This window comes from Octopus bimaculoides, chromosome 9, assembly GCF_046866305.1.
Source record: "Octopus bimaculoides isolate indiv1 chromosome 9, ASM4686630v1, whole genome shotgun sequence".
Taxonomy (NCBI): domain Eukaryota; kingdom Metazoa; phylum Mollusca; class Cephalopoda; order Octopoda; family Octopodidae; genus Octopus; species Octopus bimaculoides.
Genome location: NC_142936.1, coordinates 74,839,161 through 74,970,125, shown reverse-complemented (window position 1 = coordinate 74,970,125; position 130,965 = coordinate 74,839,161). Strand labels below are relative to the sequence as shown.

The window sequence follows — 130,965 nt, the reverse complement described above, 5'->3', positions numbered from 1 at the left end:
ATATATATTATATGGAGAGAGAGAAAGAAGGGGAGGGGAGGGAGGAGAGAGTGTGACAGATAGGCAGGCAGACTGGCGAGCAGACAGACAACCAGATAGATAGATAGATAGATAGATAGATAGATAGATAGATAGATAGATAGATAGATGGATGGATGGATAGATATATGAGTGTGTGTTTGCGTAATGAGATGAAATAATAAACGGAAACCAGAAAATCAAATGCAACGGATCTGCTATTGTGATAATCTCTCTTTTTTGATAGAGATCTCGTTTCAAGTTGTATTGTTTCTTTTATTGATATTTTGTATATTTGTTCTCTTGTTTGTTTTTCTTTTCTTTTCTTTTTTTTTTCAGAAACACATTGCAATAAAGCAATTACATCGTGGAAGAATCATATAAAAACTGTTATATTCACCTTTTTTTTTTTTTTTTTTTGTGTTTTTCAGATTACTAAAATGGTTCTTCTACGGTTTAATTGCTTTAGATTCAACATAACGATTTCATATCATAGTCACCCGCCAGACAACTACAACGCCGAAATTAAGAAAGAAAACAAAAATGCGTTTAGTTAGTATAAGATATTGTGTGTGTGTGTGTGTGTGTGTGTGTATTTGGAAGAAAGGATTGGGAAATAACGATAACACAAAAAGAGATGAATTAAGTTAAGGATGCCAGGCAATAGAAAATCTTATTGTAAGTGCTTAATTATCATTTGTAATTGTTGTTAATGATAATGATGGTGTTGGTGGATGATAAATGACAACAACGACGATGATGGTGATGATGATGATGGTAACTATCATGATTACGATTGCTCTGGTGATGACGATGATGATGATGACTATTGATGACTAGATGAGGATGATGATGATGATGATGATGATGATGATGATGATGATGATGACTACCATTGCTGATGACTGTATGACGATGATGATGACAACGATTGCTATGACGATGACGACTGCGATGATGAAGAGGAGGACGGCGACGACAACGTTGATGATGATGATGATGATGATGATGATGATGATGATGGCGAGACGACGATAACGATGATCGAAGTGGTTATGGTGGTGGTGGTGGTGGTGGATGGTGAGGATGATGATGATGATCACGATGATGATGATGATGATGATGAAGGTGAGATTTTTTCAGCACGAGGGAGCTCCATGCCACAGATAGCGAGCAAAACAACACAGTCTGGCTGATGAAGGTGTTACCATATTGAAAGATTGGCCAGCTCAGAGCTCTGAGCAAATGTGGACAGAACTAAAGATAAGTGTTCGTCAGAAGAATCCATACAATCTTGATGAGTTGTGGAACTCAGTCACAGAGAATGGCATCTCATATCTGTGAAGATGGTAAAGGATTTCTACGCATCTCTTCACAGGCGCATTGAAACAATTATTCAAGCTAAGGGAAGCCACACGAAATATTAACTATGTACAGTAACTTCTTGAAATGAACATTATGTCATATATTTTCATTACAGACATTTTTTTCTGTTTTAAGACACTGTATGTTGATTTTATGGCCATTTTTTGGTGGTCGTCTCGCATCTTCCCCTCTTATTCAGAACCCCTACTACAAAATATAATGATTAAGTATGGATATGACTCTAACATGGCCAATGTTTCATCTGTAAAAAACGCAATGCGAAACATCCACTTATAAGTTGGCAACCAGTAGAATTTTATAATAGCTTAAAGTGGCCGAAGACTTTTGCACGGTACTGTAAATACATACATATATACATACATACAAACATAGAAAACCGGTTGAGATTCGAACTATAGTTCTTGTATTTTCTCAGTCTAAAATCACGACCTAATTATTTTCATAAAAGGAAGAGTCGACATACAAGATATTATCGCCAACACGAATACGGCTTGACCAATCAGCACTGGCTGACTTATTTGTGGTTAATACGGCAATTTCATGGGAAGCGTGGAAGTTTTCTCGCCAAATGGAGTCTAAAACTTGGGCCGACAGGTTATTCATGGCGTGTTAGTTCAACTTAGAGCTGCTTCAAGATTTGCTCGAATCGGTCGGTTTTCCCATCTGGTAGTCTTTCAGCTATCTATTTTTCTTTCCTATTCATAAGTCTTAATAAATAGTATCAATCAACAAATACCCAGTATATGCGATGATTCATATACCCTGTACCACTTATACAATATTAACTTACTGAATGTACATTCGTAAATACAGTGACGTGGTAAACAAAATATTTAGAAACTCTGATGAAACTTATAGTGATTATTGTCAATACATGCAACCTAAAAGTCTACTTGATATGAGAACAACTAAAAAAGGTTTATATCAACCACCCAACACTATTTGAGAAGTAGTTACTTTTACATCTAGATTCATAAATGAGTTAGATAAAAGTGGATGCACCTATGACTGCAATGAAATCAGAAAATCGAATCTGTAAATTATCAATAATCTTTAAGAGGTTTTTTTTTTTTGCATATTTATTGATTGGTATTAAATGTGATTGCAGTCTCCAAGTGCAAACTATTATTTGAAACTGAAAACGTTGAACATTTTCATGTGTATCTGAGATTTCCACGACATCGATTGTCTAAGCTTTTATCGAACTCACCAACTGTGAAATAATTTCGATTTATCTTTGAAGTTCGTGATTAAAGTTATTAATCAATGTTGTTATCACGTTCAAAAATGATTAACCGGCTAGCCATGATAGATTACTAAATTCATCACGAGAATTCATCACGGTGTTATGAAAAACAAAATGACTTCGAGAAACAGCTCTTCAAATCTAGAAGCTTTTTCCCCTTCCTGTGGCCAACACAGTGTCCACTCTCTCTAAATGGTCCTTAATTATCCTTTCTTGCAGAGGCTTTGCCTGAGTGGAGTTATGTCCATTGTTAAGGTGTGTGTATGTGGTGGGGTGGGTGAACTGGACGTCACTGCCCTTTCACTATTCAATGGTGCACCCTCAGATTTTGAAAATACAGTTTACAAAAATCGTCCTACAATACATTTCTTGAAGTCTGACTAAAATGCCCATCACTAAAGGAGCACCCTGGACGGCACTGGCCCCTCACTATTCAATGGTGCACCTTCGAATTTAGAAAATACAGCTTACAAAAATCTTTTTGCAATACAAATTGGTGCCCATCCAGAATATTCTGAAGCACCTCTAGGCACCAAAGTCTGGCGACGGACCTTGGTAGAGTTTATTATTTTAACAATCACGTTCATGACGTGTCTATATTTAATAACTTGTAATTGATGAAGTGGAGACTCATAAAAGATGGAAAAGCTTCGTACTTCTTACAAAGACTACTCGTAACAATACCATTTTTTTTCTATCATTACTGGAATACCGTCTGTTGTAACTGAAACTCATTTTTTAACTTCGAAGTCGATCATTTAATTCTTTATAAAATTCACCACACTATGGTAAAAAAGAAAAAGAAATCCATCAGTGAAAAATAGCTTTTTAACTCTACAATCTTATGATGTCTTCACATTTAATAAGTCTGAAATATAAAACTTACTGTTGAATGATATAATGGTAACATGCAAAGATTAACAATAGCCATTATTCTTTCTATCATTGCTGGAGCACCATTCGTTGTGAATGAAACCAATTATTAAAGTGGTACATCATTTTCACGAGCAAAATTCTTGGAAGTTTGATCAATACTTTCAAAACGCGTTTTCGATTTTTGAGGAAAGTGATAAAAATTTCTCTTTTATATTTGAGAAAATCATACGAAAAAGAGGGAAAAAAAGATAATTTGGGAAATGCCAACAATACCAGTTGATTCATCAAAATGCAAGCTAAAAGAATCTGCATTTTACCAAATCAAATTTTATTGTTCCGTAGGTGCAGGCATGGCTGTATGGTTAAGAAGTTTGCTTTGCAGCTGCCTGGTTTCAAATGCAATCCCATTACACGGTACTTTGATGGAGTGTCTTCTACTAAGACCGCTGGTTTACCAATACTTTGTGAGTAAATTTAGAGTTTACGTCGTCGTAACTTAGCAAAAAGAGTTTGAGAGGATAAGTACAAAACTTAAAACAAGTACTGGAGCCTATCTATTAATTAACCCCTTTAAAGCGGCGTCCCAACATGTCTGCAATCCAATGACTTAAACAAGTAAAAGATAAAATAAAATAAGAGAAAATAAGAGAAAATTTAAAAAGTATATTTTGAACTACGTGTAACTGTATTCTTCTTAAATGGCATAGATTTTATTGATGTATCAGCAATTTTTTTTTATCAAACAAAACTGTGTTAGTCTCAACTACACGTTCTTTCCTCGTTTCCTCATTAACGAAAGGTGTTTTCTTTTTGGCAACTACTTTTATGACAATGAAAGATGCCGTTGTAAGCGCAGTTGATTTAGAAATAAATTACATCTTATTCTATATGTATAATTAATTTTTCTCTTTTTGCTTTTGCATACTAGCCAACTTATTTTCCATTGCTTCGCTCTAGCCTTTCTTAAAGTCCTGTTGGCCAGGATATTCAACAATAATCATCCTTGCTGATTGATCAACTTAATTCGATTTTGTGCTTAAATAATGTTTCCTGGCAACAAGCCTTTGTCATTCATTTTTTGTGATAGGCGCTAGTATAGTTACAAGTTCAAACGTTGGCTTCGCTTCTACGTGGTTCTGAGTTCGACCCATGATGGATTATCTTTGGTAAGTGGTTTCTTACCAAAGCTGCCAGTTAACTAATGTTTTCACAAAAGAATCTGTGGAATTTGGTAGACGTAAACCTGCAAAAGCCTGTCATATATAAAAGCGCGTGCGCGCGCATATATACACACTTGCTTATACACGTGTGTACATTTATTTTAATATGCATAAACATGTGTGTCTGTGCGCGCGTGTGTGTGCCAGTGTGTGTGTGTGTCTGTGCGCGCGTGTGTATTCCTGTGTGTGTGTGTGTGTGTGTATATATATGTGTGTGTGTGTGTGTGTGTGTGTATGTATGTATGTATGTATGTATGTACATATCGGGCTGACCAAAGCCTTGTGAGTGGATTTAGTGGACGGAAACTGAAAGAAGCCCGTCGTATGTGTGTACATGTGTGTGTGTGTGTGTGTGTGTGCGTGTGCGTGTGTGTATATTTGTGTGTCTGTTTCCCCCCCCCCCATCGCTTGACAACCGATGTTGGTGTGTTTATGTCCCGGTAGAATAAGTATTAGGTTTACAAAGAATAAGTCCTAGGGTCGATTTGGTCGACTAAAGATGGTGCTCCAACATGGCCGCATTCAAATGACTGAAAGAAATAAAAGAATAACAGAATATGTACATACACGCACACATACGTATATAATACATTTATACATATATATGTATGTATATACAGAAAGAGAGAGAGAGTGAGAGATGAAAGGCTTTTGCACGCACACGCGTACACACACGCATATGTCTGCATGTATTTATGTTCACCGATTTAAACCTGCACTGTATCCTCTTCACGTCAAAGTGTGACTTTGCAATTCGATAAATAGATTCAATAAAATGAATATCATACACGTAAATACTGGAATCGATACGATCGACAAAAAAATTACACATACATACAAGAAAAAAGAATACAAACGAACGAAATGCATTTGAAGCGTTGTCCTAGCAAATCCACCATCTAATAAATTAAGTCAGAATAACAGAATAACAGAATAAAAGAATAAAAGAATATGGAAACAAACACGAGCATTTCAATGAGCATGGGATGAATATCATACGTGTGTGTGTGTGTGTGTAAATATACATATATATCACGTGATGTGTGTATGTAATATACATATATATCACGTGATGTGTGTGTGTAATATACATATATATCACGTGATCGACCAGATTGTCGGATATTATCATACATCGCTGGTCACAGTACGCTTGGTATCGTTTTAGCTTTCGAATGATGCCACCTGCCGTTAGACGAGCAGGCCAACATTACCCTTGATCGAGGGGCTAGTCCATTGTAGGGGTACCCATTTACAGCCGAGTGGACTGGAGCAACGTGAAATGAAATGCTTTGCTCAAGAACACAACGTACATCTCTGTCCATGAATCGAACTCATGATCTAGTGATCAAGAGTGGAGCACCCAATCCACTAGGCCACTGTGAATTTGTAGTATAAGGGATGGGTTCAGAGAATCATGTGGCTGTCACAGAAAGCCTTTTTTTACGGACTCGGCTTAGAGTCCATTTAGTAATCCAGTACAGAGAAGTATCACCGTAATGTACTGGTGATCTGATGAGCTAATTTTCTTTATTTGCATTGATTTGTGAACATACAACTGTATTGTATAATGCCGAGCATGCATATTAATGTAAACGTGTAAGTATAATTTCTTTCACACTCAACCCACTGAAGTTAATACTCCGTGAAGAAAGTTGCGAAACGGCTGTAAACCTACATTTTCCTCCGATGCTTCCCGACTTTCATGATATATTTGTGTGTGTGTGTGTGTGTGTGTGTGTGTGTGTCTATGTGTGTGTATGTGCACTGTGTGCGTATATGTATGCATGTATGTATGTATGTATGTATGTATGTTTGGATGTATGCGTGTATATATGTATGTATACATACATACATGTATGTGTGTATCTTAAACATCACCAACACCATAAGCACCAGTTTCTCAGATCCAGCATATCATTGTATTTGATTACGTTGCAATATATATGTCTGTTTTGTTTTGTTTTTATCTCGTTTCACTATATGAAATCGGAAATCAATTTTCCGTCTGAAGTTCAAACATGTAACATTTACTTCTGTAAAAAAGAAAAAGGAAAAAAAGACCAAAAAAAATGTTACATGAAAAACAAATTAAGATAGATTAAGAATTCAGAGTAAATTAATTTCCCACGAATCACCAACAAAAATCTGTAAAAATCATGTCGCCAAGCTATGTTACAATATTTTATCAACTCACATAGCACGCACACGCGCACAAACGTACACATATACGTGTTTATGTTTGTGTCTATGTCTGTGTGCGTGTACGCGCATATAACATGTAGCTTTTATAATCTGAGATGGATCGTTGAGTCACAATCAAGAGCCAGCAGCGTGACAAGTCGTGGTGGAGTAGTGAAGGGGATGGAGAATAATTTAAAAAAAAAATATTTTTGTCAAAATACGGTCATTGGAGAAATGTATATCTATTTGTCGATCTATGTCTCTATCTATCTAGCTTGCTGTCGATCGACCGATCGATATATCGAACAATCTGTCTAGCTTGTGAGGGAGCGAGCGAGGTGCTTGCATATTATTCTCTCCACATCTGTCTCTCTCCCTCTCGTCTCTAAGAGAGTGAGTGTGTGTGTGTGTGTGTGTGTGTGTGTGTGTGTGTGTATGTGTGTGTGTGTGTGTGTGTGTGCGTATATCTATCTATCTATCTATCTTTCAGTTTCCGTCTACCAAATCCACTCACAAGGCTTTGGTCGGCCTGAGGCTATAGTAGAAGACACTTGCCCAAAGTGACACACGGTGGGACTGAACCGCGAACTATGTGGTTGGTAAGCAAGCTACTCTATTTCATTGAATTAGCCACAAGGGCTGTACATAGAGTGGTAGCTGCGGGCTGGACAAAGACATAAATGTGATGAGGATGATAACAAAAGGTGAATAAAAATGAGAGAGGCACCGACGCCCGCCGATCGATAACCCCTCGAAAACATTGTTCAATACAAATCCAATAAAAGTTAAAAATTCAATGGCAGTTCAATAAAGTTCAATAAAAGTTCTTTTTAAAGATCTAATCTTCCTTATCCGGGCCTCCAAGCAAGTGTCTCGTCGCCATCAGGAGATCTCGTAGCGGCAAGCCCGGAAGAGCGTAAATAAAATCCTCTTTTAGACAGGTCTTTTCGACCTCCATGACTTCACTATGATTTAAGACCTCCGCAGCCACCTGCGGAGGCCAACGTGGATGGTCTATTAATACCGAGTCGTAACGCTCACGGTCAAATAGATCATCCAGACACTTTTCAACGGGCCCTCCCGTGAGGTAACAGAAGATATACTCCGTTTCCTCATCACCGGGAGGGGCCGCAACCTGCTCTGTCAGTGGCACAAATCCCACTGACAGAGCCTCCCGATCCGGTGGCACACTTCCCAACGGAGGGGCAACGGGTTCGGTCGGTGGCACGTCGCCGACCGTCTCCCGTTTCTCCTTTTCTTTTTTTTTCCTTTTACCGGTTGCGGGGGTCGGGGCATCTTTCGGCACACCCGAGGTGTCCTCCTCCTTTCCCGCAACCTCTCCTCTTTCTATTCGTGAAGGCCCCCGCCTCCACGACTTCCTTCGTCTCCCCCTCCAATGGTGGGGCGGAGGACACATTCTCTTTTTTCCTCTGCTCCGGGGCCTTACCTCGGCCCTTGGGACAGTTCTTTTTTAAATGGCCGGATTCAAGGCACTTGTGACATTTAGGAGGGCGTCCTTCCAAAATCACTGGATACCTTGCCTGAGCCGTCCTTAAAAAGTCTGGAAACACCAGACTCGCAATTGACTGGGACCAAAGGGTCAACACCGCTTTTGACCACTCCCAATCAATTGCTGGCAAAATTTTTACATTGAGGAGCTTGGTTCCGGTGCCGCCCAGACCCCGGCGGAAAGAATCCTCTATCCACTCGGGCTTTATTCCAGGCGGCAACCCGCAGACCCAAGCCCTCGTTATTTTTTGTCCACAATATGTGGGCAGAAACAAAATTTCTTTGCCCTCAATGGGCCCACTCGCAAATTTGCGTGCTTCACTCTGGGAGTCAAAAAGCAACCACACGGTTGCATATTTGACTCCCCTTGAAATATATTTAAAGTTGGCATTCACATTCATAAGTTCCTTTCCAATAACAGTTTGAGGAAAGACAGTGACGCTATCCAACACCTTTGAGCAGGTTCGGAGCGTCACTGTTCTTTCCTCCATTTCTTTCAACCACTGCTTGGGTGGGCACAGTTCCCACTCCAAGACAGTGTTGCCCTTTTTTGCCATGCTCAACAAAAAAGTTCAGAAAATAGTTCACAAACAAGTTAAAAAAAAAAATTCACAAAAAAAACAAACTAAATACAAAAGAACAGAAAGACAGAGCAGAGAAAAAGAAAGAAGGAAGACAGTTTAAGTCACAGCAACACAATTCCGGCCACCAGCAATACCCACAGGTATTCCAAAATAAAAGTATTCCAGTAAAGGTATTCCAATAAAGGTAATCCAGGGTCACAGCAGCAGAATTTTCACAAGCTTTTCGGAGGCGAGATACGCCCACAAAAACAACAATTCTCGCAAGGTGAGACACAAAAAGTTTTCACGAAACACAATTTGCTCACTAAATGAGCAACAACTTAAAGCCGCCGAAAGCAAACGGAACTGCCCCAGAGCTATACGAAATTTACTGAAAAAAAATTGAAACACAATAAATTACACACAGCTCAAAAAACAATTCCACCTACCTCGGTCGACTTCACACATTTTCAATTTTGGACAGCGTTAAACACAGTATCCACTTTGGTTCAACTGGAAGCAGCTAATGCGCAAGACCGGAAGCTAGCTACTTACCACACAGCCACGCCTGCGCCTATCTATTCTCTTTTACTCTTTTACATGTTTCAGTCATTTGACTGTGGCCATACTGGAGCACCGCCTTTAGTCCGACAAATCGACTCCAGGACTTATTCTTTGTAAGCCTAGTACTTTTTCTATCGGACTGTTTTGCCGATCCGCCAAGTTCCTGGGACAAATACAGATACAAAGACACACATACATAAATATATATATATATACATACACACATATATATAATATATATATATATATATATATATATATATATATATATATATATATATATATATATATATATATATATATATATATATTAGCAATGTTAATTCTCTAAATGAAGTATTAACAGTAACTGCACGGTGGCAATATACTACACTTTATATATATATATATATACACATACATATATATATATATATATATATATATATATATATATATATATATATATATATATATATATATATATATATATATATATACGACGTGCTTCTTTCAGTTTCCGTCTATCAAATCCACTCACAAGTCTTTGGTCGACCCGAGGTTATAGTAGAAGACACTTACCCAAGATGTCACGCAGTGGGACTGAAGCTGGGACCAAGTGGTTTGGAAGCAAGCTTCTTACCACACAGCCACGCCTTTTTCTTTTTGTGTGTTCGTTTCTTTTTGCATGTTGTTTTATTATTGATCTTCTATATAGATGAAGACATATCCTTTAATTTGCTGCTTTTCTTTACACAAAATGAGAAGATACATTGCGGAACTGTTATTTTAACGAGTTATATCTATTGATCTACCGAAGAGACACATCTGCACTGGCGGATGCTCCTGAAACTGTTGTTAAGTATCCCACTTGTGAGGGATCGATACTAGATGTGTCGAAACAATTATAGTGATTAATCTCCTGTCTTCCGTCGTTCATTTACCATATATACCATGTGTGTGTGTGTGTGTAATTTGATTAGCACAGGAGTTATGTGTTAATCAAATTACACACACACACACAAGTTTCACGTGCATGAGAATTACACACACACACGTCTCAAGTGCATGAAACTTGAACTACTTCAAGTTTCATGCACGGATAGTGCAAAATGAGACGACTTTGTATAAGTATACCGTACACTATCCAGTGTCTTGCAGTTCCATAACTAGACATCGAGTTTAGAGAGTCTGAAAGGCAAGATACAAAATTTGAATTATAAAATTACAAAATACACAGTGATATTTTCTTTTCATTGAAGTACATTGGTGCTGAAAGAGTGACATACAAGATGTTTGTGCTATGGCATCAGTACAATTGTATGTTACGGTGTAAGGCGACGTCTTTTTGTAGCTCAAAGTAATGCATACAACTTGAGCAGTAGAATACGGTTTACTCCAGTGGTCCAACTGTAGTAATTATTAGTTTCAAATTTTGGCACAAGACCAGCAATTTCGGAGGAGGAGGCTAAGTCATCGAGTACATTGACCCCAGTGCTCAACTGGTACTTATTTTATCAACCCTGAAAGGATGACCTCGGCAGAATTTGAACTCAGAACATGAGGACGAACGAAATGCTGCTAAGCATTTTGCCCGGCATGCTAAGGATTCTTTTCTACTCTAGGCACAAGGCCCGAAATTTGCGGGGAGGGAGCCAGTCGACTAGATCGACCCCAGCACGTAACTGATACGTAACTTATCGACCCCGAAAGGATGAAAGGCAAAGTCGACATCGGCGGAATTTGAACTCAGAACGTAAAGACAGACGAAATACCGCTAAGCATTTCGCCCGGTTTGCTAACGATTCTGTCAGAAATATAGAAACTGGAGGTTTCGAAGCAGTTGTCCATAGATATCCTCTTTTTCTTTGATTTTCAAGGAGATATTTATATCTGCAGGGTAGCTGGCCCCTATGATGGTATATACCTTTGCTCCTCTGCCCCAAACAACAATATCTGGCTTGTTATGTTTACATTTGACAGAAGTTTTGACGGGAATATTCCACCAATATTCCTTGAGTTGGTGTTTATGAATGTATCCATAACAGAGGGGTTTTCTAAGTTTATTCCGGGACAGTCTTTTTTGCAGATGGTATTGTATGTATGTATTATATAAGTGTGTGCGTGTGCGTGTTTGTGTATGTATGTATGTATGTATGTATGTATGTTATCAATCAGTTTCATTTCTGCATTTCTTGTCCATAGAGAAAGAGCCGGACTCTAACATAGATTCAAGGCTCCTTCATTGGAACTTTTATCAACATCATCTAGGTATTTGTGCATATGTGTGTGTGTGCAGTATTTGGTGTTAGTGTATGCGCAGATTTGTATGTTTGTTTTATGGATGCGTTTTTATGTCTAGATGCATGCATATGTATTTATGTGCTAAATTTTTGGAAAGTTTTACATATCTTTACAGTTCCATTGATGGCTTGAATCTGTAGTCTTCTAATCAGCCTTTTTCTTTCAGGTTTTGAGAACCCTAATTTTTCCAGGTTTTTATGTATGTATGTGTGTGTGTATGTATGTATGTATGTATGTATGTATGTATGTATGTATGTATGTATGTATGTTTGCATGTATATATGTATTCTTTTATTCGTTTCAGTTATTTAACTTCGGTCATGCTGGAGTATTATTCAGTTTTATTTCAAGATCTCTCGTCAATAAAGAAAGGGCCGGTTTCTAACCCAGATCCAAGGCTCCTTCACTGGAATTTTAACATCAACAGGGTATTTTTATATGTATGTGTGTATATGTGCAGATTTGTAAGTTTTATTTCAAATATGTATTCTCATACATATAGTTGCATGTCTAGACATGCTCGTATATACTTAAATGATAAACTTCTGGAAAGTTTTACAGATTTTTACAGTTCCAGTGATGTATGTACGTACGTATATATGTATGTATGTATATATGTATGTATGTATGTATGTATGGAGGTATGTGTTTGTGTCTCCTGTCCATAACATCGCGTGACAGTTGTAAACGAGCGCCACTGTTATACAAGCAGTATCCTTAGTTTTTCCCTCCTCAGTAGAAAATTTATAATAATTAAAGAATAAAAGAGACATACATACATACATACATACATTCACAATCGACGAACTTCTTTCAGTTTCCTTTTAACCGAATCTACTCATAAGGCCTTGGTCGTTCAGGAGGTATGGTAGAAGACACTTGATCAAGTTTCCACGCAGTGAGACTGAACTCAAAACGACACGGTTGAGAAGGATGCTTCTGAATCACAGTCATACCTGCGTCGTGAAATGAATTATTCCAAACAAACTGCTTTTCCTCAAAATACTTTTCTCATAGTTGTAGTTTTTAAAATATATATAATTCTAAATATTTCTTTTATATTTAGTTTTTCTGCTTATTAATTTTGGTGGAATATTTGTAATTGAAGACAATATTATTATAATTCATTACTATAACTTCGTTTGTTTTCTCATGGTTTTGATTATTTAATTAAAAGATACATCTTTTAAAGAATTTGGGCATATTAAATTAGGTACTTAAAATTATATAAATATTCTTTCACAATAACTGCTGTCAATACAGTTAGTGCAAAAACATCGGTATCATACGTCGGTATTAAAAATTCCAGTATTTTAACACCTTTTATACATACATACATACATACATACATACATACATACATACATACATACATGCGTACATACATACATACATACATGCATACATACATACATACATGCATGCATTCCTGCGATGAAATTTTGTAACCTTATTAGAAACCACCTCCTTCCTCACAAGATTTCGAATAATTAAAAATAGAAAAGAACATACATTCATACACACATACGTATATGTGTGTATAGGTGTGTTTATATGTGTATGTACATGTGTGTGTGTGTGTGTGTGTGTGTGTGTGTGTGTGTGTGCGTGCGTGTGTGTATGTACGTGTAGATGTATATAGCTGTTTGTTTGTGTCTGTTTGTCCCTCCACCATCGCTTAACAACCGATTTTGGTATGTTTACGTCCCCGTAATCTAGCGGTTCAGCAAAATAGACTGACAGAATAAGTACCAGGCTTACAAAGACTAAGTCCAGGGGTCGATTTCTTCGACTAAAATGCGGTACTCCAGCATGGCCACAGTCAAATGACTGAAACAAGTAAAATAATAAAAGAATAAAAAAGAATGTTATAAGATATCTTGTGGATAAAAATGGGTTAATTTGGGTTTGAAACTCTATCAGTTATAGTAAAAGGCTGTTTGCTCCCCACATATCCGATAATGGTTCAAAAAAGCTAAAAAAAAAAAAAAATTAAAAATGGCTTAAAAGAATGATGTGAACTTCACATATGGAGAAGTTTAACGCTTATAGCTTGTTTATTCTTTGAGAGAAGAAAACGTTTTGCTTTTGTTGTTTGCCAGTCATTCAGCACTGGAACAAGAAAATAGATTCTAATATTGGAAAGTACTAGAAAAGCTTAGCACCCATGGAAATGCAAAATCGCATGGATACTGCTTCTTTTCAATGTAAGAAAATAAAAAGGAATCCTTTTAGAAAACAGCGGAATTAATAACATTAAGCTTGAAGCTTAAATTGCATCAGAAAGCAAAACTGGCGAGATGTTCTCAATAGAATTATCCTTTTGTATATAATGTTTAGCAAGTCAAATCTTGCATCGTATGGTCACGATGTTTTGCGACACAAATATTGACACCGGTTATAGTAATAAATTATTTATATATGTTTTGAGTCCTTTATTTGAAATGTACAAACAGTAAAAATAAAACATTCTAATTTAAGTAAACAAAACTATGAAAAAGTATACGAAGTTGCGCTAATGAATTATGATAATATTTTTCAATTACAAATATTCGATAAACGTAAGGCGGCGAGTTGGCAGAATCGTTAGGACGCTGGGCAAAATGCTTTACGTTCTGAGTTCAAATTTCGCCGAAGCCGACTTTTGCCTTTCGTCTTTTCTAGATCGATAAAATAAGTACCAGATGAAAACACTGGTGTCGATGTAATTGACTTAACCCTGCCCCGAAATTGGTGGCCTTTAAAATCAAAACTGACCTAGGAATTCCATACAGAGGAAGCGGAGAAATAATTTTGGAAATTTCTTTTTGGGCAAGAAATTAAAATTGTTGGCAAACTTTGACTCTGTCATGTAACAATATATTGGTAATACGCAAAAAAAAAAAAAAAAAAAAATTTTGGAAGAATATATTTGTTCCAGGCGTTGTTCGATTACTTCTGGCTGACAAGACACAGCATTTCAAAACACGGGTATTCCAGAATGCCGCTGTGCATTGCAGCAATCCAGCCTCTGAAAACGAGTCCGAAGACGGCTTCCAAGTGATGGTCTACCCTATCGAAAGCTTTCGGCTGATCTAAATTGATCAGGGCGTCACCGAAGCCATCTTTAGTTTCAGCCCTCTCTACGATGTATCGCAAAAGGTGGAGGTTGTCGTGGATAGACCTGCTCGGGATTGCGCACGTTTGTACCTCCTCGACTAGACTACTAACTACAAGCGCCAACCTTTTCGCTAACATCTTTGGCCAAGATGTTAGCGAAAAGCAAATATATAAACTACAAGACATGGTATTGCTATGTGGGAGGGAAAACATATATCATGCTTTAACGGTCAACATCACAGATAAAAAAAAATCAGCGTGAACGAGGTCATTTACACACATATACACACGAACGCACGCACACATATGCACGCACGCGGGCGCGCATACACACACACACACACACACACGTACTCTCTCTCTCTTACACACATATACGTACACACTATATATATATGTTGGGTGGAGGCTCAATCGCCCAATGGTTAGGGTAGCAGACACGCGGTCATAGGATCGCGGTTTCGATTCCCAGACCGGGCGTTGTGAGTGTTTATTGAGCGAAAACACCTCAAGCTCCACGAGGCTCCGGCAGGGGTTGGTGGCGAACCCTGCTGTACTCTTTCACCACAACTTTCTCTCACTCTTACTTCCTGTTTCTGTTGTGCCTGTAATTCAAAGGGTCAGCCTTGTCACAATGTGTCACGTTGAATACTCCTGAGAACTACGTTGAGGGTACACGTGTCTGTGGAGTGCTCAGCCACTTGCACGTTAATTTCACGAGCAGGCTGTTCCGTTGATAGGATCAACAAGAACCCTCGACGTCGTAAGCGACGGAGTGCCAACAACAACAATATATATATGTTTATATATAAGTACTCTTTTTATTCTTTTACTTGTTTCAGTCATTTGACTGCGGCCATGCTGGAGTACCGCCTTATACACACACATACATACACACACACATGTATGTATGTATGTATGTATGTATGTATGTATGTATGTATAGAACGTGCTTTTGTGGCTAACGAATCTATGACTCTTATTTCTAGCAATGCTGGTGCTCCCTGCACCCTTGTTCACTCTTAGTGACGGTTAATTATTTCCTCTTTAGTTTTAAATTGCGTCTAGCCACCTAAATTATTTAATAATTTTCACATTACAATTTCGGTAGCCTCCAGCGGCAATTGGCCAGCGGTCTGCACTGTAGGAATACTAATGAATTAACATTTTTATTTCATTATGCAGTCACAAGATTAGTTAACGGAGATGTACTTGCATAGCAAATGACCTGATCTGAGATCGTGTGCTGGAACGAAAACAATTGCAGCGTGGAAGGTGTTTATAAGCCATTTAAAAACACGCAAAAACCGTTAGATTCACTTCAACATTTAAATTTAATTTTGTCAAAATATTTTCGTCGCTTTGAGACCGCGACCTGTTCACTGACAAAATTCTGTGCTAGAATTTTGTCAGTGACGAAAATATTTTGACAAATTAAATTTAAATGTTGAAGTGAATCTAACGGTTTTTGCGTGTTTTTAAATGGCTTATAAACACCTTCCAGATTAGTTAACGTAATCGTAATAACTCAATGGTATCTGGTATTCCGAATCCTAATCCCTATATACAGACAGATGCCATGCTACACATGTTTAAATAACATAGCAATTCATTCGCAATCAGTATATTATTTAAACCAAAATCATCAGCCATTACTTCAGGCATTGTGGAAGCATTGGAAGGGGAAAAAATTCGACTGCAAAGAACAGTCTCGATCCAAACAATTTTATTCTTTTTAATAGAACATACGTACATATATGAGTGCATGCATACAAACGTACAAACGCATACACATATGGAAGCATATATACATACATATATACATACATGCAAACCTACATATTTACTTAATTTGATTTTAATGTACATGGTTATGCTTCTAAATATCTAAGTTTCTTGAGAGCTAGAGTATTTGAGGCAAAGAAAGAGACCATCTAATGCCTATTTTGCAAAATTAAATCTATAAGAGGAAAAGTGAAAATATGCAAAACATTTGTCAAATCTAGTATATAACTTTATACCGTAAATTTTGTCTAAGCATGCGGCTGATTGTGCATACACGTCCAACGAGGCAGCAATACATCTAGCGCTCTCCCTAGCTGCTGCTGCTGCTGCTGGATGATTTTCGACTCCTTCCAATATATAGTATTTTTAAACACAGCATATCCGTAAGACATATTACCTTTGGATGAATACCGCAGTCAGTTTGGTTTTCGACAATGTATTTACATTTCATATGATACATTGATGGCTATTTTAACCTAATACTGCCTCTGTTGCAAATAATTATGTGTATATATCTTCATACACCACATGCATACACACACACACATACACACACGCACACACATACATACATACATATATGTGTGTGTGCGTGTGTGTGTGTGTGTGTGTGTGTGTGTATTATCTATTATCTATGTATGTTCGTACTTGTCTCACTGTTGAAATGTTAGATTTCAGTAGATAAACTCTCAAGAACACATATGTATTCTTTGTTTATATTCTTGGAAATTTATCCACAACGGAAGTCTGTCACAGAGTTAGAAATAAGTCTGAGATTTGGCAACAACATAAAAAAAATATGTAAAGTGATGTAGAAATATTTTACATATTTTCATTGTTGCCTTCGTCTGGAAAACCGAATTTTTCAAGATTACAAGCATGATAAAATATAAAAAGCAATTTTGCATATTTTCACTGTCCATTTTACAGATTAGGAAGATTACAGTTTAAATGTATCAGATCTTATTTTCTTTGAAAAAAAAATATAATAAGTTAAGGAAAAAAAAAAAAACAAGTAGCCAATAACTTAAATTTAAGTAAATCAGCAAACGTATGAGAATATGACCAAAGACTGCATCTACTCTATTCCATGCAGCTGTGGTGGGTTATACAAAGGCGAAAGAGGTTTGGGAGAGCTGCGAACACGTACCTAACCACTTGCCATGCAAGCCAGAACAAAGGCAGGGATATGTGAGTGTCAGCAGAAAACACACATCTCATCTCTCGCCAGCAACACCAAGTTTTTCCTTTGCTGAATCCAGTTAGAGATGAAAGGGAATTCTTCTTCATATTTGTAACCAGCTCTTCCCGGCATCTCGAGTCTAAATAAGGGTAGATGAACATCGCAAAGCTGCGACACTAGGAGATATTGATAAATCGGGTATAGCTGATCATATATGGAAAAATGTAGACCATCTTCCCCAAGCGGGATGAAGTTAAAATAATCGATAGAGAACACCCTGGAAAATACGAAAACTAAAAGAAGCAGCACATATGTTAGGACACAACAACCTCGACCGATTGCAGATATGGCACAGTCTTTTGAGATTGAACAGTTTTCCTGTTGTCCTATATCTTATATAGACCCCTTCATATATATATGTGTGTGTGTATTTATATATGTGTGTGTGTGTATGTATATGTATATATATATATATGTATATATATATATATATATATATATATATATATATATATATATATATATATATATATATATATATATATATATATATATATATATATATATATATATATGAACACTTTTACGCTCATGGACTCCGACCTACCATGGTTTTTATGAAATTAACTTTTTTGACATATTTTTTGTTTGAGCGGCGTAAGAAAAATCTTTTTAGTCAATTGATATTTTATTTTATTTAGATTTTTAGTCGCATGACGCGCTTTAAAATTTTTAGTCGCTTGTATATACCTTCCTGATAGGCCGTTCTATAAATCTATATTTTCATTTCATATATATTTTTTACCTTCTGTTTTTTATATATGTATTCTTTATATGTTGAAAGGTCATGGTAATATTTATATATGATCAAATGTTTGGGGGCGTGGTGTTATGAATAAAGTCGTTGACTCCAATTTGATGTTTGTTCTCTGATCAATGTTTTTTATCTCTATCTCAGTTACATTTGAGCACTTCTTTTTTGCAGTCATACAAACCCTTTTGTCTCTATAAAAAGAGGTAAAAATTATCTCTTGTCATATATATATATGCGTGTATATATATGTATGTATGTATGTATGTATGTATGTATGTATGTATGTATGTATGTATGTATATGTGAATATATATAAAACGACATCCAAACTCTAAAAACCAATATGAATTCCTTTAGGGGGAATGGTAGTTTGACCTAAATTGTCCTGGATGACAACTAACCACTGTCCTGCTATGGTCAAACTTAAAATTTTGGCTATTTTTAGAACAGAAATCCAAAGACAATAAAGCTAATACGCACATATTTATAAAAATAAAAAGACACATAAAGCAATTCAGCTTCAAGACAAAAATGCTAACGCACACTCACACAGACAGAAAACGCATGCTGCTGTCTCAAGTTATGTCTATAATCAACACTCAGTTTATTGAAGTGTAAGGAAATATGTCGATTTTAACCCTGATGAGATTTCTAGCTTTCAAATTCATAATGCAATTATTAATTGTAAAGTGAATGGAGGTAGATATTGAAACGATCGTAGGCCTTATGTAATCGACAGTTATGTAAATAAATTCATTTTACTGTTGAGGTCACAGAAGTGTGAGGAAAGAACTCTGGCCGAAATAAGATTAAGATTAATGTAATATAAAGCTGAAGCAAATTAACACCAAATATACAGTGCGTGTGTTTTTATTGGATAAACTGGCAATATGACCATCCCCAAGTACAACAACATATATATATGTATATATATATATGTATATATATATGTATATATATATATATGTATATATATATATATATATATATATATATATATATATATATATATATATATATATATATATATATATACATATACATATATATATACGTATATAAATATATTTATGAGTTTGTGTATGTATGCATGCGAAAATGTGTGTATGTATATATGTAGGTATGCATGTATGTATGTACGTATGTATGTATTATATGTGTGTACTTATAATACATATACACGCATATTCACATGCATACACACAAACTCATATATATATATATATAGTCATACATACATACACATACATACATACATACATACGTACATATGCATATTTAAAGCTTGAAGCTTCCTGGATCATTACTCTGAGTTCACGTGGCCGATTTTCCAAGCGATTAGAGAAATGAAGCTGCTAAAATATTAATAAACACGTCGAAAGGGGATTAGTGATAAATATTTGATTCTTGCAATAACAACAAGAAATACTTACAAAATTCATCACACATTAATCAATTCATTTATCATGTGCCAAGCACGTGATATGTCCACATACAAAATCATGCAACATATCTGTGTCTTCAGTGTCGTACGTATAAAACATATCAATAGTTTTAGTGAAAGTTTTTTTGTTTTTTTTTTATCAAAATGTGTTCACATTTCAGGATATGACAAATCTATAATATGGAAATGTAGAAAGAAACTAGTAGGTGGTTGTAAATTCCTCAATAAATAGCAAAGGAATGTCCCCATGAATTTAACAATCCCAATTTTTTTGTTTAAAATTGCAAAAGGCTATATATAATAGGATGTAATACATTTTCGAAACAAAAAACACGTGTCATTGAAACATTAATTCAAAGAGACTTGTGTTCTACATTGGACTGTATAGTTTTATAATCATCAATATTATCATCCCTGACATTCCAGATATATTCGATCAGTGAGGTGACGAAGCGTCTTTCTGAGCGTCTGAGTGTGTAAATATATTGGAGAATGTTTTTAACACGTTGACTGCCAACTACAAGTTATCTCGTAGTTGGCAATCTATACAATTTTGCCAGGTACGAGCATACTTGTAGAGGTCTATTCTATTGTGACGCTTAAAATGAACTGGCGTCTGGAACTAACATTGTGAGTGTGTTGTGGAAACACTAAAGACACACTTTATTTGCCCAATGATACGAGTTAACTCATATCATGGCACCTGCCAGGAAATATATTTGGTAAAACACACACACACACACATATATATATATACATACATATATATATATATATTTTGCGTTGCTACAAGATAACTCGTATCACGTCTTTGTAGCGTAATTACATGTATTATGTACCTATATATCACCACACAAAATATTTCAGCTTTCTGATTTGAGAAAGTTAATAAAACCCTTTTGGCAAATAGAAGCATATCTGTGTGCGTCACTCTTATTTTTCTAAGAAACCTAAGGTCGATAAACTAATATTTTAGAAAGACGCATTCTGTTGAAATACAAGATATTAAGGTTGCTTCCATTTCATTACATTACGAACAGAGTTTTGTATATAGGTACTTGAAATTTTTCTTCTCTTTATACTGGCAACAGAAGCAGTGAGGTTTTGGTACTAATATAACTAAATTTAACGCTATCTCTACGAAATATCTTATGATATCCATGTTACATGTGAAAATGATTATTTCTAACGTTTAAGAACATTCTGACAACATTCGAACGAACAGTTAAGCTACACCGAAGAATTATACTGTGTAATATTTCGTTACTATGCGGAATAACGAAATATTACACGATGTAATCGTGCTGCTTATTACAATGACGCATTAAAAGACTGGCTTCAATGACAGACTACAACATATACAAAACAGCTTTCATTAAAAAAGAAGAAGCAAAAAACAAGAAACGAAATACTATATGGTATAAGTGTTCTCATACTTCAAACATTCGTTCCCATGGTTCCAAGATTTTCCGAGACCATGTAAATAAGCACTTCCCCATAGACCATAGATACCATAAGATATTTACTAGGCGAGATACACTACATCAAAAACTTCGCTGCTTACCCCATCAACATGCTAAACTTTTGTCCTCTATGCAATGTCAACAATCCAGCTATCACGTGTGCCGTTGGTTATTTCTTTTCCTTCTTTGGACTTTTCCCTTTCTCCTTTCCGACAAAGAGCTATGCTCGAAACGTCAAACTCGCTCTTTTCACCGGGCGTCAAGCTAATACATTTCTTACGCACGTCTTCATATTGTCCGTTTTTAATCGTTTTTTTTTCTATTCGTTTATTTGAATTGACTATGTATGTATGTATATATATATATATATATATATATATATATATATATATATATATGTGTGTGTGTGTGTGTGTGTGTGTGTGTGTGTGTGTGTGTGTGTATGTATGTATGTATGAGTGCGTGTACTTTCATATATAAATACATATAAAAACGCGTGCTGTATGTATGTAAGCATGATGAGAAAGTTATACTGTGAACTGTCGACACCTTTCTCCTATAGGCCCAAAGCTTGAATTTTTCATAGACTCCCGAAAGGATGAAAGGCAAAGTCTACCTCGGGGGAATTTGAACTCAGAACGTAAAGCCGGACGAAATACTGCGAAACATTTTGTCTGGCGTACTAACGATTCTGCCAGCTCGCCGCCTTGAGTAATGATAATGATGATGATGATGATGATGATGATGATAATGATGATGAGGATGATGATGACGACGACGACGACGATGATGAGGAAAAGGAAAAAACTTAAAACCATTGGCTTAACGGAGATTAGAGATTTAAAAATAGATTCATTAAAGAAAGTTCATATAAAAAGGGAATGATGAAAATATATACAAAACTAGTTTAAAACTAAATTTCCCCAAAATGGTGACAACAATACCCAAACAGCGAATTACAAGAGGAATTATATGAAGGCGGCACACCAGCGTTGCCTTGTTCGTGTTAGTTAAAACAAAACGAAGATATTATAAATTGTTTCCTGGTTTCCTTTTCTAAAAGCACGTCGCAATATTTGAAGATGCATTACATTTTAGGTGCAAATACCAAAAGATTAAAAATGATTTTCTGACAGATTAACTACATAAGAGCAGTCACAGAGATGAAGTGAGAGGTGGGCAGGAAGAAGTAATGTATCGGGGGTGATTCTTCTGTAATATGTTAAGTTCCATATAAGATAAAAATAATACCATTATGGATTGTGGATGTCTTTTGCGACCTGAACTTCAGCGTTTCTATCAAAGTGGTGATGTGTTATTTGGTGGGGAGACAGAATTGTTTAGTTAAAAAAATGAGTTGTACAGAGACACAAACTGCATGAAAGACGATAGTTAAGTTAGTGCCGACATATTATATACACACACACACATAGAACGATCGATCGATAAATAGAGATACATGTATACATACACACACGCACAAATATATGTGCGTGAGTGTGTTTGTGCGTGTGTGTACATCAGAAATGACGGAAATCTTAAACGCAGGAGAATAGCTGTGAAAACAAGATCAGAAAACTGGATAAAAACACCCCTATAGACGGGAAAAAAGTGGCCAGCAGTCACAATAGAATCGAACACTGTACCTTTCAAATATATATATGTAGTGAACACCACTCTTTCCCCGCTGTTATAAATATAAACAAGCGCGGGCGTAGCAGAGAGCAGCCTGCTGTATCCATCACGTGACTGACTATTCTTTGCGCGGGTAAATTATCTCCATTTGCCTCGTACCGTTCCCGCCAGGACGCAAAGTGACCAACCACAGCTATTAATAAGGTCACGTGATAGTGTTTTTCTAATGCTTCTCTGGAGCCTACCTTCAGCTATAAATAGACTAAATGATACCCAGCAAATTCGTCGCGCCTCAGATCTCCTTTGAGATCTGGCCGCCGGCCACACACGCGTAACACCAACCAGCCAGTTCCAGCGACGACATCGACACCATCGTACAACTACGAACTACAAGCATCGCCCCCGACGTCGCCAGCAGCAACACGACTCTACGTACTACCAGCGTCGTTCCCAACACCGTCAACATGGCTCTACACGTACACAAGCTACCAACAGCTAACCGCAGAATCTCTCTTCGATCCTGTTTGTGTGATTCACTTCGCCACGAAATAGCAGCCAAGAACCCAGCCTGCGAAGAACATCTGTAATCAAGAACCCGGCTTGGCATAGAAGCCCGAACATCACAACTATTGATCGCTCTGCCCCACACGCCTTAACTTCTTATATACAGACACTTACCACTGTGTACTCTAACAAAGAACTGGTATCTTAAATTCTTATACGTGTTACTGACTCTATTCTATACTATGTATCTCTCACATACACATACATGTATTACTTGCACACACTCTTTTGTTTACATGACGGCCTGTCTTTAATGTGTTTTATTATGTCTCATTCACACACACACAGACATACAATTTAATGCTACAATAAATCTTACTGTTATTCATCTCTAACGGTTGTGTTCCTATCGTCTTCCTTACTGGCATTTCTAAGTTCTCTATGTTATTGAAGTATAACATATATATATCATTTGATATATTTTGTGTTCGACCGTGTGACGCGTTTAATAAAGGAGCCTATTTTTCCATTCGTCACCATTTCTCCTTTTGGGTTCGCACGGTCGTTCTTACATATATATAAACCGGCACTCCATCGGTAACGATGACGAGGGTTCCAGTTGATCCAATCAACGGAACAACTTGCTCGTGAGATTAACAAATGGCTGAGCACTCCACGGACACACGTACCCCTTCACATACTTCTCAGGGAGATTCAGTGTGAAACAGAATGCGACAAGGCTGACCCTTTTAAATACAGGCACTACTCCTTTTTGCCAGCTGAGTGGACAGGAGCAACGTGAAATAAAGTGCTTTGCTCAAGAACACGACACATCATCGGAAATTGAACTCACGACCTTATGATCGTAATCCAAATGCCCCAACCATTAAGCCACGCACCTTCACATTATACATATGTACGCATATATGTGTGTGTAGAGATAGATAGATAGATAGATAGACGGACGGACAGATAGATAGATAGATAGATAGATAGATAGATAGATGCTTACACATTCCTACATACCGGACTCTCCTGTCGTAGACAATAGATGAGGGTCCTGCAAAGACTTGCTGAAAATCCAGCAGGGATAATTTGTTTATAGTGATCAAATGTTTGTCATGTACATTAGTATACTCCCCGACCCCCATCAAATTGATATTGCCTATACAGGTGCACGATGGGCCACACGTCAGATGTCGAAGTGATCACAGAGCAACGAGAGCCGAATTACTTTGTTCAAGAATACAACGTATCAACCGGTCCGGGAATCGAAGCTATCATGTTGCAATCGCTTGTGTAACATCCTAACAACTAGGTCAGGGGCCTTTACATGCATGCATACATACATACATAACATACATACAATTAGTGAGAGAGAGGGGAGATGTGAGAAATATACTTGCAGATATACATACATTATACACACGCACACACACACACACACACACACACACACACACAAGCACATACGAAGGGATGCTGAAAAATTCCTGGCTTTGGATAAAAAAATACGGGAGGATCAATTAATTATAATTTTATTCAACTCATTCCCCTCTCAGATTCATACACTTATGGCAACGGGGCCTTCAGTTTTTCAAGCCCTGTGAAAGAACTCGGAAGGTTAGGCCACCAACCAGGCCTCTTGGGACACCCTTAAAGCCAAGAACTTTTCAGTACCACTTCGTGTGTGTGTGTGTGTGGTTGAAATTTACAGAAAATAACAAAAGATTAAGACAGGTGTATAAGCAATAGGCAGGTATGTATGTATACACACACACACACACGTATACACATGGGTGGACTGGTAAAATAAACGTAGAGCTGTGTTAGTAAATCTACCCTTGGTACATAAACATACTTGCTAAAAACTGATACTCAAGTTTCCATGGTTTCTTAAATATTCAGAAATCCTGAGATATATGAAACAGAAAAGGAAATTTTATCCTGAGAATTGCATGGTTTTAGAAAGAAAAAGAATTGAAAAGGAGGGAGCACAGTTCTGTGTTTCAAACGAACGTAGATCACAATTGGTTTTGGCTCCTGTTTTACTTATTTATCTATTTACAGATTGAGGGGAAGTAACTCAAACACAAAATTCTCTCAGCTCGCTGCCACATGTGATATATATAATGAAACAGTATTGAACTCCTGGTATATGAGGATCTCCATGAACAGCCAGTTGAGGAACTCGCCAGATCCAAGATCAACCTGCATAATATGGGTAAGTGTCCTCTCCAGCTGTCGTTCTTCAACTGACAGACCTGTCCACTCTTGCCATTTTTGTCACCCTCAACTACTTTTCAATACATTCACTCGAGAATAGCACCTCTCTCTCTGCCCTCAAGTGAAACTTGAAAAAGTCAACGAAAGTTTCTCCAAAGAGGTAAGTCACTAATCTCAGGTCTTTCAGTATTGTCAACCATGAAACTCCTTTCACCATTGCCATTAAACAGAGAAAAACTGATTTTCCTGTCAGGTTAAAGAAACATGGTGGTGCAGTCACCGCGATGGAGTGATAACTAGATCCATCCCACGCATGGTTGCAGCTAATTGACGTAACTCCACAAGTCAACAATGCTATAGCACTGAACAAGTTTGTGCAGGACAGTAACGTTGCCCTATGCACATCTCGGACAAACTTATTTGACAGCATTTCCTTGCCTGCAGAGTTTATCTCCATCCGTTAGAGCTTCTTGGTAGTACTGCCAGGCCAAAGACTTCTGAAAGTTATCCATAGTAGTTCCTGATCTGAAAGCTCTTCTGAGCCATTTAGCCAGTTCAACTTTTTCAATTCTCAAACCTTTCCGAGATCATCATCACTCTTCTCCGCTACTAATCCTCAATAGATTGATAGGATGAAACAACCACTAATCCTGTTACCTGCTCGGTAGAGTGCAGAGAACGCCATGTGCCCAGTTTCGGTCTCCGCTTTATTAGAACACCAGGATTGCTGCTCCGACAAAGAAACAAACTGCAGATAAACATGTTTCATGAACGGTGCCCACATCTAGGAATCTCTGCTGATAGCAGAGTTTCAGCGGTGGTCTGCGCATTAGTAACTAAGCCATACCTAACCTGACATGCAGAGGATGCTGGCAGCAGATGGACTGCCTGACCAGTGGAGCACATCCTTTCGACCAAAAGTTGAATAGCAGATATTCTACTCTAGGTGATAATTGGGGCAAGATATGGTGGTTACTTGCAACCTCTGCCCGAACTTTCAGTGACAGCTTTATATTAATCTATTTCTGAGTTAGACTGGTCGCTCTTTTTGTTTCTTCATTTAAGTTCCAGTACTCTTGGAAGTTGGGACTGAACAAGACCCCAAGCATTTTAACTGGTTCCTTGCTCTAGTGTCCCATGACACTATCCGTTAGCATGGACCCTGTAGCAGAGATTCGAAACCGAATCCTCAGATACGTGGTCAGACAACAGTTTCACATTATCAGTGTCAATCCATGGTGTGATTCAGTATTCTTTTTTGTGTCCAATAAAAGACTGCCTTTTGCATAATGTTGGAGCAGCTGAACGATTCTTACCACACCAGATGGCGCAGATAGATGACAGGGAATCAGTCGTCATGAATATAGCATAATTGTTTTCATTCATGTCTGGCAAGGCATAAGTTACTGTATCAATAGCTTGTCGTAAACCCCAAGAAGTATCTCTCTCTCAGAATGTAATTAATACTGGTTTTATCAATAAAAGTCCATCACAGTTGTCTTTATGAGCAATCATAAAATCTTCTGCTAAACGTTCATGTGGGTTGTTCAATTACTTTCACATGCAGCCCATAAAACACGTTTCCAGTCATCAACTCAACCAGCTGTCACAGCAGACAACAACACCCAAGTAACAACCCTATCTTTCTAGGTGTTAAACTGCAAGTTCACTGACGTAGTTCATCTTAGCCCCGACCACCATATTTTTGATTTTTTTTTCTGTTTGTTTTTTCTGATTTAATAAAATGTCTTATAGTATAATTTGATCTTCTCAATGCAAATTCAATAAAAATTTATTAAGAAGATGATGGTGGCGACGAAGATGGAGGTTGCCGTAACGCTGTTGTATGAAGTTGGTAAGTCTCAACATGGTTGTTGTGGTGTTGGCGCTGGAATTGGCTGAGTCTTGTGTGGTCAGTGGCTAGACTTTAAAAGGTCTGAAACCAAAGACGTATAATGAGGAAAAAGCTGGGTTTTTATAGAAAGTAGTAGGCTCAAAATAGGGTTTGAAAAAGGTTGTTCATGTTATGCTATTTAAAGTCTCTGACTGGCTATCTGTGGTCAGTTGGCACAACAGAGTAGGAGACAAATTGTGCTAATACTAACCAATCGTAGTAGTGGACACAACGGGATACAAACAGCGGCCAAAGACCAGTTGGTCCCTGCTACGTTCGAATGCACTTATATATAGAGTCTATACTACAAATATATATGAGCATGTCCAGATATGTAAGTATATGCATGAGAATACATACATAAAACAAAGCATACAAATCTGCACGTATACAAAGTTATATACAAAAATACCTTGTTGTTGATGTTGAAATTCTAATGAAGGAACCTTGGATCTAGGTTAGAAACCGGTTCTTACTCTATTGGCAAGAAATCTTGAAATAAACTGAATAATGACCTACACACATACAAACATACATACATAAATGAATAAATAAATAACATACATACATACATACATACATACATACATACATACATACATGCATGCATGCTTGCATACATTCATGAGATTTCTTCCACTTTGCATCAATCGAATTTCACTCACAAGGCACTGGAAAAACTAAAGAAGCAAAATATTGTTAAAGGTCAAACTGACATCCATAACTTTAAACAAACAATCAAGTAAATTGAACTGAAAATTATTGTTCAGATTGTTGTCTACCTATGTGACAATTAGTTCTGGCATTTGAACAACAAACAGTAGCCTAAAAATCACATTCTTTGTTCTGGGGGAGGTTTTTGTTGTTTTTTTTTTAATAGTTTTGTTCCATAGATTTTTTTTTTCTATCTTTTTGATTTTGTGGCACATTGTGAATCATTAAAAAAAATTACTGGTGTACTTTGCATGAAAAGTTAAACAAAAGGATAAAAATAAAATCAAATAAAATCTGTGTTTTGAACTTCAAAATTTGGAAAATTACTGAATACGTGTATGTATTTGTGTGTGTGTGTTTTTGTTGTTGAACAGACCTAAGATCAAAAGCATGGCTTGCTGTGACCATCTTGTTTGCTTTGTTTATTTTATTGATATTTGCATGTTTATTTATTTTTGTGTCTGGCATAAAGCACAATCTGGCTGAAATGTTAAGTTTGTTTCACAACCATTAGGTCTTGGGTTCAATTCTAGTGAATACACAACATCTTGGGCAAATGTCATTTTCTAAAACCATTGGTCAACCCATTCCTTATGTGTGAAATTTGGTAGATGGAAATTATGCTGAAGCCTGTCAAACAGATTGTATTTGTAATTCAAAGGTACACCCTCTTTACACCTTGTGTATGGGTTCTCACCTGAGTACCCATAGACATGTATTTCTGTTAAGGGTGTACATGCCTGCTGAATGTTCAGTCACTTATATGTTAATACAAGTAAGTAGATTATCCAATAGATTGAACAACTGAATCTTCATCTTCAATAATCTTAGAGCATCATTTATATCCAGTATGTTTGAGACTATGTTATTCGGAGCCTTTCTTGTATACCATTGAAAGGGAATTCAGCTGGTATTTTTAGCATGCCAAGTGTGGATTGTAGATTGAAATATAGTAGAATGTCTGACTGAACAGTAATTAGAGTTGATTTTGCCCTTTGTTTTCTCTGAGGCTGTAATATATTTGTATTATTGACTTACTTATGCTTGTTAATCCTTTTGTTTGCAAATTTCTGTTGAATATACTGCCATTGTTTAAATGAATTTTTGAAAATAACTGTCGTTATCAAACTGGTGTAAGGTAACGAGCTGGCAGAACGCTTAGCAACATTTCATCCATTTTTACATTCTGAGTTCAAATTTCACCATGGTTGACTTTGCCTGACATCCTTTAGGGGTTGATAAAATAAGTACCGGTTAAGCTCTGGGGTTATTGTAATCGAGTAACCTCCTCCCCACAAATTTCTGGCTTTGTGCCTTTAATAGAAAGGATTTTAAAACTGGAATGAGGTAGTGTGTTGGTAGAATCATTAGCACGCCAAGCAAGATGATTAAAAACATTTTGTCCATTTTCACGTTCTGACTTTGCCTGTCATCCTTTCAGGGTTGATAAAATAAGTACCGGTCCCCCTCGCCCCAAATTTCTGGCTTTGTGCCTACAATAGAATGGATTTTTAAACTGGAGTGAGGTAGTGTGTTGGCAGAATCATTAGCACACCTGGCAAAATGCTTAGTGACATCTCATTTGTCTTCACATTCTGAGTTCAAATTCCGCTGGCATCGACTTTATCTTTCATCCTTTCAGGATCAATAAAATAAGAATCAGTTGAGTGGATGTAATTGACTTATCCCCACCCCTAAATGTGAAACCATTATTAAACTGGTGTTCGGAACATAAGTTAACATGAATTTTTTGATAAAAGGTTTTCATTTGGATCACTTTGAAATAGGGGGTATGTCTTATAGAACCAAAGATCATTCTTGGATGGCTTGACATCAAAAAGGTTAAATTAACATAATCTCTCCATCAAAAATTATAATAATTTTTAGCAAAATTAGAGATCCTTTGCTGTGATGAAGTAATAGTGGAAAGAATAACAGGAATGGTAGGGTACAGGGTTAAATATATTTGTACTATTTAGCTAAAACCTTCTCCAATCTGGGATCAAGTCTTGCCCAGGCACACTGTCTTTCTCCAATCTTGATTCCAGACAATAAGTTCTGGTCATAAACCAAGGTCACTTTAGTTAATTATATTCCTTCTCTTCAAATTTGGAGTTTTCAGTCAATTATTATCAAAATCCTTTCTTTGATATCATCTTCAATTTCTATAAATTTGTTTATGTACTTACAAATATAACATAACTGAACACAACATCAGAGATGTATCATGAAAACATTAGGTATTTTGGGTCTTACAATATACATCCTTGTCTAGGTGGCCTGAAGTGGAGGTGCATGGCTTACTGGTTAGAGTGTTGGGCTCACAATCATGAGGTACCGAATTCGGTTCCTGGACCGAACTGTGTGTTGTGTTCTTGAGCAAGACACTTTATTTCACACTGCTCAAGTTCACTCAGCTGTAGAAACGAGATGCGATGTCACTGGCGTCAAGTTGTATTGGCCTTTGCCTTTCCCTTGGATAACATCAGTGGTGTGGAAAGAGGAAGCTGGTATGCATGGACGACTACTGGTCTTCCACAAACAACTTTGCCCAGACTTGTGCCTTGGAAGGGAACTTTCTAGGTGCAATCCCATGGTCATTCATGACCGAAGGGGGTTTTCACTCTTTACTCTAGGTGACCTGACAAACATCAATCAAGATATTCTCCTTCAGTTCCATAAGAGAATTCACAACGTCAGATCATTGTCTCTTGTTTGTGACAAGGTAAGCAACTTCATAAAATATTCATCCAATATTGCATGAAACTAGATTATAATAAATTTGTGAAATTTATATTTTTTGTGAAGCTCCTTGTAACACATTAAGGCTACGGTAGTTTGATTTTCGGTAAAAGCATGTCCAATGAAAATCAATATTTTTAACCTAAAATAGTATCAGTTGTGAAAGCACATGCTTTTGCATTTAACTGTTGATATTTTCTTCTTCTAATAAATGAACTCAACATTTAAATTGTAACAGAGTGAGACCAGCATTCATCTCTTTTGCTGGTGCATTTTTGCTGTCGCAATTAAGAAGTTTAAAATTAAAGACATGGAAATATCAAGACAATGGGAAAAGGAAAAAGTGGAATGAAAGTGAACAAAAGGGGAAAATCAACATATCTTAAAGGTCAACATGACATCTGTAACCTCAGTGACATAATTATTTCTGGCAGTTGAGCATTGTGGTTACTCTTTTACTTGTTTCAGTCATTTGACTGGATGTTTCTGGGCTCAGTCCTATTGCATAGCACCTTCAGCAAGCGTGTTCTACTACTACTCTGGGCCAACCAACATCTTGCTGAAGCACTGCCTTGAAGGGTTAACTTGAACCAAAAGACCCTAGTGTCTATCCCATTTTCTCTTTTACCAAACTGCTAAGCTACAGAAATGTAAACAAACCAACACTGGTTGTTATTTGGTAGGGAGAAGCATAAACACAAATAACCCCTCTCTCCATCTCTCTCTCTCTATATATATATATATATGATAGTCTTCTTTCAGTTTCCATCTACCAAATCCACTCAAGACTTTGGTCAGTCCGAGTCTATAGAAGACACTTGCCCAAAGTGCCACGCAGTGAGGCTGAACCCAGAACCATGTGGTTGAGAAGCAAGCTTCTTATCACATAGCCACACCTATGTGTATATACACATATACAAACACACACACAATGGGCTTTCACATAATGTCTGTCTACTAAATTCATTTACAAGGAATTGATCAGACCTGGGGCTGTAGTAGAAGACACTTGCCCAAAGTGCTGTGCAGTGGGACTGAACCTAAAATTACATGGTTGCAAAACAAGCTTCTCGATTACACGGTGATACTCGTTCCACAATTTGTAAACATTGTCCGAATGCAGCTATTTAATGAAAAGAACTGGAAACATTAGAAGATGTTGCTGTCAGTAAACCCTGATTAAGCAAACATATGATCAGAGACATTCAAGACATGACCATTCCATCTATAAGCCTTTGCAGAGAAATGAGGACCAACAAGTCTTTATATAAAACGGTCAGGTGTGATCCGAGGGAGTGTTGGCTGAGCTTTACCAACCAGAAAGATTTCCTTGTTGGCTTATTAGCAGAGGAGTGGGGGCGCAATGGCCCAGTGGTTAGAGCAGCGGACTCGCGGTTTCGATTCCCAGACTGGGCGATGTGAGTGTTTATTGACTGAAAACACCTAAAAGTTCCATGAGGCTTCAGCAGGTAGGGTGGCGAACCCTACTGTACTCTTTTACCACAACTTTCTCTCACTCTTACTTCCTGTTTCTGTTGTGCCTGTAATTCAAAGGGCCAGCCTTGTCACACTGTATATCCCTGAGAACTACGTTAAGGGTACACGTGTCTGTGGAGTGCTCAGCCACTTGCACGTTAATTTCACGAGCAGGCTGTTCCGTTGATCGGATCAACTGGAACCCTCGTCATCGTAACCAACGGAGTGCCAATAAACATTAGCAGAGGATGGTCAGACACATGACAGCATATTCCTGTATGTATGGCATTAAATTGTAGGGTAACATATCTTTTAAACAGGACACCTTCATGTTTACTGATGGAAGCAAACATTGATTTTAGACATCCAAAATTACTAGAGCCTTTTAAATCACACATTTCTCTTCTAATTCCTCCCTTTATTGAATATATCAATTAATTTCAGTTAAAATTTCTAGAACTGGTTGATATTTGCTATTTGTTGTCAACAGTTAAGACGGACTGACACACTTCATCATTTAACATCCGTTTTCTATGTTGGCATGGGTTGGATGGTTTGACCAGAGCTAGTAAGGTCAGGGGCTTCACCAGGCTCCATTGTTTGCTCTGGCATGGTCTCTAAAGCTGGATGCCCTTTCTAACACCAACCACTCCACAAAGTGTACTGGGGCTTTTTATGTGGCACCATCACCAGTGTTTTTAGCATGACACCAGAACAAGTGCTTTTTATGTGGCACCAGCACTGGTATCATTTCTGCTGTGGTGGAAGGGTCTTCTTGAGTACAGCAATGCACTAGATATTTCAGTCTTTAGCCTTCATAAGACTCAATATCTTGCGATTAGCCTTCAATACTTCATTTCATGTCTTCCTGGGTCTCCATCTTCCATAAGTTTTATCCACTTTAAGTGATTGGTACTTCTGTATGCAACTGTCTATACACAAAATAAATATCCCTTTCCAAAGACAAACAAAATGGTTGTAGCTATATGAACTTGCACTTCATGAGCTGGTACTGAAATTACATTATTCACATGAATATCTTGGTGAAACAAAATAAAAAAATGATTACATTATAAATCTCTGAAAAATAACAACTGACAAATTCACTAGAAAAATAAAATATGTTTATTTAAATACCAAAAAATCTAAATGGTTAGCAAAATCTCCAGCCCCTTCTTACTAAAAACAAAAATTTCTGAAATCATCACTCTCCTAAGATAATCAATTCACTTGAGTATGTAGCTATTAATTAATGAGTTTACCAGCATGAGTAAGAGCGTTTTTACATTAAAAAAAAATTTAATCCATTCTTGAAGGCAACTCATTTCCCTAATGAGAGCAATCAAATTCGCACAAGCCACAAGAGGGAATAATCTGGAATTTGAAGAAACTACAGAGTTACTGAACTTGTTGAAACCTTCTGGCATATTAATAGAACTCATTTACTGAAATATTCTGAAAAATATTCCAAATATTTTGAATACTAGAGACAATAAGTTTCTGGCTGTGTTTATATACACAGTCCCATTGCTCTGAAACTTTTAATGCAACCCTTTTGATACCAACCTAACCAAGATTTCTCTTTGTTTTATGATACAGACATCCAGTTTTAAAGTAATCTAAATTAAAACCTTCCATCAAAATTTCTGTTCCTGGGACCCCAGTTTAATAATCCTTTCTATAGGCACAAGGCCTGAAATTTGAAGGAAGTTGGGTAGTAGATTACATCATTCCCAATGCTTCACTGCTACTTATTTCATCAACCCAGAAAGGTTGAAAGGCAAAGTTGACCTTGGCACAATTAGAACCCAGAACATAAAGATGGACAAAATGCCACTAAGCATCTTGCCCGGCGTGCTAATGGTTCTACCAGCTCTGCCAGTTTAATAATCCTTTCTACTTTCGGCACAAGGCCTGAAATTTTGGGGGAGGGGGTCTAGTCGATTGCATTGACCCCAGTGTTTCACTGGTACTTAATTTATTGACCCCAAAAGGATGAAAGGCAAAGTTGACCATGGCGGAATTTGAACTCAGAACGTAGTAGCAGACAAAATATCATTAAGCATTTTGCCCGACATGCTAACAATTCTGCCAGCTCACCGGGAGAATACCACCCCATGCTGGGAGGCAAGGGGTGGTATTGGCAAACTCAAGGGTTGCCTTGGGTGGCACACATTCTAGATGTGTCACTGGGTGGATAGTTTAGTGAGAGGGGATGTAGAAGATAGGGCAAAATGGAGAAGGACAAAGGACCTCAATGAAGCTAACCCTGGAGAAGGTCATAAGACCCACAAAAAGTTAACCCTTGCTTTAGCAAGGAAAACGGTCTTAAAGTGACAGTTGTTGTTGCTGTTGTGATTGTGTGTTATACAATTCTGTGACAGATTTCCATTTTTTTTTTTTAAATGGAAGCAACATTTTTGTTTAAAAATAACACAAAACACTCCAACAAACAAAAGCAACAACTAAGTATCACTGATAATTTGAAGATAATTTGAAAATATTATATTTTCTCAGAACTGGCATCTAAGTCCTCTTCATCATCATCAGTTGAGTTTAAGTCATCAGCATCTTTATCAGTTGGATTCAAGTCATCAGGCTCTGATTTGGCAGTCGGTGTGTAAATCAGATCTGCAAGAAGAAAAGAATGTGAATAATCATCATCATCATCGTTTAACATCCGTCTTCCATGTTAGCATGGGTGGGACAGTACCACAAGAGCCGGCCAGGCCAAAGCCTGCACCAGTCTTCTGTGACTGTTTTGGCAGGATTTTTACAGCTGGATGCCCTTCCTAACACCAACCACTCAGCAGAGTGGACTAGGTGCTTTTTATGTGGCACAAGCACAGGCAAGGTTAGATTTGGTAAGGTTTTTACAGCTGGATGCCCTTCCTAACACCAACCACTTTACAGTGTGGACTGGGTGCTTTTAAGAGGCAGGGTTACCAAGTACTTGCAAAACATAAACATTTTTTTTAAAAAACTTTTTAAGAGGGGAGGAGACATTGGAGAGGGTGATGACAAAAAGGTTATAGTGAGACAGATACAGGTGTCTTGCTGTAGAGGAAGTACAAGGTTACCCAGCCGGAGAGAGAAAGATCAGGAATGAAGACAGAAACAGGTGTGCTATCACAAAGAAAATAGATGGTTGCCCAACCTGAGGGAAGTGCAGGAGAAAGAGAGAGTGGGAGACAGCAGGATAGAGATGGTGGCAAAATGCTGGGCAATACTCACAAGGAACGGGAATCAGAATATGAGATGGTTGAGGAAAAGAAGAGATATAGATGGTGGCAAGTGCCAGGGCATACTAGCCCCTATCCACACACACACATTTACACACTCTCACATACACACACACATGCGCATCTTCGTTTTGGGATCATCAGTACCTCATTATCTCCCCTTCTTCCTAGCTCTCCTGTTCAACCTTTTTCCAACCGGTCGTCATGATTGACTGCTAAAATCTACAAGTTGTATTTTATTCTCTCTCTGTTTATTTCTTCATGTTCCTTTCTCTTGAAGAGCGTAGGTTCAAAATGTAAAAGACTTTCTCAATTTCCTGAGCGTCAAACTAATACATCTACTTGTTGTTTATACACCTGTCTTTGTCTTTTGTTTTTCTGTATATTTCAACTATATTTATATATATATATATATATATATATCATCATCATCGATTAACGTCCGTTTTCCAAGCTGGCATGGGTTGGACGGTTTGACTGAGGTCTGGAGAGCCAGCGGCTGCACCAGGCTCCAATCTGGTCTGGCAGAGTTTCTACAGCTGGATGCATTTCCTAACGCCAACCACTCCAATATACACACATACATGCAATGTGTTTCCATCAACCAAATCTATCAAGAGGCTTTGATCAGCCAGTATTATAGAAGACTCTCACCCAGGATGCCATGCAGTGGGACAGAACCTGGAACCATGTGCAACTACGTCTGCCGATATAGTGAAACAAGCGAAAGAATAAATTATTTCTTTTCAATGAGGGGACATTACCTTTGGGATCATAATATATATTGGAGAGATAAAGTCCACAAGCGGGTAAACTTTTGATTTTTGTGTCAGTGGCCTTTAAAGAAGGCCTTAGCAATTTCTGCTGGATGTCAGCAACTGTCAGTTCATCCAGTGCCACCTGCACCATGGCACCAACCATTCGACGAATCTGCAAAATATATTTATATATATTTCTTATTTATTTTAGAAAGGAAAAGCCAAATTTTAGTTTACATACAGACACAAGAGACATTCATCAATAACAATAAGAGAAGGGAGGGAGGAAGGGGGTGGAGGGAGGAAGGGAGGGAGGAAGGAAGGAAGGAAGGAAGGAAAGACTGTGTGATTTGAAGCTTGCTCTGCAACCATGTGGCGTCAGATTTTGTCCCACTGTATGGCATTTTGGGCAAAGATCTTTTAATCATAACCATGGGTTGACCAATATTAACAATAAATGAAATTTTGGTAAACAGCAAAAATACAGAAGTTTGTTTTGTGAGTGTGCCACTGCCACTGTCATCATCGTCGTTTTAACATCCACTTTTCCATGCTTGCATGGGTCAGATAGAGTTTATTGAGGCATGTTTTCTACAGACAGCTGCCCTTCTCATCACCAACCCTCACGTGTTTCCAAACAAGGTAATATTTCCCCATGGCCAGAAATGTTTTAGCAGAATATTGGAGATGAACAACAGTCACATGATGTCAAGACAAGGAGACAAAAACAAACAAACACAAACACACACCAGCATCATCATCATCATCTCACATCTTTCCATGTTGGCATGGGTCTGATGATTTGACAGTAGCTGGCAAGCTAGCGAGCTGTGCCAAGCCCTATTGTCTGTTTCGGCATGGTTTCTACAGCCGAATGCCTTTTTTTAATGTCAACCACTTTATAAATGTACTGGATGCTTTGACAAGCTTCTTTCAACCAAATCCATTCACAAGGCTTTGATCATCACAAGGCTATCATAAAGACACTTGCTCAAGGTGCCACACGGTGGAACTGAACCCAAAACATGTGACTGGGAAGATTGTCACTTAGCAGCTGGTGGTTTCAAAGCAGTTGTCCGTATTTATCCTCTTCCTCTTTGATTTTCAAAGAGATACTCATATCAGCCGGACAGCTAACCTCTATGAAGGTACATACTTTTTCTAGTTTTTCCCAAACAACAATATCCAACCTGTTACGTTTACACTTGACAGATGTCTCAATAGGAGTGTTCCACCAGTATTCTTTGTATGTATATGATGGTTGAGGATGAATTAATAGTACAATGTCTATTCTACAGTTTTCCATCTGAATTAGATACTTTCTTTTCCAGGTCTTCTGTAATCTACTTCTGTATTGGGTATTTACCAGCCATCAGTTCCCCCAGCATCTCTTCGATATATATATTATCTTCAACTATTCACATAATAACATCTATGTCACCATTTTTCTCCTTTACACATCTGCCAATGCTTTTGGTGCTCAATCATGGTCATGGATTACTGGCACCTGGACTTAACAGTATATTATCCAACAAACAAATGCTAAGCAACTTCCTGATTGCTATTCAAAAGATGGTCATTCAAGAGATTGACAAAAATCTCACTTGCTCCCTGAGTTGGTCAGCTGCATACTTGACACATCTGACACTCTTCCCAGCTCCTACGGCTACATTAACTTCAACCAATCCTTCCACTCCTAGAACATTAACCATGCTGAAGTGTCCTACCTAGTCATGCTTTACTTGCAGATATCACCTTATATCATCATCATCATCATCATCATCGTTTAACGTCCGCTTTCCATGCTAGCATGGGTTGGACGATTTGACTGAGGACTGGTGAAACCGGATGGCAACACCAGGCTCCAGTCTGATTTGGCAGAGTTTCTACAGCTGGATGCCCTTCCTAACGCCAACCACTCAGAGAGTGTAGTGGGTGCTTTTACATATATATATTCTCATCAGTTTCAGTGAGTGAGTGAAAGTCACAAGCCCAACAGTTTCTTGAATAAACCAAGGATATATATATATATATATTAATAGTAATAGTATGACAACAAAAGAATGAATGAGACCTCGATATTATGTAAATAGAGGAATTTATCTGTAATATAATATGTGACAATTATTTGGTTGCCATAATAAAACTGAGTTTCGGATGTCGGGGCGGAAATCTGCTCTGGCATCTCGTCAGTTATTAAGACAAACAAAAATGCTATGGAAATGACCATATGTATATATATATATATATATTTATATATAAATGAATGCACATGGCTCAGTGGTTAGAGTATCAGGCTCACAATTACGAGGTAGTGAGTTTTCTCGAACCGGGCAGTGTGTTCTGTTCTTGAGCAAGACACTTTATTTCACATTGCACCAGTTCACTAGTCTGTAGAAATGAGTTGCAACATCACTGGTGTAAAGCTGTATTGGCCTTTGCCTTTCCTTTGGATAACATCGGTGGTATGCATGGATGTTTTCCATAAACAACCTTGCCCAAACTTGTGCCTTGAAGGGTAACTTTCTAGAGCAATCTCATGATCGTTCCATGGGTCTGTCTAGGTCAATCCTATGGTCATCATTATCATCATCATAACTAATCAGTTTGGAGATGCAAGAGAAGATATGTGCCCGAAGTGCCATGCTGTGGGACTGAACCTGAAACCACACAGCCACGTCGGCACCTGTTAAACACACATACACATCATCATCCATCATTTTGAATCCAGGTTTTGTCCTCGTTAATGGGGGAGGCCAGATCTACCTAAATGCCATAGCAACCACCCTCAAACCATCTCACCATCTTGCCCAGTTTTGGGCATCCTCCTTTCTCAAGCCAACCTTTCCAATCTCCTCCTCCACCTATCCCCACCACATTTTCCTTGGTTTACCTTGCTTTCACCTCAAACTCTAGCACCCTCTTCAGAACATGTTCTTCATCCCTCCTCAACACATGCCCTAGAAAATCCCATGTTTTACGTGGAAGACTAAAGATAATCCACACCCTTCAAGGTAGTGCTCCAGCAAAAATATAACAGCACCACCTTGAAGGGCTTAGTCAAAAAAAACCCACCCCAGTACTTATATTTTAAAGTCTGGTACTTATTTTATTAGTCTCTTTTACTGAACTGCTAAGTTATGGGGATGCACATAAACCAACATTTGTTGTCAAGCAGTGTGCATGTGTGTGTGGGAAACAACCACAAACACAAAAACATGCTTACACACACACACGACAGGCTTCCACACAGTTTCTGTCTATCGAATTCATTCACATGGCATTGGTCAGCCTGGGGCTACTGTAAAAGACACTTGCCCAAGGTGCCAGACAGTGGAACTGCACCTGGAAACATGTGCTTGCAAAGTGACCTTCTTAATTATAGAATCAAGCCTGTGCCTATTGGTTCCTAAGCAGAGAACCAAACTCCTGCCTCAAAAAAACAGTAAGAATTTTAAAGATATATATATATATATATATATATATATATATACATAAGTCCAGTCTGTAAGGTGGTTGGCCATAAAAACCCAGCTAAAATAGACAGTGAAGCCTGGTGCAGACTTCTGCCTAGCCAGCTTTGGTCAAACCATCCAATCCATGCCAGCGAGATTGTTGCCAGTGCCGATGGACTGGCTCCTGTGCAGGTGACACGTAATACAACATTTCGAGTGTGGCCTTTGCCAGTAAGACATCCGAGTGAGATCGTTGCCAGTGCCCTTGGACTGGCTCTTGTGCGGGTGACACGTAAAATATACCATTTCGAGCGTGGCTGTTACCAGTACCGCCTGACTGGCCTTCGTGCCGGTGGCACGTAAAAGCACCCACTACACTCTCGGAGTGGTTGGCGTTAGGAAGGGCATCCAGCTGTAGAAGCTCTGCCAAATCAGATTGGAGCCTGGTGTAGCCATCTGGTTTCACCAGTCCTCAGTCAAATCGTCCAACCCATGCTAGCATGGAAAGCAGACGTTAAACGTCGATGATGATGATGATGATATCTAAGCGAGAAAACTAAGCTGCATGCTAACAACTTACCTGCCTGAACAAAAAGGACCGGCTTTGAATGTATACCTCCCAAAATTCCAAGCCAGGATTATGTTGCTTTAGAGCAGTCCGACCGAGTTTTACATTGATTGAGACGGTTCTGATGGGTGACTCATTTTTCTCTCGTATTGACTTGATTGTCGAAAAAGCAGTGAAGTCATGAGTTCCAACCATTGCTTCAGCAGCACTCATGAGTTTCCTCATGTCTATGGGTGTCCTATGTGTAAACCACATAAATAAATAGTTATTTCCAAATCAAAATTTTTTTTTATCTAACAAATCGCATTTTAAATTATAACATTTAACTCTTTAGTATTTAATGCTGGCCATATCCAGTTCAAAATATTTTAGCTGTTCTATGTTCAAACTGGCCAGATCTGGCCTCTCACACCTATGCGACAATGTCATTCAAATCATAAACAATCACATTTTCAAAATCTCAAAGCAACAAGACAGTGCATGATTAATTCAAAACACTGAATGAATAAGTATTAAATTCAAAAGAGTAATCTGAATCTTAAAAGGTTAAAATATAAAAACTAGAAAAAAACAAAACAAAAAAAAAAACAAGAAAGATAAAAAAGGAAAAGAAAAATGGTGGGGGGTAAAGCAGTGGAAGATGAAGGGAGAGAGAGCAATGGGCCAAAAACTCCAGAACAAATGGCGTTGCAGCAGAGAATTGTCAGCAACTCATTGCAGCAACCACTCCATCTCACAGAAACCATCATCATTTAACGTCCACTTTTCATGCTAGCATGGGATGGACGATTTGATTGAGGACTGGCGAACCACACAGCTGCACCAGGCTCCAATCTGGTCTGGCAGAGTTTCTACAGCTGGATGCCCTTCCTTAATGCCAACCACTCCGAGAGTGTAGAGGGTGTTTTTACATGCCACCGGCACAAGGGCCAGTCAGGCGGAACTGGCAATGGCCACGCTCAAGTGGTGTTTTTTACGTGCCACCTGCACAAGAGCCAGTCCAGCAGCACTGGCAACGACCTTGCTTGAATGTTTTTCACATGCCAGTAAGTGCTGGTAACGATCACACTCAAATGGTGCTATTTACGTGCCACCGGCACGGAACCCAGACAGCTGCTCTGGCAATAATCACGCTCGGATGTGATCATTGCCATGCTTCCCGAAATTCCCCAACAGTACACCAGATGCCCCCTCCCCAATCATTTTTTTGAAGACTTATTCATTTTACACTTCCTGTGCATAATGCACTGTTTATATAACATATATACAATATGTTCATCATCATCATCATCATTATTAAGAGACAGCGAGTTGGCAGAATCATTACCACGCTGGGTAACAACTGAAAACTGCTTATGAAGAAGGAAAATATTGTTGTTTAGTCTCGAGTTAATCTTAATAGAGCAGATTATGATCAAAGGCATTCCAGCCATGACCATCTTGCCTTTTTAAGAGTTTCCAAGACTACATTATTCAACAAGTCTTTCTTTTCTTATGATAATAAGGTGTAATCTGAAGATGAATGGTCGCTATTTCTAACAAGCACGGAGATGCTCTGGGAATTAGGTGGGTGGTTGTATGAATACCAAGCCTTACAGTTTACTCCACTGGCTACAACTATAAAAAATAACAACCTAATTGTCCTCAAATTACACCCTATTGCCTACAACGGAGAAGGAGAGGTGGAGGATGTGACAAATAAGAATAAGACATACAAGAGAGAGAGAAAGAGTTGATAGTGACACAGACATGAAGGAGACTTGATAGTGAGATACAAGAAAGAGAGAGAGAGAGAGAGAGAGAGAGAGAGAGAGAGTATAAGATCTGAATGTATCTTACCAAATAATGTGTGCATGATTTTTCTCCAAGAGAGTTAATGCAGAGTGACCAGTTTGGGGTGCTATTTCTTTAAAGGGAATAGCAAGACGGTACATGTAGGTACGGTTTTTGATCTGACGTCGGCTATGAAAGTCATCGTTTACTCTGAGGACATTGGTGACCCTAAAATTAAGAATTTTACAATGTGCAAGTTCTTCAGGGAAAGAAAGAAAGAAAGAAAGCAAGAAACTAACAACATCAAGCCCATATTTATTTTATTGATCTCTGGCAAAAGTTTAAATTTACCAAAGTTACTTCCCTTACACAGCGATATTTACACCAATTCATATCGTTTTAACGTCCACTTCTTCAGGCTTGCAGGAGTCAGACAAAGTTTGTTGAAGCAGGTTTTTTAAGGCCATATGCCCTTCGTTTGCCAACTAACACTTGTTTCCGAGCAATATTCTCCCATGGCCAGACATGTTTTTCACGGGTGTTAGAAATTAATAATATTGTTTGTATGATGGTGATGCACCTTTACAACCATCAAGATGTCAAGACATGGTTTTACACACACACATGCCTGTACCAACTGGCGACTTGTAAGTTCAAATGACGACTCCTACTTCATATTTCAAAAGTTAACAATGGGAATGGCATCCAGCTGTAGAGAAAACCCCTTGAGCAATGTAGATATATTGTATTTGCAAAAGCCAAACATGACTATGTGGTAAGAAGCTAGCTTCCCAATCACAGTTTCAGGTTCAGTTCCACTGCATGGTACCTTGGCAAGTGCCTTCGTCTATAACCACAGGTTGACCAGTCTTGTGAGTGGATAAGGTATATGGAAACTGAAAGGTGCATTATATATATATATATATATATGTATCATATATATATTATATTTTTCCAGATGAGAATACTTCTTCCGTTTAAAGTGTTATTCCAAGGTTTTTTTTTATCATACTTTATTTAAGGGATTCTTTCATTTCCGTATGAATATATATAAATAAAAATCATTAATTATTGTAATTAAAATAATAGTATTACGAATTAATTGAATCTATTACTTGTAAAGAACAGTTAAAGCTATCAATTGATCTTATATTGTTGTTTATAACTAAACATGGGGTTAAAAATGTATTGTAGAAGTTAAAGGGTAAAGACCCTCTTCGGACATGAATGACCATGGGACTGCACCTAGAAAGGCACAAGTCCAGGTAAGGTTGTTTATGGAAGACCAGCAATCGCCCATGCATACCAGCCTCCCCTTTCCACGCCACTGATGTTATCCAAAGGAAAGACAAAGGCTGATACAGCTTGGCACCTGTGATGTCGCAACTCATTTCTACAGCTGAGTGAACTGCAGCAACGTGAAATTAAGTGTTTTGTTCAAGAACACAACACTCAGCCCAGTCCAGGAATCAAACTCACTACCTCATGATTGGGAGCCAAACACTCTAACCACTGAGCCATACACCTTCACATGTAGGAGTATAACCAGTTTATTACACATAAATTTTAATAACAAAATTTTATATAGACCCACAAGGGGCATGGGGACTTCAGCCGAGAGCCACTGGTCTAGAATGACATCTGGAATTTTTGGTAATGACAATGAGAATTTATCATACTTAGTGCATTAGTTGCAGAATGTGAAAGGGAATTTAACCCATATGGAACTTGAAACTAGATTTATTTACAGGGAGATTATTTCTCATCCAGAATGCTGGAACATTAGTAGACAGATTTGATGAGGAAAAAAAAAAAAAAACTAACCGTATTGTTTCTTTCTTTTTCCTTAGCCAATAGTTCATTCCATTTTTCAAAAATTCTGGTTCATATTCACAATCTTCATTCCTTTAAAATGAATAGAAACAAAAATATTACACAAAATCAAATTTTTTTTTTAGCAAATAATACTTTAAAAGACAAAAAATATCACCATTCTGAAGCACAATGACAACTACTGTGATGCATCTGCATCATTTACTGGTGGTCATCATCTCTTCTTTTGTGATATATTATATTTAGCATTATTTCATCCAGTATATACCTCCATTTTTAATATGATAGTGTAAGATAGTAATTGCTTTGGACTTGTGATTGTAAGACTGTGCTTTCATTTCCTGGACTGTGTAATGTGTTGTGTTCTTGAGCAAAAATACTTCATTTCACATTGCTCCAGTCCACTCTGTCAAGGGAGGAATATATATGTTAGAGAAACAGGGAAACCGGTCCTATGCACCTTATGGAGTAATGTGGACTAAATCCATTAGTCGCTCTGGACACCTTTGTAACTCTTACCTCCAACTAAATAGCAAACATCATGAAATGCAACCCTGCCCTTCATACTTACCAACATGATGAAGAAACCTTTGTGTCAGGCTGTATCAGATCACTGCTTTTTGATAATTAAGTCTTCCTGTTACCATTGAAGGAATATACAAATGAAACATGGAGCTTGCATGACACATTGCAAGCTCCTCGTAGGAACTGGTAGCAGAGGGGATTCTTTCATTCTCCTTACACGACATCCTAGAGCCATAAAATTCACCCAGTATACTTTGTAATGTGGTTGATAAGAGAAAAAAAGCATACAACCATAGAAAACATGTTAAAATGAAATGTATGAGCAACCTGCATCTAGAATAAAACGATTGAGTGCTGCTGTTTGGATGATGGCAATCTGGCATGGCTGACTGGGCATTCAGCCAGTTTCGGTGGTAATATCTTTTGGTGCTGGAGGCAAACATGCACACATACACACACATGCATGTATGTGTGTTCAGAAATGCACACATAGAGAGAGAGTGGGGGGAAGACTTAATTGAAAACAACTGAGAAAGACTTTCCCTCTCTTCATACACATAAAATAACATTGGTTTCAAATTTTGGCTTAAGGCCAGCAATTTTAGGGGATGGGTAAGTCAATTACATTGATCCCCAGTATTCAACTGGTACTTATTTTATCAACCCTAAAAGGATGAAAGGTAAAGTCGACCTCAGTGGAATTTGAACTCAGAACATAAAGACAGATGAAATGCCACTAAATATTTTGTCCAGTGTGCTAACAACTCTGCCAGCTCACCAGTAATAATGATAATCCTTTCTACTATAGGCACAAGGCCTGAAATTTTGTAGGAGGGGACTAATTGATTACATTGACCCCAGTATTTCACTGGTACTTGATTTATTGACCCCAAAAGGATGGAAGGCAAATTGGACCTCGGTGGAACATGCAGACAGACGAAATGCCACTAAGCATTTATCCCAGCATGCTAACAATTCTGCCAGCTCACAGCCTCATAATAATAATAATAATAACAATTTGGCCATCACTTCATCACCATCTTAAATTAGCTTTCCACACTTATTCAGAGTTATTTTTCTCCAAGAGAGGTTAGAAGACCACAAATTGCTCATTTTAATTTGGCTTTGCTTTTATGGCTGGTTGCCCTTTGCATCATCAATCATCCACGTTACAAATTGTCACTGGGTTCATTTTACCATGGCACCAACAGTAGACACAGTGTAAAAATAAATGTTAGCTAGACTTTGTATCTTATAGCAGTTTCACTAAATCACACGTTCAAATGAACTGTAACGGTGGCACCAAAGATTTTTTTTTTAGTAGCTAGATATATTGGATGGAAGAGATGGGAATGACAATAGTGGCGATACACAATAAGTCAATAATACAGTACTCACTTGCGGAGAAGATCACAATGCATTGTATTCTGAAAGGCATGAACACCTGCATCTGTACGGCTGGAAACAGAAGTCTTCACAACATTTCTAGGATTCAGTGATTTCAAAGAAACCTGAAAATTAAGGACATCTAATTAGCGTTCAGTTAGAAGTCATTAGCAGGTTTGTATACTTAGAAAAAAGGCTAGTTTTATAATAAAGTCTCAGTCATTATTAGTAAATACTAAAAATAATGTATTTACAATTGTACTCTCTTGCACACAGATATATAGCATATACTGAACAGCATTAAAGACACTGACAATAAAATTATTACATATAATATACTCATACACAAAATTAGCTTCAACTCAGTTTCCATTCATCAAATTTCATATATATATATAGAATAAGAATAGGATGGGAAAAGTTCAGAGAGCTTTTACCTTTGTTGGTAATAAAAGGTCTCTCCCTCAGAGTGAAAGGCAGATTGGATGATGCCTGTGTGTGAACAGCAAGCTACATGGCAGTGATGCATGGGCTGTGACTGCAGAAGACATGCGAAGGCTTGACAGAAATGAAGCTAGTATACTTCACTGGATGTGCAATGTCAGTGTGCATGTATGACAGAGTGCAAATGTCTTGAGAGAAAAATTGGGCATAAGAGGTATCAGAGGTGGTATGCAAGAGAGGTATCTGTGCTGGTATGGTTATGTAATGCATATGGATTAGGACAGCCGCGGAAAGAAGTACCAATTTCTAACTGTTGAGAGAACCTATGGAAGAGGTAGATCCAGGAAGACATGGGATGAGATGGTGAAGCATGATCTTCAGATAATGGGTCTCATAGAGGTGATGACAAATAATGGAGAATTTTGGCAATTTGCTGTGCTCGAGAAGACATGTCAAGCAAAATGAAATCATAGTCATGGCCAGCGCCAGGGACATTTTAAAGTCAGTTGTACTGATAACGTGTAAAAGGCACCCGTGCCAGTGATACATAGGAGGTACCTACTATACTCTTGGAGTGGTTGGCATTAGGAAGGGCATCCAGCTGTAGAAACTAAGCCAAATCAGACAAGAGCCTGGTACAGCTCTCTGGCTTACCAGTTCCAGACAAACCATCTAACCCATGCCAGCATGGAAAACGGACACGAAATGATGATGAAGATGGTGATGATATAAAAGATTTTATATCATCACTAGTATACAAACTAGAGATCCAGGTAATCCTAAGGTGAGCTCTAAGTGGAAATCCATAGGCACAGGCAGGGCTGTGTGGTAAGAAGCTTGCTTTCCAACCACATGGTTCTAAGTTCAGTTGAATTAGAGTCAACCTAGCTAAAACCAAAGTCCTAATAAGTAGGAAGGCAGACAAACCACAAACCCCTTCAGGTAGATGGTCCTGCTCGATCTGTAGAAAAGGTGTAGGTAGAAACTCTATAAGATGTACCCAGTGTAAGCTATGGACACATAAGAGGTGTAGCAATATCAAAGGAAGGCTAACTAGGAAGATAGTTTTTGTATGTGGCAGATGCTCAGGAGCAATAAACACAGAAAATGTGCAGAGAACAACTTCTGCCACATACCAGGGAGAAAAACTAGAAGTAGTTGATAGCTTCCGTTATCTAGGTGACCAAGTCAGTAGAGGGGGAGGGTGCGCTGAAAGTGTAGCTGCTACAATAAGAATAGCCTGGGCAAAGTTCAGAGAGCTCTTACCTCTGCTGGTGACAAAGGGCCTCTCGCTCAGAGTAAAAGGCAGACTGTATGACGCATGTGTACGAACAGCCATGCTACATGGTAGTGAAACATGGGCTGTGACTGCTGAGGACATGCGTAAGCTTGCAAGGAATGAAGCCAGTATGCTCCGATGGATGTGCAATGTCAGTGTGCGTACTCGACAGAGTGTAAGTACCTTGAGAGAAAAGTTGGACCTAAGAAGCATCAGATGTGGTGTGCAAGAGAGACAACTGCGCTGGTATGGTCATGTGACAAGAATGGATGAGGATAGCTGTATGAGAAAGTGCTACACCCTAGCGGTTGAGGGAACCTGTGGAAGAGGTAGACCCAGGAAGACCTGGGATGAAGTGGTGAAGCACGACCTTTGAACATTAGGCCTCACCGAGGCAATGACTAGTGACCGAGACCTTTGGAAATATGCTGTCCTTGAGAAGACCCGGCAAGCCAAGTGAGACCTTAACCTGTGGCCTATGCCCACTTATGCGTACCTTTCCTTCATTGAACACTAAACTCTGCTTGCGAAGACCTGTTGAGGCAAGTGAAATCGAAATCAAATTTGATGACTGACATCTGTGCTAGTGGAGTACTAAGAGCACCGTCCGAGCGTGATCATTACCAGAGCAGCTGACTGGCTTCTGTGCCAGTGGCATGTAAAGAGCACCATTCGAGCGTGATTGTTACTAGCATCGCCTCACTGGTACTGGTGGCACATGAAAAAATATATTCGAGTGAGGCCGTTACCAGTGCCACTAGACTGGCTCCAGTGCAGGGGGCACATAAAAAACACCATTTGAGCGTGGCCGTTGCCAGTACAGCCTGACTGGCCCTCGTGCCGGTGGTATGTAAAAGCACCCACTGCACTCTCGGAGTGGTTGGCATTAGGAAGGGCATCCAGCTGAAACTCTGCCAGATCAGACGGCAGCCATCTGGTTCACCAGTCCTCAGTCAAATTGTCCAACTCATGCCAGCATGGAAAGCAGATGTTAAACGATGATGATGATGATGATGATAATGGATCTTGTGTTCAAAGACAATGGGTGAAAACCAAAAACTCCTCAATGAAGGATGTATTAAAATGGCAAAACTTACAGAGTAAGTATATATAAATAGTTGTAAACATAAGTGCTTATCAGTTAAACTGGGAGGAGACCCCTGAAGACAAGGGTCAAAGTGTTGAAGTCCAATCTCAAGATACTGAGCCTTAACGAAGAATATGTCAAATGACTGAGATATGTGTCATACAGCTGTACTCAAGAAGACCTGTCCACCACAGCAAAATTGAAATCGGTGCTGGTACCATGTAAAAAGCACTTGTGCCGGTGTCATGTTAAAAGCATCTAGTACACTCTATAGACTGGTTGGCGTTAGGAAGAGCATCCAGCCATAAAACAGCCAATGGAGCCTGTTGTGACCCTTGGCCATACCAGCTTCAGTCAAACCGTCCAACCCATGCCAGCATGGAAAACAGATGTTAAATTATGATAATAATGATGATGTAATGACACTATGTCTATCAGCAAGAGTTTGAGTGAGTTGGTGAGTAATGATAATACCAGTTCAGTATATATACATATATATATATATAAAACCTTACCTCTAGCTGTTCCTGAATAGTCAAAACTTTTAAGCCCTGATTCAGAAGTTGTTTTTGGATACCACTGTGTAAGTAAAGAGAATAAAATAAAATTTGAATTCTTTAGAAAGATATATTTTTTATAGATAATATACAAGATATACAAGCTTAATTTGACAGTTTGCATAAAAGGGAAAAAAAACACAATATCCTAGCCTGGATAGTAGACTAATCCTTCATTCAGTTTAACACCACCACCTGGCCATGTCTCTAGCCAGAGGAGGTGGTGGTGATGGTGGTGGTTGTGATGATAGTAGCAATGGTAATAGTGGTGGCAGTGGGGTAGTGATGCTGCTGATATTGATGATGATGGCATAGCTATAAAATTGTGCCCACTGACTTTGTTTCCCCATAACTTTCAATAAAATTTCCTCCGATCAGTCTCAGAAGGTCTGAAAATGTCCTGGGTACTACCTTTACCCATTTGATTAAGTGATGGAAAGAAAATAGACACTTGTTACCTTTACTTAACGAACATTAATCTGATCAGTCATCTAACTTCAACCATTTCATTAATCAGTGAGGTGTGTAAGTAAACAAACCTATACCTACATAAAAGAAAGCTCTCTCAAAACCTTACATACAAACAGAACTAACCTCACTGAATGATTAAGCACAAAGAGCTAATGTTGGAAAAGCCTAAATATCATAGATTAGGGATAAAAAGTGCTGAACATGTAAATATATTTTGGTACATGGATGAAAAGCAGGACATTTTCAGGAAGAGAAAGAGATAAAATGGATATATAATATTATACACAAAAGAAATTGAAGACATATTTATATATGTGTATATCTGGCTGTGTAGTTTAAGAAGCTTACTTCACAACCATGTGGTCTCAGGTTCAGTTCTACTGTGTGGCACCTTGGGCAATTGTTTCTACTATAGCCCTGGGCTGATTAAAGCACTATGAGTGGATTTGGTGGATGGAAACTGAAAGAAGCTCATTGTGTCACCACCACTAAGCTAAGATCTAAGCAGATCACTGAGCTCAGCAGTACGCTGCTGATTGAGCTCTGGCAGCTAGCATTCCAGGTACACTAGAGCATTTAAGACCAGTGTTAGGATGATATTAGAAACATGGAGATTTACTGCTTTTTCAGAGTTCTGATGGCAGCATACCAATCAGTAATTAGTCAAGATAGTGGATGATGGGCATTTTCTAAAATCCTTCAATGATTACTAGATACACTGCTTTAGCAAAAGGTTGAAGTGTTCCCCTCTGTGCTCCTCTATCACTGACAGGTCTTTGAACAGAAATGTGCCAACTACTGCCATACAACAATTCCTTGTGCCACATAGTCTTTGTTGCATCATCAGTATCATGTATGCCATACAAGCCTGCATAAATCAGATTTTCCTGAGTTTTTGCAATTCACCAATCACTTTTCAGAATGCAAGGAGTGGATTAAGCCCTGCTCTGAAGACCTTGACCATTTTGGTTTTTTTTACAAGTGAATGTCCAGTGTTTTTCTGTCAGCCTTGTATGTTATTCAGGAATGTGATGGAGCTCTCACCGAATAACTCTTGATAATATTTTGTTTTTCATCCTATGGTTTCTCAGCACTTAAGGTAATGAGTCCTTCTGAAACTTTTAGTTTTGACATCTATTGAAAAACGGAGGATGGGGGTGCAGAGCCAAGTTAACACCTGATTTCTGGTGCTTTTGAGTGTCTAAAAGAGTGCATATATAACCCAACCTCACCTTTGTCAATATAATGTGGCTGTCCAACATTCAGCTTCACCTTATTGCACAGGTAAGCAGAACATCTTTGTAATTTACCTGCATGACCATGAGGAAAGATGTCAATATTTGGATCTGGTAGTTTTTGATGGAAAAGTGTTGGTAACCATAAGGTTATGCACAACAGGTGAGATTGTGGTGTGTTATAATGAGGAGGATGTGTGTAAAGTCTAATGCCATTCCTTTCGTCATGCTGTCTGATCGCTTAATCCTCAGTTTGCTTACTCTTCTATCCTCTTGCATCAAAATTAACCATTACGACGACTAGGGTTGCAAACAAGTGGGAAACAGTCTAGCAATTAGCCCCAAGCAGAGACAAACATATATAAATGCAGTGACAGACATATATATCTGTGTGTGTGTGTGTGTGTGTGTGATTATGATGATGATGGTTTCGCTTATCGTGAACGACAAATGAGAGCAGGGCCGGCGACTGGGGCAGTCGCCCAGGTCGCCACGGAGGGTGTGACAAAGACACCACGACCGTCCGCTTGTACACGCCGAAGTTCAGCTTTCCCGGGGCGCCAGCAACCCTAGGATCGACCCTGAATGAGGGATCAGTAAAATAAAGCGTTAATCATGTTCTATGGTCACTAATGTGTCTCTTAATTTCTGCTGGTGCCTTGCAAACCTTTTGGCAAAAGGAACAAGTTGAGGACTCAGTTTGCTCGAATGCTTATGGATCATTTACTATGTGTTTTTTTTTTTATAGTGAAAGGCAAGGCCTGCTTTGCTTCGTGCCAGAAAACCACTATACACACACACACACACACACACACACACATACATATATAGTCGCAACATTACAAATGGAGTTTTGATTTCATGCGTGTTCTTCGAATTATGAATTTAAAAGTCAAGATGTTATTGTCTCCCTTGATACAAAACACTCAGCAAGGATGTGTGCAACAGATAATTAAAGCGAATAATACTGAGATTAATGTAATAGATAAATGTCCCCTGCCTCTCCTCTCTCTAAATATATATTCTAAATAAACCAGACTCGAGTGATGCTTTTCGCCCATTCGGGAAGATAAAACACCAGTAGAATTTTGTAAAGTAACTTCATTCGACAGTACCCTTGCAAAACACAACCTTGAATCTAGTTATATATACATATATATATATATATACATATATATATATATATATATATATATGATAGTATACAGGATTTATTTAGAATTGAAAGGAAAACTGGTGCGTTGAAAGAGATCTAAGAAATCGATTACGTGAAAATGGTTTTTATTACCTGTAGTTTGTTCCAATATACGATACGAATATTAAAAAGCGTCCCATTTCAAGAGTTATTTTTTTCTTTTCACTTGCTTTCTTGTTTAATTATAATTACACCTAATTGTGTAACGGTTATCGTCTTAAAATGACAGGGAACAACATCATCTCAAGGTAACCTGTATAAAGTAGATTTGAAATTTTTTTACTCTGGAGATTTCTTTACATATTTAAAAAAAAAAATCAAACATTTAGCGTTCGAGGACAATTTTTATAAAAAATTGTTATTTTTTTTTTAATTGATAAATTAATCGTTATTCTCCGATTTTCATGACGAACAAAAAGATAATTTGTTGTTTAATTACAATTGTTTCCAAGTCCGGAACATTTCAATCGCGGGACACATGCTTGTTGACGCATGCGTAGTAACTAGGTTTATTTAAATGATAGCGAGGCTATGCAACGTGGATCACCGGTCACTTCCGTTTACTCTGACCTCCAAGCAAGACCCATCGGCAGCGGCGGCCCGTGTCTTTAGTGATCCTTTCTCACTGCCCCATCCATTGTGACCCTGCCTTTTTTTTGCATTTGCCAGGGACAACTGGATATCTTAATCTGAGGGGTAAGCCTTAAAGCTATTAAATTTTTTTCTTTAATATATATATATATACATACATTATATATGTTATGTAGCGGGACTTCGCTTTAAATGTGTCAAAATCGGTCAGTGAAAGGCCTTTCTGTTCCCCGAAATTAACGGTCATTTTCTCATCTTTTCGTTTTTTCTTTTTCTTAGAAAAAACCTACAACGACAAAACACTTTATTACTCGTTTCGTTGCTAACAAATGACTTAAACGAGACACATTCTCAAGAAACAGGGAGGAGGTGTAACAAACAAAAAAGAAGTTGAATACCTCAGCATATTTCTTCTGTTTGCTGTACTTTTATAAAAAGTTTGTAGTTAAGAACGTCTACTTATCAATTCATGTTTCTATCACAGTCATCATCAATATCATTATTGTTATTAGTATCAATATTATTCGTTATCGTTTTATATCTCGGCGAGGCTGTTTTCTAGGTGATGAAAGAAAATCAACGAATTTGATTTCAGAAATGTGTCTGTCTATATACCATTTGTTTCTCCTCACCCAACGTAGCGCCTACTTCCTTTTTCATTTTTATTGATTCTTTGCAGAGAAAAGGGTTTAGTCGATTAAATCGTAAAATGAGTATTTATGTATCTTGATCCCGGAACACCTAGAGACGAAGCTGACTCTGCGAATGATATTTGAACTTAAAGCATTGAAGTACAGAAAACGTAGCATAATTATATATGTATTCTATACAAAAGCAACCTTGTTCGACTTTTCATTTAGTGTTCAAGTTATTGGATGAATTCAGAGGATATAGACAAAATATTTAGTCATGCAGTAACGAACAGTTGATCACGTTTTATCTTATTTCCTCATTTTCATGACAGTCCAGTGGAATGCCAAGACTGTTGAGCGTCGAAACAAAATACTTGTTTCCTCTTCGTCTCTCACCGAGGTCAACTTCAACTTCGTTATTCATCCTTTCGAGGTCGATAAAAACGAAATGACAGTCAAATACGAGGGTCGATTTAATATTCCTTTTATAAATTGTATACGAGAATGGAATGAGTTGGCTCTCGGGTGAAAAAAATTGTGATTTCTTTTTTTTTTTTTTCCCGTCTACACTTGCATTAGATAAAGTTACATATACGTAGGTAAGAAATATCCTTACGAAGTACAACTAATTTGTAGTCTACATAGCATTTTGGTCGAGCAAAATAAATAATAATGAACTAGATTATGTTGCCTTTGTGAATGAAGCCTTCTGTCTACTACTAGTGTGCTTGTGAAAGCAGCTACTTGCATAGCCTTCTTTTGGGAAATATCTATGGTTACGTTATTCCTTGAGTTTTTCCTTTTTAAGATGTGAGAGTAGAATCTGTCTACAAACGTCGAATATGTCGTTTAAATATGCAAGCTGGGTATGTTTGTACTGCTCGCATACACGTATATTCATTCAGACGCGTGTGTGTGTGGCGTAAAACTTGATTTCCGTGAAAAGTGTGTGTGTATACACACACACACACACACACACACGTACTTTACAGGGTACGCCACTATTAATCTTATCGATGTATTTTTCACCGAAATGTTCATAAAATTATGGATTATTTGGGGGTTACGTGTATATGTAAATAGAATACGTGGCGGGTACGTGGCATTCGTTTTTTCAGTTATTGATGCCGGCCTATCCCCACCGCCACATCAGCCTATGAAAAGAGGGTAATTTCTGAAGCAGACAATTTTATTATTTTCAAGTTCCATAAAGAAAAAAAAGTATGTACACTGGAGACGATGTAATCGATTAGACCAATCTCCCAAAATTTCAAGCCTTGTGCATATAATAGGAAGGATTATTTATTATTATTTACTCTTGTTATTGAGGTGACGTGCTAGCAGGATCGATAGCACGCCGGACAAAATGCTGAGTGACACTTGTCTCTGCTTTACGTTCTGAATTCAAATTCTGCTGAGATCGATTTTGCCCTTACATCCTTTCGAAATCGATGAAATAATTACCAGTTGAATACTAGAGTCGATGTAATCGACTAGTCCCCTCCCCTATAAATTTCAGGCTTTGCACCCCACAAAATAGTTTTTTTTTTTTTTTTCTGTATTTCATTGACATTATAATGTACAGTATAGTGAAAGATGTGTGATTCGGATTTGGAGCTCCCCTCCACTCGATTCCCTTTTCTATATCTATTCCTTGATGTCATCACACTTTATTCATTGACTGTGGTAATGTGAATAATGGTTGTTAAGCCACAAGTCAACTCTGATAAATGAAGCAGGCCAAACAATCAAAGACTTTGTAGCTGTAACCATCCTGGTCCACTGTCACTCTCTCTCTCCCCCTCACACACATACATCTTTCTCTCTCTCTCTCTCTCTCTCTCTCTTACACACACATGTACACACACAACACACGTTCCTGTCATTTTCTTTCTCTTTCACTTTATGCTGACATCAAACGAAATGTACATTTCCAGTCACAAAAACAAATAACATTTTTTTTACGGAATTTACCGAACGCTGTACTTTAACAGCTGATAGATCATTAACAATTCTTCGACTCAAAACGAAAGATCGCCAGACAATCTGATATGTGCCTGAAGGGCATGTTCGGCCAAACGTAATAAATTAGCAAAATACTCTCTCTATAATGCATCTGTTTATTATATAAATATTTCTCTCGTTCTGAACGCTCACCAGTCTCTCTTATCAGCTATCACGTCAGGGAACCAGTACGGATCGCTCGAACTGCTAGAAATAATTACCTAAACGGATCTTCATATCACACTACGCCATCTAAGTAATAAAAAAAACAAAAAAACGTTGCTTAATGTGCTTCTTAGTTTCCCTGCACGTAAGAAGAAAACAAAACGAGCTGCTTACAGCCGGAACGCCCTAAATTGTAAGATCTGCTCGATTTTCAACAACGAACTATTGTAGTGAGAGGAAAGTTTTTGCTAAACAAGCTTTTTTTCTTTCGCATCTTCTCTGAATCAGTACATTTTATTTCCTGCCAGGCTTCCTTATCATTCTCTCTCTTACTGCTTTATATTTATTTATTTGACACCGGGAAGTTTGTGATATCCAGTGCTCAGTACTAATAACTTCTGCGTTAGAAATTTTAGCTCAGTCTCTCTCTTTCTCTCTCTCTCGACCCACTTTATTGTTTTAAAAAGAGAACACGTAGGATATTCTAATCCACAGTGCTCTAAAAAAGTGACGACCCTACTTACTGAATCATTGCTGGTTAACCCAAGTTAAAACAGTACTCACTTGTCATTGTTTCCAATTTTTTCATGTTATCAGTTGCTATTATGCATATAGTGTACGGTCTACTTGGATGTTTATTATAGTGACTTACACTCAGGTATTCACACTGCAGTATGATAAAATAATTTTACTATAGAATTTAATAATTATCTTAAAGTGTATACAGGTGTTAAATAATTGGTAAAATATAAGTCCGATATCCTCGTTTTTTGAACTTAACACTTTTGTGAGATCAGGTAAAGTGATCTATTTTTTATGTAATTGGGTCAGATTAGGGGAAGGGAGTCCTTGTAATTTGCGCGCAACAGGACTGTTGATTATATTATAAATACTTGCCACGTTCGAGATTAACTTAAATCATTAAACACCCTTATATGTAGAGGTTTGCATTGTAAGACTATATACAATATTATTAGTAGGACAAATAGGGATGGATATTATTCGACTGTTCCCTCCTTCAAAAGTTGTGACCTTTGTGTCGAAGTCACAAATCTGGATGTATGCAACAGAGCAACAGGTCAAGCACCCGGCAAGTAAAGCCCGAGAGACGGTTTCAATCCCCAGCCAAAGCCGTTTCAGCATTTGCGCATGTTGTTTTTTGATCGGTGTAAATACTATGGACGTCTCTCTTTAAAACAATAGTTCTCTTGTCAAAGAGAAACTACACAATTTGGTAAAACGATGAACTATGGACATTATAGAATTTAAGGCTGGCCTTAAACATGTCACGTCCTCTCTCTCTCTCTCGCCTTTTAATTATGAACAAGGGTCGTAATAATTTCTACATGAACTACTTTTGTTTGAACAGTAAGGCTTGCCCTGGTTGCACATTTCACTAGTTTTCATTCCCACTTTATCATCGATGTAAAGTAACTTACATGATGCAATAGCTCGCAAATACTAGTGCCGTTGTATAAGCATTGACCCTACCCTTCCAACAGGTCTTTAACCGGAGATCACTGGCATTTCAAGTCCCCACATATATTATCATCACTTCACCATGTAGCCAGTACATGGTTATAGAAATGACATTACGTTCCTGTGGCAAAGCTGATCACAGTGAAACTTTTTTTAAATCTTTTATCACCTCCATTTATTGATTGAAAATAACAAAAGTATACTTTGTTTGTAGTAAGTTTTTTTTCAAGTTTAATCTATTTGTTTTTTAGCTGTTAAATTCAAAAACAAAAATTCGAAGACACCCACTCAAAAAATGTTTATATTTATCAGACTACAATAAAAAAAAAAAGACGTAGTTAATTATTAAGTCCTATAGGGCGTAAGTACACAATGAAAAAAAAAAAAAAAAATACACTTGTCCTAGTCTGTCAGTTACTTTTTTTTTTTTTTAAGATTTCATTTAATAAACTGGATCTCACCTACTTCACTTCTTCCAAAACTCGGCCCATGTTTTCTTGCGGTCCGAAACCATTACAGTTACATGGATAAAATACGCTTAGCGGAACTTTAAAAAATAAAAATTATGGTTCCTTTCAATTCCTTTCCTAGAAAAACCTCCTACCTTATGCTTCCTGGTTTCAAAATGTTCAGTAAACAAATGTTTACTGAGATTTCTTGAATTCATTTTCTGTTTTAGAATAGTTTCGTTTCGTTTCTGATTTTATATACTATTACTCTTTGTCACCTGTTAAGTGTATCGTTGCCTATCAGTAGCCGTGCAGTTTCTATTAAAACCTGCCGAAAAGAAGCTACAGTCCATATGAAATATATACATTTAAAAAAATCTCACACGGTCTTTCAATACTTGATCTACGTTTGTACCGTGCATTTTATTTTCAAACTAGGTAATGTAAGTTTTTAATTTACTTCGATGTTTAATTGTTTTATCTGTTTTTAATGTTAGTATTACGAGTACTTGTAGTTGCTCGTAAAAACCATTTCACTTGTATTGCGTGAAAAGGTATGCACGCCTTCTAACTTAATCCTCCTATTTTTATAAATATGAGGTCGTCTTGTGTGTGTGTATATTTGGTTTGTGTCCCATTTAATATACATCAATTTTAACTCGGAAAACCTTGAACTAACAGCTGCACTGAAGCAGATCTAAATTTAGACATTCCTTCTTTATCATTCAAACGATTATAGAATCGGCGTGTGAACGTTTTAGTGTTTTGGTCTTGTTCTTCCATCTGTTAAAGATTCCATATAAATTGTTAGTTGGTTTGATCTTAAGATAACGTAGGTTGCATTTCACATAGTATAACGAATATTATTTTTGTTTTTGGTCTTTATTGAAGTAATTTAATGTTCTTATTGATGAAAATCTTTAAAAACAATATATATATATTACTAATTTGTTACAAGAAAGACGTTTGTGGGAGAACATACATTTCAGAACTCCGTTCGTTTCCTGACAACTCTCGGATGATAGACGAGCTCTGTCTACTGGTCTTCTATATCTGTGTCGGTTCATTGAAATATTATAAATTACGTGCAGAACTTTTTATTCTTCGCCATACTTTATGCGTGATCTTAACTCAACAGTATAACAGCCAACGCAGGAACCTCTACGCGGTCGCACGACTAGTTTGAGATCGGAGCCAAATCTCCATCTTACCACACCCTACTGATTTAAAAGTAGAGAGAACCGATTCTAACTCTACACTTTCACTTTTATTATGTCTGCATTGTCCAAAGTGAAAGTGAAGCGTTTAACTCGGGTAGTCTACACTATCTCTCTCTCTATCTATCTATCTCTCTCTTTCTCTATATATCTCTCTATCATTTATCTATCTGTCTGTCTGTCATATGTATGTAAAGTAAACTGGATTATTAGCTCTGGATCGATTTTGGTCTACTCGATCAGTGTTGTTTGTCCTTATGTAAACAACGACACAAATTCCGTGGTAGGCAAGTAAGTTGACGTTTGTTTTAATAGTGTCAATAAAGACCGACATATCTGTTGCCTCGACGACAAGGTCGGTATTTTTCCTATAACGAAGTTTATATATTCTTTATCTCTACCTGTAGTACCTACCTATTTCATTGTAATTCTTTTCATCTAGCAAAAAATCGTGCGATCGCCGTAAGGTGTGTCTGTCGTATCTTTGTCGAAGGAAAATAGATAAAACGTGGACAGTTGGTGTGTCATTTGAACTCAGAACGATGAGGTACCGAACATATATATATATATATATCTATATATATATATATCTATATATATATATATATATAGAAAGAGAGAGAGAGATAGATAGATAGATAAATTATACATACAGTTATACATGTATATAGAGAGAATCGAAAACTGAAAAATATTCAGACGATGAACATTGTAACGAAACTTAGCTGGAATTCTTCGAACTACCCTATAAGATCCAACGAGAAAGATTTATATTATCGCTTGATCTGCTGGAAATGCCACCCAACTCCGTTTCTAATGTTAAGAATTCTTGAATTATATATATATAGTTTGAACTTCTTAAATTATGCAGCTAGTTGGTGGGTGCTAAAAGCAGCACACGTGTAGAATGAATATAATACGCTTTTAAAATTAAACTTCGCCCCGCCCTCTTCCATAGAATCACCAGTTCGTTCACTTCTTTGTTGATCTTTTTCAGCGAATTCCAGAAATTCACCCTATTTTCCTTACTATCTCCCAACTTCGTCTTCTATGTGATACTTTAGATAAACACACCACATTAGGTGTTAGTCGACGTTAAAATTTAATTAGACAAATAGGTAAGCAAAAAGCTGTTGCTTACCAAAAAGAACTTTATTCAGATCTCTTGTTGTTGTGCCACGAAGTTATCGACTGTCTTCATGCTGCCTCAAAAACTATCAAACATTGCTTTTTTTTCTGCTGTACCCACCCATTCATTCATCATACGTAGCAGTTTGATGACACATGCCTGCTTACATCTGTGTTAATGTATATTATTTATCTGTGGTGTGTAATTGTATGTATGATATGTGTAGCACCTCTGGGTGAATGGGTAATATGTCGGAGTAATTATGTATATATACATACGCTTGCGTAGCTAGTGGGTACGGTAAGGGCGGTCCGCCCTGGGCGGCACTTTTCATCCTGTTCTAGGCTATTGCTGTAGGCAGGGTTTTTTTTTTCTTTGTGGAGTCCAGGGGCAGCAAACATAAGGCCGCCCCGGGCGGCACAAACTCTAACTACACTAGTGTATTTATATATATACAGTGATGACTAACACTGCTAGTATATTCTACATCCTGACGTTTTACTCTCTCGTGGGAAATAATCTATAACTAAACTACTTACACGACTCTCTCTCTCTCTCATATATATATATATATCTATATATATATATATATATATATATATATATATATATGAGAGAGAGAGAGTTCGTATGTCCAGTGTCGTTTTGTATACAAGTCATTTTTGAAAGTATCTCTACATATGTACCAAGAGTAAGAAGTGAAATTTGTGTATCATGTTTTGAACTTGTAAAATTTTATATTTTCAAAACGTTTATTAGTATTTGCCAAAATGTATAGAAAAACGCTCGACATAGTTGTGTGACAATGTAGATTAGATTTATTTATTTATTTGCCTGACAGCAAGTCTTATGTAAATAGTAGTAACCTTACTGTAATTTAATCTTTCACTTCTGACAGCTAGCTGTTGATATAAATATACTTTATTGTTGGTTGTTTAGCACCAGGTTAACCTTGATCGAACGATCGTTTTTGTGAGAAAAGGCATTCCAGCCGTGATCATTCATCAATTCCACTGTGTTTTTGTTTTCTCATAGTAACCATAGGACGAGATAATTCAACGTGTCTGTTTTTTAAAGACAATACGGTGGGGGTTTTAGAGTAATGTTATCTATAGCAGTTTGAGCAATCACGCAAGCGGCTTTTCTCTCGTTTGGCTCCAGGGAGCACATAAGAGGCTCTTTCTCATTGGCTCCAGAGACCACGTGAGGGGCTCTTTCTCATTGGCTCCAGCTACCACATAAGAAGCTCTCCTTACTCACTGGATCGAAGGGACCACATAAGCGCTTCTGCTATTGACTCTTATGTGTTTTGTTTATGTAACAACAGCGAAAAAAACAACAGTAATTAAATTTATTATTTAGTAAATTCTACATCCTTTGTTGAGTAATTTGCTTTAGCTACACCCAGCAAATAAGGAGGAGAAAGAACTACCAGTTTTTCCGTCAGATGCATCAGTCATCCAAATTTGACAGGAGAAGGGCAATCCAGAGATCCAGGATGCTAGAACTTTCTGTAGTAAGCAGAAGGAAGTAGAATCTTTCTGGTAATTTACTTGACTTAATTGCGGATTGGTGGAACTGAAGGAATGTCAGACAGGATGTGTTGTGGTATCGGTTCTGGCCCTTCGCATTCTGAAAACAGCAATGTTGGTGCCAAGCTGTATTGACCTAAAGTGGCAGCATTTCCTTGGGATGACATTGGTGCCATTGAGAATGGAAACTTGACATGTGTGGGTGGGCTACCAATCTAACTCAAAAAACTAGCATCTTCTGTTGCCGTGGATATCAGATGGTTGCTCTTCTGTTTTTATGGCCTCAGTCATTTACACACTGATTCAACAAGCAGGTAGTCAAGTTGGTTGAATAACTGGATCAATAAGATCACAGAAGATTCATTTACTTTACTGTGTAAATCTTATTTTATTTCCTTGTCTATGTAATTCCTGCAGATAAGGTTAGCCATTCATTCTTCTTCTAGAAAATAGCTTTTTTTTATTTTTTATTTTTATCTCTGGTCCTGAGTGTAGAAACAGAGTTCTAAATACTTTAATATAAAAGCCTGTGGTTACATAATATACTTAGAAATAGCAGTGAAATTTCCTTCAAATTATGCTCAATATAGGTAAAAACATAATCGATAAATTGAGACCACATACTCCTAAACAAAAGTGGTAATGATAGCTGGAACACTTTTAAGTCTGTTTGAACAGCAGTGGCCCTGTTGTGTATACCCTAAGGCTCCAGTGGATGTGAGATTAAAGTGGTAGGTTACTAAGTTCAAGTTTATATCTTCAAAGCTTTTTAAACCAATCATGTTGTGTGTTTCAACAAGCTACATTACTATCTTTTCTTCAGATTATTGTCTGAGTATCATTTCTACTTAATAGGTGGCCTTCTAAGTAATAAAATAAAATTAAAGACATCCCCTTTCCACTCTTAATTACTTCAAAGAAATCTAGTTTCTCAAATAGAAGTACTGCAAGTTTCCATTCGTTTGTGTGCTCTTTTCAATCTATATTTGTACAATTTTCCCAACACCCCAAAAACTACAGCTGGTGACATCATACTTAGACCACACACACACACAAGCTATTATTCAATGGAAATAGATGGAAACTGCATGGAAGATCACCATATGTATATGCATTACATCCCATCGCTCAGCACTCTCAAGATTATACAATAAAAGATTACTTGTAAAACAGATAAGGGGGTTGGCAGCAGGAAGAGCATCCAGCTGTGAGATGCTGCCTCAGAAAATTACCAGTCCAGCCTATGCTAGGATAGCAAAATAAGCATAAAAACAAATGAATTACCTGTTGATAACTTAAACATACTATGTAAAGTAATGTTGTATTATAATGATTTCTTTTATTAATGTAATATAATTAGAATTACCACCTGGTGTGTCTCTGCAACATTCATTTGCACCATTCACAGAAGATATATATGATATGATATGGTAAATAAAAGCAGAACAATGAATGTACATACTAAACTACTGATGGATGTTATAAGGTGAAAAAATAAAACAACATTAACAAAAGCAATACACCATTAATAAGTTCAGAGGAACAATAGGTGAACAATTCTGATCCGGTCCATCATGCTTGTCTAACCAATGAAGGAGCTTTTAAGTGGTTGTTTGACCTGCTAGAAATAGCTGTGAAATTACTTCAAAATCATAGCCTGCCACCTTGGTTAGAGAAGGGTCAGTTTAGGCATACTAATTCTACATCTGGAAAGTCTTAGATCAAAGGTCTACTCAGTCAGGGCCATTGTGATGCTAAACAAATAATAACAACAACAATAGTAGGTATACAAAAATAGACTGGACATTGAGAAGTGTACATGTCCAGACTGTAACCCTGCACTCTAAATCAGTACTTCTCAAACTATTTGATATGGCTTACCAGCAGTTTTTTTTTCCAATGTGCCAGGGACTGCTAATATTTCTTAGTAATATTAATTCATACCAGAAACAATATATACACAATGAATATAATAAAAGTTGACAATTTTTTTTATCTTGTATTATTTTGTAAACAAATAATACATAAGCATTTTATAATGTTTCTTTCTTTTCTGGAAACTCGCCGCGTACCGGCAGCTGATGGCTCACGGACCACCACTTTGAGCAGTACTGCTCTTTATGATGCATCACTCGTATCAGCAAGTGCACTCTACTCAGTTGGATAGCGATATGGTTTATCTACAGATCTGTGGATTGCACCTAATTGTTCAACTGACTACCTGCATGCCGTACAGGGTTGTTTGATCAAAGCTGAACTAGAGCTGCAGAAACAACAGCAACAAGAATGCATCAGGTCTATTGTGAATTATGTTGGTTTTGTTTGTCACTTCAGCAACAAACTACAAAGACAATATGGCAGTTTCCACACTGTCCCTCACCCACCAACTTTCCAGCTTAAAAAAAAAAAAAAAAAAATTACTTGATGAAAGACCACTTGAGGTAATGCAAGATACAATTCATTTTCATAGCATCTGTAAGTATAAGTACACTGCAGGTACGGACTAAACAACAGAAAGAATGCAACAAGCTTAACCTGTAACATTGTAGCACACAATTAGATTCTGCATATCAGAGTGCCTGTAGCATAGTACTTAATCCTTTCATTACCATATTTTCCTATTGAAATACACTGCTTTTCCTCAATTAATTTTGAAAATAATGAAGTATTTAGTAAAATAATTATAATTAAACTGGCAGAATTGTTAGCATGCCAGGCATACGTTCTGAGTTCAAATTCTGCTGAGGTCGACTTTGCCTTTTTGCCCTTTCAGGGTTGGTAAAATATGTACCTGTCAGGTATGTGGGATTGATGAAATCGATTTGTTCCCTCCCCTCAAAAACGTATGGCCCTGTACCAAAATATTTGAGACTAATATTAAGCTGACAGACTCATTAGCACATTGAACAAAATGCTTAGTGGCATTTTTTTCTGGCTGATTATAATCTATGTTCATTTTCTGCTGAGGCTGACTTTACCTTTGTCCTATCAGGGTTGACAAAATAACCACCAGTTGAGCACTGGGGTTGATGTAATCAACTTCCCTTTCCCTCAAAAACTGCTGGCCCTGTGACAAAATTTGAAACTATTATTAAGCAGATGTTTGGAATATAATTGAAGTGAAATTTTGATAGTAGATTTTAATTTTTAATAATTTTAAAACGGAGTTTGTATCATAGAAATAGGGGTGGCTTTCGGTATGTTGCTTTCAAAAAAGGTGGAATGGTCGGAAACGTGGATATCTAGAAAGTGGAATCTGCCTTGCACAGGTCCAGCTATTGACATGACCACTGGTCTGACCTGAGGGGCTACATGGCAACAGCAATTTGTTCCAACAACAAACAAATATCCAAATTTATAAAAATAATCCTATCCTTGCTGTTATGAGTGTATGCAGGTGCAAGGATGTAATACTGTAAATAAAAACAACTGACAGCATACTTTGATTGATTTACAGTTAATTAAACACAATGTCAGAGAGCTACTTTATTAGTCTTGTTTTCTTCATTTAACATGTATTTCCTATACTGGAGTCTCACTTCTTATGTCCTTCATCATCTGGCAAGCATAGCCAGAGAAAAACCACAACATATATTAGTTGTTTTGCATGTGATATTCTTTTGTCTTGGCTCCTGTCATTGATTATTTCATAACATGGACTGGGTACATTTTATTGTGCCACCGGCACCAATGAGGTTGTCAACAGCTGGTCTAAAGAAGTCCTTTTAAGTTCTGTCAGTTTCTAATTGTGGTTGCACTTAAATGGGTCACCTTTACTGTAACTTACTGATTTCATATCTTTTCATTTCCTTCCCCCTTTTTGGATGTGTTATTGTATTGTTGGTTACCATTCCTATCACTGACTACAACATAAACTGGATGCATTTTATCCTATCGTGAGCTCCAAAGAGGCTGTCTGCTAGAACTAAAGAGTCCCCCTTTGCGTTGATATATATATATATGAACCACATCTTACAATTAGAAATTACCAGTTTCAAAACCAATAAGAAAATGAAGAGTTCTGCTGTATAGTAAGTAATCATTGTGCCCTTAAACTCCCCTACTCCACCATACCTTTATGGGTAATTGTGTGATCAACTCTCATAACTGATTGTATTTTTTTCTTCTCATTTCATTAATGGATGAACTAGCACTGATATTCCAATTATGATGATGAGGGTTCCAGTTGATCTGATCAATGGAACAGCCTGTTCTTGAAATTAATATGCAAATAGCTGAATGCTTGTCAGACATGTATACCTTCAACAGAGTTCTCAGGTAGATTCAGCATGACACAGAAAGTGATGAGGCTGGCCCATTGAATGCCACTCATTTTTGCCAGCTGAGTGGACTGGAGCAACATGAAATAAAATATCTTACTCAAGGACACAAGGTACTGTCAGTAATTGAACTAATGACCTTGTGATTGTAAGCTCAATACTCTAACCACTGAGCCATGTGTCTTCGCAGAATGGATGAAATATCACCTTGTTAATGTGCCATTATGATACTAGCTTATCAGTAGTACTCAGTTCTTCCAAAACAAAAATTAACTTCTGTTACCAAGCTACCCAAGACTGCTTGGGTTTGATACCAATTTCCTCTTTTAAAGTGACCTAAGTTAGAATCTTCCATCAAAATTCCTTGTAGATTTGTTCCAAATTCCATCTTTATAATGAGTTATTTCAATAAATTCTTCATTATTTTCAAAATTAACTAAAACAAAAGCAGCCTATTTCAACAAAAATGTGGTAACAAAAGGGTTAAATTTCTCTATATCCCCCCCCCCCAAAGGACCTCAGGTAAATCAAATGATGATTTCTTGACCTAGATTTGGTAGCTAAATTTTTCCTGATATCCCACCCAATCTTCTTAAGTGTATTTTAATGTTGCTCTAGAATAAACTTATGTCCCTATGTTAATCTTCACTTGAGATGAACTGAACCAGCTTAAGTGAATGTCGGCAATTGCAAACAAAAGTGGTTATGTATGGCTATTGCAGATGTTTGATGTAAAGGATATCAACTAGTAACAAGCTCAATAGTGTGATAGCCAAATATTGACTCAAGGTCTGACTTGATTGCAGTAATGCAGGTATACAACTGTCTTGCTGTTTGCACTGGATTTTCTCAACCATTTTTTGGCCACTGAACCACTTTGTTTCCTATTTTACCTTATCTACTTGGTCTGTTTTCATCTTAGTTTTTGCTTTGTAATATTACTTGAATGAATTTTGTATTCTTACTCGGGTCTTTTAACTCAATTTGTCCATCAGCTCAATGGCCCATGTAATGTATTCACAGAACAAAACTTCATGTAGAACAGATTTTAATAGCTTATGTATGTTGGTGAATCAAAATTGACAAATTTTAATCTTAGTCCATAATTGCTGTTTGGCCTTAATTCTTCTCTGATTGGACAAGACCAGCTATGTTTTTAAGTTGACAGTTTTTGATTTTGAAAGAGTGTTGGCTGCTGCTTCTAGCCTGTTGAGGCTCTTCGTTTAGCGCTTTGTATCTGATATGGATAATTTGAATACAGTGACTGTGGGCTTTACTTTGAATACTACTGATTACATGGTTATGAGGCCAACATTTATTAGTCATTGTATTGTGTTGCCTCTGAGCAAGGCACCTTTTTCTTGTAAACAGAATTTGAAGAAACTAGTGTTGCTTTGCATTATCAGGTAGAATAACATTTCAAGCAGCAGGTTTATTTGTTAATATCAAATGTTTCTGATGGCACCAAATGAACAGATTAGCTTTCTCAATATCTCCCCAATGAAGAATTCTTTCCATAATGTTAAGGCTTTTCTACTTCCTCATACCAAACCAATTTTCCTAATTTTTTTAACAGTTTCTATTGTTCGTTTCACTGTTCTTTGTAGGAAAGAATAAAATGTTCCTCTTTTACTTCATAGTTGAATGGGAAGTGATAGAGAAAGAATACTTGCCTAAACCTAAAATTTGACCCAACTCTACAAGCAGCAAAAGTTAGCTACAAAGCAGATTATATGCACACACACTCATATGTGGCTCTATCAATCACGCCAGCAGATGCTCTTTCACATTGCAGGTCTCAATGTGCTTCCATTCTACCCTTCTTTGTATCTTCTTTTCCATTTGGGCCTAAATATTTTTACTATGTCATCTTCAAGTCATCTTAAAGGTATTCTGAGTGATCTTTTTTGAATTTTCTTTTTTTTCATTCTCTTGCTTCTACTTGATATTTGCACTTGTCCACCTGTTGCATGTAAGCCTTGTGACATTTCCAGCCCAGCAGAACTAGTACTATCCTGTGATCACATCATTCACTCGCACGCACACGCACACGCACACGCACACGCATGCACGCACACACACGCACGCACACACACACACACACACACACACACACACACACACACACACACACACACACACACACAGACTCTCTCTCTCTCTCTCTCTCTCTACTCACATGTTTTTTATGTAATTTTATTTTGGTGTTATTGACCAAGTAAAAAAGCCAAATTACTGGCATATGTCATATGAAAAGTTTGAAGAAAGAAACCACCTTTATTATATATTATGGATTTTCTAAAATTTTTAATTATATATTTTTTAAAAATCCTAGATGTACTGGTGTGCCATATTGCACAGTTTGAAAAGCATTAATGTAGAAAGAGGGAGAGAGAAAATGTAACAGCTGCAGTGAGCCATACATTAGCTCTTCTTAAGACCCAAATAATTGATAAGCTATTTCATAATGTTTTTACAACAAAATAGCATGTACACACATATACATAAAATTTAACATTAGAGAATCTATAATAATCATTTCAATTGTATTTTCTTCACTATACAATACTGTGCATTTTAGAATAGATACTCTGTGTCCTTGCCTGTTGTAAGACAATCATGTGCAAACTGTGGCCTGTGGGCCTTCCTGAATGGCACACCTGTGAAAAATTACTGTAGTCTGCCTGATGATGAGCTTTACCTCATGCAGTTTACTTCTCATAAAAGTGGCACATGCCTCTTGTTGGCAATGTCTAAAAAGTTTGGTAATAGGAAGTTCATCAGACTATCTGGCTGTAAGACACTGTCAAAAATAGAGCCATGATGAATGTCATGGGATCGACAAGGCTGACTCCTACTCCACAGTGTCATTTTAAAAATAAGCAATCACATCATTGATATCTCAAAGCTATGAAATAATACACGATTAATTGAAAATGATGTGAATACATAAGTGTCCTGAGAGAAAAGTTGGGCATAAGAGGCATGAGATGTGGTGTGCAAGAGAGATGACTGTGCTGGTGTGGTCATGTGATGCATATGGGCAAGGACAGCTGTGTAAAGAAGTGCCATGCTAATGATGGAGGAAACCTGTGGAGGAGGTAGATCCAGGAAGACATGGGATCTGGAGGTGAATCATGACCTTTGAATGTTGGGCCTCAGGGAGGCCATCACAAGTGACCAAGACCTTTGACATTATGTCATGCTTCAAAAAACCCATCAAGCCAAATGAGACCATAGTGTGGCCAATGCCAGTGCTACATAATTGGCACATAAAAAGCACCCTTCAGACGTTGAGCGATATGCTGTGCTTGGGAAGACCTGTCAAGCCAAGTGATATCATAGTCGTGGCTGATGTCAGTGCCATCTGACTGGCATGTAAAAAGCACTGTTTGAGTGTTGGGCCTCACAGAGGCTGTAACAGGTGACCGAGACCTTCGGCGATATACCATGCTTGTGAAGACCTCTCAAGCCAAGTGAGATTGTAGTTGTGGCACGTAAAAAGCACCCACTACACTCTCTGAGTGGTTAGCATTAGGAAGGGCATCCAGCCATAGAGACCATGCCAAATCAGGTTGGAACCTGGTACAGCTCTCCAGCTTACCAGTTTTCAGTCAAACCATCCAACCCATGCCAGCATGGAAAACATATTAAATGATGATGATGGTACATTTGACAAAGTAATCAGAATGCTAAAAGGTTAATATTTTTTTAGTTGGCAGTATTTTATAATGTAGATTTATTAACCATTTTGATACCAAACTAATTTAATTTAGGACAGCATATTTCAACAGAAACATTACAAAAGAATTAAATCATTTCTTGTTTTATGCCTAATTTTTTTAATTTATTTATCCCACTAATGTCTCTATAACATTTGACATATCAGCTTCGTATAGGCTGTGAAGGTAAAGAGTACAGTTAACCCCTTCATTGCCATATTTCTGCTGAAATACACTACCTTGGTGTCAATTAAATTTGAAAATAATGAAGAATTTATCAAAAGAACTTTGTTGTTATTAAGCTGTTGTTTGGAATACGAATTAACTTAAAATTTCGATGGGTGGTTTTAATTTATATCACTTTAAAAAAAGAATATTTGAATCATAAAACCAGAGTAGTCTCAGATGATTTCATATCAAAAGGGTTGATAGAATTGGGTAAGTTCGTTTGTCAGGAGTATACAACCTAATGTTTCAGGCCTTGTTCTTCGTGTGAGGGTAGCAATGAAAGCAGAAGGTGCTGTTATCATTTGGGCTGGCTAAATATGTTCAAATATTGATATAGTCATTTAGTTGAGCAAAGATAAAAAGTACGTTCTGTTTGCTATAATTTTCTTGATTCTCAATAGCTACTACTCTTATTTCACAATTTAAACATAAACAGGTAAGGCCTCTGTCCAACTGTTTCAGTGTTAGGTACATATCCAAATTTGAATTAATGGTCCACGTGACATAGGATAGGTAATGTACTGTAGACACCCCACGTTGCTGTAGTGCTATGTAGTGTTGGATTATCAGGACATATTTTTGTTATTTAAACTTATTTATTTATATAAAACTTAGGTGAAAGGGTAGCACTTCAAGACCATTTTTGAAGCCTCCACATTTGGTGAAAGGAAGGGAAGAAGTTATCTTTAGATCAAATACCTGACCTTATATTTATATTTACTGTTATGTGGATTCTGCTAAAAGTTCTTAAGAGCTACATGTTGATGTTAAACTGGACAATAGATTAAGTCTAAATTAATCTATTTATATATGAGAGCTCTGATAGTGCCTGTAAAAGAGGCAGACTTGATCAGAGCATAAAAGTTTATATTCTTTGGAATCTGAACCTAGTGTTCTGATGATGTTGCAGCTATTTTGGTCTTTATATGATTTCTGTTACCTCTAGCCATCATATACTCTCTTATACAAATAAAACATCCTTCATTCCTTGATAAACTTTTTACATACTTCATTAGTTAATACACAACTTAAATACATCCTACCTGACACTGATTGATTCTATGGGAACAAACCCCATTATCATTTTGTAATAGGCATCTTACAGCCTAATCCCTTCAAAATCCCTGCTCATATCAGTACTGCATCCTCCCTACTCGAGGATGACATGTACCTTAAACTCATATACTTGCTTTTAGTGCTAAGTTTCTCAATCTCTAATTACCTTGCAAAGGAGCCATACACATATAGCACAGTTCTTATCGCAGTCTAATCGGTGGGCTTTTATTCACAGTTAAGCATTTTAATTTTGAGCGGTTGCTGGTCCTTGGTAGCCATAGTTCTACAATGGTACAGCTGTTACATAAACAAACATTCAGAATATAAGCAAACATTCACCCACCAACATGCTACCAGCTTGTGACCTCCTCCTACCTCTTCATTCTAACTCTCTCTCATCCCCCAAACTTTTCTATTAAACTATTCATTTAAAACTGAACATCAAGCATATTTTGGTAAGCCAAGGACCAAAGAAATGGTGAAGGTATCTGAGGACATTGAGTCTCAGAAATGGAGATATTTAGAAAATACATCAGAATACAAACCATTCTTATCTAAAGTAGCAACCTGGAGAAACTAACATTGATGACGAAGAAAAAGTTTTTTCTGTTGGAATTCAGATTTTTGTTAAGACAGTCAAAGTTACGTACTGTTACCATGAAGAAATATTGGTTATTGTTGGGTTTCAGCATTCGCAAGAATTATAGAAGTTCTCTCGGTGTGTTCTTCAATAGTAGTGAGGCAACAGATTTCTGGCTTTCTTGAGATGATGTTTGTGTTTCAGTTTTCTTAGATGAGAAAAGATTAAGTTTCCAGTGTTGGGTATATGCTCATTGTAGTCTTAGTCTTTTAATTTAACTCCATTCGCATCGATACATTGTAGGAGTATAAATCAACTCCAGTACTTGATTGGTACTGTATTTTATTATACATAGACAGATGATAGGTAAATTATAGACTGCAAGGCAATTTGTTCTCTGCCAATTAAGGATTTTGAAGGAGATTTAGTAGCTATGCCTAACAGGTTGTGTAGCTACATAGAAGCCCCTTTGTTGGCTTGATATCAGGATGATTTTAATCTTTTAGCATTCAGATTACTCTATCAAATGTAACGCTGATTAATTCGTATTGTTTTGAATTAATCATGCATTATCTTGTAGTTTCGGGATTTTGATGACGTGATTGTTTACTTTTAAAATGACATTATAGATTAGGTGTGAGAGGCTGGATCTGGCCAGTTTGAATATAAAACAAGTAGAATATTTGATGCCAGATATGGCTGATTTAAATGCTTAATGGGTTAAGATCTCTACTTATGGAGAGTATGCATATCTGGCAGATTTTGTGTGCAGTGGATATGACCAATGTACAAAATGGTTATAGGAAATTTTACCATAATTGTTTTTGCCATAGGAAAATTTGCTCTAAGGAATTTCGTTTTGACTGACCTTATGTGCTTTTCGATATTTGTCATTGAATAAAGGTTTGCTTATTTAATGCTTTTATAAAATCTCATCTTTTTTTTTTCTTTATTTAAAAAAACTTTGCTGGTATAATTGTTCATATGGCAGATTTGTCTCTGGGCAAATTTTCTTCTACAGCAGAATTTCTTACTGCAAATTTTCCAGATATAGTGCAAAAGGTGATAGTAAATGTCTGGGATTGATGCCTTCTGCATAGTAATATACATTGTTGAACGTCTGTAATTATACAACGCATTCATTATAGCAAATTCATTTCAATGTCTTATAATTACATTTCTGATACAGCCAAATCATTTTATTGTTCTTGTTATTAAATGTCATTTTTTTAAAATCAAATTCTACCAGTGATATTACTAGAAAGATAGATAAACTTGTACAGTTTTGTCTTTTTCTTATTGTTTATGAAAGACTGCTAAAACTAAAATCATTTCCAGCATTAAATCTTTATAAATTCTGAACCATGGAGTATTTATATATATATATATATATATATATATATATATATACATATACATATATATATATATACTTTCAACTAGTATTCTGATTCTTTTACAATTATGGGCCGCTTGCTAAGTTCAATGAAGAATTTGTTAAAATAACATTTTGTTCTGCCTCTTATTAACATATTCTTAATTAGTTGGGGATTGCTCTGTTGCTTAATGACATTGGACAGCTCTGCTTCAAACAGACCTTTAGATAATGTATTTATAGCCTGGTCATAGAGCTCAGAAGTTAACTCCACAACTATGTGGGTCCAGGTTTGGTTTCACTGTATGACAAGTATGTCAAGTGTCCACTTTCATAGTCTTGAGCTGACCAAAGCCTTGCATGTGAAATTAAGTAGACAGAGACTGCAGTAGTTTATCATGTCTGTTTGTGTGAGAGAGAGAAAAAGGTCATCATTATTGTTATTTTAACGACCACTTTTCTATGCTTGCATGGCTTAGATTGAATTTGTTGTTTCAATGCAAGATATTTCCCTGTGATTGGGCATGTTTCCATGGAAGATTGGAAACGAATGACACTGCTTATGTGACAGTGGCACTTGTTTACAACTATCACTTGATGTCAAGACAAATCGACACAAACACATGCACACACATACAATGGGTTTCTTTAACTTTCCGTCTCTCAAATCCTCTAATGAGGCTTTAGACAACCCAGAGATATAGTAAAAGCATCTTGCCCAAGGTGCCACACATTGAGACTGAATCCAAAACCACTTAGTTCTTAACCACACAACTATGCCTGCATGTGCGTGTGTGATGAGAAGCTTACTTCCCAACTACATAGTTCTGGATTCAGTCCCACTGTATGGTACCTTGGGCAATTGTCTTCTATTCTTATGGCCAAGCCAACTAAAGCCTTGTGATTGGATTTTGTAGCTGGAAACTATGTCAGTGTTTTTATCCCCCGTAACTTAGTTGTTCAGCAAAAGAGACTGATAGAATAAGTACCAGGCTTTAAACAAAATAAGTACTGGGGTTGATTCATTTGACTAAAATTTCTTCAAGGTGGTGCTTCAGCATGGCAGCAGTTTAATGACTGAGACTAGTAAAAGATAAAAGAAAGTTATATATATATATATATATATATATATATATATATATATATATATATATATATGATAAACATCCAGTACATGCTGTTAAGTGGTTGGCATTAGGAAGGGTATCCAATCATAGAATCCATGCCAAAGCAAACAGAACATGATGCACTTAGAAGTGTAAGACCTTATCAAACTGTCCTCACGTGCTAACATGGAACATGGATGTTAAATGATGTGAATATCGATGTGAAAATCAGAAAAAAAAAATATCTGGGCTTTCAAAGAAAAATAACACCATATGGTATTTTGTTCTGGGTTAAGAACTCATTTTGTTCATGAGATATAAGCTCATTCATTGGCACCCTGTATCAACAACATGAAAGTTTACCACATGTTATATATAAAAATATTAAAAACAACTCTTATTGCAACCCCATAGGTCAAGCAGCCTAGATATGCTATACTTTACTTTGGTTTGGCATCCTGCTAAACCCTCCAATCTACTGATGTATGGAATGTAGAGCTAAAATCAGTCAGGAAATGTATTTTGTTTTTGATCTTTTCTTTTCTCTTCATATCTAACCCTAAAGTTCAATCACAGTGACAATTTCAATTTCTCTGGCTGTATTACGTGTTGCCTATAGGACAGTTTTAGTGAATGTTAGACTTGCAGTATATCCTATCATTTTTATTGTTTTTCTAGCTTATCAATTCTTTTCTACACTTTGTATTCAGGCTGGATAACCAGACACTAATTATCTTCTATTTACATAGTAATATATTCACTGTAAACCTAACTTTACAGTTTATGTTAATAATATGTATCTAGCATAAACTTAACTTTATAATTATGTTGAACTTTTAAACCACATTTACACCTTTTCTTCCTCTCTTCTTTCTTTCCTCTCTCAAACAAATTAACTTTTCTACCTGTCAGTATTTTGCTATAAATGTTTTTACTTTTAGGGGTTTTGTAAAGACTCTCTGCTGTAAATTTGTGTTTTTCTTTATTTTCTTGATATAAATTCTCTGTAATAATTCTTTTGCTTTCAATTTTCTGAGTATAACTTTTGTGTTATTTTTATTTCATTTTATCTTATTTTATTTTTTGTGTTTGACATTCTTAGAGAAACCTGTAAATGATGCACTTCTATTGAACATGATCCTATTTGCAGAAGCTAGTAGTGAAAACTATTTCCTAAACATACCATTCCAGTGTTGTAGCTGTCATGTTGTTTTGTTTCCTTTTTGCTCCAAGTTAAAACATGGATAGTCAGTCAACTTGTAAATGACCACCGGATGTTGATGATTCATATTTCCATTTTACAATCTCATAGCAATCTGTTAAAACTGTTTGTTGCCTGTTAATTGAAAGGTAGCTCATACTGATTGCTGATACTTAAATTAAGCTATTCTTATGGCCAAGTCCTTTTCTATAGACATTCCTTATCTAGGACGAGGGTGTGATTATAGAGAAAATTGGCTATTATTTTTAGCAGGTTGTGTAGTCATGTAAAGGCTCTATTGTTTTATCAATAATATATAATGGTAAGTCAAGGTAGCAAGTTATTATGTATGCCAAGCAAAATGCTTAGCAGTATTTCGTACATTTTCATGTTCTGAGTTCAAATTCCACCAAGGTTGACGTTTCCTTTCATCCTTCCGTGGTCAATAAATAAGTACCAGTTGAGTACCGGGTTGATGTAATCAACTTAACCCTTCCCTGAAATTATTGGCCTTGTGTCAAAATTTAAAGCTAATATATAATGGTAAGTAACTAACTTCATTGATGAGTAGGACGGGAAAGTAAGTTGAAAATCAAATATGAAATATACAGGGTGTTTCAAAAAGAATGAGCCAATTTAAACATAATTCTTTTGAAATTACAAGCATCAAGTGATTGAAAGATGTGTGGCTGAAATTGGCATCGTCTACAGTTTTAGATAATTGCTGCTAGCGGTCAACCTATGCCTTAATCGTCAATGTAAACCCTAGTAATTGACAAGATGTGCTTCACTCAACAGAAGACATTTTGCATTCTACAGTTAGCAAGAGTGAATCAGTGATTTCAGTTCAGTGTGCATTTCATAACTCTTTTGGTGTTAATCCACCACTGTCAACAAACATCTGTCATTGGTATAGGCAGTTTGAAGAAACTGGGTGTTTGTGCTAGGGGAAAAGTCCAGGTCAATCACGCACTTCTGAGGAAACTGTGCTAAGAATTCAACAGGCATTTGAGCAAAACCTGCATAAGTCTACTCGCAGTGCTAGCAGAGAACTTGCATTACTTCACGCAACTGTGTGGCATGTGTTAAAGCAATGTTTGACCATGAAGCCATACAGATTACAAATTGCACTGGCTCTTCGTGTTGGTGACAAAAGGAAATGTGTGGACAAACCTATCTTGAAATGCTACAGACATGACTCTTTCCACAGCTTAATGAAGACTTAGACAACTTCATCATCCAGCAAGATGGAGTACCACCACACTGGCACAACAATGTCTGGTGTTTCCTCAATGACACCCTGCCTCAACATTGGATAGGACACACAAGGCCTCTAGACACAGCCTTACACTCTTGGCCTCCAAGATCCCCAGACATGACAACATGCAACTATTTCTTGTGGGAATATGTTAAGGAACATGTTTTTATTCTTCCTTTAGCCCATGATCTTGATAAGCTTAAAAACAGGATAGTAGCAGCAATTGTTTCAATCGATGAAGACACCTTGCAAAGTGTTTTGTATGCATTTTGCTATCACCTTGATGTTGTCCATGTGACTGCTGGAGGGCACATAGAACATTTGTAACAATGTTTCTGAAGCTTTATGATTTTGTGAGCTTTTTGTACTTTGTTTCATTTGCGTAGAACATTTTCTTCAGTAAATATGACTGTTTAAAATTGGGTCTTTTTTTTTTTTTAACACCTTGTATAAATTGCATCAGACAGCACAAATCTGATCATGAAAATTTCTTTTAATACATCTTCACTTTATGAAATTTATCAGAATATTTTTGTCTGAACACCCAGATTTTTTGGTTTTCTCACTAGTTTTACATTTTTAGTCATTATTAAAAACTGCAAAGAGGCAAGTGTACCACATTTCATATCAGATCCCCTATCAATAAATATATCAGTCAAATTTATTGCCTTCTCTTTATTTATGAGAGGACAACAGAGTTTGCATCCATATAATTTTTCTTTCTTTGCCATGGCTGTTGGACAAGTTTTAAACCATTTTAATTTTTATTAAACATTATAATTTGTCCACTCTCAGTTCTTACAATCTTCTCTTCACAATCATGAGGAGCATTACTCAATTCTGCTTAAGTTAGTTTTGGGATTTGATAAGTAATGAAATAGGAATCAGATGTGGTCCACTAACAACTACTAACTATGCCACTAACTATCTATCACTACTAACTATCACTAATACTTATAAATCATGATACTGGTTTCTAACACTTGTTTCCAGTCTAAAGATTTTGATGGGATCACAGGGGTCAGTTGATAAAAACTATGCTCTTAACTAGTACTTATTTCAAAATTACAAAAGGCAAATTCAACTTGGGTGGGGTTCAAACTCAGAATGTAAGGAAAGTAGCAAATACCGTAAGGTTTTTGGGTGGGTACATACATGCACACTCAAAATTTTTATGAGTCTCTCGCTATTTTTGTGTCTATCTCACTCTCACTCACTCACTCTCTGTCTCAATCTCTCTTATTTGGTTATAAAAGTATTTCCATATTTAAATGTTTTTTTATTTTTGGAATTTCTCCTTTCTCTTTTGAAAAATAAGAATATAAGAGGAAAACATAAATAAGCAACTCCCCAAACAGCTAAAGCTGACAAGTGCAAGAACTGGTACATAGCTGTCTGTTGTTCCATTTGACAATGAAGTGACCTATCCAGTTAGATGTGAGAAATAAGTTACCTGTACTCGGTGACCTCACTGCTAGTTGACTTTGCCCCTTTTAAACTGTGCTAGCCTCAATTTATATGTTGGTACAGGGTTGAAGGCACAAATGCTATAGCTTAATTATTTGTGGTGTTTGTGTATACATGTATTATCTCTTAATATTGAAGGTGGTGAGCTGGCTGAACCATTAGCATGCTGGTCGAAATGCTTAACAGTATACTGTCTGTCTTTACATTCTGAGTTCAAATTCCGCTGAGGTCGACTTTGCCTTTCATCCTTTCAGGGTTGATTAAATTAAGTACCAGTTGCGTACTCAGGTCGATTTAATTGACTGCCCCCCCCCCCCAATTTCAGGCCTTGTGCCTATAATAGAAAGGATTATTTTTTCCTACTCTAGGCACAAGGCTAGAAATTTTTGGAGAGGGGGGCTAGTCAATTAGTTTGACCCCAGTAAGCAACTGGTACTTAATTTATCAACTCTGAAAGGATGAAAGGCGAAGTTGACCTCTTCAGAATTTGAACTCAGAACATAGACATACAAAATGCCGCTAAGCATTTCGCCCAGCGTGCTAACAATTCTGCCAGCTCACCGCCTTAGAAAGGATTATTATTATTATCAATAATATAAATACGCTAACTTTTTGTTTTTGTATATACCTATTGTGTGCGTCGCAATTCTTTGAAGTGGCAAAGCGAGAGAGTGGAAGTGAGAGAGAGAGAGTGAAAGGGACAGTGAGTGGTGACGGCATTCGTTTTGTGTTTTTAAATTTTTATCACATTGCAAGAGAAGTAGATACATAGATACATATACACATAGGTAAATCAAAAGTGGAAGAGAAGGACACAAAGGAAGTGAAAGAGAAAGTAGATACATAAATCCAAAGAAAAGTTCAGACAGCAAATATTGGCTGTCAATTTCACTTTTCATTACCACACAAGGATACCATTAACGTAGTTCTCGGGGAGATTCAGCCTCACACAGACTATGACAAGGCTGACCCAGCAACACCTCGAGATATATATAAATATATATATATATATATATATATATATATATGAATGTATTTGTGTGTATATAGTATAATTTAGTTAAATCATGTTTGCAATAAGTGTCACATGGTGGGAAAAAACACAATTACCAAACTTTCATTCATAAATCTATTTCATCTTTTACATTTCAATTTGTACCCAGACATTTTCAACAACTGCACGCCAGAAGAAATGGAAAAACGAGTAATTTTATCTCCTAAAAATTCTGACTGTCCTGCAATAAATGAAAACGTTCTAAATATTATACCAGATGTACTTAAAATGTACTTAAGCACAGATTCAGTGTCCTGCAATAATGAAGAGGAGGTTCAGAACTATCCATTTGAATTCATAAACTCACTCACTCCATCCGGTATGCCTCCTCATCGTCTCAACTCAAAAGTAGGGGCTATTGTAATGCTGCTAAGAAATCTTTCGATCAGTCAAGGATTATGTAATGGAACTTGCATGAAAGTGCAAAGACTTCATGAACATTGTGTAGAGGCATCATTGGTAACAGGTTCCAAAAGAGGTCGTACAGTTATAATTCCCAGAATTAAACTTAGCCCAAGTGATGCAAATATTCCATTCACACTAAACAAACTTCAGTTTCCAAAGGTGAAATACATTTGCCTCAACTGGTATTTTCTCATGGCCACTTATATGTTGCATTTTCAAGAGCATGAGCTATGAACAATGTCATTGTAGGAGTTATAACACTCAATTGGGATAACAGACAAGGCCAAAAACTTGGTGTGATATACACACAAAATATTGTCTACTATGAAGTACTATGAGGAAGACCACTGCATCAACTAGCATCACCACCATACCAGTCACTCCATCATTACACATCCACATTACACCTTTAAGATTGGGGAACCAGTTAGGAGCCCACTGGATCTCTCTCAGCATACCAGCAAACTACAGAATCGCACCAGCCAGCATCACCACTGCCTCCAAGCCCATCATATATGTATGTTTGTATGTATGTGTGTGTGGAATCACTGGTAGACGTACTCTTATATAGCAAAATAGTTTCAAAGAGTAGAAGCAGGGGAAAAAACTTGGATGTTTAATTCCAGTTTGAAGCGGAAGCCAGTTTTGAATTAAAAGTTGATTTAACCTTGAAATATCTCTTTAATTATCATGTTTCTTATTTTTTTACTAATAATATTTTAGTGTTTACTATAGCCTAAGTTTTAAATTTCTTTAATTCTAGGCCAGTGGTTCCCAAACTTATCTTTACTTGTGGCACACATTAGAGGAAATATAAATATTTTGTGCATAAAGTCAAAAAATGTACTAAAAGAAGGTATTTATATATTTTAACCTTTTTAATTAATATATATAACTTAAAATACAGGCAATTAGTAAATAGCCACTGCTTTTTTTTTTCAACAAATGAAGCCTAGCTATCAAGAACTTATTTTATATTTGGTTCCTTTACTTGGAAACATGTTGCTGCCATCAATGTCTCTTTCCCATTACACTCTGCCTTTATTATTTCTCATTACTTTTCAAGTACTCTCTCTCTCAGCTCTCCCACTTCTACAACATCACCCCAACCCCCCTCATTTTATACTCTTTTCTTTCTTCCTCTCACCCTGGTTTCAGCTTTTACTGTCATCTCTTTTACCAGCTCTGTTGCTTTGAATGAAAGAATGAAAGTACAAAAGCAAGAAACTTGGAGTAGTGAAAGAGTAACTCATCAGTTTTGATTGGAAATTATAATATATATATATATATATATATATATATATAATGTTGCCCCTTAATATTAATGCTGCTTCATAGGCATTCTAATACACACACACACACACACACACACACACACACACACACACACACACACACACACACACACACACACACACACACACACACACACACACACACACACACACACACACACATATATGCAGGGTGTGATGGATAAATTGTTGCCATTTTACATTTTTAATTTCGCGCATGTGCATTGTTTTTTGGTTTTGTTGACTACACAGTACAGTTGGGTCAGTTGGCACCATCTGTGAGAAAAGCAGCACCATGATGCAGTTCACTCTGCCAGAAATTTGGATACGACATGCTGGAAGTTCCAATACGAACATTCCAGAGTGTTTGGGTGCCAATCTGAGGACGTGTACCGGGAGTGGTAAAAATCAAACATCCACTGCACATCACAGTACTTGGAGTGATCACTAGTGATGGCTATGTTATGCTTCCATTCATCTTCCCACATGGCCTCAGACACAACACGGAGGCTTACATCAAGTGCCCGGAGGAGGTAATGCTGCTCTGGGTCAAGAGGCTGGCTGCTGGAAGACCCTATGTCTGGCTACAGGACTCTGCACCATGCCACACAAGCAGGAGAACCCAATTATGGCTGTCTGACAATTTCTGCAACCACATCACCCCTAACATCTGGCCACCTAACTCCCCAGACTGCAACCCCTTGCTTATTATGTTGTGCGAGAGACCAACAAAACTCCTTGTAACAAAGATGAACTGAAAGCAAGGATTATGGCAGCATTCACTAACTTAAACAAGGAGACCATCCAGAAGAGTTGCAGGAGATTCCAAAGTCGTCTGGAGGCCATGGTTGAAGCCAATGGTGATTTTATTGAATAAATTTACTCTTTAGTATTTCAAGATATGTTAATGTAATTTTGGTAAATATATATGCTAAAATGAGATGCCACTGATATTTGTGTGTGTATCATGAATGTATGGTAAAAAAATTTGCTTCACAGCCACATGGTTCCAGCTTCAGTGCCAATATGTGGCATTTTGAGCAGTTGTCTCCTACTATAGTCTTCAGTTGATCAAAGCCTTGTGAGTGAATTCAATAGTGGGAACTGAAAGAAGTCCATCATATATATATGTTTGTCCCTAGATCCCACTGCTTGACAACCATTGTTGGTTTATTTATGGCCCTGTAACTTGGCAGTTCAGCAAGAGACCAATAGAATAAGTACCTGGCTTTGAAAATGAATGTACTGGGTCAATTAATTTGACTGGGAAATTCTTCAAGGCATTGCCCCAGTATGGCTGCAGTCTAATTAATGACTGAAGCAAGTAAAAGATAGAAAAGATTATATATATATATATATATATATATATAAATATACATACATAAACACACACACACACGTACACTTACTCAATCATCAAGTTGAATTGCAGCAAAAATTGGTGACTGAGCCTCTTTATAGTCACTGAACTTGCTAAAAACAGCAGCCAGATCTCCCTCACACTAACCTGCCATCTTAGAACAGAACACTTTGGATAATGTAATTCTATTACATAATTCTTGGGGGTGGGTAGGGAAGAAACACTGATTTTCAATGCCTTTGATCAAGTATTTGTTTGATCTGAGCTGACCTAAAACTAAACAATGACAACTTCACTATTGAATTATTTATTGGTTATAACAGCATTCATCTGTGATAACAATTACTCCTATTGTACTTGAATATCTGTAAGACCAGAATTACTCTACCCGTTGCCATGGACAAAGCTGTTACTACTTTGCTAGAAATAGCCGTCAAATTTTGCTCAGATCGCTCCTCTTAAAAATGACTCCTTAAATAACGTTGTCTTTGAAAACAAGATGGACTAGTCAAGGTGAGATACCTGTTAATTGCGTATGTTTTTTTAATGTTCTCTGTTTCTTTGTTTGGTTTCTATAACAGTCATGCTTTTTTATATATTTTGCACACACACACACACACACACACACACACACGTAGAGCTTTCATTATCGTTGGTTAGAAATGTATGAATGTAAACTGCTTTCATTATTAGATTGAGTAATGGGAAATTTGTTATATATAGTTTTGAGAGTAAAAGAAGATATTGACTCAAGTTTGTTAAACAACGGAGTAAACAATGTTTGTTTATATTTGTCTGTGTGTGTGTATTTATATTTATGAGAAAGAAAGATTGATATATAAATATCATCAGATACACGCATATAGATAGATAGATAGATCTAGAAACTTTATTACTCTGAGGTGACTGGCATTACAAGGGCATCCAGCTGTAGAAACCATGCTACACAAAAAAAAAAAAAAAAAAAAAGGGATCTGACATGGTCTTCCAACTCATTGGATCCTGTTGAACTGCTTTGTTCTCATGGAGATCAGACTTCAAATTGTGATGGTGATATGATACATTCTTTATTTCCACAAAATTTGTAACTAAGTGCTGTGGGGTTTTGAGTGAATTAACTATACATTTGAAGGTGGTGCACCAGCCTGGCCACATTTCAGTGGCTGTAACTAGTATAAGAACATTTGTCAAATTTTATTTCTATTTTGAAAAGATATTGAAAACAAACACTTAAGATATAAAAAAAAACTTTTGAACCTCTTGATTTCTGAATATTTTGTCTGTAAAATAGAAGAAATAATATGCAATTAGCACTTTTGGTATCTCTGGAAATTCCATATTTTATTGGAAAACTAAGATTTTTTTTGAAAGTGTATTTTTTTCCTGAAGTACTCAAATCTTTATATAGAGAAGAGACTATCTTTGAAAACTGTCACTTATTCTACTTCCTGAGTTATCTAATATTTTTATGTTTGTCAAAATGTAAATTTTTTTAACTATGGAACAAAATTCATGGCATAATCGGTCTATAATATTTTTCTTCTGTGCTACTTCTCCAATACAGTTGTTACTGATGTTAATACCCTGCACTACATCCTTATTTTCACATCTGAGACAGGTGTGTATGCTTGAGCATGAACTCGCAGTCCCAATGAATGAAGTACAGTAGCTGTCTCACAGGTCTGTAGATTCTAAAAAGAAAAGTGTATCAGTAATATATATATATATTTCCATCACCCATTACACTCTCTGAGTGGCTGGTGTTAGGAAGGGCATCCAGCTGTTGGAACTATGCCAAATCAGATTGGAGCCCGGTGCAGCCTGCCAGCTCTGACCAAACTGTCCAAACCATACCACCATGGACAATGGACGTTTAATGATGATGATGATGATCATCAGCATCATTTTAACCTCCACTTTTCCATGCTTGCATTGGTCAAATGGTATTTCTTGAGGTAGATTTTCTACAGTCACATATTTCATATTTCCCTATGGCCAAACATTTTCACAATTGGAAATGGACACTGCTTCTATGACAGTGACCCTTGCTAACAACTATCATGCAGTGTCAAGACAAGGAGATACTAACACACATACATAGCAGGCTTCTTTTAGTTTCCATTGACCAGATCCACTCTCAAAGCATTGGTTAGCCTCAGTTTGTACTAGAAATCACTTGCCCAATGCACCACGCAGTTGTACTGAACCTGAAACCACGTTTGGGAAGTAAACTTATTTACACAGCCACCCCCACCCTACCCCACACACACACATACCACATTTAGTTCTAAATATTTATCAGTCAGTCAGTTGTCTTATGAATTGTATAAATAATTTTAATATTTGATATAATAATATAAAGAAACACACTCAGCCTATATATATATATATATATATATTTACATACATACATATTATGTCTTTGCTTTCCTTCCATACTTTATATGTTGATTGTCTTATGAATAATATAAATGTTGTGTGTATAATATATTATGTCTTCAGAAGCTTTACAGATGTAGACCATAGCAGAATAATATAAATGATTTACATATGTTTATTTAATGTCTTTTTGTGGGAGTGAAAATGTTATAGGTTTTTACAGATAGCTGTCTGAAATAGGAAACTTATTTAAAGGTGTTGTGTATGGATGTCTAGGGCTCATAAATACAGACCAGGTTTAAATGCTAACTGCAGTTTGAAGTAGATGAGAGATAGGATGAGATAGGATGCTGGGTGATCTGAGTAGGAGAGGTCTTAAACTAAACAGCAAACTGAGGTGTAACCATGACTCTGTTAGGTGCAGGCATGGCTGTGTGTGGAAAGAAGTTTTCTTCCCGACCACATGGTTCTGGGTTCAGTCCCACTGTGTGGCACATTGGACTAGTGTCTTCTGCTATAGCCTCAGGCTGCCATAAGTACCAGATTTTACAAAAAAATATAAGTACTGAGGTCAATCCATCTAAAATTTTTCAAGGCTGTGCTCCAGTATGGCTCCAGTCAGATGACTGAAACAGGAAAGGTAAAGGAGAAAGAAAACTAGGAGTGTCTCTTTGTCTCAATGGTTGTAAACATGTCACTCAAACAAGCAGTTTCATTTCCAATCTTCTATAAAAAAAAAAAAAAAAAATGTCCCAACCATGGGCAAAGCTTGGTGACAAGATAAGCATCTGGCAGTAAAAAATCTACTTCAGTGAACTGTCTGACCCATGTATTCCTGATGATAATGCTGCATCTATTCATTATATATCCACTACATCTTAACAGATGTCATTTTGCAGCAGTAGTAGTAATTATTTACCATCACACAGTGGAGGATGGTGTGGTATAAATACTAAAATTTCTGACAAATTGCTTGACCAGCCCTGTTCACTTTGTGAGGAGGGGGCAGGCAATTTGAATTGTGGCATTGTACCTATCCTCCCAGCATATTAGTAAACTAAGATAACTACATTCTCAAATTGAAGCTGAGTTACAAATTTGATTATCTAGAACACTGGTTTCCATCTAGGTTGTCTCAAAACCCCGAATAGTTAGGGGTGCTATGACAGCCTGAAATATAGTGACGTTTTAAATTTTAAAATATATTTGACAAAAAGTCAAGCTCTTTAAGTTCTGATATGAAATTCTGCCAAGGTCGACTTTGCCTTTTCATCCTTTTAGGATTGGTTGATAAAGTAAGTACCAGTTAGCACACTAGAATTAATGTAATTGACTTAGGGATCTAGTCTTTCCCATTCGCACAATGAGCCCCGCTTAATTTTGCTCAGACTGCTTTCAATTTTAATGTATCGATGCAACTCTGAATTTTAATTATGATCAACCAATTACTTTATCTTGTAAATTATAATCTGATATTATTTGGCATTAAAGTTAGGAAATTTGGTCAATCAACAGACAGCGTGGCATTAGCAGCTTGTTACCATGACAACCACACGCTGCATTGTGGTTCACTGTTGTCTGTGCTACTGATGTCTATGTTGATTTTTCACACATAATTCTTCACACCACAAGATTCTTTTCACCCGCGTGTTTTGTTTTAATTTTCCTGTGTGTTAGTATATTATATATTTTTCTGTGCTTCTTTCTCTGTGTTGATATTTTAAATACTAAGTTAGCTCCCGACTTGATTGGCTATCTACGCTGGTTATCGAGCACAAACTTACAAAAAGTACAGACATCTGCATTTTGTTTAATATACATATCAGGAAAAACAGCCTTCATATATTCAATAAGCTTGGTGGCACCCTTGTGGTACATATCATTGTGGCAAATGTAAAACCGCCTATAATTGTATTGGTATGTATATTGATTACCAGGGTGACCTACAACTTGACTGGTCATCCACGCCAGTTATATCAAGCATAAACTTACATGAAGTATAGGTGGGTGTATGCATGTGTGTTGTTTTATATCATTTCAGAGTTCATTAATACATTTCTACATTTGATAAATTTTGTGGTACCCTGGTAGTACTTCTGTGTTGTTACATATATTAAATACCAAGGTTGCTCTCAATTTGGCTGGTTATCCACGCCGGGTATATTGAACACAGACTTACATAAAGTACAGTTGGGTGTGTGTGTCTGTGAAGACATGGCTGAGATGGAATTGTGTGACAATCATGCATTTCTTAAATGAGGAAGAACAAACACTCCATTGTGATTCTTCAACGTTTCTTTTAAATTCTTTAACTTTGTCACGACATTGAAGCTTCTAAGGAAGAAAACTTCCACAAAACCCAATGTCCAAAGTACATGTGGTGTATATATCAACAATATATATATATATATATATATATATATATATTTATATATATATATATATATATTTATATATATATATATATATATTTATATATATATATATATATTTATATATATATATATATATATATATATTTATATATATATATATATATATATATTTATATATATATATATATATATATATATTTATGTATATATATATATATATATATATTTATGTATGTTTGTAAATAATAGGATTGCTTCAATTTTTCAGGGGTAGTCTGAAGTATCCAAGCAACCAGGGGATGTTTAAATCCAGAGGCAACCATTTCCATTTAAGTACAAAAGGTGCTGTCAGAAGTTGATCAAAAATAGAGGAAATGATTGTCGAGTGGCAATATTGTTATAAAGTTCAGATATTCTTCCTTACACTGATTATTTAAATGACCAATTTACATAATATATAAAAATTTCTTTTGAAAGGACACAATTGAAACGTGCATAAATGACTCATTTTATAATCTCCACATAATTAAAGCAATGGCTAACTAGCCCAATCGAATTGCTTCTTGTGTTTGTTTCTCCATTCTCCACACGCATATATATATATATATATATATATATATATTGTTCATGGTAAAAAATATTTATAAGTTGTTAAAATATAGTTTTCATGGTTGTGTGAAAATCAAACAAACCCAAGAGTGACCTCTCCTCTCCACTTTTTTCCTCCTTCAATCCAAAACAATTTTTTCCCACCCACCAAGAAATTAAGTTTGAAAATAAATGACTAAAACAAATAAAAGAGTAAATGAGTTGGTATTATTTCTTACTGCACAAAACTATTCACTTTGTGTCCTTTCAAAAGAAATCTATATATATTATGCAAATTGGTCATTTAAATAATCAGTGTAAGGAAGAATATCTGAACTTTATAACAATATTGCCACTTCCTTTATTTTTGATCAACTTCTGACAGCACCTTTTGTACTTAAATGGGAATGGTTGAGTACAAGTGATTGGAGAACATGGCCAGGTATCAAAGCTGTAAAGAAGGGAGATAGTTGCATTGGCATGAACACATGTAGTGTGAAGGGATATTGTGTGTGTGAAGTATAGCATGTTTGTAATGCAAAGTGCTGAGGGGAGTTCGTCAAAAGGCCTAGAAATGTGTAGTAAAGAGAAGTTTAAAGTAATTGGACTTAAAGAGAACATCGGCTTCAAGGCACCCTGTCCAACTTGTTCTAGGGGGTCAGTGAGGGAGTTTCTACATCATTGGTTCCCAACAACTTCTCTATAAGGTACCCCTTTTGTTTTAATGAATTTTTTTTCACAAACACCCCCACTTTTTTTTATAAGACTGGTTACTGTATAAGCTGATATCCTGAATTAACAACAAACTCGTTTTCCCAGTTTCATCGCTTTGTTGAAAGTTCTATGTAAACTGAATTAATTATAGGTGTCTGAGTAATTAACTATACATTTTAAAGTGGTCTTCTAAAATTTTGAGTAGATCTTTGAACCTCCGGTATTGCCTTTGTGGGTAACCTGGACGTTTTAGGACTCTCCAAGTTGGGAACTGTTGTTCTCTGGTCACTTGATTCGCTAAAATAAGCAACCAAATCTTTGATAGATCACATCTTACTGCCTTAGAAATTAGACACATTTGACAGTGTAGTCCTAGTTATTCAAACGAGTTAGATGGTCATGTTTGGATTACCTTTAATAATAGGCCTATTCAATTGGGTTCTAAACTGCTCATCTAAGATTTAAAAAAGGAAATTGTTGCTAAGCTAATAATGTTGATCATGAAAATAATTGTGATCGTGACAGCAGCAACTACTACTGCTAATATTACAGTGCATGTGAATGTGTGTTTGTACATGTGAGAGATAGTTCTAGTTCATTCATTTGTTCATTGAAACATATATATATATAGATTAATTTAATATTCTCAGAATATGCTTTCTCCATGGTGACATGTATTCTGTTATATGAAAAACTGGGTTACTTTTTTTTACCAGAAATATGAAGAAGAAAGGGTTTAATGTAGGCTTGTTTTAAGCTTTTAAAAGAAATATCTCTGAAGATGAGATTGATAGTCTAAATGCTTGATGCCTATTATGATATACTAATTAACTATTTCTTGTGTGTGTGTGTGTGTGTGTGTGTGTGTGTGTACTGCTTTTTCAGACCAAAAATGTGTTTTAGGGTTAAATGGGGTGTAGTTTATATAATTTAGTTGGATTGTTCTAATTATGGTGCTGAAATATGGACAGAGAGAGCACATCATAGAGATTCTCAGTTATGAGGAGATATAAAGGCATATTGCTTAGAGCAGAGTTTAGTAGGTGAAAGAGGTGTTAGTGATATACAATATGCAAGGTAAGAGGAGTGGAGATTGCTGTAGTTGGGTTAAAAATAGAGGTAGTGAGGTAACAACTTTATATTATGTTAGCAGAGATTGCAATACTTTAGAAGAAAGTTGAGTATTTCTACAGACTTTATATCTAAATGTCATCCATTGCACTTAGGTATTTTATTTGAAAATTTCTCACCAATTTAAGGTTTGTTAAAATCATGCAGTCTATGAATGGCATGGCTTTTCTGTAACCATTTAGCCAAGTTATTAATGTTGCACTGCACCGTCTGCAGCTAGTATGTGGTGCCCTCTGTTGGTCTCCTACCTTAATATCGAAATAGTAACATGCAGGCAAGTCTCATCATTAACATTGTTGTTATGTTTCTTCATTGTCACTCAAGATCTGTAAAGGGTAATTAAGGCATGTCACATGATATGTATGTCTGCTTTGTCAGTTGAAAAGAAGTGAGTCTACTACATGCACAAAATAACTAGAATTTAATTTAACAAAATCTGTATACTTTTTTTTTTTTTCTTGTTTCAGTCATTAGACTCTGCCTATGCTGGGGCACTGCTTTGAAGAATTTTATAGTCGAATGAATTGATCCCATTACTTTTATTTTTATTAAAGACTGGTACTTATGCTAACAGTCTCTTTTGCTGAACTGCAAAGTTACTGGGACATAAACACAGGTTGTCACATGGTGGGATGGGGGGAACAAACACACACACGATGGACTTCTTTCAGTTTCCGTCTAGCAAATCCACTCACAAGGCATTGGTTGACTCATGGCTATAATTGAAGACACTTGCCCAAGGTCCCATGCAGTGGGACTGAACCCAGAACTATGTGGTTTGGAAAATACAGATTTAAAATTGGGATACCAAAAATGACCTAGAAATAGTTTTGTTTTATTGTAACAAAATCTCCATTGTCCAGTTATGTGTTACTGGATTAAGCTACATTAATTACTCACTGATGGTTTGCGTTCAGATAAATTTCTTTTTTCTTTAATAATGCTACAGTTTACCTAACTTCAAAGCTAACTGCAGAGTTTTACTGAGCTCTTTCCAATCAATTTATGACATTAAGATATAATTTTAAACACTGACACATATACAACCATGCGTGTGTGTGTGTGTGTGTGTGTGTGTAAAAATAGATGTAGACATGGTTGTGTAGCTTAGAAGTTCACTCCTGAATCATGCTGTTTGAAATTCAGTTCCACTGTAGGTTCGTGTTCTTTACTACTGTCATGGCTTGATTAATTTGTGAGTGAAATTTGTAGACAGAAACTGAACCATAGTGTGAGTTAATAAATATATACACCTTCTCCTCGACTTATGACTGAGTTTCATGCCGACTGATAGCTCATAAGTCAACTGGTCATATGTCAGATTTATATTTTGCAATATTATTTTCATTCAAACACAACTGATGCTTGAGAGCGACTGAGTGAGAGACAGTGGCAGGCAGTGAATGTCTGGGTCTGAGGAAGGCCTGTGGTACCAGATTCTGCCATAGTTATCGTAAGCACAGCTGCCCAAAGTCCGAAAATCAACTTTTATTTTTTGTGGTCGTAAGTCCAGAAGAAGGTGTATTAGTGACAGAGGCTGTATACTGAGAGGTAAAATTTATCCCTATTTAAATGTGAATGTTCTGTTACAACAAACTATTCTATATCTACTACAGTATAGTTTGTTCTAACAGGACATCCATGTGTAAGTGAGGATAAATGTTAGTGCGTGAGTTCCTGTTGCTCATTGTCTTCACATGTGTGTGCTGATTGTAGAGAAAACTGCCTTGTGATTCATACAAACAATAATCATTGTTTCCAATCCTCTGCAAAAGCATGTCCAGCCCGTTTGTTGTTTGATAAAGACTGGAAACGTCTATTAACTTGCTTGTAAACAGGCGAGGGTTGATGTCAGGAAGGGCATCTGACTACAGAAAACTAACCCATGCAAACTTAGAAAAGTTGCTATGATGGTGATATATATATAGGTGTGGATAAGTTTGTATGCCATAAGGGGAGAATGAATGTGATATTCTGAGGCTGTCTTCACATATGAGAGAGAGAAGAGGAGGAGAAGAGAAAATGTCTCCCTCCCAAGGAAGAGTCTGCCCCGAAACATCGGGTTTCCCTTCTACCCGCAGCATGCAGTCTTATTTAACCCTTTAACATTTAAAAAGCACCCAGCACACTCTGCTAAGTGGTTGGTGTTAGGAAGGGCATTCAGTCATAGAAACCATGCCACAACAGACAGGTGGAGGCTGGACTGCTTGCTGCTAGCCAATTCCATGTCAAACCGTCCAGCTCATGCCAACATGGAGAGCAAACATTCAACAACAACAATAATGATGATGATGATATCCGTCCAAAATATTCTACTTGTTTTATGCTCCAACTGGTCAGATCTTGCCTCCTACACCACAATGTCATTCTAAAAATTTAACAGTTACCTCATCAAAATCTCGAAACTATGAGATAATGCATGATTAATTGCAAACAATGTGAATAAATTAATATTACTTTTGATAGCATAATGTGAATGCTAAAGAGTTAAAACAAAATATGACAGTATGACAAAATATATTAGTACAGTAACCCTTGTGGAAATGATCCACCTGAGACTGAGACTTCCTGATTCTATGACAAAAACTTCCTGTCTTCATGTTATGCCCCACTGGTTAATAATGATAATTATTTACTAAATTCTGCATTATTTTCTCATTCAATTGTCACAAAAAGGCAATGTCTTTCAAAAGAAACATGGTAAAAAAAAAAGAAAAAGAAAAAGGTTAAATCCAATACTCCACAGATTCTATTTTTCCTTTATATTTGGTTCTTCTAATTCATTTGACTTCTACATGCTTCATAATTATGTTTGTTAATCAGTCTAGCTTTTTTTTCACTTTTTGTTTGCTTTTTTTTCTTTCCAGGGGGAAAATGAATGATACTTCAAAATCTACAAAAAGTGTTGGTGCCATTGCAAGATACTTCAAAAGATACTGTGAGGTAAACATTGTCTTCAGTATTGCTGTCTTTCTCTCTCTCATTTCTAATTGTCCAATCATTAATTAGTAGTGGAAGAGGAATACCCAAGGAATACATGGAGAAACAGTCCTCCTTAATGTTCCTCTTCCAAGATCTGAAGTCAGTATACAGAATTACACAAAAATAGATAATTACGGATTGTAACAAGGGACAGGACAGGAGACTGTCCTGGAACAGACCTGACTCAAGGAATTCTTGGAAAAAGCAAACATAAAATGGTAACAAACATAATTAACTGTTTGTAAGATAAGTTTTGGATTCTTTGAAGCAAAATAAGAAATCTAAGCATTTGTTCTGTATTTCATTGTTGCTGCATCCATTATTATTATTATTATTATTATTATTATTATTATTATTGGCAAGCTGGCAGAATCATTAGCACACTGGACAAAATGCTTAACAGCATTTCATCTGTCTTCGTGTTCTGAGTTCAAATTCTCCCAAGGTTGACGTTGCCTTTCACCCTTTCAGGGTTGATGGAATATGTACCAGTTGAGTATAGGTGTTGATGTGATCAACTGTCCCCCTCCCCATTAAATTTCAGTGTTTCCTGCAGTAGAAAGGATTATTATGATGGTAGTAAGGTAACAGAATTGTCAGTACCAGGAAAATGCCTTATAGTATTTCTTCCAGCTCTTTACATTTTGAGTTCAAATACTATTAAGGTCAACTTTGCCATTCATCCATTCAGGGTCGATATAATAAAATACCGGTCATATACTGAGGTTGGTATAATCAGCTTTCCCCTCTCCTCAAAATTACTGGCCTTGTACCAAAAGTAGAAAGAATTATTATTATGAGGGTAGTACACTGGCAGAATCATCAGAACATTGGACAAAATGCCTTGTGGTATTTGTTTTTTGATTTCAAACCGTACCAAGGTCAGTGGTTGATAAAATAAAGTATCAACCAAGTACTGGGGTTAATAAATGGATTAATCTCTTCTTTTTAAAATTGTTAACCTTGAACCTAATTTAGAAACAATTGTTAAAGAAGTCATTTAACAGTTTACCTTGAAACAAATACAGCTTTGAATTGTATTGCAATACTAGCAAAATCTGTGGAAATTTTGCTTTGGAACAAATATATGTGTGTGAGTGTGCATCTGTATGTGTGTGTGTATTTATATATGCACACATACTGACATAGATTTATACACACGCACACAATTTTTTTTGTGTAGCAAACTTATTTTAATACTTTCATCTAACCATGCCACTATTTGCTTAGATAGACTTGGAAAATACTTAAAACAAATGTACAAAGGAGAGGGTGCTTTACTTAAACTCCCACTCTTACTCAGACCCTCACTCTTCACTGTTTTAGAATCCTCTCTCTCTCTCTCTCACCTCCTCTCTCATTCTGACTTCGAGTTGGCTTTATCTCTCTTTTTACTCCTATTCTCTGATGTCCTTTTATGAACATTGTCATCACCACCATGATTTACCATTTATCATCTCTTCTTTTCTTCAATTTTTTTTCCTTTTTACACTTCTTTTCTCTATTACTCTTCTTTTTCTTTCAAGTTCTTTCTACCTCTCCATCGATTCTATTCATTCTACCTATCTCCATTTTTCTCCATTCATTTAAACCCTGTCTGTTTTTGTCTCTCTCTTACTCTCTCTGAATGAAGCTGCAGAGAAAGACACCAGGTATCTCTGTATTAAGAGGGTTGATCCATGGGCTGTTACTGCTGGGTTATGGGTAAAAAGCCCCTTCAGTCATGAATTGCACCTAGAAAGTTCCCCTGTGAGGCACAAGTCTAACAAAGTTATGCAAGACCAGCAGTTGCCCCTGCATACCAGTCTCCCCTCTCCACACCACAGATGTTGTTCAAAGGAAATGCAAAGGCCAATACAGCTTGGCACCAGTGACATCACAATCCATTTCTACAGCTAAGTGAACTGAAAAACGTGAAATAAAGTGTCTTGCTCAAGAACACAACACACAACCCAGTCCAGGAATCAAACTCACTACCTCATGATTGTTAGCCCAGTGCTCTGACCACTGAGCCATGCACCTTCACAAGGTGGTTTACAATTCAGAATTTCACTTCTGGGTTACAGTTCAGCATTTGATCAACCCCAAGTGGGGTATTCTATTACAACACCAGGCCAATCAAAGCCTGAAACATGGATTTGGTAGGCAGACACTGAAAGAGGACCGTTGTACATACATACATTCATATATATTGTGTCACGCGTATTAGTGGCTTCTTGTCTTGACATCACATAATAGTTGTAAATGAGTGTCACTGTCATACAAGCAGTGTCATATATTTCTTGTGACCTAAGGATTTGAACTCAGAATCTAAAGACCTGGAAAAAATTCTTCATGGTATTTCTTTCAATGCTCCAACGATTCTGCTAACTCACCATGTTTTATTTTTTATTTTTTAAAACCAGAAATCAGTTTAGTGCATATTTGTGGAACGGTTGTCATATTTGAAAAACTGGGAAAAAAAAGCCATAACTTCCACTTCATAGTAGAAAGATTTGTTTTACATAAAGTATGTTATGAATTAAATAAATAATAAAACAAAACAAAAATAATAGGACCCTCCCCCCTGCCTCTATACACTAACATGCACAAGAAAAAGAGGTGTTATCTAGAGTTGTTTAGCTTCCAAGTCCTCTTGAAGAGGGGGCTAATAAGGAATGCTAGCTAAGTATCGCTTAGTATTCTAGCTGTGACCACCCATCTTTTTAAAGACACTATATCTAGGATCGCATTATTTATTGCATCTTTCATTTTCTTAAGATTATAGTGTGCCACAAAGGTAGATTTTGCAGTTATTTCTAGTAGAAAGCAAATTTTGAAGGAACCGATCTTCACCTGCAACTATCAATGTGAAAACAAGTAGACACATGCATAGACATAAACAATAGGCGTTTTCAGTTTCTGTCTAACAAATCCACTCAAGGCTTTGACCATTTCAGGTCCATTGCAGAAGAAACTTACCCAATGGGGCACAAATTGAGGCTGAACCCCATGTTAATAGCTTGGAAAATTATATTTGTATTATCATCGTTTAACGTCCGCTTTCCATGCTAGCATGGGTTGGACGATTTGACTGAGGACTGGTGAAACCGGATGGCAACACCAGGCTCCAATCTGATTTGGCAGAATTTCTACAGCTGGATGCCCTTCCTAACGCCACCCACTCAGAGAGTGTAGTGGGTGCTTTTATGTGTCACCCACACGAAGGCCAGTCAGGCAGTGCAAATTACATATATTGAGAACATAGATGGGCCTTGTAATGTATAAAAAAAAAATTTTGTTACTGTTTTAAACAGGGGTCAGAATTATGTGTAAGTTGTCTGAATGATTGGTTCAGATTATTAATGAGGGCTTGAAAGACTGTTGACATTTAGCACATATCACTCATTAAAATATATACTTCTTGAAATTTCAATTGAAGGAGTTGGGTACCTGAGCACTTTGTTCTGAATCACATTATGAAAAAGACCATCCTTGATGTAAGAGTTTTCTGATAAATGGAAAATATATGGTTAAATGATCTGTTTAGTTGATTTTCTGCTGGGGTTTCTTTTCTGGTTTGCATTGAGATTCCTCTATATTCTTCATGTTTAATTTGTCTTTTAGTGTATATTATCTTTCTTCCATATTCTCTAGCTGAAATGCGTCCATTTTTATCTTTTGCTGTAATTTAGAGTAATTTTATTGATCACTATCTGTAATATCCTCTCATTACTTGTTTATATGATTCAGTGCCTTTTTATTTATTTATTTTTTAGTTACAATTGTTTTAGATGAAATAAAATAGTTTTGTTATCAAATAAGAAAGCTCATTGTTATATCTGTTTTTGTGTGTGTGTGTGTGTAAGTAATTATTCATTCATTCAAAGTTGATGGTTCACTCTGTCGTTATTCTTTCTTGCTTGATTGTGACAGTGAATGAATAAAATCTGTCATTTTATGTATTGAGCACTTTTCCTCCTCCTTTGTGTATCCAAAACCACATATATACTGCATAAATTTGTCATATATATCTGATTTATATTTATTTCAGATTCACCAAAGTTTGCTAGATCGAGCAACTCCACATGTCACAGTTCGATGGGTTGTAGCGTTACTTCTAGCTCTCTTCTACTGTATTCGGGTTTATCTATTACAGGTAAATTTCTCTATTTCTTTCTTCTCTCTTTTATTTGCGTGTTTGCATACACACACTCGCACATGCGATTTCTACCCATGCCAGCTTGGAAAATGGACATTAAATGTCAATGATGATCATACACAAACACACACACACACACACATATATATATATATATATATATATATATATATATATATAATGTGTGTATGTGTGTGTGTGTGCTTGGGGTTGATTTTTTTTTTTTTTTTTTTGTACCAATTAAGCGTGCACAATTCAGTTTTCACTTCAGTTTTTATTCATATTTTTAGATTATACGCCTATCAAAGTTCTTTTGTCAGTCACCAAGGGAGGTCATAGAATGTGTGACAAAAGAATTTTGACACATATAAACTAAAAATAATACAAATAAAAACTAAAGCAAAGACCGAATAAATAGTGTACATATTCAATTGACAAAAGAAAAAGTCAACCCCAAGTATAACTATCTGTTTTAACACATGTTCACATCAAGAATCTTGCAGACCAAATATATAAACTTGTGTGTGTGTATACGTATTCTTTTATTCGTTTGTCATGCTGGAGCACCACTGGTTTTGCTGATTCCCTCTGGCTGGGGGTGGTTTCACATCACCACTCCTGTATGCCCATTTGGTGTTGGCCCATTTGGTGTATGAGGGAGTTTGATTCTACTGCTGTCATCTGTACCTCGTGCATTGGTTCGTCCAGTATTGTAGAGAGGAGGATATCTAGTTCCTTTTTGAAGATATTTATGCCCGCATAATGTGTATTTCTTAATTTTTGAGGCAGGGCATTGAGCTGTGGGCCTTTGAATGCTAGGCTATTGCAGTGCCTGGTCCTCAATTTAGGAGGAGTGGATGATACCTATGGTACAATACAATGGCGTCCAATAATTGTCCTTATCATTTTGCTCAGGTGTAGTCATCGTCGTCATCATCGTTTAACGTCAGCTTTCCATGCTAGCATGGGTTTGGATTATTTGACTGAAGACTGGTGAAACCAGATGGCTACACCAGGCTCCAATCTGATTTGGCAGAGTTTCTACAGCTGAATGCCCTTCCTAACGTCAACCACTCAGAGAGTGTAGTGGGTGCTTTTACGTGTCACCCACACGAAGGCTAGTCAGGCGGTACTGGCAACGGCCACACTCAAAATGGTGTATTTTACGTGCCACCCGCACAAGATCCAGTCCAGGGGCACTGGCAACAATCTTGCTCGAAAGTCCTTACACATACCGCGGGCACAAGTGCCAGAAAGGCGATGCTGGGCACAGGTGCCATCACAATTTCACTTTTGCTTGCCCCAATAAGTCTTGTATATATGTTATGCTTTCAGCCCATGCTAGCATGGAAAACAGACGTTAAACGATGGTTTCAGCAGTTAACCCAGAATTACAGAATTGCTGGTTGAAACCTTATATAATCTTGTTAATTCATCTTGTCAGTGCTAGCAAAAATTGTTAAAAGTGCTCAGTATATATTCCTGCTGTACAAATTATCATCACCACCATCAATTCCATATGTGGTTGGAGGTAAACAAACAGTTGATGTAAGTTCAAGGCGTTGCCTTTCCCAGATGGCGGTAGGCAGACCCATGCACGTTCTTACACTCTCACACTATTACCAACATGTTCAAAGAGAAGGAGATTGTGCATCTTCAAAAGTGATAATGTATTTATATTTTGCTTCAATACTGAGTAGTTTTCCAGCAGGTATAAGAAATCAACCCAAATTATTTTCAAGATTAATTGTATTTGTGAATTCAGTATCCACCTTCCTTCCTTCCTTTCTTTTTCTCTTACCTCCTTTCTCTCTTTCTTTCTCTTCCTCCCTTCCCTTCTCCCTACCTTTTAGAAGTATTTGCATATCATAACATTTCACTGTTGGTGGACTATTATGCTAAGTTGTTACATAAATATTAATGAAATGGTTTATTTTGGGCCAATTTCGTTGTATGTATGTCTCTGAATATCTGTTATTTATGTTTTTTTTTTTGTTTATAATTTCATTTTGGTATTTATTAATTTCTAGGGCTGGTACATTGTGACATATGCATTAGGAATTTATCTTCTGAATTTGTTCATTGCATTCCTTACACCCAAAATAGACCCTGCCATAGATGACACAGGTAAGTGACTGTTATAGTTTAGCCCCAGGTCAGCCCTGATTAAGCACACCCACAATCAAAGACATTTCCAATCATGACTATCACATCTTTTTTCCATCCCTTCCCATAAATAGTGATCCTTTATGTTCTTCCTTTTAAAGACAGTAGGTTATGATTTCAGGGGAGTTTGACTGCTATTTTCAGGATAAGTTGAAGGTGGTGGCTATTCCTCATTTCTGGGTATTTCTTTGTTTCTTTTCTTTTCAGTGCAATGCAACTCTGAGTAGGATGTGAAAAACAGGATTTGTGCTTGCCATGTTGTTTTTGGAAGGATTGTCTAACATGGTTTTCAGAAACTAAACTTTAAACACCCAATCAAACATAGCGTATCAAGTTGTCATTGTTTTGACCTTACTCTACAGATGCAAACCACTGTATCAGGAAGACATCAAGAAACTTGAGTGCTCTCGCCAGCAGAAGCCTTCATCATCATCATTTAATGTCTGTTTTCCATGCTGGCATGGGTTGGACAGCTTGACAGGAACTGGCAAGGCCATGGGGTCAAACTAGGTTCCATAGTTTGTTTTGGTTTGGTTTCTACAGCTGGATACCTTTCCTAACACCAGCCACTTTACAGAGTGTATTGGGTGCTTTTCATGTGGCATCAGCATCTGTGCTTTTTACATGGCACTTGGGTTCTGGGATCTCAATTCTGTTGTGGTGGGCGGGTCTTCTTGAGTACTTGAATATTAAATGGGAGGACCACATTCACCAAAATAGCAGATCTGAGAAAGCTTGAACCAACAGCATTGATTTCACCACCGTCAGACAATTGGCTCAGATAGTTTGTATATGGTAGGTGTATATAGTAAACTCAACACTGGCAAAAGACCATGCAGAAACCCTCTCTGATGTTATAAAGATCAGCTCAAAAAGACTATGAAGAAAATATGAGATGAACAAGCAGCAGATGGCTCTCTGATGTCAAATCATTTTGGGTACTACTGAAGTGTTTCATCCTTCTGAGGTCAACAGTTTTAAAGTACCAGTTCTGCTATGTGGGCTCGGTGGTCCATGATAATATTTGTAGATTGATTCCTTTGTAGGATGAGACTTGCCTCCGTCTTCAGAGAAGAGATATGTTTGAGATGTTACTCTGTATAAGTCAAACCTTTTTCTATTCACACATATGTACATTTTCTGTATCTCTTGTATTTAATATACTTTGTATGTGTGTGCATGTGTGTGTGATTGGCATCTCTTAGTTTCTACTTACAAGATCTACTCACTAGGCTTTGGTTGGCCTGGACACTAGCCCAAGTTGCCATGCAGTGGAACTGAACCTAGTTTACTTCCCAACCACATGGTTTGGACAGTAATCTTCTTACAACACAGCCATCCCTATGCCTACACTTATTACTCAAACATTATTTTTTTTATTACACCTCATAATATTCTTCTTGTACCTTCAAATTAGGAGAATTCTATTGTGCAACATTATATTTATGCTACTGAAGTTGCCATATAGCATTGTTTGTTATTGCACTCTACGTTATTGGCTGGTATCATGTCAGTGGACACGATAACAGCCGAGAAAGAACTCAATATTTAAGATATATGTCTTTTTCTTTCACTGGCAAAGTAGATGCAACATGACTCAACTCACTGACAGCACGGTCCGTTAATGGCCTGCCACTCTATGGAAGAACTTGCAGCATAATCCTAGAATAAATTGAAAATATGGCATTTCTTAAGTGCATCACCTCTTGACTATATCTCATTTATTCAGTTGGCTGCCTCTGTGTTCTAAGTTTGTGTTAACCAAGTTGACTTGAGTGACATTAACAGTAATATCCTTTCTACTGTAGGCACAAGGCCTAAAATTTGGTGGGAGGGAGCCAGTCGATTAGATTGACTCCAATACATAACTGGTACTTCATCAACCCCCGAAAGGATGAAAGGTAAAGTTGACCTCGGCGGAATTTGAACTCAGAATGTAAAGACAGACAAAATACTGCCAATATTTTGCTCAGCGTGTTAATGATTCTGTCAGCTCACTGCTTTTGACACTAACAATAATTTAGAGAGAGAAATTAGTTACTAACTAAAGTCAAACCAGGAAAACAGTCTTTCTTTTATTGAATTGACTCTGCATTTATGCTAGGCCCAGATCTGACCTTAAATGTTTTTTGGTTTTCTGTTACATTCCTTAGATGTCATTATCTTACTGGGTTTTTGTGTTATATTTTTTTTCACTGTTTTAGGTCTTTTAATGTTTTAACCATTCATTTTACCAAAATTTGATCATTTAAAAAAAAAATTTTGTTTTTTTTAGCTGAAGATGGACCATCATTACCAACAAAAGTTAATGAAGAATTCCGGCCTTTTATGCGCAGATTACCAGAATTTAAATTCTGGTGAGTAGCATAGTACAATTTGTTTTTGTATGCATTAATTTACTTCAGGAGTACGTAGTGGTGCAGTGTAAAAGTTGAGCCCTTTGTTAGTTGATTTTGCATTCAGTTTTTCCCTCCTAACTGCAGCTTTTGCATTCCTGTTCCACATCATTTCATGTTATTTTGGGAAAGGCAACAACATGTGTATACTCTCATAGAAACTTCTGGCTTCCTGATTTCCTTAAGAAAGCAACAGGAAACCGATCTAATATCGTCTCTGAGATACTATGTTAGTAAGATTGAAAGTTATATTGAGTTTCAGTCTGCTTCCCATGCTGGCATGGGTTGGATGGGTTGACACATCAAGTTGGTTCTTATCCAGAGTTACTTCTCCCCTAGATGAACAGGAAACCATGTCTTATTCATATGGTTCCTGCTTTGAATCCAGTCTGGTATTATGTAAATATCCATTAATAAGACAACTGGTGATGACTAGGAATCAAACTGATTGAAACAATGTTAGTATAAATATTTTTTAAAATTAAGTTAAACAGTTTGAGAAATATTTTGATAATTATGACCCATCTCACTCAGATATTTAGACAGCTGTTTTGTTTTATATAAATGCTTTTATAGCTCATGTAAGATTCTTCTATAAACATTATTGTGTTTGAGAAAAATGGTGCCAGCAAGCAAAGAGACAGTACACTGCTGAACTGAATGTCTTTCACTTATTAGTTCTACTCTCTTCCTGTAGTCTAAATTCAGATCTGATAAGGACTGATTTTGTTTCATTCCTCAAAAGGTTTGTGAAATAAATACTAGTTCTAAACTATTGTTGATTCAATAGTCCTGTTATGCTTGTACTTTATAGATTCACAGGCTTTGCATTATGTTTGCTGATGTGTAAGTACCATAGATTTGTTGGGTCTGTGGGTTTGCGGTATAGTTTTGACCCTCTACATGTAACCACTTCATACAGATCATTAATGCCTTTCTAAAAGGCATTAATGTTGCACCGTTGAGGCGCAATAGCCCAGTGGTTAGGGCAGTGGACTCGTGGTCATAGGATCGCGGTTTCGATTCCCAGACCAGGCGTTGTGAGTGTTTATTGAGCAAAAACACCAAAAAGCTCCACGAGGCTCCAGCAGGGGATGGTGGTGAACCCTGCCGTACTCTCTCACCACAACTTTCTCTCACTCTTACTTCCTGTTTCTGTTCTACCTGTAGTTCAAAGGGCCAGCCTTGTCACACTGTGTCACGCTGAATATCCCCGAGAACTACGTTAAGGCTACATGTGTCTGTGGAGTGCTCGGCCACTTGCACGTTAACTTCACGAGCAGGCTGTTCCGTTGATCGGATCAACTGGAACCCTCGACGTCGTAAGCGACGGAGTGCCAACACACACAATGTTGCACCATTCACCACCTAAATGACATAGGCTTCATGACTGTGAATTCAACTTTAGTAAATTGTTTTAAGAGAGAATGGATCTGCATTAGGTTAACATGTTTTGATCACCACCATGCAGACAAAGGTCATCCTGTGATTAGACTCATCTTAAATTAAACGGTCGTAGCTGTGTGATAAGAAGCTTGCTTTTCAACCACATGGTTTGGGGTTCAGTTCCACTGTGTAGCACCTTCAGCAAGTGTCTTCTATAACCTCTGGCCAACTAAAGCCTTGTGAGTGGATTGCGTGAAAAAGTGCCACACCCTAACAGTTGAGGGAACCCGTGGAAGAGGTAGGCCCAGGAAGACCTGGGCTGAGGTGGTGAGGCAAGACCTTCGTACATTGGGCCTCACCGAGGCGATGACTACTGACCAAGACCTTTGGAAATGTGCTGTGCGTGAGAAGACCCGGCAAGCCAAGTAAGATCGTTGCCAGTGCCCCTGGACTGGTTCTTGTGCGGGTGGCACATGAGATGCACCATTTTGAGCGTGGCCGTTGCCAGTACCGCCTGACTGGCTCCCGTAGGATTTTCGAGCGAGATCGTTGCCAGTGCCCCTGGACTGGCTTGTGCGGGTGGCACATAAAAGACACCATTTCGAGCGTGGCCGTTTTCGTGCGGGTGACACGTAAAAGCACCCACTACACTCTGAGTGGTTGGCGTTAGGAAGGGCATCCAGCTGTAGAAACTCTGCCAAATTAGACTGGAGCCTGGTGTTGCCATCCGGTTTCACCAGTCCTCAGTCAAATCGTCCAACCCATGCTAGCATGGAAAGCGGACGTTAAACGATGATGATGATGATGATATATAGTTTGTGTCTGTGTTTACGTCCCCATAACTTTGTGGTTTGGCCAAAAAGGCCAAAAGAATAAATACCAGGCTTTAAAAAACAAATACTGGGGTCGATACATTCGACTTAAAATTCTTCGAGGCAGTGCCCCAGCATGGCCACAGTCTAATGACTGAAACAAGTAAACGATGAGTCATTCATTAGATTTTCATTGTTAAATACTGCTTGCATTAAACTGTGACCAGATCGCAGTTTCGAGGGACAATTATTTCAACACCACATTACAAATGATAAATGTTTAAGTGACATTAACAACTTTGAACAGTTAACTTGTGTCTTCCATGCTGCAGTTGTTTTAGTTTCAACACTCAATCTCAGATCAAAACACCTACCATGCAAGTACATCTCTCTAATTATTTGTTTATTCATAATAAATGTGCTGACATTGTATTTTCATGTAAATTTTATTTTGTAGGTATTCTGCATCTAAGTCAATTATCATTGGCTTATTCTGCACATTGTTTGATGCTCTGAACATCCCTGTTTTCTGGCCTATCCTGGTTATGTATTTCATCATTTTGTTTACAATCACTATGAAGAGACAAATTAAGGTAAGAAAAACTCCTCTATTGATTTGTGACTGTAAGGGATCATCCTTATAGGTCCATTTTACCCATGCTTGTATGAGATGAACAGATTTTCTTGGATTTTCTCCAGTACCTTATCTCCTCACTTGTTGCAGCCATTTGTCATCCCCTTTGTGAGAATCAGTTTCTTGGGAATAGTTTAAATACTTCTTCAGTCTTCTTATTTTCACATTACATCTGATTCATCTTATGCCCAGTTTTTCTCTCACCTCATCTGTGCGCTGTTCTTCATGCACTGTGGAGCTTGCTTTCTTCAGTTCTTTCCAGCATCAGCACATCCTTCAGATTCAATACCCTTATCTCATTGTACCATGAGGTACATATTTCATTACCATGCAATATCACACTATGTGAGATCATTGCCATTGCCCCTGGACTGGCTCTGGTGCGGGTGGCATGTAAAATACACCATTTTGAGCGTGGCCATTGCCAGTACCGCCTGACTGGCCTTCGTCCTGGTGGCACGTAAAAGCACCCACTACACTCTCGGAGTGGTTGGCGTTAGGAAGGGCATCCAGCTGTAGAAACTGTGCCAAATCAGATTGGAGCCTGTTGTAGCCATCTGGTTTCACCAGTCCTCAGTCAAATCGTCCAACCCATGCTAGCATGGAAAGCGGACGTTAAACGATGATGATGATGATGATATGCAAGAATCAGGCTATCTGTCTTTTCCTTAGACTGAGACCCACTTTGCTGCCTGCGGAAGTAATAGCCCCCTGAACTATTTCTAACCTGTTCTAGATCTGGTTACTGTGTTTATGAAAAACTTCTACCACTGATTAGGTCACTTACGAAACAAAAGCTGCCAGTTCCATCTAGAGAGCCTCACGGATATTTGAAAGAATGTATTCTATGGGTACTCTTAGAGCTAACCATACCTGTGCATATAAAGTTCTTTACCTGTGATCTGCCTGTATCTCTTTTGTGCTCTCAGTTTGCATTTAGCTTACAGTGCAGATTATAATTTGTACCTGCACCTTTTCTGCATATTAGGTAGGGCTATTTCCCTTCTGTAATCAAAAAAAAAAAGAAAGAAAAGAAAATGTTTTACACTAATTAGATTTTTGTTTGTTTGATAGTTTTCTTTTCTTTTTCATTTTGTTTTTTGTTTTACTTAAACAGTGTAACAGTCTGAGGAAATGGTCAGTGTCTATAGATTTATTTGTCCCAGTTGTTGGGGTTTAGTGTTGTGTGAAGTTAGTGATGCTTTGAATTACTTCAGCTTAGTCAGTTGTATGATTAACATGGGCATGAAAGGATTCCCAGAACAATGCAATCGTAGGGGTGAAGAAAATAAAAAGTCACACAAGAAATAATAATGACAAGGAGAAAGAATGGTGCAGTGTGTTAGTGATGCAAACAAGTAGAAGGGTAGACGGAGCAGTTTGGTCAGCAAACACAAGAGCAGACACTGCAATAGTGGCAAAAGAAGTGGTATAGAGGGAATATAGCTTGACTTGAGAGTGGATGAGTTGAGCAGCTGTTGAATGTTAAACTAAAAGACAATTTACTTTTCTTACTTTTTGATTAGTAACTTTTCCTTGAATGAATGTGTGATGGGTTTTCTATCCAGATGTGGAAACAGTTTTTTTTTTACAGGGTATTGAGATGAATTAAAATATTAAAATTAGTTTTGCTATTTCTGAAATATTCTTTGTCATTTCTCAAGGTTCAAACATTGTTTTGAAATTATGAGAATTTTTTTTTTTTTTTTTTTTTTTCCCTCCAAATATTAAAAAAAATTTTGTCATCGCCATCTCATACTTTACACTGTCTTGAACTGCATTGTCAAATACACCCCTTCCTTTCTTAAAACAATACATTGTGATTTGAGGAAGTTTTGGTTGCTATTTCTAGCAGGTTGAGCAACAGCATAAGGGCTTCACTACTGGTTCAGCTGTTTGCCTCATTAGCTCATCACCTCTTTTCCATTCTGGCATGAGCTGGACATGGCTACTAAGTAACATCAATCCATTCACTTTTATCTTATTCTGGCTCAGTTGAAGCAAACATTTTATCTTTGTGCCTTGTCCATGTTTACTAAATTTTCTTTTTGTTTGTTTTCTTTGTATTGATGTCTCTTATTTTTGTTATTATATGGTTAACATATTTTTTTTCGTCTTTTTTTTTTTTCAGCACATGATCAAGTATAAGTACATCCCATTCACACATGGCAAGGCTGTATATAAGGGGAAGGAAGACTCAGGAAAGGTCATATCTTCATAGCCTTCCTACCTACTACTAATAAGTGTGGGGTGCATGTGTGTGTATGTATGTATGTATGTATATATGTATCTGTCTATCTTTCTATGTATGTGTGTGTGTGCGTATTTTATAGTTCATACATAAATGTGTGTGTGCATGTATGAACGTGTGTGTGTGTGTATATAAAAATCTGTCCTAGTTGATATTGTCTCCCCTTCCTCTCTCCCCCCTTTCTTCATAGTTTATGGTGAACAGGAAAATGCTAACGGTGACAGTTGATGGGCGATAAGGTGATCTACCAGGTCTTGCTGCCTTCCCCCTCTCTTTTTAACTCTTCCTTTCCCATTTCATGTCCAAACCCTATTCACTTAACATATAAAGTAAAAACTAAATTAAGTACTATTTAAACGTTTATTATCAATAAAATTTGTTTAATTTTTCATACATCAAACCAATGTTTCGAATGTTGTAGCTGAATCTGGATGTTTCTACCTCTGGTTTTGAAATAGATGCTGTTAAACTGAAACTTAGAAAATAATCTTCAATATGAAGAAAAGTAACTTAGTCATAGTCTCTCTCTTTCTCTCTCTTTCTCTCTCTTTCTTTCTCTCTCTCTCTCTCTCTCTCTCTCTCTCTCTCATATGCATGACTGTTTTGTTTGTTTTTTTTTTCTTTTGGTGGCATTACCATTTTTGGAGTAGTTGCAAGATCTGTATGAAAAGTAGAATATAGACTTTCAGATATTGATGAAAGAAGCTCATAGTTTTCCATATTACGTTTTAGTCTATGCCCTTTCTGCAACTTATTGCTTCTTTCCGACTGATTAGTGCCTGATGTATATATATATATATATGCATGCGTATGTATGTACCATGATTTACCGGGTTCAACCCTATCATATTGCATCCAAGGCAAATGTCTGTTATTCTCATACCACAGTCTCGAGTCGGCCAAAGGCTTGCAAGTAAATATTGGGTAGGCGGAAACTGTGTGGAATCCTGTCAGATCGATTGTGCCTGTAATCCAAATGTCTGACCGTGTCACCCTCTGTTATACTGATTCTGCCTGAGGATTATGGTCAAGGGCTTGCATGATGCCTGCGGAATACTCAGCCATATACATGCTAATTCATTGAGTAGGTAGTTTGGTTAGTCAAACAACTGAGTCTTCTTCATTGAAGCTGACAGAGATCCATTGCCACTGACTTGTGTGTGTGTGTGTGTGTGTGTGTGTGTGTGTGTGTGTGTGTGTGTGTGTGTGTGTGTGTGTGTGTGTGTGTGTGTGTGTGTGTGTGTGTGTGTGTGTGTGTGTGTGTGTGTGTGTGTGTGTGTGTGTGTGTGTGTGTGTGTGTGTGTGTGTGTGTGTGTGTGTGTGTGTGTGTGTGTGTGTGTGTGTGTGTGTGTGTGTGTGTGTGTGTGTGTGTGTGTGTGTGTGTGTGTGTGTGTGTGTGTGTGTGTGTGTGTGTGTGTGTGTGTGTGTGTGTGTGTGTGTGTGTGTGTGTGTGTGTGTGTGTGTGTGTGTGTGTGTGTGTGTGTGTGTGTGTGTGTGTGAAGTTTATTTTGTGTCTGTATGGGTGTCCGCATTCAGTTATGTATGCAAGCTTGTTTATAGTTTGCTCTCGTTTGTGTGTGTTTGTCTTTTTTTTGTCTCCCTGGCTTGTATGTGCATATATTTGTGTTTGCATCTGTTTATATATATATAATATAAAACATATGATATAAACATATATCATATGAATATATGTAATATGTGATGCATATATCTATGAATATATGTAATATATATATATATATATATATATATATATATACTTACGTATAAACTCACATACTTAAAAAATTGCTAATGAAAAGAACAAAACGATAACTATTAATATAAATAACATTAACAAACAAGGTCCAATTAATATTTGCACTAATTAACAAAACTGCAAACCTGAACATCTACCAAAAAGAAAAAGAAACAACACATATAAAATATGTACATGTGTGTGTCTATACGTATGTATATGTACATATATATGCATCTATATCTCCATGTATATATGTATATGCACACACACACATACTTAAACATATACTTGCTAACATACACACACACACACACACACACACTCATGTATATTGTTTTGGGAGTTATTTCAATAATGATTTCTTTAATGAGTTATTTCAATTAATAAAACTATTAATTTTTCCTTCCATATTTTTTCCTTTTGAAATTTTTTTTTTCTTAAACTTTTGGATGTTTCTTATATTACATAACTTCATTTTGCACTCAGTTTCCTTTTAACATACAGAAAATGGTAAATGAACAATTGGTATCATACTTCAAAAGATGTGTTTGTTAGAGTACTTGTGAGTGTGCGAGTGAGTATGTATGAGCACTTGAGAGAGAAGGGCTAAAGAGATAGGGAGAGAGGAAAGTAGTATCTGTTTACCTTTTTCTTTTCTAAGCTAGGATATTATTAGGTTTGAAGATATGCCTGTTGTTATTCACATTAGTTTGGTGTTCTCCTGTGTATCTAACCCGTTGGGCAAGCAGTTGCATTTGTAACATCTATTGATAGGAAAGATATATAGATTAGAATGTATGTGTGTGTGTATATAATATTAATGTTTGTTTTTATGTTCAGACCTAATAAAAACAATTCTTCATTAATCTGATGGGTTAGTCTATACTTTTGTAGAATGTAAATTTAATATTCTTTAACCAAGAATGTTGTTGACAGTGACTTAGAAATTTTGGCCAACTAACCCATTGGCAGATTGCATAGATACATACACACATTCAAATTCAAAAATATGTATATATCTTTATCTTGTCTCTCTGCTTTATTTCCTGGTATATTTAAAGATGATTATAAATCAAAATATAAATAAGCATCTCGTTATTCTTTGTTAGATGGAAGTAGTGAAGCTAAAGGAATATTTTATTATCATTTTACATACTCTTTCTCATGCTGCTATGAATTGGTCAGGACTTTTTGATGTCATTTTTTATGGTCAGATTCCCTTCCTGGTGCCAAGCGTTTTGGTCACCCGTTATTCAATGCAAGACACCTGTTCTAAATAACATGGAATATACATGGAGTGCTACAGGAATTAATGCTTAGGATCTAAGCATCCTTTGCTTAAGATGATATAGCTACAGTTTGGGCTGACGAAGTCCTCAGCCATCATCTGGCTTCTGTAAGCAGCTATAGAATTATGTGCTTTGTATACAGGCAGCCTTTTTTGATCAAGTTTCAATTTTTGTGATATAGAAATTATATATACTCTTCTCTACTGAGACAGGCTGTAAACTTAAATACAAATGAAATATTTGTGTCTCTGTACAGCTGGTTGATATCTACACTGGTTATTTTGGTTGTTTGGTATTAACACTACCAACTATTATCAATTGGGGGTTTCCAATAAACTATTTGTGGTTTATTTTCAGAATCTAACAATTCTATCTTTCTCTATTACTTGGTCTTTAATTTCTTTCTTATGCGGATCTAGGGTCAAATTTGTAGAAACGTAGGTGGAATGGTGTGCGACAGCTGTGCTCTCAAGGATCCGTTTCTTTCTGATGAAATAATTCTTTTCCATGTGCATCATCAATTGTTTCATCTTATTAGTAAATTAGTTCTTTTTCTGATTTTTTTTATTGTTTATTTGTTTGTTGTTAGATATATTTAGTTCTTTGATTGTTATGAGCTTTAGTTGTTAGTGGTAGCATTATGTAAATCTAAGAAAACTTACTTGCTTCATTTCTCTTATGAGATTGTATGTTATGTGTGTTTTTAAAACCTTTCTTCTTTTTAAAATTTTTATTTGTTGTTTCTGGTCAATCTCTTCATTTTTAATTGATTTTTTATTTTTTGTAACTTAATTTACTTTGAGGAATCCATACTTGTAGTAATTTTTCAGTATTTATTATATTTTATTTTCATTTCTGCAGGGTTTTGTCTTTCAGTGCATTTCAGTGATTTAGCCAGTCCTTAAATACTGACATCACTATCACTGACTATTTTTAGCTATAAAGTGACAACTATTACTAATCCAAGGCCTCTGTTGTTATCAGCTAAGTTGAAAGTTTAATCCAAGTGTCAGACTTTTGCTTTGTATTTGGTCTGAGGGGCTGCTCACTTGGTTTGAGACATTGTTTCCTCTTAGGCTCAGCGATATTTTTTTGAAAATGAAATAACTTTTCTAACTTGATCCAGTTCAGATAGTTTGGATACGTAAAATGTTAGAATATTATTTCGGTAAATGCTTGTAGCATTATGGATTGATTCAGTAAGTTGTGTGGTATGAAAACCACCTATTAAATATACATAAAGAGAAAGATTTAGTTCCTTTTTCAAATTCAATAAACATATATATATAAGTAAATATGTAATAAAAATGATAGATAAGAGACAAAAACAAAGAAACCTGTTTTTTCACTATCTGGGTTGTGTACAATTTTAGAAATGTTTTTTTTTACAATGTATAGATAAGGAAGACAGTGGATAGGCAGAAGAGATGTTGTATAGTATTTCTTTCCAGCCTTTTACATTCTGAGTTCAAATTCCAACAAGGCCAACTTTGCTTTTCATCTCTCCAGAGTTGATAAAAACGAAATAAATTTTTGTTAATTGTAGTAGCAAGTGCACAAGGTCCTGGGGTTCATGGCACATAATATCAGTAAAACAGAATATTAATAGTATAGGGCTTAAGATTTTGATTGCATTCTGTGTGTATATACACACACAACCACATTGATGTAACTGTAGTTTGGTAGGTTGCATTATTTCTTCTGGTTCTTTGCATCCTAAGCTGGGTACAAAACCTGGATTCTTGGTCTATGTATGACATCATCAGTGAATATATTTGATCTTTGGATCTGGATATATAAAAACTGGATGGTGTATTTGAAACTAACAGACAGTTATTTGTTTGTCCATTTTATCTTGGGTAATTTCTTTTGTAGCAAGGTTATCAAGTAACTTTAATAGAATTGTGTTACAATTTTTGTACTTGGTGTAAAATAAGACACGGGTTTAACGATTGGCACCAGATAACCAACTTGAAGGTTTGCGTTTTCTTCTCAACATCTGGTGTTGCATTGGGTCTAAGACACTTTAAGCTTATACCTGTGTTTAAAAAAAACAATTACTATTATATTTAGGGTAGAAATGTTAGAGCATCAGACCAAATGCTTTTCAGTATTTGTTCAGGCTCTTTAGATTCTGGGTTCAAATCCTGCTGTGTTTAGCTTTATATTTTATCTCTCCAGGTGACAGTTACTGGGGATTGATTTAATCAACTAACTTCCTGTTTTCTCTCATTTTTTGCTTTGTGCCTACATTAGAAAAATTATTATTCTGAATAGGATGGTTAGTGACAGAGAAAATGCTTTGCAACATTCAGTTACTTTCTGGCTTCAAATCTTACCGAGGTTGACTTTTCCCTTCATCTTTCGTGGGTGGGTAGATGTAGATTGAGTTGAGTAAGTTACCAATTAAGTATTGGTAAAATTTATTTCATCTACTATACCCCCTCCCCTCTCTGTTCCTCCTCACCACCAAAATCTGTGTTCGTATGCTCATGTTAGAAACCATTCTTACAATTCTTATCCCTTTAACATTTAAACCAGCCATAGCCAGCCCAAATGTTCTACCTCTTCTGTGTTCAAACTGGCCAGATCCAGCTTCTCACACCTACCCTACAATGTCATTCTCAGAGTAAATAATCACATCATTGAAATCTCAAATCTACAAAGACAATGCATGATTAATTCAGAACAATGTGAATGAATATGAATTACATTTGACAGAAAAATCTAGATGCTAATGGGTTAATCATTCTATTATTTTGTATTTGGAACATTGTCGCTCACATGAGGCAAAAAAAAACAAAAAAACGTAGCTCTAGATATCATCATCATCGTCATCATTTGTCTGTAGTAGCAGGTAGCCACAGCCTCATCAACCATTTGCAGGTTTCGTAATCTGTTGAGGTCCCATGGTTACTGGTAAGAATTTTAATCCTTAGGCGGAATTTGAACTTGGAACCCTTATAAATGAAACAGATACCACCGGAGATCTCATTCATTGACACTAACATTTTCTTAATGAATCTCCCCCTTCAAAAGGACGAAAGGTAAAGTTGGTCTCAACAGGGATTTGAACTCGCAGCATAAAGACTCAGAACAAATACAATGAGGCATGCTATCCAACTCTCCTAATGACTCTGCCAATTCACCACTTCAATATTTTATACAATGATGATTTATTAATGTGAATCTTCAAATTTGCATGGAAACTGCTTCTAAAAGAAAAGGAAAAAAGACAGAGATAGATCGAGGTGAGGGGTAGGGGGTATATCTTTTTTTTTTTTTTTTTCTTTTACCATTCTAACCATCACTCACCTTCAGATTCTCTGACTGTAATAGTATTTTGCATGGCAAAATGGATTTACATGCAACATAGCCAAAGTGTAAACCCACTAATCTCTCTCTATCTTTCTCTTTTTTCCCTCTCTCTTTCTCTTTCTCTTTTTCTCTCTCTCTCTCTCTCTCTCTCTCTCTGTGTGAGAACTGGGAAATCACATCAGTTTCTAAACATTTAAAAAGTAAATGAAAAATAATAAACAAGACAGTAATAATCATAGTAAATATATAAATTGCTTTTTTCTTTTTTGGGGAATTAGCATATTTTGTGTGTGTATGTGTGTGTGTATATATATATATATATATATATAGATACACATACATACATACACTCACACATACACATTCGTTCATTTGTTTTACATCCGGATTTCCATGCTAGCATGGGTTGGACGAATACATATATATACACTCACGCATGCACACAATATACATACATATACACATACATCCTGGGATACTATTATTGCCTTGTTGAATGACACTTCTTATACTCCCATCCATCCCACTCCTCAACAACAACAACAAGAAGTTTAATATGTACCTACACTCTCCTATTTCTGTCCCTGCTTCTCTTTTTTTTTTTTTAATTTCGAATGGTCAATTGATGATAAGAAAAGGAATTAACAAATAACAGAAACAGAAAGAATGAAAAACGGAAAAAAAAAAACAAACAACCAACCCTCAAGCAAAATATATATATATATATATATATACACACACACACACACACACACACACACACACACACACACACACACGTATTTATATATATATATATATATATATATATATATATCAAAAAAAAAAAACGGAAAACCAAGAATTTCTTAAACAAAATCCTGGCTACAGATTTTTTTAATGTCACTCAGAACCTCTGTGTGGAAATAAAAAAATAATCAAACCAATTGATCTGAGTTATTTTCATTCTCTGACAGATTTTTTTTAATTGTCCATTGTTTTTTTTTATATATTCGTTTTTTTTTTTTTTAATATTTATTTATGAAGCTATCTATTATTATCGTCAACATCATTATTATTATTATTGCTTTTTTTTTTGTCATATTCATAGCATGCAAATCGTTGCCTTTTTTAAAAAATTATTATTATTACTATTCACCAGCTTCAGTTTAGTTTAGTAATATCAGTTTAGTAAATCATGGTGGTGGCAGTGGTTGATTATTGGCCGAATTCATTTGAATGCTTTTTTTTTTTTTTTTTTTAGTATTTAGCTATTGTCCTTTGTGTTGCAAATGCAAATCTTGCTGATGTCAACTTTTTATTGTGAGCTGGCAGAACTGTTAGCACACTGGGCAAATGCTGTCTTCACATTCTAAGTTCAAATTCCACCTAGGTCTGTTTTTACCTTTCATCCTTTCTGGGTCAGTAAAATAAGTACTGTTAAGCACTGGGGGGTGGGATGTAATTGGCTAGACCCTCCTGCAAAATTGCTGGTTTTGTGTCAAAATTTGAAGCTATTATTATTATTAGGATGATGGATTGGCAGAAATTATATAGTGTGAAACAAGATGACTTCTGGTATTCTATTACATTTCTCTTTGTCCCTCTAGGGTTAACTTTGCCTAGCGGGATCAATAAAATATAAATACCAGTTCAACAATGGGACCAGTTTAATTGACTTTCCTCTTAAAGTTACTGGCTTTGTGCCAAAATTTGAAACCAATATTATTACTATTCTTAAGGCGGCGAGCTGGCAGAATCGTTAGTACACTGAATGAAATGCTTTGCAGTATTTCACCTGTCTTTACATTCTGAGTTCAAATTCTGCTGAGGTCAACTTTGCTTTTCATCCTTTCAGGGTTGATAAATGAAGCACCAGTGAAACACTGGGGACAATGTGGTCGACTAGTCCCCTCCTCCTGGATTTCAGGCCTTGTGTGCCTATAGTAGAAAGGATTATTATTATTAAGACAGCAAACTGGCAGAATTGTTAATGCATTGGGTAAAATGCTTAGCATTTCCTCCACCTCTTTCTGTTTTGAATTCAAACCTTTGCTGAGGCTGATTTAGTCTTTCATCGTTTCATGGTTAACAAAATAAAATACCAGTCAAGTCCTAGGCCCCAATATAATCAACTTAACCCTCCTTTCAAAATTTGCTGGTTTTGTGCCCAAAATTTGAAATTATTACTATTCAGACAGTGAAGTTACAGATACAAAGAGTTTTAGAAAACGTCCTTCCTGGAGACATAATACCAGATCAGCTTTAGATTAAAAGGTTGGTTAGAGCAAGTTTTGTTAGTTGTAGCATTTAGTCCTTTCATCAAGTCATATAAATTCCAGCCAAATACATTGGTACTACATGAAAAGCACTGCTATATACTAGAATTCAAAAAACATTGGGGACAGTACAGGACAAGATAATTTGGGGTTACATAAAACACATGTAAAAAGTAAAAAATTAGAAAAATATAAATTTTAACAAATAATTCCCCAGAAGAGGGAGATTGCTTAGGGCTGCTTGTGGAAACCCCACAAGACCACAGAGGCCCTGACCACTAGGGCAGGTGCCCTCTCTACATGTCTACAAGTGCATGTTTAGAATAGGCCCGTTCACTTGGACCATTCTTGCTACATTCACCCACCTTTCAACAAAATTGCTGAGGATTTCCTTTGATTCTGTGCAACAACAGTAATAATTGTGAAGTAGGAGTATAGTCAATAGAACTGATACTTATAAAAATATTAGATTTGTATTCTATAAACTCCCCATCAGTCACCAAAGTATATATCAACTTTGGTGGATCTTGAACTCACAACATAAGAGGAACAAAGTTAAATACAATAAAACTAGATATTTATTATTTCTGGAAGACTGACAATACAATAATAAGGATTTATATTTCAGGCGCAAGAACACTTGATTTAGCCCTTAAGCATTCAGGTTGCTCTGTCAAATGTAATTCTTATTTATTCCCTTTGTTTTGAATTAATCATGCATTATCTTGTAGATTTGAAATTTCAATGATGTGATTGTTTATTTTTACAATGATATAGGGTAGGTGTGAGAAACAGGCTCTGGCCAGTTTGAACATGAAAAGAATATTTGAGGTGGATAGGCTAATGGGTTAAAGAATGGATGGTATATTTTGGTATTCATGTGTTTGTTTTTGTTTTTGGGGTTTTTTTTAAAAATTGTTTTCAGTGATATTATTCTTCCATAAATGCATAAAATTCTTATTTGTATAACTAATTTAATTGCATAATTTTCTGATTGTCTTGGTTTCTTTGTGGGAACACTGTACATTGAGTTAATGGTCTCTGAAATTTTGTTCAACAAAATAAGATGGGTACTTAATAAATTAAATAATAATAATAGTAATAATGGTTTCAAATTTTGGGTCAAGACCAATATTTTTCTGTGGGAAGGGGTTAGTTGATTACATTGACCCCAGTACTTGGCTGTTACTTTGTTTTACTGACCTGGAAAGCATGAACGGCAAAGTTGACCACAATGAAATTTGAACTCGAAACAAAGAACAAAGAGATGCTACTAAGTATTTTTACCAGTTCACCACCCTAATAAAAATAATAATTTCTTATATAGATACAAGGATAGAAATTTTGTGATTAAATCTACCCCTGTGCTTGACTGGGGACTTTATTTTAATTCCTCCCACCTCTTCCTCTGAAGGTAACCACGACAGGATTTGAACCCAGATTGTAAATAGATGTAGCTAAATACCGTAAAGCATTTTTTCCACTTCTTTGATGATTCCCTCAGTTTATTGCTACCAGGGCCTTTTCATACAGACCGTAATATATTCGTAGAGATGGCTTTTCAAACCTTTAGGGGTGAGAATGAGAGGGAAAGTAAAGACATTAAGTTCTATATGTATATATATATATATATATATATATATATATATATATAAGGGCATGCCCTTATATAAATAAATATATTATGGGGAATAAATGATGGATTTTTCCCTTATGAGGTTTTTTCATGCTAGCTACTTGATAAATTCTTATAAAAGACTTTATCCCATTATTGAATTAATTATATATATATGTCCTTCCTTTCTTGATCTCTCCTGGAGAAACCGTAGGGGCACTGTCATGATATGCAGTGTGTCTTGGGCATTTTAAACCTTGCAGAGCTCATCCCTCTCTTCTAAATACAGTCAGTTTTTTTTTTTTTTTAGAGAGAAACAAGAATTCAGCTAATTATATTCTATTTTTGTATTTGGAATTAAGCTAATTATGTATATTAAAAGAAGGAAAATGAGTTTTACGAAAATCTTTGTTTTAATATTTCTTTCTTGAGTAAGGCAATAGATTGGCAGAATGGCTGGAGTGATTTATAGTCAAAGTGTCTTGTGGTATTTAGCTACAGACTGTGTTCAAATTCCACTGATGTCAACTTTGTCATTTCTTCTTTTGGGGTGGCTTGGGGTAGGGTCGATATGTTCAACTATATCCATCACCAAGTTCAGGCTTTGTGCCTTCATTAACACACTGTCAAAGAGCTAATTAATTAAAAGAATTAGATAACTAGTTTACACCTTATTAAATGCTATTAGTACTTGAAATGTTGGTGTATTGCTTGTCGTGTTGTTTACCTTTGTTGTGTTCAGTTTGTTCGCTTTTTACTTCTGCTGTGGTTATTGTGCTATTCAACAAGTAGCAAGGTTTGAAATTTGCGCATGCACGCGTGCACAAACACACATGCAATACAGCACAATACAAGAGACACGCTAGCCATTGTTAACAAATTCTCATTTTCCCCTACTTATAAAATAAATTCCATCCTTCTACTTTTCCATTTGTTGAGCTACTCAACTTCAGTCCTACTTAAGCAAAACCTGTCATGAATAGAAATAACTGTTTTTCCCTAAGTCAATCCTGATTGAGGAGATCTATGATCAACAGCATTCCAGCTGTGAACATCACTCCATCGTGTGACATTTATTCCAAGTCTCTGATTTTAAATCCCGCCAAAACCAACTTTGTCCTTGGATATTGATAAATGCAGGAATAGTCAAATACAGGGAGTTCTTCTGTCTTTCTCTCTCTTTTCAAAATGGTTATTTGCACTGTGAGAAGGGTTGTAGGATACTACAGACAGTGTCCCTTTCTCCAAAAATTGAACATTTGATTGAGGGGGCCTAGAGATCACCTCTTATAGAAGAACCAATATGTTCCGGAACCATTAAAAGGGTAGTCCATGTGCTCTGGCTGCATGGAATCGAAATAAACAAAAAGTAGGGCTACATTATCTAATGAATCCTTATTTAATCCTTTAGGGATTTTTTACCATATTCTTGCTGAAATACACTGCCTTTGTTACAATTAAGTTTGAAAATAATAAAGAATCAATTAAAATGATTTTGTAATTATTTAACTGGTGTTTCGAACTGAAATTAGTCTGAAATTTCGTTGGGTGGTTTAAGTTTTGATTACTTTAAGACAGAAAGTTTGTGTTGTAACACTAGGGATAATCTCGAGCAATAGGTATTAAAAAGGTATAATAGTTTTGATTTGTAGGAACCTTAGTTGCTGGCTGCTATTTCTGGCAAGTCAGCCACTGCACAGAGGCTCTATCATTGGCTCATAAAGAGGAAGTAGTTTATTGAACACACAAGCAAGCCACAAATCCAATACCTCATTCATACAGGGCTTTGAGTGCTGTTCTTAGCTGTGGTCATCTCTTGTCCTTACAGTAGGCTCACTGTCCTAGAATGCAGGTATCTTAAAAATATAGTTGCCATCTTGAAAACAGATTGAAGGAAATTTGACAAACAGACATCAGGAGGCTCCTTGATTGGTTCAATTAATTTGTTCTTATATTAAGTTTAATTATGGCTTTATGTGTTATTGGATAAAATCCCTAATTTAAGCTTATATTTGTTTTAATTTTTTTTATTTTAAATTAAAATTATAATTTTTTTCTTGGTTTTTCTTTTGTTTTCCGTTTATTTTATTCAAATATATTTATTACTCATTTAAAACCTCATTTTTTACCTTTTCTTTTGTGGTTTTTTACAAACATTTTGAATATGCCTGATAAAAAAGAAAAAAAATGTCATTTGGTAAATTAAGGTTAAGAATAAAGTGTATTCACTTGAAATAACTCCCTAAACACACACAGCTTCCATGCACTGCAACACAAATATTTCTTCATAAATTCAATTTCTTTTTAAAAGGAAATGTTTCTTGTGAGAATGGGGCTATGAGTGATAAAGAAGTTTGATGGAGAAAAAGGATGTGTTTGTCTTTTTTGTTTGGTAATCCTTATGTTTTTGTGAGTTTTTTTTTTGTTGTTTTTTTTTTTTGCACTAAATCTTAAGCACAGAGAGCTAAATAAGCATTTAAATGATTGAAAACTAATATTTTTAAAGTAAGAAAATAATTAAAAATGTTTGTATTTGGTTTGCAACATTCTTGATATGAACTTGTGCATTGAAACAGATTTTGCTGTGTCTCAGGATGGGTCATTATGCCAATAGCAAAAACATGCACTGGTTTTACATCACTTCTTGTTAATTGTCAATTCTAAGGTGGCAACCTGGCAGAATCATTAACACACCGGGCAAAATTTTTAGCAGTATTTCGTCTGTCTTTACATTCTGAGATTGACTTTGCCTTTAATCCTTTCAGGGTTGATAAAATAAGTACCAGTTGAGCACTGGTGTTGATGTAATCAACTTATCTCCTCCCCTGAAATTGCTGGCCTTGTACCAAAATTTGAAACCAGTATCATTTGTCAATTCACTAACGTTTACCCAATTAGCTACCTGGTTTTTGATTAATCATTTGGTCAGTAAATCAATCGGCTAGGTTTGTCAAATTTGTCTTATCACCATTTGTGATCTTGGAGTAGAGAAGGTGTATCATTGATCAGGTCAAAGATGACAATGAAAGGACTTTGACAAACCTAGCTGATGGATTGATTGACTGACCAATTAAACAACTGATTTGTTAATTGGGTTCTAACAAATAGACTGATGATAATAAAAGAAGTGAAACAGAACTAGTATGTATGTGTGTGTGTGTGTGTGTGTGTGTTTGTTATTAACATAATGACCCTCTCAAGGTGCAACAAAATAAATGAAACTTAGGCATTTATAAACATGATTTCTTAACATAAAACTGTATCCAGCTACTTATGCATGCTTAGCTTTAGTGTAAAAAAAAAAAAAAGAAAGAAAAAACCTAAGGGCAACCAGCATTTTTATTGTTTTGAAATGTTTATTACAAGTAAGTATAATGAGTTCTTTGGGTTTATTCCATTAAAACTGCTACTGGTTGTTTGATCTAACATTTTATTCTTTCCATCACCATCACTTCATTGTCTGTGTTTCTCTTCTTTTACACTACAGTAATCTCTCGCCACACCTCGGTTTATTATTTAAGCTTACATCGATTCCTCTGTGGCGTTGTTTTGCATTTATAATAAAATATATACAAATTATAAAAATAATTCTTTAAAATATATACAGTACAGTACTGTTTCTACTTTGCGGATGTTCACGTATTGGAGTGGGGGTGGAACATAACGCCCATGCTAGTCGAGGGATTGGTGTATTTTTATATAAACATTCTATGTGCACGGACATATATATAGAAGTGTAAACAGGATAAATAGAACTCAAAATATGTACTTACATACACACACACACACATATATATATATATTATTCTTAATCATCAGAAATCAGTGACTCAAGGGCCAAGTGTTTCATGCATGACTATGCTCTCAGTCCTTGAATCACTTCTACCACTTATAAAATATATATACTGTAAATCCTCGAGTATAATACGCAGGGGATTTTTAGGGGGCTGTACCTCTGAAAAACCTAAACCTTGTGTATAATATGCACCCCTTCTCTAACTTGAATCAAGGAGGTCTATATAACACCCTTGGTTTGTAAACGTATATACGGTAACATCTTTTATTATTGTATATATAACATAATGCAAACATGTAGCTTCTTGTGCACTTTGTTTGCAGAAAATAAAGAAATAACAGTTATAATGTCAGTGAAAAATAAATATTAAGTAAATTGCCTTTACATATTTATCACTTAGAAAATATTTTTCATTTTTAACCTCGTATGTAGTACACACTAGAAATTTTGACCTTTAAATTTTTGGGGAAAATGTGCGGATTATACTCGAGGATTTACGGTACGTTGTATTTATAATTTAAGTTTAGGTAGGAGACTTTAAGGTGTAGTTATAGGAATGTCATTGTAGTGTGCCTGCTGAGCACGTTCACTGCTTGCAGCTACCAGGCATCATCTGGAGTAGTGCATATTCATATATGAATTAGAAGCAGCTCGAGGGATATAAACAATATCAAACGCACATATAGAAGGTATGTGTTTTGCTAGTTTGTAGACTTGATACAAGTTATCTTACTTGTCGATGACTTCCAGGCTTTTTAACACCAGGTGCATTGTAGTAAAGATTGTTCGCCAGCATAACATGGCAGTCCTGGTTTAGGATTAATGTTGCTGTAATTTAGCCCACTTGTTTAGCGCTGAGTGAGGATGCTAGATTCCCTTGTTTGAAAATATAAGGACACAGATCGTGTCGTATAGCCAGCTGGAGACGATGTCTCCTAGGGCTAAATTACAGCAACATTAGTCCTAAACCAGGACTGCCATGTTATGTTAGCAAACAATCTTTACTACAAAGTACTGTTGCTGAATATCTCGTGTTGTTAGATTTTAAAATAGTAATTTACCAGGTGCATTGATTAGAATATATTCTCTTAGGTCTATAAGTACAACTAACTAGCAGAACACATGCCTTGTGTATGTATGTTTGATATTCATCATCACCATTTAACATCTGTTGTCCATGCTGGCATGTTGGATGGTTTGACTGGGGCTGGTAAGCTGGAAGGCTGCACCAGACTCCAGTCTGATCTGGCGTGGTTTTCTATGGCTGGATGCCCTTCCTAATGCCAACCACTCCAAGAGTGTAATGTGTGCTTTTAGGTGCCATTTGTGTGACATTGTGTGTGTATGTATATATATCATCGTTTAATGTTTTGACTAGAGCTGAGGAGCTGCACCAGACTCCAGTCTGATTTGGCATGGTTTCTATGACTGGATGCCCTTCCTAGCACCAACCACTTTACAGAATGTGCCGGGTGCTTTTACATGTATATATATATATACATGTGTCTACACACAAATGTATTGTGCTCACACAAATGCATATGTGAGAGCACACGCACATATACAATCAAACCCATTTATACATGCCTATGTATTAAGTTTTAATTGTATGGAATGGGTGTTATCGGGACAGAACAAAGTGTGATTAAAAGATACTTAGAATCTTCAAAGTTACAATGGCTGTAAAGTTTTCAATTTCTTGGGTAACCAATCTCTCGGGCAACTATTCAGCCCGTTATAGTTGCCTATAATGGGATACAGCGCATATATTTGACAACATAACATGGCAGTCCTGGTTTAGGACTAATGTTGCTGTAATTTAGCCCCAGGAGACATCATCTCAAGGTGGCTATACGACACGATCTGTGTCCTGGGATACAGCGCATGACCCTGTTTGCTTCATTGCTGCATTCATTCAGTCGATCACTCTGCATGATGTAAAAACTAGGCTCCAGTTCTGTGGTTAGTGTTTGCATTTTCCTGAGGCTTGCTGCATGTTTAGTTACAAATAAACTTCATTTTCCAGATTATTTTCTTCTCATAACATTGTCATTTCATTTAATGCCTGTCCTTGCATTTTTAGGATCAACTAACAAGCCTATAGGAAAGGGGTACCAAAACCATCATTATCAGCAGCATTTTATGTACACTTTTGCTTGCTAGCATGGGTTTGACAGATTATCACAGTTTGAGACAGTTATTATTCAGTGTTACTTAGACATATTAAAGACCATATCACTACCTGGGTTAGACTGATCAATAGGCAGTTATTATTCAGCATTATTACCCTTCTAAACATGTTAATATCAATTCCTCCAACATTATGCAAATATCACAGACAAGCCTGAATATTCTTTCCGTAAGTGGTTGGTTCATAGACTAGTTGGAGTGTAGGACAAAATACTTTGTAGTATTTATTAATTGCTAGTAAGGACCCCACATTTCGTTCTAGAACCGCAATATGCTACCAGGTATAGTAAAGGCTTATTAGACAATACTGTATCCTACCTGTGTTAGCAGTGCAATTCTGTCATTTTTTAAAGTGATCTCTACAAATTTTCTTCAGAAACTAGAACCAGCACCAAAAGTTACAACTATTATGGTCACATAATGAAATACTGTGTGCCTACCAGCAGTAAAAATGCACATACCAGTTGCTCAGAGCAGGCTTAATATGTAAAATTGATATATCCAATTGTATTGTACTGCTAAATTTAGTAGCTATTTAAGCAATGTGTTCATAGAGGGTTAATGGCTTGGATAGGGTACTGAAGAAAGGGCAAAAACTCTTGAAATATGCTCATACACCCATTACTATTTTTCTGTTTTCAATCACATTGTTTACCTAGATGTATGGCACAAAGACAGTTTCATATGAATGAGATGCAGTCATTTGCATTATCACCATTATATAACTGGTATTAATTTTATAAGAATCCAGAAAGGTAGACAACAGCAAAGTCAGACTTGACAGGATTAAATGTTTTCAGCTGTTTCCTCAAAGGTGAATTTGAAATAATAATGGTTTCTGATTGAGACATGAAGCCAACAGTTTTGAGGGGAGGGACCATTGGTTCCAGTACTTGACTGGTACTTTATTTTATCAACCCTCAAAGGAAGAAAAGCGAAGTTGATTGTGGCAGGATTTGAACTCAAAATGTACAGTGCCAGAATGAATATGGTATGGTATTTTTTCTGGTGCTCTAACATTATTGCCAGCCCATCATCTTAATGCATTTCAGATTTTGGCACAAGGTCAACAATTCTAAGGTGAAAGGGTTAATCGATTACATTTTATATTGACCTGTGAAAAGATGAAAGGCAGAATTGACCTCAGTGGTATTTGAATTCAAAAACATAAAGAACTAGAAGAAATTCCACTCAACATTTTATGTGATGCTTTGACATTTCTGTCAGTTTACCATCTTAATGATAAAATTAGATGAATGAAACAAAAACTGTGGTGGATATTTTCATTAAGGGAAATGGTAGAATTTGAAGAAACTGTTGGCAGTCTTGTGTTGATAAATAGTAAAGATTAAAAAAATCTGTCATGACCAATGCCAGTGTCGCATAACTGGCACGTAAAAAGCACCCTTTGAATGTTAGGCAATATGCTTGAGAAGACCCGTCAAACCAAGTGAAATCATAGTCATGGCTGATGCCAGTGTTGCATAATTGGTTCCCATGCTAGTGGCACATAAAAAGCACTCTTTAAACTTTAGGCCTCATGGAGGCAGTGACAGGTGACCAAAACCTTTGGCAATATACTGTACTTGAGAAGACCTGTCAAGCCAAGTGAGATCATAGTCGTGACCAATGCCGGTGTTTTGTAACTGGCACATAAAAAGCACCCACTACACTCTTGGAGTGGTTGATATTAGGAAGGGCATCCATCTGTAGAAATCATGCCAAATTAGATTGGAACCTGGTCCAGCTCCCCAGCTGACCAGTTTTCAGTCAAGCCATCCAACCCATGGCAGCATGGAAAACAGATGTTAAATGATGATGATAATGATGATAAATTGTCCCATAAAAAATTTGGGGAGGAAATCATATTGCCATGAAGAAGTCTAACATTTTGGTGGGTTGACAAGGATCAGCTGAATCCTTTGTCAGAGAGTGATGAGATGTTTACTTACAATACTAAATAAATACTAAGAGTATTTTTTACCCTTATTTAGTACTTCAAATGTTGCTTTGTCTGTATCATTGTACTTATCCTTTATTGTAGTTGTCAGTGATAATGATGATGCACTTCTTTTCCATTATTTCTCATCTTAGTAAGATGTATCAATGCTTCCTCTTTTAGCATTTTTTGTCTTGGCTTTCATTTCTTCATTTCCATAGCGGACTAATTTAGTTTTTCCTTCTTCAAATATGCATGACGCTGCAAAATGCGAGACCTTTAACGTCAGTTAATACCTCATCTTCAAACTATTCACAGATGTTAGTTTGAACATAATTACACTTGGATATAAGGCTGTACAGTGTCTTGACTTTTATTTGCATGATGTTATCAAAGAGATATATAGTCATATGCAGCATTTAATAAAACCCAAAAGTTATTAACTCCCTAATTCTAATATCAAGTAAATGATTTAAACAGAACACACTCAAGGAATCTTGTATCACAATATTTAAAACTCTTATCAAAATATATAAAATGCCATTTTTTTCTAACATTTCCTTCTACTCATTAGCTAAAGGTGATGGTATTTGCTTAACTTAATCTGTATGTGGCACTATGGCTAGACTCACACTTTTGATTTTAACTTACTACAAGAATAATTAAAATTATCTGCTGTCTCTTTGTGTTACAGAGGAAACAACCCCTGTAAAACTCTCGTTAAGTGACATTCATGCAGGATGGTTCTTGTCTAAGGTTAGCATTATATAATTAACATTATACTTGACATAGGTTAATAAAAATATATCAGAAAAAAATTATTGTACATCAATGAGTAAAATAATAACAGTATATTAGTTTGATTCTGGTGGTGATCTTATTTCTAATGAATTACACTGTCTATTGGTTTAATTTTATTTTTAAAATAGACAAAAATTGATGCTAGGGTTTGATAAGGATTGTAGTTAGTTTTTTTTTTCTTTACTTCCAACAGGTAGATTGTTGTTAGAATCTAATTTTCTTTGGGGCTGTCAGGTTAGTGAAATTATTCTTAGGCCTGATTTATATTTAATAACTATCTTTGGTTGATTAATTTCCTGAAGGTTGGCTATCCTTGTAAATATCCAAGTTACTTGTCACAGTAGGTAAACTCTCCCCTTGGTAAACTATTCTTTATTTTCTAGTCTTTGATGAAGTATTCCATATTTTCTCTAATGCTTCTGTGACTATATCTCTGTTGAAATATAGTCACTCTGCTTTTGTTTCAGTTAATTTTGAAAATAATGAATTTAGTAAAATAACTTTGTCATTAGTAATCTGGTGTTTGAAGCAAATATTCAAATGAAATCTTGGCAGAAGGTTTTACTTTAGACCACTTTAACTCTTTGGCTACCATATTTCTGTTGAAATACACAACCTTTCTTTCAGTTAATTTTGAAAATAAAAAGTTTAGTGAAATAATTTTGTCAATAGGTGCAGGAGTGGCTGTGTGGTAAGTAGCTTGCTTACTCCCACTGCGTGGCACTTTGGGCAAGTGTCTTCTACTATAGTCTCAGGCCGACCAAAGCCTTGTGAGTGGATTTGGTAGACGGATACTGAAAGAAGACCGTCGTATATATGTATATGCATATATATATATATATATATATATGTGTGTGTGTGTGTTTGTCCCCCACCAACATCGCTTGCCAACCGATGCTGGTGTGTTTACATCCCCGTAACTTAGCAGTTCGGCAAAAGAGACCGATAGAATAAGTCCTGGGATCGATTTGCTCGACTAAAGGCAGTGCCCCAGCATGGCCGCAGTCAAATGACTGAAACAATTAAAAGAGTTATTATAAATCTGCTGTTTGAAACATAAATAATCTTGAAATTTTGACATTTTAATTTAGGCCACTTTTATCATCATCATCATCATTGTTTAACGTCCGCTTTCCATGCTAGCATGGGTTGGACGATTTGACTGAGGACTGGTGAAACCGGATGGCAACACCAGGCTCCAATCTAAATTTGGCAGAGTTTCTACAGCTGGATGCCCTTCCTAACTTTAAAACAAGAAATTTGTATCTTAGAACCAGAGGCAGTCATGATAAGGTTTTACCAAAACAACAGCAGGCACAGGACCACATTAGTTATTTTAGAAATTTTTAACTGGAGAGAAAGAAGAAAAAGTGTTTAATTTGTTAAGTCCATAATATTAGGAAGAACCTAAAACTCAAACATTTGAAGAATAAACTAATGAAAAAACAGCATCAACAGATACGGTAATTGTAAAAACCAAAAAAAAAAAAAATACTAGAGAACTTTAAAAAAAACCAATTTGGTTAACATTTTTTGATATCTCCATCTTATAAATACTTTACTACGTTCTTGTTAACTGAAGGCTCTTACTCAGAACTTCTATCAATCTTTAGAATGAACATACATATAATCATCATCATCATCATTTAATGTCCGCTTTCCATGCTGGCATGGGTTGGACGGTTTGACAAGAGCTGGTATGACCAGGGAGCCACATCTTGCTCCGTTATCTGTTCTGGTATGGTTTCTACAGCTGGGATGCCCTTTCCAATGCCAACCACTTTACAGAGTGTATTGGGTGCTTTTTACATGGCACCAGTACCTGTATCAATTTTGCTGTGGTGAATGAGTCTTCTTGAGAACAGCATGACACTGGCTGTAAAACTTAAAAGAGGTTAACTGCATAATTTATGAGTTATCTTCTCTTGCAGCATGCAAAAACTGTCTCCGTTTATAAGTTTTCTTCCCTATAGGGCATTGCTAGCTGCTTACTTCCTCTGATTTTGGTCTTATACATGCAAAGATAGCTTAGGCTTGACAGCTGTTTGCTCCATAATCCCTCGCCATGAACTTTTTGTTCTTGGCATTTATAAACATGCATTCCACAATCAACAATTGAAGTTTTTCTTGTGTGCTGTTGGAAATATACCTTCAAATTTTTAAGTAGTTGAATTCACCACTGATTTCTTTTCAGATTTCATTTTTTTAGAAACTGATGAAATGTTTTAAAATTTAGTTAATCTAGATCTTCTTCAGAAAAGCTCCATGCATGCAAATCAAAATAGCCACCTGTGCATCATACTAAATCTATTTACATCATTAAAAGGCATGATGTTGTGGAATTGTTTGAGGTAAATCTCTTCAGAGACTTGTTGTGTTAAAAACAAAATATATATCGGAGCAAGGTGAACATTGCCACTGCAGTGAGTAATAAATCTATGCCTTGTAATGGTGTGCATACATTTAGTGTGATACACAGATGGCTTCTTCAGCAGTATTTTCATCAGGAAAATTTCCTTTAGTTTTGTAAACAAGCTGAACTTAAGAAACAAACAAAAATTAGATGTTATATTTGTATCAATATCAGTCGTAGAAGAAATTAAATGTGTTTTTAGATTTTTTTTTTTTGTTCTTTTTATTTTGTGCTTGCATATTGGTTGAAATCTGGAATTTTAATATCAGGATGGGACCAGTGCTGAAGCTTCACATTCGCGGCAAATTGGACCGACGATTCACACATGAGGAATTTTATGTACTGGACAATAAAAGAGCAGCAGAAAGAAATAAGAAAATAAAGTGAGAAAGCAAAGAAAGTGAATACACGTTATACAAAAGAAAATCCCCAAACTTTGCATATACCATATATGGTATATACATGAAATGCATATTATGATATATACATACACACACACACACATATATATATACATATATGATATGTATGTATATATATATATATATATATATATATATATATATATATATGTATATATATATGATAAATACATAATGTGTATATATATATATGTATACATACATGATATGTATGTATGTATATATATATATATATATATATATATATATATATATATACATACATGATATGTATGTGTGTATATATGTATATATATATATATGATAAATGCATAATATATATATATATATATATATATATATATATACATTGGTTACTTCCAATGAGTTTGTTAAGCTGAAAAGTGACTGTTTTAGTGTATTATTCACTAACTTTGAACATCAGTCTCGATATGACTGATTAATTAATAATAATAATTGTAAAACTAATACTAATCATCATGAAAAATTTTGCATGTTTTTTTTTTTATCCCTTGGAAATTTGAGAAATGTTTTCAAGTCACCAACATCCTTAAACAAGCCTTTCTTTTTTGTTTTGGGGTTTTTTTTCTGGTTCTGGTTAATTTTTAAAATGTTTCCTTCAATAAAAGATAGAAAAACTGTATTTTGGAACTTTTGAGTGTTGTTTCTTTACATCCATTTCCTAAATAGTCGTAAATAGCAGTCTAAAATATTTCCATAGTGATAGATGTAAATGGATTCTAATAAATGTAATTCTTAGGCAAAACCAGTATTATACAGTGTTTAACCCTTTTGTTACCATATTTCTGTTGAGATACTCTGTCATTGCTTCAATTAATTTTGAATATAATGAAGAATTTAGTAAAATAACTTTGTCATTATTAATTGACTTTTGGAACATAGACTCAGACTAACTTCTGATGGAAGATTTTAATTCAAAACTCTTGACAATGAGATGTTTGTTACACAAAGCAAGGAGCAGTCTTAGATTGGTTAGTATCAAAAAGGTTAATAAGACTGGACCCTCTGAATTACAAGTAGAATCCATTTGACTAGCCTTCCACACAATTTTCATCTATCCAATTTCACTCACAGGGTTGGGCTTGTTTCATGTTCTGAGTAATATAAAGCTTTCCTTTCATGAGCCCCACGTTACTCTGGTGATTGAATAAATTGGGAATGTGTATCATATATAATGTAAGGATGCCAGGAAAATATGTTCAGAGTATCACATGTAATACACAGGACAAGCAAAGGGTTAAGCTGTATTATGTATAACAGTGGTTTTCGATTGGCTAAAATTACTCAAAATCAGCAAAATTTAAAAGCTCTTAACTTTTTTACTTAATAATTTATGGCAGGAATGAATTTCATTTTTCACAATTAGCATACAAAACTAAATCGATATAACCAAATTTGAAAACAAGTGGAACAAAATTAAAAAAAAAAAGCAAACGAAATTTGTGACCAACTGAAAAGGTCCTTTTATTTAATCATCAAAGTGTCTCAGGTGGTTGTTCATTATCACCTGGTGTAAAGTTAAGAGCCAATTAAGTAATCACAACAGGTAAGGATATAATGTATAAGACAATACTGGATAAGTTGCACCTTGAAGTAAAATATGTAGAACATGCTGGAAAAAATAATTGTGTGGATTAAAAAGAGTGATCGTCCATTGCAATTTGTTGCAGTTAAGCAACTAGCACCGTTAAATCTTAGGGAACCACAATCAACCACATTTTATACTGATGTTGCAAATACTCTTAATGGTGATTATATTGGGTGCTGGAAAAGCAGCCATGTCGAGTTCAAAATCAAACAAAATGTAAGAATTAAAAAAGAATGTAAAATGCCAAGAGGTTTTTAGGAGAAATAATATCAGAGATGTATTAAGTTATGGTTCTTTGTAGCATGAGAAATTATCTGTTGTTCTTCATTATTTGAATATTGCTACACACGAGATTTATCGCTTGTGGAGTAAACCCATCGATTCATTAAGGCAGTGTTGGAATAAAAGACAGGAGAATTCCCAGAAACAGAAATTTGCTTAATGTTTTACTATTCTCCTCATCTACAAGACGAGTGTATTCTGTGATCAACGGACACGCAGAATAGCTATCTCTACTTCATGGAGAAGGAATTGGGCAAGGAACGGATTGGTTGTTTTCTTCTATAAAATGAATGTTCAGTTCAAGATATCGATTTATGGATCTTTCTGATTTGGCGGACACCATTTTTTATTTAGTGTGTTTTCTACCGAAACACTTTAAAACTTCGTATACTTGTATATTTTGTCTTATAGAACAGAAAAATTTTTATATTCGAAGTTGTTTCATGTTAAAAGTTGTCGTATTTCTGTAATTTCAACCAATCACTGACGTCTATTGAGGTGAAAACAATTACTGCTGTGGTTTGTCAACAACACGTATTTCGTTAGAAAACAAATGGTGTCCGCCAAATCAGAAAGATCCCAATTTTTTAATATTTTGCCTTCTCAATGTATGTTCTCGTTGCACAGACAAGAGTATCTAAGCAGGGGAAACAACTCTAGTTTTAAGTTACTCGGCTAGCTATGCAGTTCTCCAGCATATAAAAAGTATAAAAGATGCTTGAGATTGACAATGGCGACCGTCTAGAAGCCACAGCAAGGTGTGACGAGAGTTGTATCGAAATTCTAGTAGCAGCCCTTGCTTTAAATGTTGTTGGCACTCTATCGCTTACGAGGTCGAGGGTTCCAGTTGATCCGATCAACGGAACAGCCTGCTCGTGAAATTAACGTGCAAGTGGTTGAGCACTCCACAGACACGTGTACCCTTAACGTAGTTCTCGGAGATATTCAGCGTGATACAGAGTGTGACAAGGCTGGCCCTTTGAAATACAGGCACAACAGAATCAGGAAGTAAGAGTGAGAGAAAGTTGTGGTGAAAGAGTATAGCAGGGTTCACCGCCATCCCCTGCCGGAGCCTCGTGGAGCTTTAGGTGTTTTCGCTCAATAAACACTCAGAAC

General features: G+C 36.5%; 3 protein-coding genes across 12 annotated transcripts; 2 read left to right on the top strand and 1 right to left on the bottom strand.

Annotated features, from left to right (window-relative positions):
• Positions 1–33,935: 33,935 nt before the first annotated feature.
• LOC106882886 (tRNA pseudouridine synthase-like 1) lies at positions 33,936–58,179 on the bottom strand. 6 transcript variants are annotated; one of them, XM_089357794.1, is made up of 9 exons: positions 58,112–58,179; positions 52,730–52,889; positions 49,694–49,757; positions 46,381–46,493; positions 44,449–44,529; positions 42,691–42,852; positions 40,864–41,089; positions 36,835–37,000; positions 33,936–35,459 (listed from the first exon to the last, which is right to left on the bottom strand). In XM_089357794.1, the coding sequence occupies exons 2-9, from the start codon at positions 52,774–52,776 to the stop codon at positions 35,332–35,334; spliced, it is 987 nt and encodes a 328-aa protein (XP_089213920.1). In that variant the 5' UTR covers positions 52,777–52,889; positions 58,112–58,179; the 3' UTR covers positions 33,936–35,331. The 6 variants fall into 6 exon arrangements, with proteins under 6 accessions (XP_089213920.1, XP_014789182.1, XP_052826722.1 ...); XM_014933696.3 differs by having other exon boundaries at positions 57,969–58,134; XM_052970762.2 differs by lacking the exon at positions 58,112–58,179 and adding an exon at positions 56,593–56,695.
• Positions 53,177–127,919, top strand: LOC106882884 (protein RER1). Of its 5 annotated transcripts, XM_089357801.1 has the most exons (10): positions 53,194–53,332; positions 80,330–80,422; positions 92,276–92,351; positions 96,424–96,528; positions 98,562–98,658; positions 100,973–101,054; positions 103,749–103,884; positions 106,057–106,131; positions 125,017–125,078; positions 127,806–127,919. In XM_089357801.1, the coding sequence occupies exons 3-9, from the start codon at positions 92,283–92,285 to the stop codon at positions 125,032–125,034; spliced, it is 582 nt and encodes a 193-aa protein (XP_089213927.1). In that variant the 5' UTR covers positions 53,194–53,332; positions 80,330–80,422; positions 92,276–92,282; the 3' UTR covers positions 125,035–125,078; positions 127,806–127,919. The 5 variants fall into 5 exon arrangements, with proteins under 5 accessions (XP_089213922.1, XP_089213927.1, XP_089213923.1 ...); XM_089357796.1 differs by lacking the exon at positions 125,017–125,078 and having other exon boundaries at positions 53,177–53,332; XM_089357798.1 differs by lacking the exons at positions 53,194–53,332; positions 125,017–125,078 and adding an exon at positions 58,256–58,394.
• LOC128248760 (uncharacterized) lies at positions 79,300–79,800 on the top strand. The gene has a single exon (XM_052970926.1). It carries the CDS (start codon positions 79,300–79,302, stop codon positions 79,798–79,800), a length of 501 nt encoding a protein of 166 aa, XP_052826886.1.
• Positions 127,920–130,965: the final 3,046 nt, after the last annotated feature.

Coding starts and splice junctions, on each gene's coding strand:
- LOC106882886 (XM_089357794.1), bottom strand. CDS start 52,776: ATGGGACGCTTTTTAATATTCGTATCGTATATTGGAACAAACTACAG. Junction 46,494..49,693: donor CTATTCAGGAACAGCTAGAG/GTAAGGTTTTAT, acceptor CTTAATTTTCAG/GTTTCTTTGAAATCACTGAA. Junction 41,090..42,690: donor AATCATGCACACATTATTTG/GTAAGATACATT, acceptor GTTTACACATAG/GACACCCATAGACATGAGGA.
- LOC128248760 (XM_052970926.1), top strand. CDS start 79,300: ATGGAAAAACGAGTAATTTTATCTCCTAAAAATTCTGACTGTCCTGCA.
- LOC106882884 (XM_089357796.1), top strand. CDS start 92,283: ATGAATGATACTTCAAAATCTACAAAAAGTGTTGGTGCCATTGCAAGA. Junction 96,529..98,561: donor TTCGGGTTTATCTATTACAG/GTAAATTTCTCT, acceptor ATTAATTTCTAG/GGCTGGTACATTGTGACATA. Junction 98,659..100,972: donor CCCTGCCATAGATGACACAG/GTAAGTGACTGT, acceptor TGTTTTTTTTAG/CTGAAGATGGACCATCATTA.